The sequence below is a fragment of the Mustela nivalis genome, assembly GCF_964662115.1.
Source record: "Mustela nivalis genome assembly, chromosome: 16".
Taxonomy (NCBI): Eukaryota; Metazoa; Chordata; class Mammalia; order Carnivora; family Mustelidae; genus Mustela; species Mustela nivalis.
In genome coordinates this window covers 36,964,794-37,074,877 of record NC_139035.1, presented here as the reverse complement: position 1 = coordinate 37,074,877, position 110,084 = coordinate 36,964,794, and the positions used below count along the sequence as shown (strand labels likewise).

Here is a 110,084-nt window from a genome sequence, read left to right as displayed (position 1 = left end):
AGTTAGAAAGGGTACTTCTTCTTCAGAAAAATCAAGGCTGATTGTTGCACAATAACCATGGATAGCAACGTGTATTGTCCGTGCATTCCTCCTTCCAGGTTTGAAGACAGATTATGGGTAGGAACTGTGTCAATGAAAGCAATAAGAGAGGAAAAGAAACAATCCCATGAGCTGTCTGGAGTGTGGCTGGGACAAGGTCATCTTAAGTGTGTGTGCCAGTTTCTGAGTGCACAGTGGTATGTGACACTATCCCAGGACTTGGTTAGAAGGTCCAGATCTTCACAAACGCTAACAGCCTCTCATATAAGTTATAAGGCATCTACGATGAAAATGGCATCCCCTTAGCTGTGGCATGCTTAAGCAGAGCACAACCTGAAGAACTGTATAGGGTGGGCCTACTTATCCCCAGAACTGAATGGTGGTAGAAACAATTAAGGTCTGGCTAAATTCTCCATTCTTAGCTCCTTTGGGAGCAGTACAGCATAGTGCTTTGATCACATAGACTTTGGAGTTAAGACTCCTTCCAAGTTAATATCCCAGCCCTACTTTTTACTGGAAAAATGATATGGGTCAGATTACTTAATAGCTTTACTCCTTGTTTCCTTCATCTGAAAACAGGAGATAATAGCACCTACCTCATAAAGTTATTTTGTGGATTAAGTGTGACAGTCCATGTAACTTAAAGTTCCCTGCATGTATCAAATTCTCAGTAAGTTTCAGCCCCTAATATTAATAGCTTAGCTCACAGCAATAGAGAACAGATATTTTTTAATGATCAAAGCCTCAGAAAAGGTCCTTTTTGAAGGTCATCTATTCAGTGGTTTGCTACTTTCTTTCTCTTTTCCTTTCTTTCTTTCTTTCTTTTTTTTGGGGGGGGGCATTTGATCATTTTGGCATTTGAAAGATTAGAAATAAATCAATTTGTCTGAAAACATGTCTGGATTGGTTTTACATTAAAAATAAATATTTGTCAATTTGCATTGTTTTATAAACCATGCAGTCATTTTTTTTTTCAATTTTATTTATTTATTTGACAGACAAAGATCACAAGTAGGCAGAGAGGCAGGCAGAGAGAGGAGGCTGAGCAGAGAGCCCGATGCAGGGCTCGATCCCAGGACCCTGAGATCATGACCTGAGCCAAAGGCAGAGGCCCTAACCCATTGAGCCACCCAGGCACCCCATCATTTTTCATCCTTAAGCATATATTTTTTCTAGTTTATCTCCTTTTGAACATTTTGGAGACTTCTGAATACTAAAGACATAAACCATAGTTAGGTCCAATTAGCTGTAAAGCACTGGGCCAGTTTTCAGAGGACTGACCCGGAGCCACAGAGTAGCTCCCTCTCTGAAGCTTTATGGGAGAGAAAACTCTGTACTAGCTACTCCTCTTGAGTATAACTGAATTCTTTTGCCTAGCACAAAGCCATGGGAAGCCTCCTTACCTAGGTTTACGACACGCTGACCTTCTGATTCCAGGTCCCAGACTCCAGAAAAAAAAAAAATAATAATAGTACTGAGACGAAATATGAGATCTGGGAAGAGTTTTGCCCACTCCCTGCCCCCCACCTCCAATCCCCTAATCCCAATTTTAGCAAAGGCTTTTATTGACTAAACAGACACACCGAAGTAAAAATCAGAAACCAGCTAACCAAGGCAAGGAAAGCCACTTGTGCTATAACACAATGTGTATTGATCTCTTCCCTCTCCAAAACATGTTTTCTAATGAATAAATTAAGAGCACTGCACATCACTGCAAAGTTTTCTGCTTGCTATACCTACATGTGCAAGCTTTTTTCTTTTTTTAAAATATTTTTAAAGTTTATTTTATAGAGAGAGAGAGAGAAAGTGGGAGGAGGTGCAAAGGGAGAGAGAGAATCTTAAGCAGACTCCACGCTGAGCACAGAGCCCAACTTGGGGCTCAATCTCACAACCCTGAGATCATATCTGAGCTGAAACCAAGAGGCAGACGCTTAACTGACTGAGCCCCCCAAGTGCTCCTGCAAGCTTTATTCCATCCTCATTATTAGCCAGAGAGACACAGCCCTTCTCCCCTTCCCTAACTCAAGTCCTGGTGAGAATACCAGATGCCAATGAAAGCGTTGTTTAAAAACACCTGGATCGCCATTACAAGGCCTTGATCACTTAGAAATTCATAAGAGGACAGTGAACTATGAGACTTGTCACTCCTCCAAAGGATAAGAGGAGAAAATATTTGGATAGCATGAATAATCATTTTATAATGACATTTAGTAGGCATTTACAACCTCCACATCATTTAGCTGATAGTAAAGATTGCAATCCAGCGACATTCACAGCCCTCCAAATCCAGAAGACCTCTCAAAGGCAGTCGGGTAAGTGCTGTGATGGTTTAAGTTCATGGAGAGACCGCTGGTAAAAGCACAGGCGAAAGAATCCCAGGAGATCATTTCCTAGTTCATAGGAGTACCGCCTGAGACCTTGGCACAGATGGCCTCAGGCAATCATGACCAACAGCTTTTAGCATAATCTTTCTGGAGTGATGAAGTCTGGAGACTGAAACACACATATTTCTGACCGGTTGGAGTTATTTCATGATGATGCTATTTGGAATAGACATTGTTCTGCGATAATGAGTCCTGAATCCTTGCTGGATGGAAGGGACCCCCAGTAATTAACTTGCTACTGAGGAATGGTGTTAGATGGGGGGCCGGGTGCTCTGTTCTATTGCTGGCAAGTCGGATGTCACCAGCAACAAGGCTGAGCTCAGCGGGGTTCATAGGAGCCTGTGCTGTCTGTGGGAGCCCGGGGACAGCCCCGTCCCTCATGTGTCCCTTGGGCCAGCACTTCGGTGGCCAGTGCCTGCGGTTGGCTGCGTCTTCCACGCTGGGCGCTCTCTGTGGGGCATCAGCCTGTGACTTAAAGAGCTTTGCACTTCACGCCACTCCCATGTCCACCCATGTGTCCCCACCCATTCTTTCCAACTCTCTCCATCCGGCCTCTGTATCTGTCCTAACGTCAAGCCATTTTTCCTTCCACACAAAGCAGTACATCAACCCAAAGTCTGCTTATTGGAAGGACTTTCTCTTGCCACTGTTTTTCGAGACCAGCCCTTGTAATCCACTTACTGTTCACATACCGGACCAACTGATCCACAAGTGAAGCTTGGGTTGTGTCTTCCGCTGCCATGTGGCTTATTAGGGAGGCTCCTATGTGGCCCTTCATGAACGGAGGGAGGGGGGGACACTCGTACATTGGTGTAGCTGAAGTGAGGGGGCCGGGCTACTCGCTCACGCAGTTTGCTTGTGCCCTCATGTCCTTTGTCAGACCCAGCTGTACCCCTTCCAATTCACCATCAACCGCTGCTGGTTGGTCGGACCTTATGACTCCGTGCAGGTAATAATAGCTTTCGGCCCATGATGGGCAGTTGAAAGACGCACACTCCCCTGGGGTTCTGTGTTCAGGGATTAGGTCTCCGCCGGGACCCAATATCACACCAGGAGTCATTTTTCAAAAGACACACTAATTTCCCTTGCACACAGCATGGCTTTGCCAAAGGACCCCAGGGGACTATGTGACTATGTAGTGATTCTCTCTGAGGGACTTGCCATAAGCTCCATACCATATCTCTCCCCAACACCTACACCTCTGATAATGAAAATGCAGGGCTGATGACACGTAGCTGGACCTGCCACAGAGCCTTTCCCTGCTCTGGGCCCTGTTCAAACAAACTGAGGGTTTTGGAAGGGAGGGGGGTGGTGGGTTGGGTGAGCCTGGTGATAGGTATTGTGGAGGGCATGTATTGCATGGAGCACTGGGTGTGGTGCATAAACAATGAATCTTGGAACACTGAAAAAAATAAAATTAAATTAGAATGTTAAAAAATAAAATAAAATAAAATACACGTATTAATAAAAACAAAAACAAAAACAAAGGAAGGAGCTGTGAAACACTCATTTAAAGTGGAGCCAGGAAGCCCTGAAGGGGGCGCTCTGCTGCACAAGCTGCCTTGCTGGGGGCTTTACCTGGGGGTGGGGTGGTAAGAAATATCTGGACAAGGGAGGGCATGTTTCACATAGAAATTTCTCTCCTCCTTTTAAGAAAAAGAAGGAAGATCCCTCCCCGCCCTAGCAATAATGCACCAGCCACCCCATATGGCAATGAGAGCCTGCCACGAGGTCCAACACTTCTTCTCCAGGGAACTTTTGTTGAAAACAACCCTCCCCAGTTTCCTCCTAAAACCTAATAAAAAGTGATCTTCCCTTTGTCCGTTTGAACTTGCTTATGGTTCAACAGAGTTTGCTTGAATTGCAATTTCTCTCTTATTTCCAAATAAGCTTATTTTGCTGGTAAAATAACCTGCCATTTTATTTTCAAGGTTGACCAAGCAGTTCACGCCACTGAGTGTATGGGCAGTGTCTGTGGGTGTGGCAGAACCCAAGATGCCCACCAGGTATGTGCTTCCTTCCTTGTGGTGGGAGGTGCAAGATGGCATCTTGTCTTTTACTTGGGATGAGGTTTCCTGGCAGGACCCTGATCACTCGACCCCGAAAAATATTACTGATGTGATGTGCTCAGTCCCCTGATCTTCCTAGGTTTTACCTCCCAGCCCCTGAGACATCCACACCTAAGGCCGCCAACATGTGTCTTCTTGTTCACATGGCCTGATTAGCATAAGATCATCAGTAATTAATGGATTGAAATGACATCCTACAGAATGCCCAGATGGTCCAGATCCCTCTGGACTATATTATGTCAGAGAACAAGGGGGTTAACATAGCCTTGGAAAATTGTAAATTATGTGTGATTTTCCTATATAAATGCAAATGGTCTCTCATCCTCTTCTCTGAAGGGAGTAACAAAAGATGCATTCACCAAGTCAAGGCTACATACTATGGGCCCAAGGCCATGTTGACTCTGCTGTAGTAGATAAATGAACACAGTGGCTGGAATTAGGGCCAGTATTTGTTTGGGTTTGCATTAATTTATAGTCATTCTCCAGGGTCCGCTAGGTTTCTGCAGAGACCAACTATTGAACTGAATGAGACATCATGGGAACTACTACTCTGTATCCTTTAGATCCTTAAGTGGGATACTAGAATCAGTCATCCTCCCCACCATGTGGTATTGTTTCGTATTTATTATCTTGGCTGAGGGGTGGGGCCACTTGACCTTCCTCAGTACAACAGTTCTTATTTCCCAAGCCTAAGACCCAGCAATCCAACTAACAAGCATGGCCACCCCGGTTATTCATTCAAGGACTGGAGAAATTACCATTAGGCCATTAGAAGTACCTGCAGACCTAGTGGGCACACTGTAAGCCAGACCTTGGCCAGGGTTTTATTTATTACCTGTCCACCCCCCCCCCCCCATATCCCGCTAGTTAGAATAAAGGGCCATGATGATGCTTTGGTTCTCTGGGTATCATGTCAGCTTGGACTCTGTGTTCTAATATCAAACACTTGGCAGTCCCTCTTCCCCAGTACACATTTCCCCAAATAAATGACTGTGGGTTCATTTGGAAAGGACTTATGGAATCATTACTGTGTCTGCTTGCTGTAGTGTTGCAGGATTTTGTCTCCTGGGAATCTGGCTGAGGCTGAGTCTGAAAACTGGCTCAGGTCCAGGAAATAGGCAAGAGATCACGCCATGTTATTGGCCACTGCCTTTAGACTCCTTGTCATCCGTCATTAACTTCTTCTAAAGGTACAAGCTAAGAAACAGCTTTGCTGGCCAAGTGTCCATTTTGCCTCTAGGAATACCCTGTTCTTTTAATCATCCTCATTACTGTCTGTGAGTCAGGCCTCTTTGGCTGCCACTCTGACCCTGTTGTTCATCATAATAACTGCATCCATCTGGACCTATCATCACCATTGATATCACTAAGCCAAACTCTCTGCCTACCTCTCCTACTTTCAGCCCTGGCTTGCAGAAGAGAGTCTTGGTTGAGTTTTTGATGATGCTGGTGTCCTTCTCACCAGTCCATTTCTTTTAGCTTTGTGAATGATGTATTGCCCGGGTCTTCCTATAGATCAGAATAATCTGGTAGGTCTTCCAGTCTTCCTGTACATCCACTCTAGCACTCTCATTTCCTGAGCCTCTTCATTTCTTCTTCCACTGCCTTCTAGGGCATTTCTGGCATTTCAACTTCATATAGCTTGGGTCATCACTTTTTCCATACTTCTAGGAGCCATTTGAACAGCTTGGTCATACTCTTCCTGAAGTCCCTGCCAGGCACTAAAACTTGTATCCCTGGATTTGTGCCCAAATCAATACACTCTTCCTTATCTTGTCTTGTTGCTTCAGCCTCCCTTGATCCAGCATTTTCAGAATCTAGTACCATATGAACTCCTCTGACTCTTGCTGGTACCTGCTGAGTAGGACTTAACAGCTCATCTAAGGTATAGTTCTTTTATTTAACAACAACAACAAAGGTTTAACATGGAGTTACTTATGCTAAGTCCCATACCAACAAACTAAGACTTACTACCTAACAATTGTAGTTTCAGTCTCTCCCAGGAATGTGACCTTCAATCAGTCAGTCTAGAATTATTGGTCAGCATCAGTGAGGTAGCCTGCCCGATAGACCCCTGGCTTCCCCCAAAGGAAGGTGACCTTGCCTGAAACAGTTCACTCTTTGCTGGAATAACTTCATTGCCCTGCCTCCTGCCTATAAATTTTTCCATTTTGTACAACTCCTCAGAGTTCCTTTCTACCTACTAGGATGGGATGCTGCATGGTTCATAGATCATTATATAAAGTCAATTAGATCTTTCCACTTATTCAGTTGATTTTTGCTTTTTAACACGCTTCTTCCAATACCAGAACATCCCAGCTGGGTTATGCTATAACTTAACCCTAGTTGTAAGCCTAGATACTAGGAGGGGAGATGGACGGGAGAGGTCTTTGAACTGTCTTCAAGCAAGGTGGGAGTGGGAATAGAAACAGTAGTGATAGCTCTTGATAGGGAGAGGGAGGCTAATTCTGCGGGCTTAGAGAGTTTAGAAGAATCTGAGAGTTAAACATTTGGTGGGGGGGGGGCATCCACCTAGCTGTTCCATGCCAAGTTCTGGGGCCCTACCTCCTCCACAAATGTTTTCATTCCCCTTGGATTCAAGCCTGTTCATTTGCATGAAATAGAAAGGGCAGTTCCAGCTTTCCTTTACAGAGACTGTTATGGGACTTGCCCAACCTGCCTGAAACCCACAGGGATTGATAACAAGGGGGTTCTCAAGGGTGATTTATATCCAAACAAACGGATGTATTTAGCCTCCAGATTTACGACTGGGGGACAAGCTCCATAATGATCGGGGATTTCATTCCTATTTAAATTCTAAATAAAACCAGTCTGTTCACACTATCACCTTTTAAGCTCTACAGTGAAAAAGTTACTTAATGTGAGAAGGTAAGTTTTCTTCAGAGATCATTAACCTTGATCTTTCATCCCCATGAGTTTTTTGTTTTGTTTTCTTTTGTTTTTAATGACTTCTACTGGAAGATACCTTAAGAAATGATGGAGCTTCACTTTGTATTTCAAACAGTGATGCATAGGATCTCCAGTGTTCCTGGGGTTCTCTCCTTCCTAAGTGTCAGTTTGTGCAGCTGAGGTTTATGTTGAAGGAGAGAAGGGGATGGAATCCTGCAGCTCCAACCACTTCAGCATGGGAGCTCTTCTCTCTAAAGGCAAGACCTGTCTGGATGCCCCCTTCCCCTCTTACTTTTCTTTATTGAGCAACCAATGACTATCCAACACAATGCTGGGTGCATTAGGGAGAGAGCAGTAAGGTAAGTACAAGGATGTCCCTTGTACTTGTGCAATTTACTTGTACTTGTGAAATTTACTACCTCAATGAGAAGGAACTTGAAAACTCAAATATCAATACAAATATATATTTCAAAAAAAAAAAAGACCTCAAAAAAGTGAGAGAATTCAGTGGACCAAAAAAGTTAGGAAATGATTCTCATAGAATCATAGATCATCATAGGATTATAAAGTAAAGGGTAACGTAGAAGTGACCTAAGTCAAGTCTCTACTTGATGCATGATATCTTCAAAGACATTTTTATTTTTTTATTTTTTAAAGATTTTACTTATTTATTTGACACAGAGAGAGATCACAAGTAGGCAGAGAGGCAGGCGGGATTGGTGGGTGAGCAGGCACACTGCTGAGCAGAGAGCCCGATACGGGGCTTGATCCCTGGACCCCAGGACCACGACCCAAGCCAAAGACAGAGGCCCAACCCACTGAGCCACCCAAATGCCCCCAAAGACATCTTTAAAAAAGAGGCATATCACCATAGTTTGATTACCTCAAGGGCTGAGGAGCTCGCACAAAGCCAATTCCATTTTCAAATATCTCCAATTTTTAGAAAATCCTAGCTGAGAAAAATTGAACTTCTTTTAGTACCTACCTACTGGTAATACTTGTGCCTTCTAGAAAGGAAAATATAAAATTAAATCTATTCCTTCTTTCACTGGACTCTGAACTAGTCCACTAAAGTCAGGCTGATATCTGGGGGGAATGGGCTAGGTGAGTGGAGAGGCCAAAGACACAGAGAGATGACTTTCATGAGTCCTCAAGTGTTCATCGAAAATAAATACACCAGGGGTGCCCAGCTGGCTCAGTTGGTTGAGTGACTGACTCTTGATGTCAACTCAGGTCATGATTTTGGGGGCCTGGGATCAATCCCCATCAAACTCCTTGCTCAGTGGGGAGTCTGCTCAAGGATTCTCTCTTTCCTTCTCCCTCAGCACCTTCCTCTGCTCTCTCTCTCAAATCAATGACTAAGTCTGAAGAAAAAGAAGGAAGAGGAGGAGGAGGGGAAAGAGGGAGAAGAAACACCAGGTAGAATGCTAGGTGTTAGGAATGGATAGGGAACAAAACGGGTATGTGCCCCCCTTCATGGAGTGTCCAGCCTGGTTGAGGAGAAGGACATGAACCTGATCATCGTAGAAACAAGTACATAATTACAAGTGTTCATAACTATTCAGCAGGAAGAGAACAGGGTTCTATGAAACTGGTGAAGGCCAAGACTAGATAGTGTATGAACTGGTTGGTGGGCTGTTCTGATGGGTGAGAAGCCCATCTCCTTCAGACATGCTCCAGGTTCAAGTTCAGTCACCTGTTGGGCTCCTGCAGCTGCCATCTGGAGGGAGTGAGAACCTGAGCGGGAGTGCTGGAAAGTGCCAGGCATGAAGTGTCCTCTAGTGTTAAGAACAGAATGCCTGCCTAAAGAAGGAAGAATGTAAGTGGGGACTTGTTTTGGAAGTGGGTGGCCAAGGAGAAGGCCCCAGGGACCTGTCCTGATGGGGTGGGGAAAAGGTTAAAGGGAGCACCCCCTTGGTGTCCAGAGTACATATGTAGGTGCCAGCCGATAACACAGATAGTGAGCAGGGAAAGGCTCCTCTGCTCTGCATGTTTTACTCATTTATGCTTCACAAAAGCCATATGAGAAGGTCCTGGGAGGACCCAATTTTACAGGAGTGGCAGCTGAGACACAGAGGTGAAATAACTTGCCTAAGGTCATATGGCTTATGCATCACATAGAGCAGAATCCACAGTTCATGTCATTATCTGGGGAGTCCCAGCAGGGCTCTTGATCCCAGGGCAGGATCTGGATGTTTCACATGTGCTAGGCTGAGCTGCTCTTTGCAATGATTCGTCTGAGGGCTGATAAAGCAACCCAAACTTTACTCCTCATGCAAGTGTCATCCTTGTGGGTTGGCAGGGGGCTCTCTCTCCAGGACAGTCCCCTCTCAGGAACCACGCTCTCTCCATCTGACAGCACTGCCCGCTCAGCACTTGACCTCCATCATTTCTGACTCAGGGGAGAAAGGAATGGGTAAGACACACCGGTTTTTCCATGTTGTCGTCCGAGAAACACCACACCAAATGTACTTGGCCTAAATTACTCTGTGTCCCGGGCCTAAATACAGAGGAGGATGGGGAAAATATGAAGACATGGACAATCAGGACAACACTTCCCTTGTTCCTGCCATAATGTGGTACTGATCCTGAGCCCAGAAGCAGAAGCAAGGGAAAAGTGGGTGAGCATAAGCCATGGCTCGTTTCATCCCCACAGGAAGATAATATCCATCAAATTCTGGACAAACACAGCTTGTCCTTTCCTTGGACCGGCCTGTGTTCAGCTTTCACACTCTGCTCCTGCCCCAGGGGTGAAGAGCTTCCTTCTATGCCATGGTCCAACCAGCAACAGAGAGAAATGGGGAAAATTGGGAAGGGGGTCGCCCCACAGCCTAGTGGGAAATTCCTCCCCATTTGGGAATGGGGAGGAAAGAAATATTCTTTAATTTTTTGGCTATATGGGGAGACAGTGACCAGCGAGAGCCGCAGAGACTTGAGCCCCTGGAATTTCACTCTGGAAACCCAACCCAGGAACATGTTGTTCACTCTCCTTATAGAACATGGCACCCAGGCCCCTACCTCCGGAAGTTCATGTCTTTCCCTCAAGGGTGAGGTGAGCTGTGACCTACTTTTAACCCATAGAACACAGCAAAGGTGATGAGGGGCCCCTTCCATGATGATGATGCATAGGTTGTAACCCCTTCCTCGCAAGCAGATTCTTGCCCTTGCTGGCTCTGCTGAGGCCTGATGCCATGTTGGGAGCTGCTCTGTGGAGAAAGCTGTATGGCAAGGACATGAAGGCGACATTTGGCCTACAGCCAGCAAAAAACTGAGGCTCTCAGTCCAGCAACCCACAAGGACCCAAATCCTACCCATAATCTGTAAACTTGAAAGTGGCTGCTTCCCCAGGCGGGCTCTCAGTGAGAACTCAGCCACGGCCAACACTACCATTGCAGCCTTGGCAAGAACTCCGCTGAGTTCTGCTGGGACTCTTGACCCAAGGAAACCATGAGATAATAAACAGGTGTTGTTTTAGGCTGCTAAGTGTATGACAAGATCGCTAGGCAGCAGCAGTGCTCATACAGCTTTGGGATCAGTAAAAGCGTGAGAGGGAGAGCATGAGTTTGCCGGGGCTACTGTTGCAAAGGATCACAGACAGGGTGGCTGAAAACAGCAGAAATATATTGTCTCACAACCTGGAGGCTGGAAATCTCAGATCCAGGTGTGGGCTGGGCCATGATGCCTCTGAAGCCTCTAAGAGAGAATTCAGCCTGGCCTTCCTCAGCTTCTGCTATCCCCAGGCATTCCCTGGCTTGTGGCAGGACGCCTCCAGTCTATACCTCTTCTCTTCTTGGCCGGCCATGCTGGACTGAGGGCTCCCTCTGCTCGTATGGTTTCATCTCAACCAATTGCCTCTTTAATGATCCTATATTCACGTACGGCCATTCTGAGGGACCAGGAGTTAGGACTTCAACCTATCTTTTTTCTGCTGACAAAATTTCTCCCAATCACAGGAAGAAAAAAAAAAAAGGGTTGACAATGAATGAATATGTCAACATCTTGAGCCTGTTGGACATACCAAAGCATCTACACCTTCTGCGCAAGGACTGGTGTCTCTGTAGGTGAGGGTCTCAGAGAGTGCTGGTGGGGAGGACCCTCCCCTGGGCATCACACGGGACATGCTTGGAGCCAGGTCGCATTCCACATGCTCGGAGCACCTGGGGCCCCAGGACCGCTTCTCTTGCAGCTGCCCACCACGGCTCTGCCGCCTGCCCCATGGCAGGGGATGGACAGGGACTTACAAGTCCTTGCATCCTACAGTGCCCTCATGTCAGGGTCTGGTGCTGTATCTCCAGCCCTGTCCTGGATGAAGGAAGGGGCGGCCTTCTTTGCCTCAGCCACTGGAACTGCCCACTCGCAGTACTTCCCTAAGTCTGGGAACTTGCTGCCCCCTTGTGGCAGAAAGTCTCCATGGCCAGGGTGTCCGTGTAATTCATTACCCAAAAGGACACTTAAGAAAGTAAAAGGGGGGGGCGCCTGGGTGGCTCAGTGGGTTAAGCCACTGCCTTCAGCTCGGGTCATGATCTTGGGGTCCTGGGATCGAGTCCTGCATTGGGCTCTCTGCTCAGCGGGGAGTCTGCTTCCTCCTCTCTCTCTCTCTCTGCCTGCCTCTGCCTACTTGTGATCTCTCTCAAAAAAAAAAAAAAGAGAGAAAGAAAGTGAAAGGGGGCATTTTAATTTTTTATTAAAATATAATATATTATTAGCCCCAGGGGTATAGGTCTGTGAATCTCCAGGTTTACATACTTCACAGCACTCACCATAGCACATACCCTCCTCAATGTCTGTAACCCAGCCACCCTATCCCTACCCCCCTCCCTGCAGCAACCCTCAGTTTGTTTTGAGAGATTAAGAGCCTCTTATGGGGCACCTGGGTGGCTCAGTGGGTTAAAGCCTCTGCCTTCGGCTCAGGTCATGATCCCAGGGTCCTGGGATTGAGCCCCGAATCAGGCTCTCTGCTCAGCAGGGAGCCTGCTTCCTCCTCTCTCTCTGCCTGCTTCTCTGCCTACTTGTGATCTCCCTCTGTCAAATAAATAAATAAAATCTTAAAAAAAAAAAAAAAGAGCTTCTTATGATTTGTCTCTCTCCCGATTCCATCTTGCTAATCGTAATACCCTCTAGTTCTATCCACATCATCGCAAATGGCAAGATTTCATTTGTTTTGATGGCTGCATAGTATTCCATTGTATATATATACCACATCTTCTTTAGCCATTCGTCCGTTGATGGGCATTTAGGTTCTTTCCATAGTTTGACTATTGTGGGCGTTGCTGCTATAAACATTTGGGTGCATGAGCCCCTTTGGATCACTACATTTGTATCTTTAGGGTAAATACCCAGTAGTGTGATTGCTAGGTCATAGGGTAGCTCTATTTTCAACTTTTTGAGGAACCTCCATGCTGTTTTCCAGAGTGGCTGCACCAGCCCGCATTCCCACCAATAGTGTAGGAGGGTTCCGGAAGGGGGCATTTTTAGTTACTGGATTGGGACAGCACTGTAACTGGGGACTGTCCCAGGCAACTGGGGCACATGGATGCGAGGGAACGAGAGGCCATGTGGGGTTCTCTAAAGGCAAATCTGGCAGTGTTTCCCAAACGGCCCCACATTCCAACACTGACTCCCAGCACCAGGCTTCCCCTACTTCCCACCTGGCCGCCACTCACCGCACACAAGGCTGACAATACATGAAAGATCTTTGAAGGGCGCCTGGGTGGCTCAGTAGATTAAGCCTCTGCCTTCGGCTGAGGTCATGATCTCAGGGTCCTGGGATTGAGCCCTGCATCAGGCTCTCCGCTCAGCAGGGAGCCTGCTCCCCTGCCCCCGCTCTGCCTACTTGTGATTTCTCTCTGTCAAATAAATAAATAAATAAACAAAATCTTTTAAAAAATTTTAAAAAAGAAAGAGTTTTGAGTTCCTCTGATACAAGGTATAAAGAATTCCCAACTGTACCTATTAAAAGGGAAATAAAAAAAGAAAAGAGATCTCCTTCTCCATTGCCTATGGACACAACAGGCCCTGAACACACTTAAAGTTTTGTTCTGACTTTACAGATGTTTTAAGTCAATAAAGGAACAAAAAGCCCAGAAAGGGCCTCCTGTGTGTATGTATGAGTGCATGTGTATGTATGTGTAGGGGGGTGGTGGTAATTTCAAAATGTATATATTGTTCAAAAATATAAGAGTAAAAATTTTGTTTTATAATTCTATTCTGTTCTATTCTGGATGCTAACTTCTTTTTAAAAAAAAAAAAACTTTTATTTAGGGCACCTGAGTGGCTCAGTGGGTTAAGCCGCTGCCTTCGGCTCAGGTCATGATCTCAGGATCCTGACATCGAGTCCCGCACCGGGATCTCTGCTCAGCAGGGAGCCTGCTTCCCTCTCTCTCTCTCTGCCTGCCTCTCTGTCTACTGTGAACTCTCTCGGTCAAATAAATAAATAAAATCTTTAAAAAAAATACTTTTATTTAAATTCAATTTAGTTAACATATAGTGTATTATTAGTTTCAGGAGGAGAATTTAGTGATTCGCCAGTTGCATGTAACACCTGGGGATCCTGCCCTCTTACGGCCCAGCACCCAGTTACCTCATCCCTCTACCCACCTCCCCTCCCGCAATCCTATTTGTTTCCTGTTGTTAAGAGTCTCTTATGGTTTGTCTCCCTCTCTGTTTTCATCCTATTTTATTTTTCCATCCTTTTCCCTATATTCATCTGTTTTGTTTCTTAAATTCCACATATGAGTGAAGTCCTATGGTATTTGTCTTTCTCTGACTGACTTATTTCACTTAACATAATATCCTCTTGTTCCATCATTGCAAATGGCAAGATTTCAGTCTTTTGATGTCCGAGTAATACAATTCCATTGTACACATACACCACATCTTTATCCATTCATCGGTTGATGAGCATCTGTGCTCTTTCCGTATTTTGGCTGTTGTGGACATTGCTGCTATAAACATTGGGGGTGCGGGTGCCCCTTCGAATCACTATGTTTGTATCCTTTGGATAAATACCTAGCAGTGCAATTGCTGGGTCATAGGGTAGCTCTATTTCTAACTTTTTGAGGAAACTCCATGCTGTTTTCCAGAGGGGCTGCACAGTTTGCGTTCCCACCAACAGTGTAGGAGGGCTCCCCTTTCTCTGCCCTGGGGCAGAGACCAGGTGACCCTGGCAAGATACTTCAACCATGACTAATGGTGATTTAACCTCACTCATCTTCAGACCTTCTGTGGGTAAAGCAGTCAAGTCCTAATAGCTTGGAAGGGTCACCCCTTCCCAGACTGCTGGGAAATGAAATTGGGTGCAGTGATGTTGCTCAGCTATCTCCTGGTTCCCAGTGGCTTCCACTGAGCCCCATCCTGTTTAATGACGAAGGTGCAGCTGGTCTGATCTGGTCTATGGGCCACATAGTGGCGTCTGCCAGCCACACCCTGGCCCTTATAAATGCCTCTGGTGACAAAAGGACCCCACTCTGAGTCTCCTTATTTAGAACCTAGGTTTCTTCCAGTCTGTCAGCTATCACTCTTCATGAGGGCCAGAAATCTGTAGATTATCTTCTCTTTGACCGGCTGGAGACGGGGGGTGGGGGGTTGTTGGCACGGAGGGGGGTTGGCTCAGTCACTGCCATGTCCCCCATCTTGGATCACGTCAGTGGGTTTCCCGCCGGTGAAGCCTTTCTCTGCCCAGCTTGTGGTTTCCCCAAGCTCCTTCCAGCTTGTACAGAACACCAGCCTCCTGAAATTCTCAGATTCTCCAAATCTATCTTGTGGTCATTTTCTCTCCCCACCTCCTGCCAGCCGCTCCTTTTGTCAAAGCTCCATCCTGGGGTGAGGAAGGGAGTCAGACATGTCAGGTGATCCTTCGCCCTCTCTCCCCGCCTCACACCCAGCTCCCGCTCTCAGCACCAGGGAGAACTTTGCCCTTCCTCTCTGGTGGGAACTTCACTACTGTCTTTTTCTGAGTTCCTCTCTGATCAATGATCTGTCCTGTGATCAGCTCGCTAAACTCAGGCTATCTGAAACTCTTCCAGCTTTCTTTTCTTTTCTTTTTTAAACTGTCTCAACATAGCCTGGAACACCAAACAGTAGCTCTCCCATTCTTGACGGCTCTTCCCTCCTCCCCAGGAAGTTGTGGATGCCATTAATTCAACATATGGGAGCCATAGGCTAATCAGACTCTAGGCAGTACCAGGCATAATATTATATTATCCTGGAACAGTGAGGATTTTGCATTTGATAAGCACCTTCAGATAATAAGTACAGGAAGAAGAGGCTTAGCTAGCAATTTAAATTGCTCCAATTAATTGTTGAAATTAATTCTAGATGGATTAATTAATTGAACAACTGAAGAAAAATCAAATCATGTTTTAAAACTAACAGAAAATAGAAACGAGTATTTAACTTACTTCTTAAGGAGTAATTTTCTAAACAAGCTTTAAAGTTGTGGAAGAGATAAAATAAGAAAAGAGAAATTAAAATACTTAAAAAAAAAATCTGCCCTGCCCCCCACAGTAATTTAAATAAATCAAAAGGAAAACAAAATTTGGAAAACATTTCAAGAACATATAAGAATCAAAGCACTGGGGGCACCTGGGTGGCTCAGTGGGTTAAAGCCTCTGCCTTCCGCTCGGGTCATGATCTTGGGGTCCTGGGATCGAGTCTCGCATCGGGTTCTCTGCTCAGCGGGGAGCCTGCTTCCTCCTTTCTCTCTCTGCCTGCCTCTCTGCCTGCTTGTGATCTCTGCCTGTCAAATAAATAAATAAATAAATAAATAAATAAATAAATAAATAAATATTTAAGAATCAAAGCACTGGGGAGTATAACAGGAACCATGACTATTTCATTGTAGTGAAAACTGATGCCTTTTAGAAAGCAACTTGTCAGCACTGTATAACCCAAGAATCTCACTACTCGGAATCCATCCTTAGGAAAAGAAAACTCAAGTTACACACGTTTTTTATAATCCTGTTCTTGTTGCACTGGGATCATCATTTTATACACCTGGCTCTCCCACCAGACCCCTCTGAACACCAGAGCCTAGCACCTTGTAGGTGGCAAATAAATAGTGCAGAATAACTATTTTGTTATTTTCGTATCATATGAGAAATGGAAACAATCTTACTTTTCAATAATAGGGGAGTGATTAAATAAAATATAGTACATTTACTCTATGAGGACATAGTCAATTTCATGACTATTGTTACAATGTTCCAGTCTCATCCACGAAGTCCTGGGGGAGCAGAGAGTGTGGGGAATGGGCCCAAGACACACATGTTTCCCCAGATTCTCCACAGCCCTGCCTTAGCCCAGTGGATATTATCAAGTCTCTGAGGTGAGAAAAACTGATTCTGGCTGTTTATGTACTTCCAAAAGCTCTTGTCTTTGGCCTTGAACTTAGCTTTTGAAATTTTAAACTCAGTAATTGGTTATTTTATTATTTGTTTTTATTCTAATAACCCTCCAGAAACAGCCTAGAAAATACAACAGTATACACCAGAGCAAAATTTAAACTCCTTGATTAATGCATCAAAACGCCGGTCCACTACAAAATACTAAAACAAGCAAACACATCCCCAAATTTCACATAGGACTTCATTATAATTGTGGAAACATCTATGAATATGTGCAAACACTATAAAGGAACAGCAAAAATATGAAGCTAATTGATACGCTGGTGAGGAGAGAGTAGGAGTGATTATTTTTCTTTGACACATGTCCTTCATATTAGTTGGATATAAATATCAGCTATGTCGTTTGTGAAAAAAATCAATTTATTTTATCTCCAGTAATACGGACTTCCTATATATTTCCCAGCAGGTCTCCCATTAACCCCTGATATGGCTTCTTTGCTCCAACGAAGAGAACCTCCTTACCTGCAACCTGCTGGTGCCAGCTTCAAAGACTTTGCTTAGCCCAGTGGTTCTCAAACTTAAGCTACATCAGAATCACCTGGAAGGTGTGTTAAAACCCACATTGCCAGGCCCCACCCTAGGGTTTCTGATTCAGCATAACAGGGCTAGGCTAGAGCCTGAGAATTTGAATTTTTAACAAGTTCCCAGGTGGTGTTGATGGCAGTGGTCTAGGGACCACTATTTATTTTTTTAATTTTTTATTTTTTTTAATTTTAGAGAGAGGGCTTGCAAGCAGAGAGGGGGCAGAGGGTGAGGGAGAGAATCCTTTTTTTTTTTTTTTAAAGATTTATTTATTTATTTGAAAGACAGAGATCATAAGTAGGCAGAAAGGCAGGCAGAGAGAGAGGAAGAGAAGCAGGCTCCCTGCTGAGCAGAAAGCCTGATGTGGGGCTCAATCCCAGGACCCTGGGATCACGACCTGAGCAGAAAGCAGAGGCTTTAACCCACTGAGCCACCCAGGTACCCCGAGAGAGAGAATCTTAAGTAGGCTTCATGCTCAGTGTGGAGCCCAATGGGGAGCTTGATCTCGTGACCCTGAGATCATGACCTGAGCAGAAACCAAGAGTCAGACACTTAAAAAAAAAAAAAAGATTTTATTTATTTATTTGACACAGAGAGAGAGAGAGAGAGAACACAAGTAGGGAGAGGAGCAGGCAGAGAGAGAGGGAGAATCAGGGAACCAGGATTAGGACTCGACCCCACGACTCTGAGATCATGACCTGAGCTGAAGGCTGACGTTTAACTGACTGAACCACCCAGGTGCCCAGGAACCACACTTTGAAAAACATTGTCTTAGCCACACCCACCTCATGAAATATCTCTTGTTTTTTCATCCCTCCCTCCTTCCCTTGCCTTCTATTTCTTCCTTCCCTTCTACCTTCTTTCCTTCCACAAACAATGAGAAACAGGCATAGTAGGCATAGTAAAAAGACACACTCTTTAAAAAAAGAAGTTTTTGACTAGAACCCGTTCAGATCCCATGCATTTCACTTACCTTTCCTCCACAAATTCTCAGAACTCTGATTATTTACTCTATACCACTATCACTTAGATAATCCAGCCGTATATCAAAATAATACTAGATTATTTTGAGCTGACTACTGCATAGCTTGGTAGTTGTTTCACTCCCTCTCGCCCCCCTCCTTTGACCAGCCCTTTGAGGCTCAAACAGATTTCTCTCTCCTTCAAGGCATAGAACCAGTGTTTGCTGACTGGGGCCCCCTGAGGGGCCGGTGAACCAGGGGTTAACAGGACACCGGCTGTAGAAACTTGTCCGGTCCCGCTGCTCTCCCCGCCCTTACTGGTCCTGATGTGCAAAGTCTGTCACCCTGTCCTGGCTGGTCGGTTTTCCATGTTTCTGCTCCCCTTTAACAGTAAGAAAGCTCCCCAGGACCACTCCCAACACGCTTAACTTACATCAAAACCAATTCCCAAAGACTGTTGTACTGAGGAGACAGGAACAAACTATTTACTGTTTTTGTTGTTGTTGTTGTTTAGTATTTTTATTTATTTATTTAATAGAGAGAGAGATCACAACTTGGCAAAGAGGCAGGCAGAGAGAGAGAAGGAAGCAGGCTCCCCACTGAGCAGAGAGCCCCATGCGGAGCTCGATCGCAGGACCCTGACATCATGACCTGAACCAAAGGCAGAGGCTTAACTCACTGAGCTGAGCCACCCAGGCACCCGCTATCTATTGTTTTCAAAATGGATTTTACAGGTGCCTGGGTGGCTCGGTTGGTTCAGTGCCTGCCTTTGGCCTGGAGCCTACTTCTCCTGTCTCCCTCTGCCTGCCACTCCCCCTGCTTGTGTTCTCCCTCTCTGTCAAATGAATAAATAAAATCTATTAAAAAAATGGATTTTATTACAAAAGTTATAATATAGTTTTATATGAAAAATTATACGAAGCTAAAGAATAAAATTAAAATTTACCCGTAACTCCACCATATAAAGATACTCAATTTTAACATCTGAATGCTTATCTCTCATGTGTTGTTTCCCACAAAATTAAATTTCCCACAAAATTAAACTCTTCTGTAGGTACACCTGGGTGGCTCAGTTGGTTAAGCGACTGCTTTAGGCTCAGGTCATGATCCTGGATTGCTGGGATCACTGACCTCTCTCCTCTCGTGCTTTCTCTCTCTCTCACTCTCACTCTCTCACTTGCTCTCTCAAATAAATAAATAAAATCTTTAAAAAAAAAAGCCAACTTCTAAGCTATCTGTAAATGCTTTTTTTCCAAGTCATGTTTTTATTTGCCAGTATACTTAGACTTATTTACTGATGTCATTTCATCATCTATAACATCATTTTGGATGGTTCCAGAGCATTACCTGATATACAGAAACTATAAGTTCATCAACCAATCCTTTATTGGTTAATAATCACTTTTTTAGCATAAATAACGATTCAGTGAATATCCTTTTTCATTCATCTTTGTACACCTTCCAATGATTTTATCAAATGAAACTTTTAAAGATATTGATGGCATATTGAAAAACTGCCATCCAAAATATTTACAATCTCTCAATTCTTTGCTTGGAATGGAGGAAGGAGATACAAGTTTCTGTTTGCAGAGCACCTTCCTCCTAGAGTGCTTAGAGACTGCTGCATAGCTGGCATCCTAGGGTGTCTCTGCATTTCTGAGAGCCACTGTTTCTTGAATCCCTTGTTTTCCTTGGTCTTAGCTGACTCCTTTATTTGCTGAAGCATGTTGCTAATCATTTATTAACAAAGGAAGTTTAACAGGTAAATTTCTCCAGCCTTGGCAGTTCTAAAAATATCATTATGAATAAGACAACATAATAAGACATTATGAATAAGATGTTGATCTAATGCACACATATTAAATGTGCTAATGAAAGAAAACATACTCTTTTAAAATATAGACTTTTCTGGATGCCTGGGTGGCTCAGTTGGTTAAGCAGCTACCTTCAGCTCAGGTCATGGTCCCAGTGTCCTGGGATAGAGTCCCACATCGGGCTCCTTGCTCAGCGGGGAGCCTGCTTCTCCCTCTGCCTCTGCCTGCCATTCTGTCTGCCTGTGCTCGCTCTCTCCCCCTCTCTCTCTCTGATAAATAAATAAAATCTTAAAAAAAATAAAATATAGACTTTTCTATATTTTATATAGACTTATATTTTATATAGACTTATCTATATACTTTTCAAAAATTGACCACCAAGGTAATTCATAAATCTATTTTAAACAAATTTCAATGAGTTAGTATCAAACAGATCTGATGACAAAAGAATTATGTTAAAACTCAGTAACAATAACATACCACATTTTTAGAGCCCTGTATTTGGAAATTTTAAAACAGACCTCTAAATATTGCAAGTTTTAAAATAGAAATAATATGAGTTAGAAAAATATTTCAATATAAATGATAAAAAACACTAAATTTCAAACCTAAAATAAACATTTGAGGGAAATTTATAAGCTTCATTTGTATTAGGAAAGAAGAATAGATGAACACTAAATAATTAAACTGGGTTAAATATCCAACTAGAGATGTCAGAAAAAGAATCACAAAAGAAAACCAAATATATATATATATATATATATTTAAAATATTTATATATATAAAGAAAACCAAATATATAAATAATATATATAGTATATTATATATAATACACACATAGAGCACACACATAATGGAATACTATGCAGCCATCAAAAGAAACAGAATCTTGCCATTTGTAATGATGTGGAAAAAACTAGAGGGTATTATGCTGAGTGAAATAAGTCAGTCAGAGAAAGAGAATTATCATATGATCTCTCTGATATGAGGAATTTGAGAGGCAGGGCAGGGAGTTGTGGGGGGTAGGGAAGGAAAAAGTGAAACAAGATGGGATCGGGAGGGAGACCAATGTTAAGACACACTTAATCTCACGAAACAAACTGAGGGTGGTTGGGGGGAGGGGAGTATGGAAAGGTTGGTTGGGTTATGGACACTGGGGAGGGCATGTGCTATGGTGTGTGCTGTGAATTGTGTAAGACTGATGATTCACAGACCTGTACCCCTGGGGAAAATAATTTAAAAAAAAAAAAGAAAAAAAGAAAAGAAAACTAAGTAAAGGTGAAGAGGGAACCTGTAAGACAAGAGCAACACTTGAAATAGAAATGGAAAACACAGAAAGAAAATAGGATTGAAGTGATTAACCAAGTTCTGGAAAGATGATTCAAATAAGGCAAGCAAAGACACTCACAATCAATGCCAGGAATGAAAAGAATAACTAACAAGATTAAAGATAATAGAGGAATGTTATAGATCACTTTAAGCCAATAAACATGTATTCGTGGGTAAAATGGACAAACTCCTAGAAAAACATAACTGGTAACCATTGCCTCTGCATAACTGGTACCAACCGCCTCCTCTAACAGATTTATAAATGCTGAAGAAATTGAATCTCAAAGGAAACCCTTGGCCCAAACAATTACAAAGGTGAGTTCTGTCATATATTCAAGAAATAGAGGTAGAAAATCCAAATTTACTCTTAAAAGAAGATAATGAAACTCTTAAAGAAGGTAATGAGAGAGGAAATCACCCCCAAATTTATTTTATGAGATTAATGGAAACTGGATCCCCAAGCTGTACAGAAAAAGTAAGAAAAAGAGATCAGTCATATTTATGAATACAAGTTTTTTTAAAAACTTAAGTTAAATATTCCAAACATATCTAGCTATGTCTTTTTCCCAAATCATATAATTATATTCCAAGAAGTTATATTGGAAAATGTCTTAATATAACTCATCCAATTAGAGATTTAAAGAGATATTCATCCCAATAGGTCTAGAAAAAAATATAAATGACATTCAACATCTATTCATTAAAAAAAAAATTAAAACCAACTTCTTAGTAAACTAGAAACAGTAATTTTCTTTACCTGATCAAAGAAATCTATTTTAAAAGAATCAACTACATTATTAATATCATAAATCATTAGTGAAACATTAAAAGTAGTGCTTTTAAATTTAGAAACAAAATTAAGATTGCAGTAAAGATTTTAGCCGGCTCAACAAGGCAAGAAAAAAAGAGTGAAAGTAATGAAGGATGAAATAAGATTCTCATTATTTGCCAGTGATATGAATACTCCCATGGGAAACTCTAAATAATCTACAGATTTATTATTAGAATTTTGGGCAGGTTGGGGTGCCTGGGTGGCTCAGTGGGTTAAAAGCCTCTGCCTTCGGCTTGGGTCATGATCCCAGGGTCCTGGGATAAAGCCCCGCATCAGGCTCTCTGCTCGGCAGGGAACCTGCTTCCTCTTCTCTCCGCCTGCTTCTCTGCCTACTTGTGATCTCTGTCAAATACATAATAAATAAAATATTTTTTAAAAAAAGAATTATTGGAAGGTCAACAAACTTGCCAAGTTTAAAATCAATATACAAAAATTAATAAACAAATAAGAATTAATTGTATATTAATTTAAAATTAAAATATAAATAATATACAATATACAAAAAGTTAATTAATTTAGGGGCACTGGGGTGGCTCATTCGGTTGAGCATCTGCCTTCCACTCGGGTCATGATCTCGGAGTCCTGGTTTCACCCACTATACCATATACGAAAATAAATTCCAGATGGATTAAAAATTTAAATGCAAAAACATCAAATTAATAAACACTTAGAAGACTATAGCAGAAAACTATCATGACTTCAAGGAAAAGAAGGATTTTATTTTGTAACAAGATATAAATCACAAGCCAAAGGAAAGGTGGATATGCTTGAATACATTAATATACTGTAGATAGTTGACTTTGATACTGTTTATGGTGCTAATGAGAAAGAGAAGAAAAGCCGCAAGTTTAGAGAATATAATTGCAACACACACCTAAGTGACAAAGGAATTTATATCCAGAATATAGGAAAAACACCCCCAAATCATAAGAAAAATAAAAAGAAATCAAGAGAAAGTCTGACAAAAGACATCTCGCTTTTCACTGGAGAAGAGACCTAAAAAGGGCCCCAGAACATACAAAAAGATGCTCAGTAAGATGAGTAACCAGAAAAATGCCAATTAAAAAAAACCACAATGAAAGAACATTGCATACTCGACAGGTTAGCTAAGATTTTTAAAATGTGATGTCAAGAATTGGAGATGATGCAGAGGAAACAGAAGTTCTTAAACACATAGATGAAGTGCTTATTAGAATGAGACTGGAAAACAGTTCAGAATTATCTAATAAGGTTGAAAATGTGCATGTGGTATGATGCTGCAATTCCACTTTGGGGCATAGACTCTGAAAAAGCTCCTGCACGTTGTACACCAGGTGGCCTGTAGGAGATCGTTCATCCAAGTGCCTCATGTAGCTGCAAAAAACTGGAAATAACCCAAATGATCCCCAACAATAGAATTCATAAAGCATGGTGGATGAACTATAGTCACAGGCATCATAAGTGCATCTCAGAACATCATCCTAGACATCATACATTGCTGGCAGGAATGTAAAATGGTGTGGCCACTTTGGAAAACAGTGTGGCAATTCCTCAAAAAGTTAAGCAGAACCTTAACCATCTGACCCAGCAATTCCGCTCTTAGTATTCTCAAAGAGAATTGAAATATAGAACCATGCAAAAACAAAAGCAAAAAACCCAAAACAAAACAAAAAAATCCAAATACTGATAAAACAAACAAATAAAACCCCCTCTCCCAGACCCCATGAATGTTCACAGCAGCTTTATCCGTAAGAGTTCAAAAGTGGAAACAACCCAAATTGCCCATCAGCAATGGATGGATAAACAAAATTGTAGCATATCCACCCAATGGAGCATTCCTCAGTCTTAGGAAAAGGAAGTATCGATACATGTTACCATATGGATGGAGGAACCTTGGAAGCAGTATGCTACATGAAAGAAGAAGCCAGTTGCAAAAGATTACACATTATGTAATTCCACTTACATGAAATGTACAGAACTGGCAAGTCCATGGATAAAGAAAGTAGATCAGTGGTTTCTGGAGCCTGGGGGAAGGGAGAAGGAGGAGTGACTTCTAAGGAGAATAGGGTATCTTTTTAGGCTGATGAAAATGTTCCAGAGTTAAATAGCAGTGGCTGTCACACAACTTTGTCAGTAAGCTAAACATACTAAATACCGTTGAATTGTACACTTTAAAAGAATAAATTTTATGTTATGACAATTATATCTATTTTTTAAAAGGTTTTCTTTATTTATTTGACAGAGATATAGAGAGCACAAGTAGGCAGAGGGGCAGGCAGAGGGAGAGCTAGAAGCAGCGTCCCTGCTAAGCAGAGAGCCTGATGCAGTCCTCGATCCCAGAACCCCAGGACCATGACCTGAGCCACCCAGTGGGTGATATGAGTTAATTATATCTTAATAAAACTGTCATTTAAAAGCAAATATAGAGCTGGGTGAAAGAAAAAATACAGGGTTGAGTGAAAAAATAAACAGAAGAACACAGAAAGTGGTTTCATTTATATAAAGATCAAAGACAAGGAAAACTAAGCAATGCACTGCTTAGGAATAGATACTGAAATGACTAAAATAAAGAAAAGCAAGGGAGTGATCACCACACAATTTGGGCAGAGAGAGGGGAAGACATGCTCAGTGTGGAGGGCCTCAGTGATGTCAAAGGAACCAGTAATATTCTCTTTCTGAAGCGAGGTGGTAGGTATAATGGTGTTTGTGGTATTATCTTAATAGTATAGATTATCCTTTAAAGTGAGGTTCAACTATCTCTATGTATATATCTGTATAAACAGTAAGTTTATATCTATTTATCTATCTTGATATATGCATGCTCATGTGTATATTTCCTGACTTCTAAGAATTAAATCCCTTTTTTCTATCCTTACATTGGATGTTAAGTTTGTGGTCTGCTCTTTTTTATGGATGTCATAAGTATCTCTGAGGATATTAACTTGAATATTTTACTTTATCCGTTTGTTTATGATTATTTCTCTCTCCCTCTTTCTCAGTAAAGGCTCTCCTAAGATATCTGGTTATCCTCTGTTTTCTATTTATATTTTAAAACAGCAGACTGGGAGTCCTGTGTTCATGGACGTGCTTTGCACCACAAGAGGAAGTTTGGAAAGAACCCAAATACATGGAGACTAAACAGCATCCTTCTAAAGAATGAATGGGTCAACCGGGAAATTAAAGAAGAATTGAAAAAAATCATGGAAACAAATGTTAATGAAAATACAACAGTTCAAAATCTGTGGGACACAACAAAGGCAGTCCTGAGAGGAAAATATATAGCGGTACAAGCCTTCCTCAAGAAACAAGAAAGGTCTCAGGTACACAACCTAACCCTACACCTAAAGGAGCTGGAGAAAGAACAAGAAAGAAACCCTAAGCCCAGCAGGAGAAGAGAAATCATAAAGATCAGAGCAGAAATCAATGAAATTGAAACCAAAAAGACAATAGAGCAAATCAACGAAACTAGGAGCTGGTTCTTTGAAAGAATTAATAAAATTGATAAACCCCTGGCCAGACTTATCAAAAAGAAAAGAGAAAGGACCCAAATAAATAAAATCATGAATGAAAGAGGAGAGATCACAACTAACACCAAAGAAATACAAACTATTATAAGAACATACTATGAGCAACTCTATGCCAACAAATTTGACAATCTGGAAGAAATGGATGCATTCCTAGAAACATATAAACTACCACAACTGAACCAGGAAGAAGTAGAAAGCGTGAACAGACCCATAACCAGTAAGGAGATTGAAACAGTCATTAAAAATCTCCAAACAAACAAAAGCCCAGGACCAGATGGCTTTCCGGGGGAATTCTATCAAACATTTAAAGAAGAACTAATTCCTATTCTCATGGACGTGCTTTGCTTCATGCAGGTGTGGTGCGAGCCACAAGTTACCCTGACATCTAAATGCTATTTGGGGAGTATCTTTTCTCTGGAACCATTCAGCATCTCAAGAGAAAAAGCCCTCTGAGGTTTTGGGGACTTTTGTTTGTGTGTGGTTGTTGGCTGCTTTCTGGCCCTGGGCAGGTTGGGGCGTGGCTCCTGCATATTTTCAGCAAGGGCTTGGGTAGCATTCAGCAATCCTGAGTGCCCGGATTTCCCCAAAGCACCACTGTCCAACCCAAGTCTCCCTCCTGGCTTAATTCCTCTTGGCATTTGCTAGGTCCATGTCCTCTGGGTTCTGCAGAGCTCAGCAGCCTCTCCTCTATTTTATTTCCCCCAACACACACAGCCTCCCCATCCACTGTCCCACCCCACCCCCGACCTATTCTCTGCTTCATCAGCTGTCACTCCCCTGTCCCTTCAATGGCTGCCAAGTGTCTGTTGGTGTCTCCCATCCGCTGATGACTTCTCTATCAGTCTCTCTGTTACAGGATTGCAGGTTCTTGTCTCACGGAGTCAAAGAATGAATCTCGTGGACACAAAAGGGTGAAGTGAAAGTTTATTGAGTGAAGGTGAGAACAGAAAGGAAAGAAAAGAAGTTTCTAGAGTGAGGGGTCCCAAATGGGCTGCCACTGTGGGCTTTGACTGGCAGTCATTTATTGAGAACCGACTGGAAAGCTTGTGGCATTGAAATTCTTGTGCCGTCTTGATTTGCGCAAGGACTACTGATACCATCCTTAATGGTTTACTTCTTTGAGGTCTGGTCATCTTCTGTGACTCCAATGTAGCTGCCAGAATAAAATATTTCCCAACCAGGACGCCTGGGTGGCTCAGTCGGTTAAGCATCTGTCTCTGGCTCAGGTCATGATCCCAGGGTCCTGAGACTGAGTCCCACTTCCAGGATCCTTGCTCAGGGGAGAGCCTGCTTCTTCCTCTACATTGCTGCTCCTCCTGCTTCTGCTCCCGCTCTCTCTCTCTCTCTCTGACAAATAAATAAAATCTTAAAAAAAAAAAAAAAAAAGTACTCCCTAACCTTCAGGGCCAGGTTGTCTGGCTTGTTCCCTTACCTCTGGGTTTGTAGAACTCAACATTTCTCCACATTTGGGGTTTCCATGAATCTGGTCATGTAGCTCCTGCAGGAGCGGGGAGCCTGGTCAGGAGAGTCAGGAGCCATATCTCTTCCTTCCTAGACCTTAACCCTTTCCTTACTCATCTTCACTGTTCTGAGTTTATACATTTTCATTCCTTTGTATTATATAGAGGGATCTTTGAAGGAAGAGAAGAAAACATGTATAGCAACTCTGTCACTTTTTTTAAAAAGATTTTATTTATTTATTTAACACAGAGACAGAAGTAGGCAGAGAGGCAGGCAGAGAGAGGGGGGAAGCAGGCTCCCTGCTGAGCAGAGAGCCCCGATGCAGGGCTCAATCCCAGGACCCTGGGATCATGACCCGAGCCAAAGGCAGAGACTTTAACCCACTGAGCCACCCAGGTGCCCCAACTCTGTCACTTTTAACCAGAAAGTAGCTTCCTTCAAAATAAAAATAATAATAAGAAAAGCATTATTGTTTATTGAGCCCTAACTGAGGGCCAGGCACTGGTCTAAGAACTTCTCAGGTACTATTTTGGTAATCTTCACAACAGCCTTATGAGGTAAGTGCTCTTATTTTTTTCCTACTTTACAGATGATAAAACTGATGATAAAACTCCAATCCTGCCCTAGGAAGAGATGGAGACAATAAATGACTGCGAAGATCTCAGGGTAAGCAAGGAGTAGAATCAAGATGTAAACACCGGCAGTCTGACTCCAGGAGCACTGTCCCAGGTCATCAGGTGACAGACATCAGGTAGATGATGATAGTGAGAGATCGATAGATAGATTGATAGAGAGATAGTCACCCAACCTGAAGGTCCTATAACCAGAGGTGGTAGGTGAGAGAGTAAACTCCGTGTCCTAAACAACGTGAAAATCTGCTCAGAATGAAAAGTAAAAAGCAACCCTCCCTTAATCGCGTTGGCAGGACAGACACAGATAAAAATCAGCTGCAAAGTTAACAAGAAACATCGTTTCTCCCAAAGCCATGCAGTAGATCTGAAATGGCTTAAGGAAGGAATAGCGCCCCCGCCCCCTCCCTTCTGAGTGAGCACTGTTCTCTTACCCAGAGACGCTCACAGACTCGCTTTGCTGGGATACTCAGTTGCTAACTGGCCCTCGGACTCACGATAGCACCCAATCCCTAAGTCGTTTCCATATACCCTAATCCTGCATTGGAAACAGTAATCAGTTCAGAGCAGAACTTGACAGCCTTGAGACTCTCCTCAAAATTCTTCAGCGGGAACCCAAACCTTACCAAAGATGCTTCCCCTCTTCCCTCTTACTGAGCTTCCTTCTACAGTTCATCTGAAATACCCTCCCTCACAGCAGTGAGTCAATAAATGTGATTTTGTCAGATGACAGATTTGTGCCTGGTGGTCTTGGCGGATCAGGTTCCAATACAGGTATGTATGTTCTTAGAGATTCATTCCTTTGGCTTAAATGCGCAAGCTTTCTATGGTGTCAGAGTCCCAGGAGGGATCAGAAATGGAAAACCTCATGAAAACCTTGGGAAAGAGGAACGCCATTGGGAGGAAGAGACGTTGGGACTTGGAAGGCATATCTAGCTACTTTGCACTTGGCTTTAATGCTGTCGTCTTGCCTGGCCTCTGGCTTGGTCTCCTTCCAGGAATCCTCTTTTTTCCAAGTTGGTATCAATCCTGCCTGGGGCACGTTGCAACTGCCATTTTTGAGCTGATAAGGATCTCCACCCCTGCCCTAGGAAGTACCTACTTGAGCCAGAAGGAGCTTCACCATAAGAGACTTAGGTGAGCGGTAGGATGTCTAGCCCGCAAGCCCAGTGTCCCGATGAAGCTTCCCTCCCCCAGGGCAGCATAACTTTGAGAAGGGCGGAGCCTTGGTGCCAGCCTTGACCAGGGCCAGCAGTTAAACGGGGTGGAAAACATCACCACTATTGGAGGTCCAGTTGAAGGGTCCTCAGGGATATAGATTAGTCCCCGTGGACATAAGGTTATTGTTATTGTCCTTGTTGTTGCTGATAGAGCTGATACTTGTTACACTGGGTATTGTATTTTTACTTGGTATTGCACTGTATTGTTCTGAGTACCTGCACTCGGGTCTTTTATCTCCGGTCAAGTATACACAATGATCAGTCCTGCATTTTATGGTTGAAGAAACCAAAGGACCCAGGGAAGTCAAAGTTTCTTGCCTAGGCTGGTGACAGAGCAGAGGTCTAAAACCACAGTCCCCTGTCCCCAGTCAAAGGTCGCTCTAAATTCTCCCACCAGATGAGAGAAACACTGAACAGTGGGGGCTGGGAGAACCATCTGAGCCTGGGGTGTGTGAGCTGTGGCTATGCTCAAAGTCTACACCACCAGTTTTTAATGGGCAGACCTACAGAGAGCAGAAATTCTTTCCTATTTCCTCATCTCTGACCCAGAACCTCCCTATTAACCTCACCTCCAAAAGCCACACAGCCTAAAGGAGACAGTGGAGCCAGGACCTGGGCTTGAATTATATAAGGGGAGGTGGGGCCCCTGCCTGTTGTCAGACTAGGAAGGGGTGGAGAGGGCCCTGCCTCTGCCCTGGCCTCCCGAGGGTGAGTGTGGGCACAGGAATGCAGACGGGCGCCCCGAGCCAGGCCCGGTAGGTCCGCGCCTTGCAGTCAGCACTGAACTGACTGGTTCAAACCAGTCTGTGGCTGAGCCCACACTTCCGAATGAGGTGGTGCTGGGTGTTCTGTTTGTTTTTTTTGTTTGTTTTGTTTACTCCTACCCTATACCAGGCCATCCAGAAAAAATGTGGACAAGGCAGGAGGTGATGGGTTGGGACAAATGTGTTTCGGGAAGGTGATAGGGCTCAGGACCAAGGCCACTTCCACTCCTCTGGACTCTGGCCCCTGAAGTCAGGTACTAAACCACAGACACTCTGGAGTCCTTACCGGGAAAGCTTCAGACATCGGTAGCTCTTTCCCTCAGTTCTGCTCTCCCGAAACCATTCTCACTCTTTTATCCATTCTTCACTTGGGACCTGGACTGAGCTTTTGAAACACAAACCTGATCCTGTGACTCCCCCTGCCTGAGACTCCCAGGGGTCTTCTGTCTCATACATCAAGTCCAAATTCATCAGCGTGGCCAGCCAGACTCTGCTCTAGAAGAGGCCCCCTTCAGCCTCCCTTTGCCCTTCTCTCCTCACTGCTCGCCAAGCGCAGCAGAAGTTCCTGGAGACAGCTCTGTGCTTTCCAGCCTCAGGATCTTTTCACCTGCTGTTTCCAGTGCCTGGAAGACCCACTGTTTCCACCTCTTAACCTTCTTCCCTTTCTCTTCCCACTTACATACTTCAGATCCCTCAGATGTGAGCTCACCGTCTTCTTCAGAGAAGTCTACCCCAAGTCTACCCCAGGCTTCAGAGAAGTCTGTACCCCTTACAGTACAGCCGGTCCCCTTACATGCTCCAGAAATACTTCTTATGACAATTGTCAGCTACACCCAATTTCCTGAGGACCTAATAGATTCAGCAGAGCCTGGCTGAGCACTTACTATGTGTCAAACATCACACAAATGCATTCACAGTCTTAACTTATTTAATCCCTAGTCACTCTGAGCTAAGAATCCGGGTTCCAGAGCTGAGGTTACCACATTGAAATCTTGAGTATTAGGCAAGCTTATACGGGTTGAAAGGCACAAGCCTGGCACATAGTAGGTGTTCAATAAATATTACTCAATGGGCACAATCATTTGAAAAAAACAACCTTTTGATGAAAAAGGTAAGTTACACAATTTACAACTGAAAAAGAAAACAAAACAAAACAAAACAAAAAACAAGATTCCCTAAATCCTATAGCTGGTAAGTCCTAGGACTGGAGGCCCAAGTCCATAGCTTGTGGCACGTTCCCACCTGGCTTTGCCAGCCAGTGGGAAATCAGAGAGGTACACGACCTCGGTCTGCCCTGGAGAAGCAGATAGTAAAGTTGTTAAGAAAAAGATACAGACACAGGAAACAACCTGAAGACATACTTGCCTCCATGATTTGGCACCGAAGAAACGGATACGAACAGTAAAAGAAATTGGAAATCAGAGAAGGGAGAAAGCCACGTGGTAGCGAGGGACGCCTGCAGCAAAGGAGAGGCGGGAAAGGGCATTCCAGGAGGGGGCGACAGCAGGAGGAAGGGCAGAGAGGAACAGGACAGAGAGGATGGCCGCCCCACCACCAGACCACGCACATTCCCGAGCGGTAAGACAGGAGGCGCGGAGAGGACAGGCGGTGTCTGGAGAGGAGGGTCCTGCACGGCACACAGAGAGGCAGCTGGCTGCCTGGCAATGGGAAGGTGTTTGAGATTCGTGATGCAGAGGGCAGCCTGATGCTAGTGGAGTTCCAGAAAGATCGTCTGCAAGCGTTATGCAAGCTGAACTTCAGCAAAGGGGAAAGAAGAAAAGGCAGGGAGGCGGGATGGACAGATGGAGGAAGAGGGAAGAGAGGTAGGCTTTGCTGAGCACTTAGCAGGCCCTTCATAAAAGAGCTCTCATTTAGTCCCGTGGACGCCCTAAATGCTGTGTGTTGCTGTCTGTGTTTTGCAGATAACGAGGCTGGAGTGTAGAGGTGAAATGCCCAGCCTAGCCTTACTTAGTCACTGAGTCCCAGAACTCTCGGGTCTTTGCCTCCCAGGCAAGCTAACTTTGCTCCGCATTGCAGGCTGTGGCTATGAGGTGACAGCCAGTTAGGAGACCCTTCTGCTGGGGAGGTCACAGCCACTGGCTTTGAGTACAGAGAAAGTTCCCCGAGCTCACATGTGAGCCCGCCTGACTGTGAGACCCAGCTCTAAAGCCTCATGGCAGGCATGTCCTGACGCGTCAGCCTCGGGGTCAGGAGCAGCACAAGGTCAGTCCTGGGGTCGGGGCGGGGAGGGCGGTGACTTGCCCGGTGTGGAGCCACGTGGCCAGTTGAATCCAAAGTGAAGTCTTGAGAGATGGAGTTAAAGCTCGACGGTCCACCTGGCCTGGGAATCAAGGTAACAGCCTGGGGTTCTGGTTCCAGAAGCATCCCCCTGGGGCTCTGGCTCACGGACTTCATCTTTTTCTCTGACAGATGAGCTTCCTCCTCTGTAAAATAAAATTATGAATTTCAGCTTCCTCTTCTGTGTTTTGAGATCCAGATGATCTTGTAACTGTGGGCATGTTTCATTCCCCGAGGGATGCCGGGCTGGTGGAAGAGAGAGGGCTGTGGTCAGAGATCAGGAGGTGAGAGGCTGGCTGACCCCGAGTCCCGAGGACCCTCTCAGAGCTGGTGCTCTGAACTGGTTCGTCATGAACCCTTTCTCCCTCCGACTTGTGGCTTCCAATCCAGCCACTGTGCGTTCATCAAGTGTGCATCCTGTCAACATCACTGTGCGGGGCAAACATTGTTCAGTCTTCTCGGCCATCCGTCTTTTACTTTTCCTCTCGCTGTTTATCAAAGGAGGTAGTCAGATAAACCCATTGTGCTGTTGGTAGTCAGATAAATCCACAGTGAGTTACCTACACCCTACTAACCAGGCGTAGTAAAATGCTTCTCTCGCATTTTCCTCAGCCCCTCCCCCTACTTCAGTAAATTCACCCTCCGTGGCATAAATTACAAGTTATAAATTACAAGTACAGCCCACCAGCTTCAGCCAGAAAATGAAGTTATAAATTACAAATACAGCCCACACGCTTCCGCCAGAAAGTGAAGAAAAAGGGGAGAAAATGCTTATTTGTTTTCGTTGCTGGTTAACTTTAAAACACGAGGCATTTTGTACGTGTGGATGAGGGAGCCTCGGATTGGCTGACACAACGCCTTGCAAATTTATTTTTTGCAGAAAATACATTGCAGTGGGGATAGGTATTTTCATTTATTTGTGCCAGAGCCTCCAAAGAAAAATAAAATGCTAGTGAGTTGCTCAAGTGTAGGTAATTCTTACAAAACGAAACTACCGTCAAGTATTTAGACGCACCCATCCCTGTCGCCTACAGAAACGGTGCCCACGGGTGTCTTTGGGCTTTGTGTGTCTACAGGCATGCGCGCTTGCTATCTTTTGTCTGTGCACATCTGCTCAGTCCCAAACACCCCGAAGGTGCGGTGGGCTCCTTTGAAGATCAGGGTCAGAGAGGCCAGCCTGGGAGGATCCCAATTTCAGACTCAAGCCTCCAATCTGGAAAGACAGAGAGAGAGAGAGAGAGAGAGAGAGAGAGGAGGCAGAGAAGCTGAAACAGAGGAGGTAGAGACGGGGGAACAGCAGCACCCACAGAAAGACAGGCCCAAAGGAAGAATCAAGAGGATCATTACTCAGAGCCCAAAGAGGAGTGTTTTGCTTTCCTGAGAACAAAACCTACTACAAGGAAGCATCCTAAACACCCTGGGCTTTGTCCCACCATTTTAGCTCCATCTGCGTGGTCAGTGTGTTTGGGAGTAAAGCCTTTGAGCAAAGCATCACTTTTCTCCTGTATGCTGGGAATCCATTCATTGATTCACCCAACACACATCCACCCAACCCCAGGGAGATGGTCGGCTGCATGCCGGGAGCTGGGGGAACAGAGAAGAATGGCACAGGGTTGTCCCAGCGTTCTGCAATGAAGCACAGAGCTAGGACCCCTGCCAGACACATCAGCATGTGGCCAGACTTCAGTAAGGGATCTGAGCCATGATGGCTCTTGGATTTTCTTTTCTTTTTTTTTTTTTTAAAGATTTTTTTTATTTATTTGACAGACAGAAATCACAAGTAGGCGGAGAGGCAGGCAGAGAGAAGGAGGAGGAACCAGGCTCCCCGCTGAGCAGAGAGCCTGATGCGGGGCTCGATCCCAGGACCCTGGGATCATGATCTGAGCCGAAGGCAGAGGCTTTAACCCACTGAGTCACCCAGGCGCCCCTGGATTTTCTTATTTAAGGGTTTTGTCTTTCTTACACTTTCCTATCGAATCTTTGGAAACAATTTCTACCTTGGCTCAGCTAAACCAAGCAGGAAATGGGGGAGGGTCTCCATCTGGCCTGGGGTCCCTGGAGGACAGGAGGGGCAGAAGCCAGGCATGGGGGTGTGGCAGCCATTCAGTCAGGCCCGGACAGGGGTCAATTCCAATGAGTGGACATCAACTGAGGGGACAGCACTACTGGCCCTCTTCAGCCTGGGGATCTTTGTACCTCTGAGTGATTGGAGGATGCTTTGTTCAGCGGCTGAGAACAGCCCGGAGGCGTGGAACTGGGCGGGAGAGAATGCTCGTGGACCTCCAAGACCCTCCGACCTTCTCAGCCTTCAGAGAGACCAGCCCTCGTGCAGGCAGCCCCGGGCGCCCCCATCTTGCATCTGGAATCAGCACGGCCCCGCATGGCGCCCAGCTCATCCTGTCTGCAGCTCTGCTTTTTCTCTCCTCCCCATCGAATTCCATCCTCCTTCAGGCAGTTTACCACGCCCTCTCCTCCTGCGTGGACCTGCAGGATGGGGCCAGTCAACAGGCTGCCTTCTTCAGATCCTGCGGGGAGCCCAGAGGAGACAACACGGCACCCATTTCTGCTCTTGATGGGAGAGCACCCAGCCTTTGGAGACCCTGCCTCCCCCTCCACTTAGCTCACCTCACTTGCTCCCCTACTCCTTTCCCCCGTCAGCCTGGGGAGGGAATGGCAGGAATCCTTGGCCCTTGTTAAGCCAGTTTCTCTGCTTTCTTCTCTCCTCCCCAGAGCACAGGTCTCAGTAATTCCTGATTCCTGTGTGTGTGTGTGTTGTGTTGGGCAGTGGGGGGCTGGGGGGTGGTGCGGACAGTTGGGTGCACAGGGCAGGCCGGAGCAAAGGGGGCTGGCCCTGATGCTAAAAGACAGAAAGGGGCACGTGTTGATTTGTTCAGATAGGAGTTCACTTTTACAAGACGGGGTTTTCCATGCGGGCTCTCTCCTGTCCTCGTCCCCAGCGACTGGTCCTCCACAACCCCTCCTGCACACACATCGTTTGAACCTTGTTTTTCTATATCCAATTCCAATGTTGGGGGAGGTGCCAAGGTCTCCCACTACCAAGCAATTTTTGGACATCAACTGAGTGTCCTACAATTCAACTCAATTCTGACATGGTCTCCCTGGAGATAGTGATGTGGGGAAAAAAAGACAAAAGAAAAAAAAATCCATTTTCTTACTGTATAGAGACTATTGACAAGTTCTTAAAATAGGCAAGGTGACCTTCTTTTTAGGAACTCAGATGCCTCCATGTTAACATTTTGCTAAGGGCAAAGGCAACCTTAGCTCGACATTATCCTGACCTCCAGGATCCTGTAAGTCTTCTTTGACATATAAAAATTCCTTTGGAAACTTCCTTTATCTCTACCTCCCAAGATACATGTTAGCACTCACCTTCCAAGTATAGAATGCACTGATGTTCATCTGCAGGGTCTCATGACTCAGGGTTTACTAGACTGTAGTAAATGGCTTTTTCCTAACAACAGCTAGCCCCTCAAGGCCCTGAAAACCTTGCTTCCAAATTCCTTAGAGACTCACACTATCCCTAACACTTTCCCCTCTTGAAAGAATAAAATCAGCCACTTTTCCCATCCCCAGTGCAGCTTTCTGCCTACAGGTCCTCATGCCTAATTAAACCACCTTTTTGCACCAAAGATGTCTCAAGAATTCTTTCTTGGCTGTTAGCTCCGAACTCCAACATCTCTACATCAAGAGCATCAGATTCCACGGGCTAAGGGCTCCATCTCCAAGATTCCCCCACTTCAGAGGCTAATGACTAGGTCAGATTGGAACCTGTGCTTTTGACCAATTAATTCTAAATCGGAGGTTCTGACAACGCCCTCTTTGAGGGAATATCCTAGAAGAGCCCACAGAGCTCAGAAGAGCCTTTTACTTCCTCAGTTACTGGTTTATTATTAAAGGCTTTAACTCAGGAGGAGTCAGGTGGAAGAGATGTGGAAGGCAAGGTATGGGGAAGAGCACGGAGCTTCCTTGTCCTCTCCGGGCATGCCGCAGTCCCCTAGTCTACACACATTCACCAACACATCAGCTCTCCACATCCCATCCTTTCTTGGCTTTTTAGTGGAGGCTTCATTACATAGTCACGGTTGGTTAATTCACTGGCCATGGGTCACTGAACTCAACCTCCAGCCCCTCTCTTCTCCCCAGAGCTGCAGGTGGGACCGAATGAGGTTGGGTCCCTTGGTAAACAACACCCATCCTTAGGTGACCTTGGAGCATTCCAAAAGTCACCTCATAACATAGCTCCTTTATTATTCTCATATTATTCTCAATAAAACCCCTTTATTATTCTCATCATTTAGAAAATTCCAAGGGTTTTAGGAGCTCTGTGTGAAGACCTTATTATATGTCACAATATCACAAGCTCCTAACTCTTTCTCTTCGTGTCCTTGAAAAAAAAAAAAACCCACAAATGGCCCAAACAATGGCTGCTAATATGTAAGCACAGTCCATTCCCAACCAACTATTCCTGGAAATAGCTGACCTTGGCCTCTCCCCTCTCCTGCTAAAGCCTTGTAAAACATTCCACTCCCCTTCCCAACGTAGAAGGGAAGAAAATCTTCTGCTACTGGTGTGCTGGAAGATTTTATTCCCCAATGCACTCCTTGTGATAAAATGGCCCAATCTGGGAAAGGGTCTTCTATTTATCCCAAGAAAAGTGGGAAGGATAAGCAACAAGGGGGGAGGGGAAGGGAAGTTCATTTCGAAGCTGGAGGAGGAAGGGAAAAGCATGTGTTAGGAAAGGTGACTGGGGAATAGTGAGGCCGATGTAGCTGGCACCCCTCCTTGGGGCTGGGCCAAGAGCCCTTGCCTTGCTCCCTCCCTCCCCACCAGCAGCCCCTGAATGGCTCCCCATGCCCTGTCCCCCAACCACACACTGGGCTCTGCTTCTCAAGCCCTTGCTCAGGACCTCTTTTCCCTGAAGAGCTGTACATCCACATTTTGCCTTGGAAAGGTGACTGGCTAAAGTACCAGATTTGCCGAGGAGATGGCCTTCTAGAAATGCAGCCTCAGGGACTAACTCAAGGACAGGTCTTGATCCCAGCATTGCACTTCAGGCAGCCCGGAGTAGATGCAAGTCCTAGTTCTCTCCACGTGGCTACTGGTCCCACTCCCATCTTTATCAGAGCAAGTATAGAATTCCCGGGTGTAAAGAGGGCTTTATCAGAGGGGACGAACAGGAGGACCACCAGGCCAGGGTAGAAACTGCAGAATCTGAACCATAGCCACGGTGTCTGAAGGGCAGGGGGCTGCTCACGGACCACTGCTTCCTGCTCCTGCTTTTCCTGAACACAGTCCAAGCTTATTTGCAGAGCTGAGGAGTCTGCTAAGGCCAGGGTCTTATATCAAAGGGCCTTTTGTCTCCTGCACTAATAAACACTGGTTCATTGTTACCTTTCTTCCTGGCCCCTTCCGGAGGTAGGAGGCAGCCCAGAGCCTCGGGTCTGTGCGTGGCTCTGAATGCAGTGGTGAGAGGGGAAGAGAGCAGCCCTGCTCTGGGAAGAATATCCAGGAACGAGGGACCGGGGATTGGCTGACGTGATGACGTCTTTGCTCAGGGCTTCTGGTCCCGGGATGACAGGGATTCAGCTGAATGACTGCACACGATTACCTTCCTTCAGGATAAGGGTCACATCTTTTCCTTCCTGCCTTCTAAACTCAAGACTGTTCAAGTATTCCTTACTGCTTGCTTCTCAGATGAAGCACTTGATCCTTTAAAGATGGAGCTCAACATCCCTGGCTTCCATTTGCATTCTCTTGGCTTGAGCAACAAACACTCTTCCCCATCCCCTCCGGGGTTCCTTATCTCACCAAATCCTGTGTTCGTTTGTGCTCTTTTTGGGCTGTTTTTCATCTTCGGGCACTGGCTCTCACATTGGAATCCTTTTGGAAGGCACAATCTTTGTTTCCTGCATTAGACTGGGAACTTCCTTCTTGGCAACTCAAAGCCTGGGTATGAGAAGTCATGTTCTTTAAAGGGTTTGTTAAATACTGGTTCTAGCCTCCGCTCTCCCATGGATAGTGTTTGAAAGGTCTGTGCAGAAAGTTTCTCTTTCTCTCTCAGCTTTGGACATAAGCTGCATGTTATTTCATGTAGATCAACCATCACCCATCAACAAGTTATGGCATTGACTATAGTAAATGGTAGAAAATGGAGTTATTAGATTCCTCCAAGCCTTGAAGGCAATTGCATGACTCAGGAAGAAGTTAATCACCTCCTCTCCACTGGGCTAAGAAGTGAAAAACTTCAGAGGGAAGAACTTCCTCGCAGCCTGTGTTCTGCTGTGCACACCCCCAGACTCCTTGAACATGCACGCCACCTAGGAAAGACCTCAGCCTGGGCCCTAAGGAAGGCCCTGGACTCAAGCATTCCAGTCAGTTCCTCGTTTCATACCCCTGCATCTTCTATGAGATGCACAACTCTCACGGAGCCTCAGCATTCTACAGAGCATTCCCACTTCCTGCCCCAACTGAAACACGCTTCTCCACCTTCCATACCTCCCCACTTATGTCAAGGGGCCTGGATTCTGCTTGGTTTTAGGGTTTACTAGATTCCAACCCTCCTCTCTCTCAAGAATCTCATTCTATAAGGATCACCTTTCCTACATAGTTAATTTGTCCCTCTGTTCATTTTTTCCTTCTAGCATATGATCTCACTCAATTTATTCTATCTCAAAGCCAAAGCAAAACAAAACAAAAACAACCCTCCTTGACCCTAATGACCTATCAATTTCCCTAGCTTCCTTCCACCTTTATAGCTAAGCTTAAATCTATGCTCCCTGTCTCATTTGCATTTATTCAACTCTCAGGTTGGCTTTCCATACTCAACTCTCCACCAGAATTGCTTTTGCTGAGATTTTTGGTGACCTCCAGATTTCCAAATCCAATGGGAACATTTTAGTTATTGTCATATTTTATGTATCTCGGGCATCTGATACTGTTAACCATCTCTCCTCCTAAAAACTTTTATTTTTTAGCTTCCAGAATCTCTCTCTCCCTCTCTTTCTCCTGTCTTTCAGAGAACACCTTCCATGTGTTAATTAAACAGACATTTGTCAAATGCTTATTATGGGCTAAGAATTCTACAAGATAGGAAAAGCCCAAGTTTTTCATAGAGTTTAATTTTGGTTGAGGATGAGGGAATGAGAAAGCAAATAAGAAAATAGGAGATAGTGTTGAGTACTAGGCAGAGCACTGAAGTGTGGTATGATGAAGGAAAAGATTGAGGGTCATTATTTTTTTTAAGATTTTATTTATTTATTTGACAGAGAGAGAGATCACATGTAGGCAGAGCAGCAGGCAGAGAGAGAGGGTGAAGCAGGCTCCCCGCTGAGCAGAGAGCCTGATCCGGGCTCCATCCCAGGACTCTCAGATCATGATCCCAGCCCGAGGCAGAGGCTTAACCCATTGAGCCCCCCTAGGTGCCCCAAGGGTCATTTTTAAATGGAACCTCAGCAAAAACCTCTCTGAAGATCTAAAATTTAATCAGAGACATAAAGGGTAAGAAGGAACCAGCCATGTAAGGATGAGGAGAAGAGAATTCTAGCAGAAGGAACAGCCAACCTAGAGTTCAGAGCTGGGTCAAACTTGATGTGTTTGAAGAACATGCAAACATGTTGTGCGTAGAGCCCTGGGGCCCAAAAGCATGAGCCAACAGACTTAGAAGCAGGTAGCACCCAGAAAACAAGAGTTGTCAGCTGTGTGAAATACTGCCGAGAGACAGAATAAAATGAGGGCAAGAAAGACCATTAGATCTGCCAACACGGTCATCACTGGTGATGTTGACAAGTGCAGACATGGGGGCATGGAGGAGACAGATGCTTCTTTGAAGAGGGTACAGGAGAGAAATGAGAATCCAGAACTATTTCATAGAGCATTTCCAGAGGAAAAGGAGAAAAAGATTGTAATCACATTTTATTGTCTTTTCCTCTCACTAGAATATTAACTTCTTTCTAATCTGGATTTGTTTTTCCAACATTGGATAGAGAAACTGTAAAATGAATGAAGGGAAGAATGAATGAGTGCACTGAAACCGGAGACCTTGATTCTATCCCCAGTTCTATTTCTTATAACCCCATGAGGTCTCCAAAACTCATTTTCTCCCTATGTAAAGCGAAAGTAATAATTCTACCTTTACATAGGTCATAGGATTGTCTGGGGTTCAGATGAAATCATTTGTTTGTGGCAGCTCTGTGATGGCAGAGACAGGACTAGTCTTGCCGAGAGGCAGATGCAAGTTCAAATCCATGATTGTACTAATTATTAACGCGAATTTGGGTAAGCAAACTCTCTGAGCCTCAGGCTTCTAACAGGAGGTTGTATCTAAATGTGTGGGGCTGTTGTGAGAATTAAACAGATATTGGAGGGGCTCAAGAAATATTAGTTGAAGTGGAGGGAAAGGAAGGAGGTCGTCAGCCTTTGTGGGACCCCACCAGGGACACCCGGTGCCTGAAGAAGAGCTGCAATCCAAATGCTGCTGGGCAGCCGAAGCCAGAGAACTCTGCTTCCTCTCACCGTGCAGGCTGCGGCTGCCAGGCCAGCAACTCCGTGCAGAAGTACTCTGGGTCTCCGTACCAGAGCAGAGGAGTGAGAGGAGTTATAAACATATGCCCAGCACTGAAAAGACCTCCTGGTGTTTCCCTAAATATGTATCTCGTGTTACACAGCAACTCTTTGGATCGAGAAGAGAGTAGCCATGTGGCATGACTTGCTCAAGAGCACATTGCAGCCACGTGATGGAAGAATCAGGTCTTACAGCTCCATATGCTGGAGCTTTTCCTTACTTGCCCTCTTCCAAGACTGAAGGAGAAGAAATCAAAGGTTTGGGCTCCTGGAGAATGAGGAAGCCTTGCTCATGGTCAGCCCATGCTACCAGGACCACAAGAAGGAGACTGAAGGGGGCGGGGGGAAGAGCTTGTCATAGGAAGCTCACGAAAAGGATCACTAGCATAGGTGAGCAGGAAGCCAGAACCAGCCCTGAGCCTCCTATAAGGTGACAGTCACTTCTTTGAGATAAACCTGAGGAAAGGTACTGGACCCAGAGTTGGGGTGGACTGTCTGCCTCCCACGCAATTCAGGTGTCCACCCAGAAGGTTCTTTCTTGACCATGTGCCCAGTCTTCTTGGGTCCAGATTCCTGCCATGTAGTCACTTACCAGTTAAAGGTCAACAGTGGAGATGCTGCCTCCAGATGCTGTAAAAAGAGCATAGTCCTATCCTGACGTGACAGGCAATATAGCAGAGGTCACGGGAGAGGGAGCTCAAGAGACCTTTCCCACTGGAACATCTGAGGTTGGACAATTTTCACATGGTCTCTCTCTCTATTTTAATATTTATTTATTTTCGAGAGGGAGAGTGAGCAGGGGTGGAGGGAAAGGGGGAGGGGCAGAGGGAGAGGGAGGAAATGTCTTAAGCAGACTCTGTGCTGAGTGGGGAGACCATCCTGGGGCTCTATCCATGACCCCAAGAGCACAACCTGAGCCAAAACCAAGAGTTGGATGCTTAACCAACCATGCCACCGAGGCGTTCCTGTCTGTATCTATATTAAAAACTATGAGTTCATATTGATACCTCCAAATCTAATCCAAAATCACAGGGTTTATTCTAAGTTTCCTCAGGGTTTATTCTAGGTTTCCTCATTTTCTTATTTATAACTCTCTTCTTCAACAGTGAGAAACCTAGTGCTTTCATCCATAATAAAGTCACTTATTTGCCCAATCCTGTAATTCACCCAAAGTAAATTCAGAATGCTATCCCGTCAATGTGAAACATGCCTTCATCAACGAGAATCTGTAGTCAGCCTTGGACATCTTGGCATGAACCCGACTCACAGCATCTTGGACAAACGTGTCCTGATGACTGTTTTGTGGCTTGAAGCCTTCTCCAGAAGAGCCCTTGCTTCCACATTCTTTCCTTTTTGTCTAACCACACCCTTAAAGTGCACCCTTGGGGCATAATAGCCTTAATACCTAAGAAGAGACAACATTTCCCTCCTGGTGGTCTCCCCCGCTGGTACTCCCCTGCCTCTAGAGCAATAAAAGCAAATCTTAGGGAGCTGAGGTTACAGAGACCTACGTGCCTTGGGTCTTGCAGCCACCCAAGACATGCTTCTGTCCCTACTAAACCATTTCTCATCACGCCGGACATGTCAGCTGGGCTTTAGACCTCCATTGGCCTTTGGGGATGGTTTTGCATGTATTTCCCTTCCATGGAACAATCACATAGTCAAAGTTCATTTTTTTTTTCAAAGTTAGATCGGTTCGTTTCTTCCTCATTTCCTTGAATGTGGTGGGACATTCATCTTTAATAATTAGGCTTATTTGATGTTCATATTTCATTTGGGATCCTTCCACCCTCCTCTTCCAAACACACACACACACACACACACACACACACACACACACACACACATTCTGCTTATTTATTTATCATTTATATATTTACTTCCCGGATATGTGAAACTTTACCACAGTTTTAAAATCCGGCTATGAAAATAAGTATAACTCAGAGAAGGACTGGTCTCCCCTCTCCCTCCTACCCTGTTCCCATTCCCCGGTTCCACAACTTTCCCACCCCCTCTCCGTAGGCAGCCAATCCCATTCGTTTTGGGTTTGCCCGTGCTGCATTTCTTTTTGCAAGAATGTGCAGATATAGGCGTATTTTCTTAGAACTTTATACTTTACACAAGAAGTAGTGCACGACTGATGAAAAGATAAGCCTGGCTCCTGGGTCGAGAGGGGGCTGGAGGGGGCTTGAGTGGAGGTAAAGGGAACAACCAGAAAGCCACCACCCAAGTCCAGGAGAGAGATGCTGGGGCCCCAGTGAGGCTGTGATGGTAGTGGGGGAAAAGAAAGGAGGCCAGGTTTGAGTGTTTGGAGGTGACATTGCCCTGATCTGGTGACTGATTATGAGGGTCAGGGAGAGGGCCCTGTGAGACGAGGTTTTGGTTTCTGGCTTTACGGATTGGATGGTTGCTAGTGTCCCTTGCTGAGATATAAGATGTTGTAAAAGGATCCTATTTGGGGGTAGGGTCCCCCACCGGGGTCGGTTTGGACCTGCTGAATCTGAAGTGGAAACAGAATAGACACTTGAGGCATACAGCACAGAGGGAAGGTCTGAAGAGAAAAGTCTCAAGCTGCGCCAACTCTGCCCTGGTTTTCCGGACACTTAGGTCAGGAAATAAGAGTACAGAAGCCCAGCGAGTACAATCTGCACCCTGTTCCGGTAGGGGGGTGCTCCCCCACCACCAAGCAAATCTGTGACATCAGCTGGGTGTCCTCTAATTCAGCTCGGCTCTGACACTACTACCCAGAGACACCATCAGACTCCACAGGGGGTGGGGGACGGGAGGGGGTGGGGTCCAGTCCTACCGGTCGGCCCCCCACTGCAGACACCAGTGTCAAGTCCAGCTCGTCGGTCCTCTGTGTTCCTGACCAGCTGGCTATACAGTAGAGGCTTCCAGCACCCCTCATTGGATCTGACTGAAGTGTTAGAGTGGCTCACGGAACTCAGGAAGCCCTTTTCCTCCCGAGATAACCGGTTTATTACAAAAGATATGAAAGGATACACATCAACAACCAGAAGAAGAGATACACAGGGCAAGGTCCCAAACAAAGAGGCTTTATCCTCGTGGTGGGTGTGCTCTGGTTCTCCAACCTGGATGCTCTCCAAATCCTGTCCTTTGGGGGTTTAAGGTAGTTTCATTACATAGGTATGGTTGATTAAATCACTGGCCAATGGCAATTCAACTTTGTCCTCCTCCAGCCCCTCTTTCCCTGCCCGGAGGTGGGAGGTAGGGTAACGCTGGGACTGAAAGTTCCAACCTGTAATTTCTGGATTGGTTCCTCTGGGAACCAGCCCCCACTTTAGGTGATCTAGGGGTTTTCCTTTTTTTTTTTTTTTTTTTTTAAGATTTTATTTATTTATTTGAGACAGGACAAGAATGAATGAGAGAGAGCACAGGCAGGGAGAGGGAGAGGGAGAAGGAGTCTCCTCAAGGAGCAGGGAACCTGATGAGGGCTCCATCCCAGCACCCTGGGATCATGACCTGAGCTGAAAGCTGATGCTTAACCCACTGAGCCACCCAGGTGCTCATCTAGGGGCTTTCCCAAAGTCACCTCATTAATATAAAAAAAAGATACCTTTATCTCTTTCATCACAGGAAATCCTAAGGGGTTGTTGTTGTTGTTGTTAAAGATTTTATTTATTTATTTGACAGAGAGATCACAAGTAGGCAGAGAGGCAGGTGGGGTAGGGGGGTGGAGCAGGCTCCTCACTGAACAAAGAGCCCAATGCGGGGCTCGATCCCAGGACCCTGGGATCAGTCCTGGGATCATGACCTGAGAGGAAGGCAGAGAGTTTAACCCACTGAGCCACCCAGGTGCCCCATCCCAAGGGTTTTTAAGAGCTCAATGCCAGAAACAGGGACAGAAATAAAAACCAAATGTGTATTTCTTATTTACAAATCAAAATATTGCAGGAAGATATTCCAGTCCCATGCAGAAGAACAAAACCTTAGTGGTTGCTCCAACCTCTCCTTACGGGAGGCTTGCTACTCAGGGCAGTGTGCCCTGGTGAAGAGCTGGTGAAGATTGTGCCTTCCCAGTGGGTGAGGTCAGAGGCAGAGGGCTATCCTCGCCCTTCTAGGTGGAGGTGGGATGACAGAAGATTGGGGCTGCAATCATGCTTGATTTCAAGTCACCCTAGAAAGCTAACGATGCTGTGTTCGAACTAATTTCAACTAAACCACATCCCCACGGCTCACAAGACCTACACAGGACCTTGGCTATTATAGGGTCCCTGCCAAGGGATTGGGGTTGGAGGAGTCACTGGGAGAGGGGACCAAACCTCTCTCCATATGCAAGCAGAAGCACATAGCGGGTTGCAATCAAAATTAGGCCCTTTGATTTCCTTAGGGAGAGTGTAGTGGGGGTCAATATCCATTGGAGGTGTAGATGCCAAAAGTCATCTTATGTTGTTTCCTCCTCCCTGTTTTCAGGCCTGAAGGTTAGGAGGTAAAGAACATTCCAGAGTTCATTTCAAGGAGATAGCCCTATTAGTGGGGTTACCTATTAGTGTCTATTAATGTTACCTATTAATGTCTTACCTATTAGTGGGTAAGACATTTTTTGAAAAGTCTCTTGGGGCAGATGCTCAGATTATGAGGGGGCTCTGACGGTGGGTGTGTGGCGGGGGGACCTTCCTGGTTGACCAAGAGCACAGCAGGAGGGGAAAAGAAGATGGAAAGGGTGGCATGGAAGGTGGTAACAGGTGTGTGCCTTGTGTTAGTTCCCTTGCTATCTCCAATATTTAGTTAAAAACTCAGAAAACAATAAACACCCTTAAAGTAACTTGATTTTCCATAAGAATCTATGAAAGGCCTAGGCTTTGAGGCTGGCCCAGTGCTGCTTCAGATGCACTGGGAGGAACTTGCTGGGCATGGGGACAGTGAGACTGAAATGGGGCAGCAGTGCATGGAGTGGAAGGGAAAATAATTGTGGCAAGGCGCTAGCACAGCACACCAGACCCAGAAAACACAGTATCATGAATAGGTTGGCTGCAGGTTCTGGAAATTGGAGGAAGGCTTTTGACTGTTTCAGGCTGAGCAATTCAGGGGTAGGATAATATTAATCCAATCTTCAAGGGCACCCATTGGTGTCTGAATTACATATGTATATGATACTAATATTAATAGATTCCATTTATTTTATTTTTTAAAAATATTTTACTTATTTATTTGAGAGAGAACAATCACAAGCATGGAAGGGGTAGAGGGAGAAGCAGACTCCCCACTGAGCAGAGAGTTCAATGTAGAACTTGATCCCAGGATCCTGGGATTGTGACCTGAGCAAAAGGTAGACACTGAACTGACTGAGCTACCCAGGCTCCCAATAGATTCTATTTATCGAGTAATGTGCTCTGTTTTTCATATGTATTATCTCATTTGGATTCTATTTTTATAACAACTGTAACAGGTAAGTAGTATTACTACTTCTACAGGGTTCATTCCTATTATAAGTTCTTTATTTTTTTTAACTCCATGTTCAGACTAAATAACTGTGGAATAGCATATAATTCCCTAAACTTCCCAAGGAAGTTAAAGAAATCAAAATAAACTGAAAAGGAAACTGAGGTGCAGAGTACCTGACAGCTTAACTCCTAAGCTTGCACTCTTGGCCACTGTACGTTCTTAATCCTCTCTCCCATCTACCCATCCATCAAACCATCCACCCACCAATCTATCCATCCATCCACCCAACCATCCATCCATCCATCCATCCATCCACCCAACCATCCACCCATCCACCCAACCACCCAACCATCCATCCATCCAGCCACCCACCCAACCATCCACCCACCCATCCATCCATCCATCCACCCAACCATCCATCCATCCACCCACCCACCCAACCATCCACCCATCTACCCAACCATCCACTCATCCATCCACCCATCCATCCATCCATCCACCCACCTACCCAACCACCCATCCATCCATCCACCCAGCCATCCTTCCATCCATCCATTTGGACATACACCTTTCTGACTATATCCTTATCCACTTACAGATGTAATTCTTTTTTGAGTGTGGGGGGTTAGATTAGATAATCTAAAACTTTTCTTCCAGGTCTTAGGTTCTATGAAGTATATTTTACCTTAGACTAAATTGTGTTTATTTTGGGCAGGGCGTTTGACTTTCTAATTAAGTTGCTCGGATTCATTTTAACATATGTTTCAGAGCTGGCATGGGTCTAGGAGATAGCCCAGTCCAAGTTCGCCATTTTGTAAGACAAAGTGACTCACTAAAGCTCATCCAGTCCAGAGCTTTGCCAGGATACCCTTCTGTTTCAGATTATTTTTGAACCATGGCTACATGGCGAGTGCTGAATAAGGACAACGATCCAGATAGGCCAGGAGCAAGAGGGAATGGCAGCCTGGAATCAGAAATCATCTGGTTTTTACCTCACTTATATGCCAAGGGCCAATGATGACAATGATGATGATGGTGGTGGCAATGGTGATGAGGCAATGTCTCCTGTGATTCACTGAGCCCTTATATCAAAAAGGATATGGATTCTTGCTTCCTGCCAACTAATGCCTGATTCATTCCTGAAAGATGTCTACCTCATTTAAAATGTCCCAGGAAGTTTGAAACCTAGTCTCTATCTCTTCCTGATTTGAGCCATCGTTCCCTCCTGTTCTGTGTGTTTATTCTTTTTCTCCTTTTTAAAAATGAATGCCTATAGAATAGCACATAGTTCCCTGAACACACAGCAAAAGGAGTTGAGTGAAGCAAAAAAAAAAAAAAAAAAAAAAGTGAAGTACATGTTCATGGGCAACAAGACATTGACGATAAATCGAAAGCTGGGTTTGGAAACAGAGACGCTGACTTCACTGAGACACAAACACCATATTCACACAGATCCCTTTCTTTCCCAATTCCAGGAATTCTGGCGTGGGTGAAATTGAGTCACCTGGAGGGGTGCCAGAGCCTAGTTGGTACTTTGGACTTTTACTTGCAGCAAAATCTCTCCCATTTCCTCTCAGAGCTGAATTGGTTGAGCTCTCAGCTTCCAACCCTGTCTCCCTTTTGAGAAGGAAGAAATAAGATGCAGAGGATAATACTATCATTTATCGAGTATCTACAGTATGTCAAGCACTGGGTTTTACATATTTTATGTCACTTATTCACTTCAATGATATTGAAAGGGTGGTATTATTATCCTCATTTTACAGATAAGAACTCCAATGTCCGGAAAGTTAGAGCGCCAGCCCCAGGGTTCCCAAATTGGAAAGTGATAGAGGTCAAATTGAGCTCAGATCTATATGCTTTATAGTCACTCACATGAGGTAAAGAGCATGGCTCCTCAGATTCCGAGTGGGACATGATTTCTCCTGCTCGTCCCACTGGTCTCCACCTTCTCTAGTCTGGGAGTTTCACCTTTGACAATATGACTCTCCTCCTCCTACACATAATCACAGATCAGGGATGGAGTGGTCCGTCTTCCATGCTCATACAGATTGTAGATCTTAAATCTTCAGCTCAAGCTTTAACTCATAACATCAAGTAGGGTGTGCTCTCCCCTTCTTCACCTGCCCTTTCTTCCATAGAATTAAAACCTCCTTTTGCACACGTGTGCAAAGCCAAGTTTCAAGGCGGCCTCTGGCAGACCATTCCTCCCACGATGGAGAGAGGCAACTGCGACGAAACCAGGCCCCTCCCCTGACTTCTGTGTAGGCTAGCGCTTGGCCCCGCCACACCAAAACAGGGTACGGCACTCCCAGGGTAATACAAGAGGGGTGATTCAGCTGTCAACACACTTAAGGACACAGATCCCACCAGGCCAGGCTGAGAAGCCAGCTCCTCTCTTGGTAGATAGTGTGTTCCCAGTAGCCTCAAGACTGCAGCAGGCTACAGCAGAGTTACAAGGCCAAGTGGAAGTAGAGCTGTCACATAGGTTTTTGATATCAAAGGAATGGCCTTTACAAACTTCCATCCAAAATCTTTCAAGAAGGGACCACACGCAACAGTGAGCCCACTCTTGCCTCCACCCCACTGGTCCAAGCTGAAAGAAGAGCGATCCTCCATGGAGAAACGAGGCGGGATAAAACTCCTCCCGTGGGTCTAGCCTCACCTTCAGGATGAAAGATGTCCCTCTTCAAAATGAGGGCAGCTGGGTTTGGGTTGATATCCTATTCTTGAATCGCAAAGACCATCCTAAGAGTCAGACACGCCCTCTAGAGGGTAAGGACCTGGGGAAGCAGGAAGGGGATTGCTCAGGGAGCAGGCCTGTCACCAGCTGAGGTATGTTTGTTGGAGACATTACCTTTACCTGGGAGTAAGGATTTAAGAGGAGAAACTCACCCACCTGTGTTGATGCGAGGGCCCCCCACTTTCCTACCATGTCTTACTTTATAGGTAGCACCCAGTTTCCCTATTAATCAAGCAATAAAAAAAATAATAATAATAAAGTGATCGTTCCTCGGTCCTCCTGAAAAACGCACATGAAGCAGTTGAACCCAACACAGCACGTGTCAAACAGTCCTCCAGAAGGGGGCCTTCTCTCTCTGGGGGAGTCTGTAATAGAGAATGGCTTGGCCAGTTCTGCGAGTCCCTATCTGCTCTGACAGACCCGGTCCTGACCCAGGGCCAGGGAAGCCGCAGGATTTTGGGTGTGTGTGTGAGTGTATACAGAAACCGTCACACCCACACTCCACATACCATGACCGGGTGGAGCCATGTTGTCTGTATCTTAATCTTTTCATCATTTTCAGAAATACTATGCTTTGACAGTGCTGCGTCCCTAGGGATGCAGCCCAGAAATGCTCAGCTGACCTAATAGACACCTTTCCAATAACAGTTCCCCTTATCTGCCCCTCAGATCTGGGAATCCTGCCTTCTAACCACAGCCACGAATGATATTTATTTCCTTAGGGGAAGCAGGGGTCCTGTCTAGCTCTGCCTGATTTCCAAGCGTGTATCCACAAGCCCATACCACCCACTCCTAGTTCCTACCCTCTCTTGGCATTTTGCCACGTTGCACAACGTGGTCAGGGAATTAGGGTTCTAGTAAGTTATTAAAGTGCTACTTTCCAAAGACATCATAGAAAAAAAAAACACTCAGTATGGTCTTGAACAATGTTTAATCTCTGACGTTTGAGAAGACACTTCAGGATCTTGAAGGGCCTGAGGGTTGAGCCTTTGACAGTGACCGCAGATCCTGAGGGTGCCACGTTTGAGAGGCGGCACGCAGCGTGGAATGAGAAACTGGGGACCCCGCTCTGTTACTGCATGGCAGAGTGACCACAGATAAGTCCCTTGCCTTCCTCAACAGCGTGGGACAGGAGAGGCTCATCTCTAAGATTCCTCCTAGCTGTGATAGTCTGTGAATAACTCGCAGAGAATGTACTGGGTTGCCTTCCCATAGAAACGGAAAAAAAACTACGTGCGGTAGTCAGTAGCTAGCTCTTCAGTATTTCTAAAGAGTCAGGGCTTAGACTCCCGTCTCTGCACTGGCCCAGCCCTGGGGTCAGTCCTGCGTGGGCTGAGGTAGGGAGCAGGAGATCAGGAACGGCAGAGTCAGGGACCACTACTGGGTTTATGCTTCCAAATTCGTCAAGCCCACAGACCAGGATCGTCCCTGGTAAGAAGCGTGCTGGGTGGTCACTTGTCCTGCCTTCTCAGGCCAACCAGAGACCTCCCACTCCCAGTCCTCAGAGAGGTTTAGTAACAGGGATGTGCCCTGTCCTTGGGACTGGGGACAGTAAGAAGGGGGCAGTGAGGGGGACAGTGTCACTGGGGACAGTCAGTGACAAACCTGCTCCTCCAGGCCACTGTCCAGAAGTTCAGAAGTGAGAGAGGGATCCTGCAAGGTGAACCAGTCCCCTTCCATACTGGGATTCCGGCAGACCCACATTTCATAAGACCCTGCATTTGCCTAATGTCGCCGGAACAGCCATTGTTTCACCTGCCTTTTTTTCCTCAGGCTTAGCCACCCGGTCCCCTCAGTTCTGGCTTGGCTGAACTCTCCCTGGGGTAAGACGATCTCCAACACAAGCAGTACTCTGAGCAATGACTCCTTGTGTCATATAAATAGCTTCAGTGATATATATATAGTTTACAGCACACACACACGCACGTGCGTGTGCACACACACACTCTGTCTTGTGGAAATCATCTTCGGGATGATTTAAGCAAGGATTGGCACAAGCATTGGCACAATCACTCTGAATATAAACGTACGTGTGTGTCTGGAATCCCATCTCCCCCTGCCCTTTGCCTCAGAGAGAGGAGCGCACTGAAGGGAAGCCTGCTCGTGCCCAAGCTCCGAGCTGTTGTGGGGGAAAGGCTCCGAGCCTCCTCCTGTTTGGCAGGGGTGAGGCGGGGGCTGTGGGGTGGCCGGCGGCTACTCCTTCAACAGACCCAGCTTCTTCAGAGCTTCCCTTCTGTGCTCATTGGGGACGCCTTTTGGGGAGATTTTGACACTGACGTAGGGGGGTCGAGGCAGCTTGTCAGGGCTCTGTCCTCGGTAGGGCAGGTGCCTGCTGCTCTGCTCCTGCTCCTGCTCGGCCAGCTTGCCCACCTGGATGCCTGCAAAGTCCTTCCCCGTGCCCAGGGAGGCAGGGCGGGGCCGTGAGTTACGCAAGACATTAGGAGACATCTTGTCCAAGAAGGAGCCTTTGCCCAGAGAGGTGCTGGTTTGGGGGCTGGGGTCTTTCTCAGCCGAGAGGTAGCTGCTCAGCCCCACGCCCGAGCGCTCCAGAGTGTTGGACTTGAAGTTCATCTGTCTCAGGCCCGGGATGTCGCTCTCCTGGAGGGTCAGCCCTGAGTCTGACTTTGGCTGAGTCAGGGGCTTACTTAACCCCGGGGCCTTAGGGATAGGAATTGGCACGGATTTGGCCGCTGGAACCTTCCCTGGAGTGGGTTCCTGGGCTCGAATCCAGCCTCTGCCTGGAGGAGACCCCTGAGCTGGAGTGGGACTCGGAGCCTTCCCTGGGGTGGTTCCCCGCGGCGGAGCTGGGGCTGGAGCCTTTCCTCCAGCAGGTGCGGCGGCTCTGCCCTGAGCTGGAACCGCAGGCGGAACTGGTGCTGGAGTTGGAAGGGGGGCCTGGAGCCAGGTGGAGCCAGTGCGTTTACTTAAGTGGGGGCTGGGCTCGTCCTGGTCTTGGGGTAGCCCCAGCTTCTCAAGTGCTTCTCGGCGGGCCTTCTTCTGCTCCTGCAGTGAGGACGGGGCCAGGCCAGGGTCTCCAGGGCCGGCCTCGGCGTGGCGGGCCAGCCAGTTCTGGGGCTCGCTGTGGAAACTGCTGCGACTGCTTTTCAGAACGATATTGGGGGGCAGTTTCCGGGGCTTAGAGGCTGTGAGGGGGGCCAGGTGGGCACCGGGGTCTCCCCCTGATGGGACAGGAGCATCTTCGGCTCTCATATTCTGAGACGAGGTGGAGGTGGCTGAAGGCGGCCTAGACTGTCCTGGGCCGCCTGTTGAGCCTTCCTCCTTGGCTTTTTGGGACATGGCCTCTGAGGGAGTCTCCTTGCTCTCCTGGGGGCTGACTGACGTGTGGGTCTGCTGCCGGGGCTCTGTGGGCAGGCGGCCTCGCTCCTGCGGCTCGGGCGGGGTGTCCCGGAAAGCCTCTGGTGGAGGGATGGGCACTGTGTCCAGGGCTGGGGCAGGTGGCTGGGGGCTGGCCAGAGCCTGGCTGGGCTCACTGCTTTGGCTGACCTGCTCTGTCTCAGGCTCCGGGACAAGGCCTTCCACTTCCCCCGGGCTGTGGCTATGAGTCTGAGTGGTGCTTTTCCTGAGGTTCTGGTTGATGCTGATGTGGATATTTCTGGGAAGGCTATAGGACCCAGACCTGAGGCCCAGGTCTTGGAGCTCAGGAAGATGGGTTGAGCTGGGCTGAGTCCCTCTCCTTGGCTCTGGTTCTTGCTGAACGATCTTCTCCCCTGGATACCCTGCAAGGGGGCAGGAGAAGAGGCAAAGAAGCAGGGACAGAGGTGAGAACCCTGTTGCCCCCTGAAACACAAATGCTTCCTGAACTCTGATCTCCACTTAGCAATGGGTTTTGGTTTTTGTTGGTTCTCTGCTCTTAAAGGGGCCGCACTGTTGCCTGGATATCATTTAGACCAACAGATGGACACCAGTGGATTCCCTACAACCACGAATTCGTTTCTCATGGTAGTTGAAGAAAGAGCAGCCTCACGTAACTCCATGCCCTGGCCTCGAGCTCTTCCTAACTGTCTACAGAGAGAACAGGGTTAGAAAGGGCGTCAGGACAGCCCCCTCCAACTATCCTGGGGCTCCCGGCTCACTGAGTCCAGGGGAAGCACTGAACACCAATGGCAGTAACAGCCGATGTGGTTTGTCCAGACCCCTGTCTTCCTCCACCTTCAGTTTCTTTCTTTTTTTTTTTTTCAGATAGGGGAGGGGCTAGGGGAGAGGACATGTGCCGGGGGAGCGGCAGAGGGAGAGGGAGAAGTAGACTCCCCACTGAGCAGGGAGCCCTACGTAGGGTTCCATCCCAGGACCCTGGGATCACGACCTGAGCTGAAGGCAGATGCTTAACTCACTGAGCCACCCACGTGCCCCCACCTTCAATTTCTATAAGCACCTGAATGATTCTGTGACACCACAGCCACCCCATACCAGAGAGTGACATGGGCTCTTTCCTTCCAGCAAGCTAGGCAAGTGTATCATGTGCCCTGGGCCAAGGAATCAGTCTCAGGAGGCAGAGAAGTCCTTACCCCCACTTCCTGTCCTATCTCCCCAGAGGGTCTAACACGTCTGTCAATCGGTATTTGCTAAATGCATGAACATGCGGTTGTGGTCCCAATACCAGTGGGGCTGTCCTCAGGAGTAAAGTGCCCCCCTCATTCTGAGACAGTCATGGCCACACTTGCGTGCCATCCTGTCCCCCCTTCTACGGAGCCTCAATACCACTGGCTTTCCACATTCTTGCACAAGAGCCTTGAGGTACCACCCATTGAAGTTAAGGGAGCGCTTCCCTCTTATCTCTTGCAACCTGATCCTCCTGGGTCATCCTGATTAGGTCTCCCGGCTAGCTCAGTGTCCCCAGAGCCACCACCTGCCCCTCCCGGAATCCCTCCCCCACCTCTGTGGTCCTGTCTCTTTAGAATTTCTCTGTGAGAGAATGGGAGCTGGCCAAACCCTTTTCCCTCCCAGGCCTCTGACATTTCATAGAAAGACAGGCAGCTGGCTTGTCCTCAGTCCCTCCTCCTCTCCAGGGCAAGACCTTAATTCCAGCCAGGAGAGTGGAAAGGAGCTGCTGTTATCCTTGTGCCCGTGACCCTTAGAGCAGAGGGCAAATAAGGTGCAAAGCAGCCGTAAAGATGTACTGGTTTTCTGGATTTGTGAAAGGTGTCACTCCAGAAGGTCTCTCTTACCCTGGGGAGCAGGCTGGGTTATGGGCAGAGCTCGGGGGCCTTGGGGAGCTGTATCTTGCTCAGACTCGTCAGTAGACAGTCCGCTGTCAGCCTCAGTGTCCAGTGAGCCGATGGTCTCCTCCAGGAAGAGCAGACACTCTTTCTCTTCAGCGGACAGGAAGTCGTAGCTGCTGTCACTCTGGAATGAGGCGTGGAGAACAGAGAGGGAGAGGGAACTGTGAGGCAGCTCCACAGAAACTGGTGGGGCTGAGAAAACCCTGCGTCCTGAAGGAATGCTGAAGAGCTGGAAACCTTTCTGAGAGGCTTCTCCGCAAACCTGTGGGCATTGCTTCCTGAAACTGCAGGCACGGACCAGGCAGAGGCTGCCGAGCTGTTGGCCCGCGAGTTCCCAGTGCTAGGCAGCCAGATGGCGACTGACCTTTTTTGCCCAGTCCTGCGTGGAAGGCTTAGAGGAACTGATCCCAGGTTCTAATTCCAATTCCTCTGTGTGAACTATGTCAAGCATTTCACTTTCTATGTTTCCGATTTAGCTCTAAATTATATGGACAACATAATGATTTGACCTTAAACTTGATGGTATCGTTTTTAACTTTCCAAAGGACTTTTGCATACTCCATCTGGTATGTCAAGGACAGCAGGAGGACAAACAAGAAACTGCAGCCAACCACTGACTGTCAGGCCAATGGGAACAGTGGTAGGACTAGCCACAGATACATTTACTAAATAATTTACTCTTGACTTTGAAATGCATTCCATACAGGATTTTTTTTTCCTTTGTGTATTTACTTTCTTGATGGCATTTGGCTCTGGCTAACAGTCAAGTAAGTGTGCATTTCTTAAGCAAATATTAACTTGAAGCGGGGAGGGTAGAGAAACTGGATGGGTATGGGAGGAGGAGAAAGCAACTTAGTGTGAAATATCAAGAAGCTATTAAAGTAAATAATTGTCGTGATGAAAAAGCACATAGGGGTATTTGGAAATAAGTGTTATGGCCATTTTAAATGGTTATTGCCTATGTTCTACAAGGCTGGCAAGATCCAAAGAAGAGTCGCTCTATGAAGTTGAAGGTTGAAGGGAAAACCAGAAGGGAAATGGAAATGTGAGAAATTTGGCCTGAGTCCCTGAGTTCCTGGCATGTATCTCAAATCTCTTCCTAATATTTGCGATACTTCAGAGTTATATATTTCCAGACCCAGTCAGATGGCCAGGGAAGATTTCGAGAAAGCCCTAAATACATCCTGGGAGATGGTCGTTGGAACACTACCAGTTCCCATGGCTCCTTAAAGAGCCATTGTCAGTCGGCAAAAGCGAGGCTTACATATCAAAGGAAGCCCCAGGTATAGCCTTTGGAAGCCCTGAAGTCAATTCCAAGGGTTCCCTGAACAAAATCTTCTTCATTGCCCTTTTCTTCCTAAAATAGCCTTGCCAAAGATTAGCCAACTCTGAATTTCTCCTTTGTGGATGAAGCACTTTGAAAACCTATAATCCTTGCTACATTCTATGTCCAGTCGTATGGAACTGCCCATACTGGCCTCAGCCTTACAGAAACAGAAAGAGATCTCTGGGGTCTTCTCAGGTCAAAAAGAAATGATATACAGACTGTCTGCACTTTGGATTGCGAGCGCGCGCGCGTGTGTGTGTGTGTGTGTGTGTGCTGCTTTCTCTATTCGATTTTTACATACCCAAACTCACAGACTATATTAAACATCCTTGACATTTGGGAGAGATCCTTATAATCCTTAAATTTCCAAGTACCTCTATAGGATATAAAGCAATAGGGCATAAATTCTCAAGGTTACTATGTATGTGATGAACACCAAGAACCAAAGAATGCCTACGTTCGGACATACGGCGGACTTGGCTCTTTCACACCAGCCTTAGAGCAACTGAGATTTAAATTCATTCTCAGAAGAATTACAGAGTACTACATGCCACTCTCTGTTAAACATGATGACTTTGGAAGATTCGGAATCTCTGCTCATGGAGATAGGCTATTTCTTCTCCACACAGAGGCACGTGCTAAGTGCTGTCTGTGCCTGTCCTGACTCTTCCAGAGGACCCTATGAATTCGCTGTTTACATTATCCCCACCCTAAAACTGAGGAGACTCAAGTTTACAGAAATTAAGTAATTTGCCCAAGGCCATTTGGCTTATAGGTGGAGAATTCAGACCTGCTCGGCTCCAGAACCCAGGCTCCTAATTACTCTGTTCTCTTTGATCTTCACAGAAAGAATACGGCTTGCTTGCTGCAGGAGACTTGGGGAACACCAGTGCTCTGGGACCTACCATCCATCCTTTCCACCAGGACCTCTGATCATGGGCCCTTGCTCACACCTCAACTTAGCCCCCAATGAATAAAACCTGGGAGCAAGTCTCATCTGCCCTCCTGCTCTCTGGGGGCGGTCCCACTCTATTCTCTAGAAAACCGGACTGACTCAGACGCACAAATGCTCACGGGGGTGATTCACGCCCTGATGATGAGGAAGATGAAAGCTGAGGAGCAGTGAGGCTGGCGGGCGGTGGGCAGGGCAGGGCAGGGCAAGGGTGGGGCGGGCGGGGCAGGCGTGCAGAGAGCCGGCGGGCGGCAGGACTGAGGGTACTGGCAGGACTGAGGTACGTACAGATCCAGAGCGGGTGGACGTGGTGCTCATGATGCTGTCACGGCTGCCGACGCGGGTCACGGGTTCTGAGCCAGGCCCCGCCAGCCACAGTTCGCTCTGGGGCATCGCCTGAAGCAAGGTGCGGGGGGCGGTGAAAGGGGCTCCCAGAGGGGAAGCGAAGGGAAGTGAAGAATGTCCCAAGCTGGCCTGAAAAGACAAGAATCGAAGCCACGTGTGAGCCAAGCTGAGGCTCTCCGGCAAGGCTCTGCCCAGGCCCTGGAGCAGCGTGGTGGCGGGGATGCCCAGCAAGCAGAGCGCTGGAAGAGGCCGTGCACAGGGGTCCCCCAAACCTCCCAGCCTGCGTGGAAGGACACAGAACCCGGCTCGCACGCATGCAGAAGGGCGTTGTTAGCGGAGGTGGGGTGGGGAGGGCGGGGTGGCAGGGAGGAGTAGTCTGGTCGGAGAGGAAATTCCATCACTTCTCCTAGTGGCCTTCTTTCTCTCCATCTGGAGGCTTAACCTACATCTCCATGACTACAAACAATACAGAGTAAGGGGCCCATAGCATGGGTTCTGGAGGTAGTCAGGTCTGGATTCAAACCCACTTCCACCATGGCCAGTTATGGGACTTGAGGCCAAGTACTCTTCTACCCCGTTTTTCCCATTAAATCGGGTGAATGTAGGGTTAATGAGAACAGCATAGCTTAGTTGGTAGTAAATGCTCATTTAATGAATAAGATAAGATTTGCTACTGTTCTTATAATAAGAGAAAGACAAGATCCACCTAGGATCAAAATGAATTGAAGTCAGGCAAGAGTTTAGAGAAGAGGGGTTTGGGTTAAGTGGGAGAGAAGGAACAGGGTCCTCAATTGTACCAACCACACAGGGTTGTCAGAAACATGTACAATAGGCTCCACATAAAACACATTGTGCAGTAGGAGTTAGCTGTCATCCAAGCCAACACCATTAACATCAGCCCCCACTCCCACCCCAACCACCATCAATCACCTCCCTAGTCTGGGGGGCACACACATGACCCCAGAGGCTGATACAAAGCCAGTTTCCCTCTTGCGTGCCACCCCTCTGATGTTGTGCTAATTTCCAGTGAGGTTCCCTAACCTTTGTCAAATGAACAAGAGAAATGGCCTACACAGCTTCCTCCTGACTCCAGCTCGCAGGGGCAAATAAGTTTCCAGTTCACTGTACCAACAGTAATAGCAAAGGAAGGCAGTGGCATCTTCCTTCTGAAAATCTCAAGGTCTGGAAAGGTCCCAGGTGACTCTCTTATGTTAAAATGAAATCCTGGAAGAACTAAGTTTAAAAGACGGTTGCAAGGTCAAGTCGAGAATATGCGAAGAGCTAGAATTGAAATCCAGTTTGTCTGGTTCTGACTCCATATTTTTCCATGACACCATGCTGTATTTTCAACTACCTTTCCTAACCTCCCAATAGTAGGTAAAATGTCCTAGCAGTAACGTGTTCTGTTTGAGATCTTGGGACCTGGGGTTTGGGTCCCGGGGAGGCTGTCCCTTCAGCTTCTTCCAACAGTTGCTTCCAGTGCCAAGTCAGGTTTGGGCTGTGCTGGGTGAGTCCGCCTGCCAGCCATGTAGAGCCCATAAGCACGTGGCCTCATGGTGCTCCTCTCCTGCTCTGGAGGAGGCCGGCAAGTGGGGCAGGTAGGGAGGAGCAGGACAATGGGGAAAGAAGAGGAAAATATCCCAGTGAGCCAGATGCATGGAGTTCATAAATGTCCAGACCCTCTCAGGAGTTAGAGACAGGACCAGAGAGGACAGAGACACCAAAGAAGCACAGTGACAAATCAACATTGGGTAAGGCAGTCCTTCAGTTTACTCATGAGGTTACTTTCCCAACCTCAGAACTCCAAAGAAACAGAAACGTGAGGAATCATGTGGATGGAGGGCAGTCACCTCAGCTATCCACTCCATTCCTGACTGTCTAGATCCAGAAGGTACCCATTCTTAACATTCTGTAGGGCTGAGGTCCTTACAGCCAAAGAGGTCCATTGCTCATAAGCCTAGGCACACAGAAGGCACTCAAAAAATGCTGGACATGGGGCTCCTGGGTGGCTCAGTGGGTTAAAGCCTCTGCCTTCGGCTCAGGTCATGATCCCAGGGTCCTGGGATAGAGCCCCGCATCGGGCTCTCTGCTCAGTGGGGAGCCTGCTTCCTCCTCTCTCTCTCTGCCTACTTGTGATCTCTGCCTGTCAAATAAATAAATAAAATCTTTAAAAAAAAATGCTGGACAAATGACTATTGAGTTAAGCTGTTGGAAGGCCTCCTTTTTCTTTTCTTTCTTTTTTACTTTTACCTTATTACTATAAAGTCTTTCCTATGTATTATATTTCCCTGAGGATATATGACTCAATGGAACTGAGCCAATGCTTTAGTTAAACTAACATTTATGAGCACCTAAGAGGCATGGAACAAGCCAAAATAATAAGGCAAGGGCATTGTTTCCAAGATGCCAGTGTAAATCCAAGGGTATAGTTTTTCGCTCTAGTTCTCTTAAAAAGTTTCTGTACAATTGTAACTGCTGATTATTAATACTGTACTTAATACAGTAATTATTGATGCTGTACTAATCACTGTAGTTAATATCATATTCTCTGTGAATGGGTGACCAGATGTTGCCTCTTCCTTTCAGAAACAGTTCCTACCCTTGTTCTTCTAAGTACTCTTCGGACTGTACGGTAGCTTGCTAGCTTCTCCTTCCTCCTGGGGCAACCTGCCACACTCACAATTTCGGGACTAAGTAGTGGGAAGTAACTCAAGCAGCTGGAAGAGAGAGAAACAGCATGAACAGCACTGCTTCAGAAACACACAGCCCGGTACAGCTTACAAAGTGCTTTCAGACATGCTGCTGAGACCTTCAGAAGAGCCTGATAAATCGAGGCAAGATGTGATACTTTCTTCTTTGACAGATGAGAAATCCGGAGCTCTTTCCACTTCCCCCTCCACAGGGAAGCAGGGGATGACCTCTCATGGCCTAGAGAGGACGCCTCTGGGTCCAGCCCTTCCTGGGACTCGAGAGAGCCATGTACCTAAAGAGGGGGGTCATCAGCCACCCCTGACTAAACACTAAAAGCCCGAAGATCACCCTTCTCTTTCTACTTCACACCTTAAACCCTTGAAATCATCTGATTCTGCTTTATGCTTCCAGGCCAGCTGTATGTCCCCACAGTAGATGTTTCCAGAGTAAACAAATGACAACAACTGTCACTGAAGATTGTGTCATTGGGCACTGGGGCCCCTGCAGAGCTGAATCTGAACCTCAACCCAGGCCAAATGCGCCCTTAAGGTGCTTGCGTCTTATCTCCAGGCCTCATTTTCTGATCCAAAGAGCCAGAACCCTAAGAGTCTCCTCTCTTCACCCCACCCACCCTTGCGCTCTCCCTCGCCACTGTGGCCAGACCTGGATGCTGCATTTCCTTCCAGCAACTTTACAACCTTGAAACCTGGGGACCGTCTCAGGGCAGCCATCGAAACTTGAGGTATTCCTACCTGATAAGAAGTCGGAGAAACAAGAAAAACACTCAAGGTGAGAGTTTGATATCTTTTAACCCTTGACCTCTTTGGGGGATTGGAGGGGAGGAGAAAATGGGTTATGAAATAGGCACAGCCTATAGCCAGGGCCATCCGTGCCAAAGCACATTAAACATTAACTACACTGCTGAAACCAGCCAAGTCTTGGAGGAGAGTAAATAGAGAGCATGTGGGGTTCTGGCATGGGTGGGGGGTGGTGGTGGGGGGCTCCGCCCCATGCCTCTTTGGCTTTACTGTATCTTCTAAACAGGCCCAAGGCCCCCTTGTCACCCTCCTTCTGTGATCCCACCCCCCCATATCTCTCAAGAGCTCAACTTCTCCCCACTAGTCAAAGAGTTGTCCTATTTCTCTCAGACCAGGTGCTTGCTGACTATCCGGATATATACTCCGGCCGGGGAACATCCGAAGAAAAGCGCCAGGAGGACTAAAAGCTGCACTGCATGTATATGCTTCTCCGTGAGCACATGGCCAACTTTCTGAGTGTGTTTAGTCAAAGTTATAATCTTCTATTGCACAGGTGGGTTTGAGGCAAAGGCTCAGTGGACCTATCTTCTGCACAGAAGAGCTTTGCTAACACTCCAGATTATCTTATCGCTGACAAGTTCACCGTCAATGGCAGCCTTCACTCAGTGAGTTTGGTGGGCTGGTTCTGTGGTTTGGGCTCAACTCAAACCAAAAGCTCCAGCTGCTAGGACTAGGAAACCCGGCACACTGGCTCAGGGCTGGCCGGTGCCAGGCCCCAGGGGTCTTCCCACTTCGCTCTTTCCTGCAGCAGGAGGAAAAGAGGCGCAGTTAGGGACCGGAATGTTAAACTGCTCCCTGCCCAAGGTGGATCGTAGAGAGCGGACTTGCTACTCTGAATTGACTTCCACATCCGGTTTCCTTGTGCCGATAACCTGCCACGCATGCTGTCGGTGGGGACCCCCAGAAGAAAACAAAGCCAAGCCACCACGGCAGTGTGGTTCTCCTCTCTGTGGACTCTGCCACCCTACTTTGGCCCGAGCCCCACTGAGAACGCCTACCAGTTTCAAGGACTACCGTGAAATATTAATGTTGGTGGGCTCCTGGCCCAGCCCAGCCAGTGGCTTCTGGTTTGCCAGTCTCTGTGTCTAACAGCAGGCAGAGTCAGAACATTAACTGAGTTGAATCTAAATAAACTCAGCTTTGCACCTAGATTATCCGTGGGTTTTCCAGAGATGAACTGGTAGTCTGAGGTGGGGTTTTCTGAGCCTCACATCGCCTTACAAACAGCCTTACACGCTTGTCCGAAGAGAGCTCCATTGTCACGGTACCATTATTGAACACACACATCCACTGCACCCTTTATTTAAATAAAAATAGACATTGAGTCGATAAAGCCAGAGGAAAATGTCCTGTTAGAAATGGAATGGAGAAACTAAGTCACTTTTCTCCCCTGGGAGAGCCCCCAGTTTGACTCCCTGCACTCTATTCTTTTCCAAGAATCACGACTCAATTTCAATTGCTCAGAGATGGAAATTTCCAAAACAAGCCTATTGTATTTTCGTGTTGACTGCGAAATGTGCTTATCCAACTGAAATAGGCAAATGAAAAAAAATATGCATCCCAGCCCTGGTCTCCACAAAATCATTCCAGTCTTAAGAAGCTATCAGCCTGCTCTGATCCCAGACTCGACGTACAGAGTTGAGGAACAGAGAGGAAAGCCCCCTGGCTGGGGTGCACAGGGCTCCCCACAACCCTGTGGCTCTCATTTCCCACGAAGCACCCCTTCCTGCTGAAGCATGAGCAATAGTTGGTTAGTGATTAACTCACCTTCACTGGATGAGGGGCTGAAGAGAGGAAAAAAATACCCTTTTATTTCAAAGGGCAGAGACGGGAGACACAGACTGCTTCCCCTGCCTTCCTCTGTTTTCTTCTTTTGACCTCCTCCAGACTTACCTGGACAGGTAAATGCTTCATCTGGGCTGCCCCACCCCACCCTGCCACTGACTCACAGCCAATCCCGGCCTTCCCTCCCTACTTCTCATTCCAGCTGTTTCTGCGGGGAGGGTGGGGGAGGGGAATGGGCAGGGCGGGGCTGCCCTCGCGGAGCCAATCATCTCTTGCCCTCCCCTTCCTCCGTTAGAGCCAATTAAAAAAAGAAAAAGAAAAAGAAAAAGGAAAGCTGGAAGGTGAAGACACACTTTTGGGTTTAGACTGGAAGACGAGAGTTGGCAGGGAAGGAGTAGGAAAAAGATATTATTTTTTAAATTTTCAATATAAAGAAACACAGACAGGCAGTGTGCTTTTTCTTTGTGTCTGTTTGAAACTCGATTCTCTACCTAGATCGGCTTTCCTTTACTTGGAGGTTCAGGGGTCTCCTGAATTCTCCGAGTTAAAATCCGCTGTGGCCGGTTTAGCTTTTCTGGCTGTTCAGAAGCACTTTCACCGTCAAGCCTTTTCCTATCAGCTCTTACAACTGGCACCTCCACTCGGGACTGCTAGAAAAGGTGTCTGAGCTCGCTGGAGCTGAGACACCCTTGCGCCACTGCTTGGCAATGACCTTCTTAACCTCATTTATTTCTGGGAGGCATGAAACCATTTTCTCCCCCAAGAGGCCCCTGTGCTGATGAGAAAGTGACTGGACAGTCTCGGAGGAGGGAACATGGATCCTGTCATTTGGGTCTCTGGTCTCTTTTAGCTGTTCCTAGAAGGTAGCAATGAATATGAAGACATAAAAACAAAATAAGGTTCCAACTGTGTAGCAACCTTTCTCTTTCCATAGGCAGACTTTTTGCATCTGTTGTTAAAACAACCAGAAGAGAATAGGGAGAGGGGAGTAGGTGGAAGAAATCACTGCTTTCAGGAAAAAAAACCTCCCTCCAGGTATGGAGGCCACTTTTACCACATAGGACTTTTGCCTGGAAGCTGGTTTTTCCTGGATAGAGGCTATCCTTGATACCAAAAGGGCAGGAAGAAAAGTAAAAATCAAAGCAGATAATAATCACCAACATTTATTGAGCTCTTGCTATGTACCAGGTATTATGCTGTGCTAAGCATTTTCATGCATCATTTCACTTAATCTTTATTTGAACTTCAAAAGGCGGGCACAGTAATACACAAATTTTATGGGAGGTGAAATAACTTGGACAAGAGCACTAGCTGGGAGGTAACAGAGCAGGGATTTCGATTCAGGCAGCATGACGTCAAGCTTGCCATGCATCGGTATGATGTCAGTCTGCCTCTGTTTTGGAGAAATTCCCAAGTAGGATATGTGAAACCCACAGCTAATTTGCAGGCTTAATTCTAACAATTAAATTAATCTTTTCCCATCTGATTTCCATCTTGTAGCGATTCATAACTCTATTAACAAGATGACACATGCCTTCCATCTTTTCTCTTCCTGTGATTGTGGTTGGGTAGGAAATAAGAAGTGCAATGATCCTGGGGCCAAGACAGAGAAGAAATGGGGCAGGACTAGTGAGGAGGAAGGAGGAAGTCTGGCATAACTAAGTACCTCTCAGCAGCCTATGGGTAACGAGCTGACTGTGCACTAAAGGGTGGTGACCTCTCTTCGTGGTGTATCACTCAAACATGTATGATGTGATAGTGGTGACAAAACAGGAAAGACACCTCTATCCACATCAACAGGAGTTCAGTGCAATTGGAGTTACACCTGTGGATGGAATCAGCGAGTTGATCCAGCTTCGTAGACGTGCGATTTGAACATTTGCTAGAAAAATGAATTTGACTTAGAAGCATTAACCTCAAAGATGATAGCATTGTTTTATTTATGAACGAACACAGCTTTTCAGTTTATAATAAAATTAGTATAGGGGCGCCTGGGAGGCTCAGTGGATTAAAGCCTCTGCTTTCGGCTCAGGTCATGATCTCAGGGTCCTGGGATCGAGCCCCGCATAGGCCTCTCTGCTCAGCGGGGGGCCTGCTTTCCTTCCTCTCTCTGTCTGCCTCTCTGCCTACTTGTGATCTCTGTCTGTCAAATCAATTAAAAAAAAATTAGTATAATCAGGAAGGGTTCCTATCGTTTCACAGGTAGAACTAGGGACATAGATAAAATGATTGTTCTGTTCCTCTCTTTCCTTTTAGACATACATCTCTTACTGAAAATTATGAAATGTTTCCAATACCCTTGCATAACAAACACCACTGTACGAACACCCAGTTCAAGAAACAGAATATTGCAGTTGAAGTTACTTCCAAACGTTGCCCCCCCTTCTCTTCTACCTCCTCAAAACACACATATGCCCCTGCTGAATGAAATGAACCACTATTCTGAATTTGATGTTCTTCCTTCTCCATATCTTTAAATGTTTTATCCTGGAATCTTTTTTGCTTTGCTCTTATTTTGTTTTTCCTTGGAAAAATACCAAGTCTCTAAAGGTTTCAAGAGAATTGGAAAGGAGACCTGGACTAAAGGAAAGACAGGCCTTCCAAAATCAGAAACACTTAAAGACTAAGGCTGCACAGTTGATGTAGGTCACCATTTGAGGAGAAAAGTGTCATTGCTTTTTGTATTTGAATTCCTGTCTGATGACCTGACTGTGCGAGGACTAATTAGAATCCAGTTGGCCTGACTCATCTATGTCCTTCCTCCTTCGTATGCTGTTGTGGCATGGTCATCTCCTTGACCACAAGTGGCCAGTGTATGATTTCCTTCTTCCGTACAACCTCCTATAGAGGCGTCTCATTTCCCCTACCCAAGGGCATTTCTCCTACACACACACACACACACACACACACACACACACACACACATATACACACACTACTTCAAAACCAAAATGTACCACAATCATTGGTTAATCTTTCCCCTTTTGTCCCTTATAAAATTGAGCTCTCTGCAAAATAGCTGGAGACCTCTATTCTAACCATTCATGATACCTATTCATTTACATTCTAGTCACATCCTGTCAGTGTCTCTTTTCCTTTTCCTCTCCAAAGGAAAAATGAAGGGACTTTGAACATGTGTTACCATCTTCCTTAAGAAACAAAGGGTGCCCACCAAGTTCACGGTATTGAGCATGATATTATATGCTGGGCCTGAGTGTTTTTCCAACGTATCAGGGGAAGAGGAGATTTTATTCCTCAAGTAGTAGCAAGAGCTGGCTTTAAAGAGAAAACAGCTAAGGGAAGGGTTCAGATGAGGGTGATTATAATTTGGCTATAAACCATGGAATTGATAGTCCATATTAAGACATTGAATAGATCATCAAGTGCTCACCAAAGCAGTATTAATGTTAAGTCTAAAATAATTAGAGGGGAAATAAAGGGTCTAATTAACTGGGCTGGATGAAGAAATTCTGAAATTAATCATGAAGTAGTTCTTGAGAGTAGATTTTTTTCCTTTCTTTTTTGAGATCAGTGTCTCTTTGGCCCACCTATCATGGAAATTTGCAGGATTCAGCAGTCCTTTGCTTTCCAGTGCTAATGAAAGTTTGAGACCTGAGATCATCTGTTAGGATCAGACAGTTTTGCAAGTAATGCCAAATCTTAACATGTTCGAAACTGAGCTCATCTTGTCACCCCACGCTCACCCCAAACATGTTCTCTCTCCCCATGCCAGCTAATCACATCACCGTATTCTTACCAGACTCCGTGCTTCGTAGCAGTCCTCTGCTATCTCCTGTGAGACCATTCCAGCTCTTCCTCCTCTCTATTCTGCTTCAGGACTGCATTAGTTGTGGGATCGTGGACCATTGAAGATGTGACAAGACTACAGGAATGTCTTGTTTCACATCCTCCATTTTATAGGTGGATTATAGGTGGATTTATAGATTATCTGAGTTGTTAATCCTCTCAATACTTGGATACATTTTCATAGCATTCAGGATTAAATTCAAAGTCCCCATGTGACAGAGAAAGACCTTCATGAGCAGGCCCTACATGTTTCTCCTCTCACATATTCAGCCATCTTGTTTATTACAGTCATATCTAATATTTCTGGAACTACCATGCTTTCATATTTCTGGGACTTTGCACATGCTGTACCCTCTGCTTGTACGCGTTCCTTTGAATGAATTCCTGGCTTAGTCTTATCCTTCTTTCAAGTTTCAATTCAAGTACCACCTTCTTTTGGAATGGAATGTTAGGTGCTGCTTCACTATAATCTCCTAACACAGCATATACATCTCTGAATTTAACCCACTAGGATATAACTGTCCTCTTTTTCCTCCATGTAAAATTTGAATTCATGAATACCATCAGATATTTCTGGGTGTAACTCCTCAATTGTATTATAGTAGTTATATATTAATGCCCAAACTGATGACGAACATTTTGGAAACTGAGGTCCTTTACTTAAGAAAGTTGCCCTAAAAACTTCATTTTTGGAGATCGTGTTGGTAGACAAGTCATCTACAGCCACAATTTTGCTTATTATGCTTTCTGAATCTTGTCTTTTGACATACTACTACCCTGTACCTTCCCATTCCCATCACATTTACAAGCCCACTCTCCTTTGCACCTGTTTTCTTTTTCTCTTTTGGTACAACAACAAAAAATGTTTTTCCAGTAAAATCCATGTGTGCTCTGGATCTCATCTCACAAACTCTATCCTTTTATTTTTCTCTCTTACATCATCTTTCTGACCTTTCTACTAAAGTAATTCCCATCAGGAGCTGCTCAGATGGCTTAGTTGGTTAAGTGTCTGCTTTGGGCTCAGGTCATGATCTCAGGGTTCCGGGATCATGGAGCCCTGTTCTGGCTCCCTGCTCAGTGGGGAGTCTGTTTTTCCCTCTCCCTCTGCTCCTCCCTGCTGCTTGTGCTCTTTCTCTCTGTATCAAATAAATAAAATCTTTTTAAAAAGAGTTAAAAAATAATGCCCATCAGCATTTGAATATACAACACTTAAGTGTAGTGTTTCTGAAGTCAAACAGTCTGGTTTGATTCTCTGTTTTTTCACATAAAAAAATGCTACTGACAGATGGGCTTTGAGATATACTATGTTTACTTTTCCTTTTCTATTTATCTTTTTTGTCCTTCCATTCTTGCCCACTGTGTAGGTCTCCTCTCAATAGGTTCAAATACAGTATACGATTAGTTTCATCATGAAGAAAGATTTTCCAGAGCATTCCGATTTACTTCCATCTGGATAGGTTTTTCTCTAGACCATTGCATGGCTGTCATTTTCATATCTGTTTTCATCATCCTACTGGGAAAAATCCTTTTACCTCTCTCTTTTGTTGGACTAACTGGATCTCATATCTTCCTCTTTCCTGAGTTAGCGCTCTCAGTTTTGTTAAAACACATTTTCCAGTAGTTTCCCAAGAAAGTGCATAAGATCATACATGTCTTTTTTTTTAAAAGATTTAAATATAAGATTTTAAAAGATTTATTTAAAATAAAATTTTAAAAGATTTTATTTATTTAATTTTATTATTTAATTTTATTTTTTATTTTATTTTTTAAAAGATTTTATTTATTTATTTGACACAGAGAGAGACAGCGAGAGAGGGAACAGAAGCAGGGGGAATGGGAGAAGGAGAAGCAGTTTCCCCCTGAGCAGGGACCCGCCCCCCCCACCTCCCATGAGAGACTATCCCAGGACCCTGGGATCATGACCCAAGCCAAAGGCAGACGCTTAATGACTGAGCCATCCAGGGGTCCCTGAAATATCAATATTCTAGCTACACATTTGATTGATAGCTTGTCGGGGTATAGAATTTTAAGTAACATCTGCTAGCTTTCAGTACTGCTATTGCAAAGCCCAAAGCATCTGTGATTCTAAGTTTAAGGCTTTCTGTTTTCAGTATCCTGAGTTTTCATAATGATATGCTTTAGAGTGGAGTCTATATTCTGGGTACTCAGTAAATCCAGTCTGGAAATTCATGACATTCAGTATTTTCTTGAATTATTTCTTTGATGAATTCCTACTATGCATTTTCTCTCTTTCTCTTTTTCTTGTTCTTCCTTTAGGAACTTCTATTATTTGGATGTTATTGGACAACCTCCTGGACCTCAAACTCTGTTTTGGTACTGAGAGATTTCTCAAAATATCTACAATTTCTATTGTATTTTCAGTTTCTAAGAATTATTGTGTTTTTTTCTCTGAATTTTTATTACATTTTCTCCAGTTTTACTGATGCAAAATCTTATTACTTTAAGAATCTATATGTAAACATAATGTTAGTGTTTTCCTGCCTCCGTAATTTCTAATTTCTCGAAGTCACTTTTTCCTTGTTTGTTTTGGCTTCTGTGTTTCTTAACCAACTGAGCCACCTAGGCATCCCAGATTCTGTGTTTCCTATTAAAGAATATATTCCGATGTCTGATAATTCTTGTCTATTCACCCCAATTTAAGAATTTGTCAACAAAAAGCTAAGTTTTGAGGCACAGCTGGGCCTGGTTGACTGTAGACTTTGCTAAAGAGTGATCTCATAGGACCATTTGGTTGGAAAATCTTTGATGCCCACAATGGCCTGTTTGGATTCCTCAGAGAGGAGTTTTCCAAAATCCTTCCTGTAGGGCATCCTTCTGGCAGTTGGCATTCTTGGATCCTATTGGCAGAGGAATGTTATTTGGTCCCAGCATCTAGTGTATAAAAATGTCACTTCATCCCCTTAGCTTTAACACAGAGACCCTATTTACCCCGAAAGGCTATGTAGCAAGCAAGCTCTTAGCTGCTCTGAGAGGAAGAGAAGATCTGAGAGGTCTTACTGTTTCTGAACCGTACTCTTCAATCATCTTCCTGATTTTTTCCCCACCTCTGTTTTCAGGGGTCCTAATGCCACCGATCCTTGAATTTTTGGGGGGGAACTTCATGGAAAAAATAGGGTTGCTGGCTTAGGATCAGCTTTTCCAAATGTGCTAGGTCACTTAATACTCACCCAACTGCCAGCTAGCTTCCAAAATTTTGTTGCTATTTTTCATCCCACCATCTCTTTGTCCTTCAGTTTTATGCCTTACAATAACTCTTAGAGAGTTACTGTGAAGATTGCATGAGGTAATACATGAAACATGCTTATAACATTGTAAGCACTCAACAAATACTATTATAATTATTGCCATCCCATCACTTAAATAGGTTCCTGCAGCAGCCTCCTCCTAACGGGTGCTCCACTTCCATTCTTGACCCCTTCAATCCATTCTCCTGAGGGCAGTTCAAAGAACTTGGGAGAAACCTAAATCGGATGCTTTACTTAATGTGCTATGATGTCCTCCCAGTTATCTTAGGAGAACTTGATTTTTCATTTTTATTTAATTTTTTATTTTTTAGAGAGAGAGAGAGAGAATGTGTGAGCCTGGGGGTGTGGAGGGACAGAGGGAGAGAATCTTAAGCTGACTACATGTCCAGCATAGAGCCCGACACAGGGCTCGATCTCACAACCCAGAAATCATGACCTTGGATAAATATCCAATCAGGAGTTGGATACTTAAACAACTGAGCCACCCAGGCACCCCAGGATAACTTTATTCTTCAGTTATACATTGATTTCATTCATTCATAGGATCGTTCATCCAAATATGTAATGAATATTCCCTATGTGTCCAGTAGTTTGTTAGGTCTGAGAATACAGTGGCAAGAAGGGAGAACTGATCCCTGCCCTTGTGGACAGACTATTTGGGGACACACCAATGGCTAGACCAGCCTGGAAAATGTTTCATTTCCTCCTGCAGTGTAGTGTTTGCAAATGCTGTACCACTCTTCAAATGACTAACTCCTATTCATGCTTCAGGTTTCAACTTAGTCACTTTCTCAAAAAGACTTTCCCAGATTCACCACTTTTTTTTTTTTTTAAGATTTTATTCATTTATTTGACAGACAGAGATCACAAGTTGGCAGAGAAGCAGGCAGAGAGAGAGGAAGAAGCAGGCTCCCTGCCAAGCAAAGAGCCCAATACGGGACTTGATCCCAGGACCCTGAGATCATGACCAGAGCTGAAAGCAGAGGCTTAAACCTCTGAGCCACCCAGGCGCCCCCCACATTATTAATCTCCTAATTAGAACCCCCCCCCATTATTCTCCTCCTAACACCTGTATTTCTAATTCTTTATGGCATTATTTGTGTTCCCCCGACCCAGGTATACCCAGCACCTAGGGCAGTTCCTGAAACATTCAAAAATGCTTAGTGAATGAGTGACTATCCTTGTCAAATCCCAAGGTATTTGACAGCATACAAGAAATAGCTCGATAAGGGCTTGTTAAAATTAAACTGCTTAACAATTTATCACAGATAAATTATGACATTAGCTGCTTCTAGCCAATCCAAGATGGTTTTCCCATTCTTCATTGTTATGCATTAAGAGTAAGAAAAATAAGGTTGGATCCTAAAGGATGGATCTAATGGCAAGTGTCACTTTGGCAGAAGGTCAATATAATTCAGAGTCTGCTCCATAGTTTTGCTGGTTTAAAACCTTGGTTTGATTAGTTTGCTACATACTAGTCAAGCTCCAAGAGAAGTAATTCAAGGCAATAAAATTCCCAAGAGAAAGACTTATCAATTCCAATGCGGAAGACTTAAGTTATAGTAGAAGGAAGTTGGGAATTCTAATTTCTAATGTAATTCTAATTCTAATTCTAATTCTAATTCTAATTCTAATTCTTCATTCTAATTCTAATGTAATGTCCCATGCACAATTAGGATGAGTAATTTTGTGAAATATCCTATATAAAGGACTCTAAAAAATTCTTACTCCCGATGAGATCAGGTACAGGTATGGTATGGTTACAGGTATGGTTACAGGTATAGGTATGGCTATAGACAACTATTTTTATTCCACAAGGGACACACTTTCTACTTAATTCAGTATAAATATCCAACAGAACTGAAATGAATTGTGCTAGAAATATTCACGGTTACTTGAAAAGGTGCTTCTTCCTTCTGGACTTTTAAAAATAAACAATGACAAATTCTTGCTACATCCCCCCACCATTGATGATAGAAAAATTTTATTATCACATCATTTGTTTCATACCTGATATTTTCAAAATTATTTCTTCTCTTCTTTCTCCTTTTTTAAAATATAGATTTTATGGCAGCTGTTTCTTGATTATCATGGGAAAGGTGTTCCTGAGGACTTCCATATCCTGTAACATTGGATAAGGTAATTCAAACAAACTTCCCTTGCTGAAGCAGTGTGGATCTAAAATTATAGTGAATTTGAAGAATTGCCAGGCATGGAATAGGATGACAATAGAAGACAAGTGTGGGGCCCCCAACATTTGGGACAACTTTTCCCCTGGAGATACTTCTCTCTGCCAGATGTGTGGCCGAGATCCTGAGGGGTGCTTCTGACAGTTTCACATAAGCAGGGGATCAGGGATGGGAGTCTGGGATCCACCAACGGATGGGACCTAGTGGACCACCCTTACTGTAGGTTGGGAATTCAAAGAGCTGCCCTGGAGGAGTGCGCATGAACACTTTGAACACTAGCTGTGTCGGACTTAGAGTTGTGCTGATGTCTATATACTCTACTTTATGAGCCAATTAAGGGATTATCAGGAAAAATTTTTTCCATAAATCGTATTTAACTTCAGTGTTGACTTTGAACCGAGTAAGCTTCAAACTTGAAATTCATAGCTTTCAAGCCACTGCAATTATTCAATTTTTAGAACATGGCCGAGTCACTGTGACACCTGCTCTGATGTCTTAAGATTCACTAATGAAGCCCATCGATGTAATACAGAGAAATGCCATCAAGAAGATCAGAAAACTCTTCTTGGTGTGCAGAAGGAATTTTAGAGGACAGAAAGGCAGAGCAACAGTTAAGAAAGAGGCGGTCACAAAAGCAGAGAAAGGATTTGTTCATGGCTTGTTGCTCACGAATTCTTGACTTTTTTTTAAACTCACACATAGGAAAATCGTAACTTTAGTGAGCTTAGGGAAGTATGTTACTGTATGGCACTTGATTCCATCAGATTCAGTCAAAATTGTCTATAAACACAATAGAGACAAAGGCAATCCGCGTTAGAACAAATTTTTTTTTTAAATAGAAAAAGTATTTGGGATGCTTACCTTTCTATTCTTGAACCTCTCACTTTAGGCTTAGCGATATCATAAGATAAGCATAGTATAGACTTCTGCCACACATCTAAGGCCTGCTCTGCAGCCTCTGCTGGGTTACTAAATCAGAACCCAAGTCATTCCATTTTAAACACTAATGGGATAATACAGAGGAAAACACAAAACAGAGAAAATTTGTTTTTCCCCTAGGGAAGAAGTTCATTGTGTAAGTATCTATTTATTTCACAACTAGCCCTTGAAACAGAATTTTCAAGATGTCAGGGACTAAATGACCTCTAGCAGGAGGCTCTATCACAGCACTCGAGCTGCGGTGTTAAAGCGTCCCCTTCTGTTTGTATTAGGTTTCCATGGTAAGCTTTATTTTCCAATATTCACCCCTTATTGGTCTGAGTTCTTTCTTCTAGAGCCTAAGAGCATAAATCTACTTCACTTTCACCCAATGCTTCCCAGAATGTGAAGTTGTCCAATCAACCTGAGATCTCTTTTCTCTTTTCCAGTTCCTTCAGCTCTCACCAGTTCTCAAACTTTAGCTTTTCATGATGTTTTACATGTGAAATCCTCCCCGTCCAAACCCCTAATGCAATGTGACTAAAGCAGTACACATTAACACTACTGCTTCCCTTTCCTCTAGATCTCTTAACTATTAAAATGCAACTGTTTCTGCAGCCCAAGTCATGTCACCCTGTTGGGACAGACTTCAGGTTAAAATATCATTGCTATTTCTTCACCACATCAACTACAGGGTAGTTTTACCTGTGCTGGACTCATATAATAGACTGTTTTAGAACTTCAGGGCAGGGTTTCACATTTGTGATTATTCAATCCTGAGCTTTTTCAGCCTGTTGAGAGTTTTGAATTGTCATTCATTATACTATCAGTATCAGTCTCTTCTGGAGATAGATATATATACACACACACATTTTATGAATTTACTTATTTATTTATGAGAGAAAGAGAGCACGCGCGCGAGCACACAAGCACAGGGAGCGACAGGCAGAGGGAGAGGCAGACTTCCTGTTGAGCTGAAAGCCCCATGTGGGACTCGATCCCAGGACCCTGAGATCATGACCTGAGCCAAAGGCAGATGGTTAACCGACTGAGCCACCCAGGCACTCCTCTTCTGGATTTACATTATCTGCAAATTTAATAACTGTCTTTAAGTAGTGGATGGAAAGGGATTGCGTGAGGATGTAGGACTGACCTAAGTCATAAAAGGTCTCTGGAAGTTGATATGGACTCATTTAAACAACTGTGGTTATAGTGGTGGTTCTCAAACTTTATCATGCATCAGAATCTGAATAGATTGTTGGCCTCATTTCTGATTTCGGAGCATTTGCTTTTCTAACAAGTTCCCAGGTAATACGATGAGCACACTTTAAGAAGCATTGCTTTATGGCCATCCCACAGTCCCTGAGATTCCTTACAGACCTTTTTAATGAGGTTTGGTTGACTTATTCTTAGGTTGGATTTATGCTAACCACACCTTACCCCCAAATGGATTTTGTCCTGGTGCACAAAGATTAGACTACATCGTGGTTCCACTTCCAGATTTTTAAAGCTTCAGTTATAAGGAAAGGGTAAGTAGTTCAAGTTAGAGTCTTAAACTCCATTAAGTCAATTCCAGGAACTTCAGTGTTGTTTCCAGTAACTCCAGTGTTGTTTCAAATAAGATTAGAGAAGTTTTTCCACAGAGATGTTGCAGTATCCGAAGAGATCTAAGTTCACATAGATCTTAGTCTGTTATAAATGAAAGGCACCATTTGGCCTTCCCACAATTACTTATGTCTTTTGGGAGCTGAATGCATACCAGAAAATTTGTGGTCAAGGAAGGAAAATTTCAAATGTCCTCCAGTGTCAAAAAGAAGAAACATTTTAGTTTGTTCTGTCAAAGCCATTAAGATTCCACCTACAGAGTGAGATTTGGCAGATGTTGGTACTCTAGTCAAATCAGTGGCCCATTAGCTTTTGGTAATAAAAATGTAACTTGAGTGTGGCGGCCGTCCACTGGTCCTTTATCCTCACCCCAAAATATGCTCAGACAACAATATTTTCACTTCATTTATTCCTTCAAAACAAGTCACTTCATACAGCATCAGGTATTTAAAATCATAGACCTCATAAATAAAATCAATTCATCTTAATGACAATGGCAAAATCACATGAGTCATACAAAATGAAGTAAGACATCTCCCAGGTAGCAGCAGTGCATGAACTTTGAAAAAATGCTGGCAAATAGACAAAAGAACAATTTTTAAACAAGACAACACTGTCTATCTTAATGAAGAAACATATGCCAAGAAACAGAACTTCTGTTTTGCCCTTACCTACTACTTTTTCAAGTCATGTGCTAAGCTCTGAATTTGACAATCCGTGGTTTCTTTTTTGCTTCAGGACTCTCCACCTCCCTCGCCTCCCCTCCATCAATACAGGAAATAGAGGACTACTGTTATTTTCTATCCCTTTTGACAAACTTATATGTATTTATTTTGCATTTTAAGCTGAATTCAATACTTCTTTAAAGGGAAAACATTACTCTTTGCTAAGGAAATTGTTTTTCCTGTAAACAGCTGGAGTCATGAATGGCACCAAGATGAACTAGAAACCTGACAAGAATTAGGTGCCCTGGTCCTTTAAGTAACTTATAGGCTACAACTTATTGCATATCCTATACCAGGTCTAAGAGCAGGCTCATGTAATCTTAGTAGAAATTCTATACCTTCCTTAGGTTAACTTGTTACCTACAACTTAACCATATCATATCTTCATATCATATTATATCCCTAAGCAACTAGATGTGGCTATTTTTGAAAGTATAAAAAGATATCATAGCAAAATGCTTCTATTCTTCTATAAATGGTTTATATATTAATGACAAGCTTCTCAGTTATGGCCCTGCTACATTCTATGCCAAGAAATGGGTGAGAAGGGTTAGGAAGACACAATGCATTGCTTGAAAGTTTTTCAAAGCATGTTCATGACTAAGGAATGTATCCATTTAAGGACCTCTTCTGTTTAAGTGGTACTTCATCCCCCTTTCTCTTTAATCTAAAATAGCAGTCTCCTTTAAATTCACATGGACCAAGACCTAAATCAGCACCCCACAACTCAGTATCAATACAACAATTTCTTCAAAGTCAAATATTCAAAGCATTGTAAACAAAATGCCAGCTAATTTCTGGAAAAGAAACAAATAAAACCCTTTTCCACAATCAGGCAAGGTTTATAGTCTAAATTGAGTTAAATGTGCCAAAATATTATAACTCTTAGTAAGAAAACATCTTTAATGAACTAGCTTATTCAAATCAAGTGTTTCACTTTAGACTTAAAAATGACACTTTTAAGGCTAAAAAATCAGCTCTCTTAAAGTAAGTTTGCTTAGAAACAAATGAAGAGTTTTAAGAATCTAATCTTTTCCAAGTTCGTATAGTCATCTTTTTGCTACAAGGACAAATTTGAATACTGCACTGTAAAATGAGAAAGAATAATCACATTATACAAACAGGTAACTCTTTGAATGCTAGGGCACAGAGCATGCTCCTAAGTTACTGAAACCAAGTTCCATGGTTATCAAAAACCAGAATGTTGTACCACTGGATACAATACACATTGATGGCAATTGTTGATTAAGAAGAGCTGATTGTTAGCAGCTCAAGAATTATATTTTAATGCCTTGAGCAAGATCCCTGGAGAGGGCAAACATGTAAACTTTTACTTTGTATTTTTTTAAAGTGCTGCAAATAATAACAAATGTGTCTCAACACATGACAGAACATAAATCTTAATATGAAAGTTTAAGAAGGCCACCTGATGGATAAAGAAAACAATTACTCTAATTTTACTTATTCCTCATTCTAACTTTCTCAAAAAAGACACAGAAAACCATGTTTAGCTAGGGCAACTTGCAACATCCATGTTTTAAAGCCTACACAGCATAGAAAGCATATGCTAGATAAGCAAGTTAGGTGTGGGCACTTAGGGGAATTTATAGAGAGATAACACAGAAATGCATTCCTGATGATGACTTTGCTGGGCTTCAACTTCATGGACTAATCAACTGACATGATTATATTAGTTTTTGCCAACAGGGTCAAGCTGACCAGCAGCCAAACTTTCAAGGGGTACCCCTTGACTATGCTCATTTTTCAAGGAAATATTATTAATCATATTTCATTGGAAATAATTAAGAAACCAACTAGGAATGATGAACAAAAGATGTACCACACTGATGTCCTTATATGGCTATCACATCACAAAATTCCCAGGGATAGTAATTTTAATCTCTGAAAATATTCTTTACCGCCCTACACCAAATCTCTAAGTCCAGAGAAGAGTAAGGGAAAAAAGAAAAGAGGAGTAGGGGACAGGAAAGCGCAATTCTCATTCATTCAGCCACTAATGCAAACTATCCTCATTTGAATTAAAAAATTCTTGCATGGCACTCAAAAATGGAATAAATAGAAGAAGGTTTTCATTCTGCTCAAGTGCAAATTTAAAGAAAAAGTTTCTTTTGATCCTGCTGCAAGTACTAAATCCATAGGTTTTCAAAATTCTGAAGATTAGAATTTATATACATTAATAAAATAATCTCAAGACTATACTAAGTGCAGTTAAAAAAAAAAAAATCCTTAGATTCTGTGAGGTTTACAAGCTTGAGTTTAGAAAGAGCCCAAGTTTAGGTTTTGAATCCTCAATAACTAAACCAAATTGTCTGCAAATAATGCATCATCTTGGATTTTCCATGATCAGAACATTCAAGTCTAGTGCTGAATTTCAGCAACACATTAATTTATAACTCATTATTGAGAGCCATTTGACTGAATTATCGGTGTCCAGTTGGTGAATGGACAACCCAGGTAACAGGTAAAATAGAGTAAGATCCCTGGAATAAATACTTGACACTTGATATGGAAGTATAAGCTTAAATATGGAAACAAAAACACTTAAAATGAAGGGGCTTAATTTGATAAAATATCAGGTTCTATTTCTTTTCTTTTATTTTTTTTTTTAAGATTTTATTTATTTATTTGAGAGAGAGAAAGAATGAGAATGAGAGGGAGAGGTCAGAGGGAGCAGCGGACTTCCCACCTAGCAGGAAGCCTGATGTGGGACTCAATCCTAGGACTCCAGGATCATGACCTGAGCCGAAGGCAGTCACCCAACCAACTGAGCCACCCAGGTGCTCTCAGGTTCTATTTCTATTTGTTAAATTAATCCAATGTAGATAAAATATACTCAATTTTAAAGTGACAGAAATTTTTGTTGGAAAACATATCAATACATGCTTGGTACATTATAAATTACTCAATAAATATTTGTTGCATGAATAAACTTTTCTAAAATTGCAGTAAGCAAATGTCAAGTTTGGCTCCTTAAGTACCTAAGACAGGAAGGCAAGCTTCATGAATAATGATATGTAAAGCTCAATTTGATGCATGTTACCCAGTGATATATTCTTAACTTCTAGTTTTAAAGGTAATTATTTTCTGGGGGAAATAAGAGATACAAAAATCTTTAGACCAAAATGACAGCCAGGTACAAAGAGATCTTCAAACATATTCATTTGTACATATTATGATTGCCAAACATTAAGTATCGCAAGCTTACAAGTGCTATTTTTTAAGGCTCAGTAAAAATAGAAAATTAAACCTTTAAGTTACACTGACCATAACTTATAATGCCTAAAGCAGCTATTCACAAAATAGGTACTTAAGAAATGTCACCCAATGATTTCAAGCATACTTCATGAATTCTTCCTTAAAAGAATTTTCCACTAAGTTGTTTACGGGCTCCTTAATTTTATACGACCACCTCCGCCAAGGGAAAGTGCTAAAAGTAAATCTCAATTTTAAAACATTTGCAAGAAGATATGCTGAAAGAGAAAGAAGTGCTTTAAAGTATACCATTGGTTTTGAAAGTGAGATACTTCATCAAAAAATGAGACCAAGATAACGAAACTTCACAACAAGCCTCTTCACATTTTGTGAGATAATACATAACAAATTATAATTTAGCATCCCTGATCTTCGGAAGAATTAAGAAAAGAGGTAGAAAACTTTTATCTGGAAGATCTCATAGTGAAGCTAATTTTAGAGGGTGTGCCTTGCAGTTTAGCCCACCAAGCAAACGACTACACATCTAATATTAGGAAGAAGCAGAATTCCAAAAAAGCTGAATAAGGCAAGGATTTAAAAACTGTCGTATTTTGGGAGTGAAATAAATTCAATGTTATTATCCAAACTACTTTAAAACTGTTCAAAAGCCAAAGTAAAAGACTGTAGATAAGCAAAGTGCTAATTGTCAGAAATGTGAAATTATTCAAAAGAGCATTAGTGGCCAGATAAGGCTAGCATGGAAAAAAATACTGTTTAGTTGAGCAAAAGATCTCACAAAAACCAAATCAAAGCACAGCATTATCACTCTAGACGAAGGCTGTTTTTTAGGAGTTGAGAAAAAAGCTGAGGAAAGTTAATCCCCCCAGACAAATCTTTATGTAAAAAAACAAAAATCAAGCACTCGATTTTAAGAAACTTGCATTAAAAAATAAATACCCTGCTTAATTTAAATGTTTTATCTAACAAGACAAACATCAATAAATGAGTTGCGTTAAAACATGAGGCCAACGGTCTTTTAAAGCTTTAGTAAGCTGCTCAGGCACCTTTTCCCTCATACATTCTAATTTTATACACTAGAAATCCTAAATTGGGCACTATCAGTTCCTTAGGTAACATTCTCAAGGAACACACTCATCCCTGTAAAAATTGCTTGTAATGTACTTATAAATGGTTAAGTACATACTTATAAAGTCTACCAAATTGTAATATAAAATCGGTTTTGACAATTCTGAGTATCTTCATTCGAGGAATCAATTCATAATTTAGAAACTATTAACTCAATCATAGTTTTTAAAAGGACTCAATTATGGAGACATCATGGTTTATGTCCAGTGGCCTCTAGTGAGGCCTTCCGCATTACTCAAAATATGAAGTTATTTTCTTCTACAGGTTAATGCTGCTGGGTGCTAGTTTACAGTACTAAAATTCCGATCTTCAGGTTAGTGTCAGTAGGTAGCAAGAACCACCTATTCTGTGACCCAAGTAGAGAAAGGGCATGTATCACCACTGTAGACACACATCTGTAAACTTGCACACTAATTTTAATCTTAACAAGGAATTTCAGTGTCTTAGTGGTTTTAAGTTAAAGACGGTTCAAGCATTGTGTCCTTTTGTTCTTTACGGTTACGAATAGCTTATTGGAAAACCCAGAGCCTTCTGGATCTGTGAGGTAGTTGGCGGCAATCCTCATCATGCATAGATCACACTTCTCCGAAGTTGGTATGGCCTGTTTCCTTGGCATGGTCCCTTGCTTCTGCTTGTCCAGTTAATCCCTTCTGACATACCATGCATCTCAGGGTGAAGCGGTTTACATCAGTAAATTGTCTCTTTCTTCTAGCTTCATCTGCTAATTCCAGTGCTTGTACAAGAACAATATCATCATTAGAGGAGAAAATGGTCAGAGGTGGGGTGTCTGGGTCAGGGAAGTTACGCTGAAGTGGATCATAGTGGATGCCATCATATATAAGCAGGACCCTTTTGGTATATCCTGCATCTTCCCCAAAACGATCAATTCTTACTGTCTGTGTATCCACTACACATATTTCACACTGATAAAATTTAGACAAAATTGATATCTCAATAGCTCCTCCCCAAGTATCATCTCTTTTGATCCAGTCACAGTACTCTTGATTTGTTTTTCCCAGGATTGCCTCACTATAGAAGTCTGGATCACTTGCTACAATTTGTGCTATGAGGCGTCTCATCTCAGGGGCACAAGCTGGATTCAAGACTCCACCTTCTACAACATAGTATACACTGGTAAAGAGGCAAGAGTTGTCTGCTGGGACCACAGTTCTGTTAAGCACAGGCAAAGTTTCCCTGACGTAACTAGGAGCACCATGTTTTGTAAATGCAGGTGATGTTTTGGGCCTGGTTTGGTCTTCTTCAACGATGAGCATATCGCCTGTTAAAAATAAAACAAATCCAGAACTGCAGAGAAATCACTGATGAAACTGGTTGTTCACTAGCCAATTCTTTAAGTTACAAACAGAAGGAGCTGAAGTATAAACTGGGTTACTAAGGAGAATATGAACAGGCAAACAGGCAACCAGTAATACTTCTTGTTCACTCCTTCTCCATAAAGATGAAAACAGAACGAAGAAGAAAAACATCTTTGGCTGCATTCCAATTCAGTGAAGGAGCCTACCTTTATGCTTACTTAAAAAGATGCATTTCAAGAACAAAATTTCCTCTCTGCATTCTGAAAGCACAATCTTCCAAAAAGTGTTTACCCTAGACTAGACCACTAGGGGGTTCTCGTTCTTCTGAAACTTAACCATAGCCACCTTGTTTAGTGTTTACAGGATCTTTGACACAACAGCAGAAAGTGTTTAATGATCAATACTGCTATTCAAGTTTTAATACTGCACAGAAATAACTGCTACTGTTCAGAATCTGAAAGGGCCTCCAGTGGATCTGTAAAACCATACTCTAAAATGAGTATACCTGTTTATCGAAGTATACGTGAAGGTGATTGCTAAAAAACAACCGGGGAAGCAAAAAAAGAAAAAAGTGTCCTGAACACTTCAGCCTGCTATCTTCTTCCAGGTTATGGGGGAAAGAGCCACCAGGACACAGAAGATAGATCTCATTTTTCTTTTTCTTTCTTTTTCTTTTCTTTCTTTCTTTCTTTTTTTTTTTTTTTTTACTTTTGTGGATGCAGAAGGAAAAGCAAAATGAATGGGACGTTTTCAAGATAGACTGAAGAAAGGGGGGCTCCGAGGCTTTGGGCTTCTCATATAGGTTGGGTCCTCGCTCTCTCTTCCCATCATATATAAAGTCGAGGACTTGCTAGCCACTTGCCCGGCCTCCGTCAGAGTTCTCCGTTTTATTTAACCTATCTTTAGCCCTGTTCTCAAACCCCCCCAAATGACCCACAGACCAGCTCTCTGTTCTCTCCCACGTCCCTCTTCGTCCTCCCAGGGCTTTCCCTGGCCCCGGGCTCAATTCCCTTACCTGACTGGATGGGCAAATCCCCAAGAATGGTATCCTCGTTGCTGAGGTCCAGGCATTCGGGCGGGTATCCGACGAGGATTCGCTGACAGCCGGGGGCGATCCCGGTGATGGCGGCAATTTGACTCTGGAGTTCCCGCACTCGGGTCCGGCTAGACAACCCCTGCAAAACATGGGTGCCATCCTTGGCCTTGCAGCGGAGCCGCCACATCGTGTCGGTCCAGCTGCCCACAGGCCCCACAACCGTGGGGCCAGCTTTGGTCCCGGCAGCAGGTCGGCCAACGCCGCCGGGACAACCTGCCGCCGGATGGACTCCAAAATGGCCACCCTTTGCCGGGCCAAACATCGCGAGAAATCGCTGGTGGCCACAGATCTCGCGATACTTTCCGGTAGCGTAAGCTTTAAGGCTTTAAGGAGCGCGAACTCTCTTAAAGTGACAACTAACTCACTGCGGCCAACCCAAGGGAGCCAAAGGGTGAAGATTTATCCGTATTCCTAAAGTACCAGTGGCTTTGCTACCTGTAGAGTAAGTGCGGTGCCTTGTGCGTTGGCAGCATATATGCTCAAGGAAAGAGGGCGGAGGAAGGAGTCCTGAATCTGATACATCGGAATGTATTGCGTTAGGTCGGAAGTTATTAAATTGGGGCTTCCAAATTACACGGCAAAAATAGAGTCATCGTTCAGAACGCAAACGAATCCCAGGAATGGCCAGTGAGTCAAAAGACCTGCCCAAACAACCAGACACTCGTGACCAGGCTCATGGCTGCAGCAAACATTGACTCATTGAGGTTAAGGAAACCGGACTGGCCTTGCCACCTTGACGCCGTAACTTGAAAAGGCCCATTTGCCACATCAGAAAGCGCAGTATGAGGTCAGCATCTGGGCCTAGGGCAATTGCTACATTTGGGTGGTAGCAGTATAAGGAGGAGGAGGGAAGAGGACTAACGTGTGTCATCAGGATTCCAGTTCAGGCGCTGGGTGTACTGATAGGAATACGACTCCATTCTTGACTTTAGTACTGCAAGTACTGTCATCAGGACAGAGGGTCGGGAGTAAAAGGTCCATAACCATTGGATTTCACAGCCACGTGATAATGCTAGACTATGTGACTTTTTCCAACCCTTTGTCCCTAGAACCAAGGACTCTGCCTACAAACCTGCCGAATGGATAAAGGCAGTTGTTCTGGGGCAGATAAGGCAACCATAACGCAACACGCTGGGAGCTGTAAAAAGCTCCAGAAGGAGACACCAGTGGAGCTGTTCTGAAGGATGAATTTAATCCCCAGCTGAAGGAGGCATAAAAACATTCCTCAATTTCCCTTTTCCAAGAAATCCACATTCCTTGTTCTTTTCCCATGCTGGATGCGAAGAAGCACGCCTGCATGGAGTGGGTTTATCAGCAGAATCAAGCATCATCAGAAGGGTCTGGGGGCCACGTGAGAAGTTCGCTGGAAATATGCAGTCTCACCTCTACTATAACAGCCTATGTCTACCTCTAAGTTATATGGAAGCTTTGCCTCTTTTGACCCCTTTTGTGATCCAATTTTTTGCTGAAGCTATGTTCCTTTTTTGGTTTTTCGAAACTACCTGAACAGATGGTATAGCATAGGAGGTAGGAGCGAGGATAAGGGCGACGAGTAGAAACCACTGGAGTATGCGGATGGGTCCGGGATGCAAGAGTAGTTGATTTTCTTAGACTACAGTGTCTGGCCAATGGGTAGGATGCAAACAGCTAAGGTGTCATCAGCTCAAGTACGGTGGTAGCTCACGTTAGCCACGCACCACCTTCTAAAGATCCCGTTCCAACTTATGGATGTATTAACTCTGAGCGAAAGGGCTGGACTTGACTCCTCCCTGAGATTCAGGGAGGAAAGCGTTAACCTCCACAAGGTTTCCGTCACCAAAATGTCACATCCCCTCCAGACTTCCGTGTCGTCCACTCTCGCGAGAGTATGAAAAAAAAGTCCTGCATTTTATTAACCCGGCCCCCAGCCCGACAGTTGCCTAGCAACGAGGCAACCAACCTCCACAGCGTGAGGAAACTTGGCAGCTGGCGATCTTCAGGCTTCGGTTTCTTCCACCTTCGCGAGCCAGCGTCAGCGATTCGAACTTGAGCCCCGCCCCAGGGAGCCTGCGGGCGCCGGATTGGCCGATGATTCTCTCCAGGTGAGGACCGACGCCAGGGTGGCGGAGCCTGACAGGGGCACGTGATTTGCCGGCTCCTGGCGCGCCGGGCCCGGACCGCAGTGTGTCAGCTCCTGTCCGCAGCCTAACGGGACGAGTGCCGGGGCCACTGTCGGGAGGCAGCTTAGGAGGGATCGTAGGGTGAGCGGTGGCTGTACGGCGCCTGGAAGGGCCGGGGCGGGCGGGAGGAGGGGGCCTGCGTACACCGGATGAGGTGCGGGCTGGTGATGCTTTGCAGTTTTCGGGCAAGTGCGGGCATTGCTGGGAGTGCGGACGTTCAGGCACCGGGAGCGGCGTCTGGTGGTTGGGTTGGAGGATTTGTGTGGTCAGTGGAGGAACAGTGCAAGGACCTCGAAGCAGCAGGACCTTCGGTCCTCACGAGCCCCTTGTCTGGGTGTGCGGCGTGAGCACAAGACTATCCCACCCCGGCTCGAGTCAGGACTTCTTGTTCAGCAGGTGACCTTGGGGGAAGTTATACCACCTCTTTGCGTCCCAGTGTTCTTACAGACTGCGAACCGAGGGATAGATGGGAAGAGGGTGCAGGGCAAGGGCTTGGGAATGAGAACGCTCGAGGAGAAATGGTGACATGCTAGGGTCGTCACGGGGTCCAGTTACAGTTTTTCCTTCAGGGAACATGTTTGGGATTTCCTCACTGCGCCCATATCTGCCAGGACTGAATTCCTGCCATTGGACGGCGGTGACTTGATGATAATCTGTTTGCAACCCACCTCATTCATCTCCCACTTCTGCCAATACTCTTCCCAGCTTTTTAAGCCAGAATCTGAGGTCAGGAAGGAACTTGGATAAGCCACCTGATTGGGTCAAACTTAGCTTTTCAACCTGTAAATTGGGTGAAAGTAACAGTGGTAGCAGAATAATACCTATGGAAGGATTATTAGAAGGATTGAAGGAGCTAATTTATGTGAATGAAACTCCTAAGTCAGCATTCAAAAGGGAAGGTTCTACTGCAACTCAGTCTATAGATGAGGAAACAGGGCTTGGGAGGACTATCAAAGGGCATGTAGCTATTAACTCTGAGCGAAAGGGCTGGACTTGACTCTTGGCCCAGGATTCTTTCATTTCTACTGCACCTGTCCTCTTGCTGAGTGTTTGGAGGGGTGTCTCCTTCCTTACATTCCTTTTGTCCCTTTCAGACGTCTACCGAGGAGCTGCCATGTCTGGGAATACTGCATCTTCATCAGAACAGAACAACAACAGCTATGAATCCAAGGCCTCCAATCTTCGAATGTCAGAGAAGAAATGTTGTGAGTCTGGGGAAAGAGGAGGGGCTGCTCCCCCCCCCCCCCCAGGATTTTATCTTAGGAATACAGTTGTAATCCTAGACTTTGATGCTTGGTGGGAGTGAGAGAGAATTCTTCGACATGGGAATTTAAAACCAAGTCTACAAGGGGAATTTCTTGTGTGAAACAAGTAGGCCCCGTGAAATGTCTGTCACTGGGGCAAGACTGCTGGTCTTTGTCTCATGGGGAGACCTGCACACTCGACTGATGTTGAAAGTTACCCACTCAGTGATTAAGACAGAGTGGCAGGCGCAGGAATTACTTAGGGCTGATACTGTTAACAGTTCCCTTTACCTGGGGGGCTACGTTTTTGTGAAAGTGCGGCTCACTGCAGAAATTGCAGGTAAGAGCCAGTAGGAGTTCATTTTGGCAGGCCTCTGGGGGAGTTAGGTCTGCCATCTGACCTCTCACTCTGACTCGGGCACCCTGCTTTCCCTCAGGGTTAGCCTTCACATTTTGCAAGCTGCTTTTCCTGCAGGTTCATTTCTCTAGGGACAGGTTTCACCAGAGCTTTTCCATGCCAGTTCTTTAGCAGAGATGGCAGGTGGGTTTGCAGAGAAATGAAGCATAATTTCTTCTCCCCTGGCACCTGCATTCCTAACCCTCATTGTAGCTTGTATGGGCAAAAAGTTCTGGGCAACTGGCCCCTACAGTTTTGGGGGAAGCTCAAGGAATGCTAATCCTTGCCCTTGCTTCCAGATGCACTTTTCCTGTGGAACCCCGTCAGTCAGTTCTCACTTCATTGGTCATGTATATAGCAGGTGGAAACAGCCAGCCAGCACGAGACCTGGAATCGTGTCATGTTCAAAGCTTTCCCCAGAGTCTTGACCTTGATGTTATATCCTTGTCAGTCTCATGATTAATGATAATCTCTTTTCATCTAGCACTGATGAAGCTTGCTGGGCTTTGCGTGGCATCAGAGGCAGCTTTTTGGATGTGATACTGGGGTTGGCACACCTGTATGATTAGGGTCTCCTTTCTCTGCCAGGGCAGGAAGCTAGGTATGGAGGAAGAGTATCCTATGGGAGATAACTAGTGTAGCACGTGTTCGAGTGCAGCCTTGTAGTCAGACTGCCCGGGTTTGAATCTTGGTTTTACTCCTTCCTAGCTGTGTGCCTTGAATAAGATGCTTATCCTCTCTGTGCCTTAGTTTGCTTATTTATAAAATGGGATACTAATGTTATCTTCCCCTAGAGCAATGTGAGAATTAAATGAGTAAATATAGGAAAGCACTTAGAAGAATGTTTATAGAGCTAAAGTATATTTTAACCCCCTGGTGACTTTTCATTGCATATAAATGGAATTATACTGTAAAAGCTATACTGTGAGCTCACTATTTGTAAGAGACCTACGAAAAATTAGATTTTCAGTAAAGAATGTTTTCTTCTCTTGCTCGACAGTATCCTAAGCCAGACTTGGGAGCACTAAAGCGAGGTGCATTCATGTTATTGGGACACTTGATCCAAAAGAGTACAGAGAACAGGTGGCGACATGGGCTGCACAGTGCGCAGCATCAGCTGTATTCTCCAGATAGACCTACTCCGTGCCATTCAAACTCTTCTGCAGTTTTTCTGCCTTGAGGGCTCTCGCTAGTCAAGGAGCCAGTAATCCCAGGTCTCCTTTCTATCCTCTAGGCTCTGCACTCTGATTTCTCCTCTCCAAGCTCCACTCTCTTCTCCCCTACTGGGAGCATGGGGTGGGGGGTTTGTCCTGACTCCATCATCATTCATTTACCTGCCCCCTTGTCTTCTCCCCTCGTGGGTTGGACTGGGAGACTGCTGCAGCCATAGTCAAAGGAGAAAAACAGTCGTGAAGATTCGTGTTAGTTTATTTCCTTCTCCATTGCTGGCCCTTATGTTGGAGCAGGCTCCCCTGCCTGCTTCGTGCTCATATACAGTGGTTGCTTTATTAATAGCTCAGCCACTATCCCCTTGCTGCCAATTACACCTGTGTTGCCTGGCTCCACTCTGGGATGTGCCCGAGCTGGAGGACTGGAAAAGGACTTCGGGGAGCCAGAACCCCAAAGGAGCATTACTGGAACTTCAGCTGCTCCAGGGACGGGGGTGTTGGGCGGTTGCTGGCCTAGGTGCCTGTAAGGTGCTCAGATGACCGGTTTCTGGGCATCTTAAAGGCACCTCAGGAAGTAGGCAGGTGGGGACAGGGACGAGTGTGTACATGCTTTCCTTTGTTTCTTTTATCCTTTGAGATGTTGAGTAGGGCTGAAACAGACAAGCTGTCATGTGCTTTTCCCAATTCCAAAAGCGGTAACATGTTCATGAAAAACTCCAACAAAACAGAGAGAAGTGAAAAGTAGAAAAAAAAAATCTCTCACAATTTCTCCTGTCCCTGTTAAGTTTATTATTCGCAATATCTCCTGGTGTATTCTGTTATTGAAAATAGGTTCACATTGTACATATTCTGTTCCACTATTTTCCTCTTTTCTTTTTTTTTTAACTCATTGTATTGTGGGGGGCTTTTTGGGGGTGTCTATAAATCCACATTTAGCTCTTTCTGCGCAGTATTGCATTCTGTGGATATTCCAACCTCCCCCCATGGATACTTGCCCTGTTTTAGGTTTTCCACCATCACAAGCAATGCTGCAGGAGCATCCTTGCCTATATATCTTAGTGTGTTTGCACCAGCCGCTTTTCCTACAGAAGAAATCAGAGGAGCTCTGTGTTGATCAACATTATGAATTTATTCTCCTAAAAAGTTCTGTATTGGTAGTTGCTTTTAATATTTCAAAGTGCATAGATAGAAATTGGGCATCGTCAGCTATAGGTGCACTGGTTCACGAAAACATGAATTTTCTCAGTGTTTAGCCACAGAACTTGTGTATTTCATGCCTTTGAGATAAATAGCGGGAGATAATTAGCAGCTTTATGACTACTGCATATTTGAAAAGTATTAGGCCTGTTTAGAACAAATTGTAGAAGAAGGCCTTGTTCATGAAAAGGCCGGGAACTACTACTACTACTAGTACTACTTATGCTGGGAATCACTACTACTAGTACTACTACTAGACCACCTTTCAGGATTAGATTACAGAATTTAGTCATACTTATCACAGTGCTCCCTTGGCCAGGTGCTGACAAGAGCTGGGCTGCGACTGATGGGGCAGTCATGAAACCGGGAGTCAAGTCAGAGCCCTGACCTTGACTTTGTACTGTGTAATTGTGGGCCAAGCTCTTCACTTCCCTGGGTTTGCGTGTTTCTCTTTGTAGGAGGGAAGTATCAAGCCCTCAATTCCTCTGAGTATATTCCTGAGGGAGAATAAATTTAAGATTGAGAAAGTGAGTTAAATCTTATTTAAAGAAGGTAGGAGAGAATTTCAGGATTGAAACAGCTCTTCATTATATGCTGAGGGGTGTGTTACATTGTCTCTGAAATTAACCAGCTTGGACTATCTACTCTTCAAATTAAGGTGGTAGTGGTTTTGTTTTGTAACAGGCAGGACAGAATGTTCCTAATTTTGTCAACCCTGCGGTTTGAGATAGGAAGTGTGTTTTAGTTTTGTACTCTGGAACATGAGAAGCCCAGAGGTGGGAGGTGTGGTGCCTTGGGGTGTCCTTAGAGACCCCTGTTTTCTTTTGCTCTTAGCATTCTCTGTCCAGTTGGGTAAACATGCAGCAGCTGGTCCCCTGTTTAGCTTCAGAGCAGCTTCCAAGCATCAGTTCATTTTTAGCTTTAGGAAGGGTCAGAGGACCTTTGGGGGAAGCGCCTAATGGGCTGGAAGTTGTGGACAAAGCTGCCCCAGAAGTGCAGGTAATGAGGCAGATCATGGGGGATTAAGCAGAGCGTGGTGCTGAGCTGGAGAAAGTGAAGACTCAGGAGGATTTTACTACTGAAAGGCGAGCAGCCGTATCCAGGCAGACCTGTTGAGGGTCAGAGATCAGGGGTTCATATCAGCTGAGGCTGAAGCCCTGCCCTGTGCTCCCTATTTGGACACAGATGAAAATCACTTACCTTGCTCCTTGCCTGCTTTGGAGGAGTCCCTGCCCAGGCCCAGGAATTGTCCATGTGCTCAGCGGGTGAAGGACTAAAGGCCAAGTCCTCTAGCCCCAAGTCTGGGCATCCGCTCCTCCCTCACCACTTGGGTATCCTCTTTGGTTTCTGGGTACTTCTTGCCCAACACCCCTAGGAAACTGTCTTCCTTCTGAGATCTGTCCCCTACCCAGGCCCTTCTGCTCACTTCTCCAGTGAGATCTGTTGAAAGGGACTTTCCTATGCAACTACCTCAGTTTTCCTGAATTGTTTCTTAGCCTTATGGGGCCACCTTGTCTCAGAGCCGAGAAGCAGTGGCACCCAGCAGGGCCCCTTCCGGAAAACAGTGTGGGGAAGTGGAAAGCAAAGGTGGCTCTTTCCGTTTCTCATCCCTGGGCAGGCCCTCCCCTCACAGGAGCTTGCAGAGCCTGGGTCCTCCTACCCAACGTCGGTTGGGTCCAGTCCCCAGGGAAGTAACTGGCAGCAGCGGAGACCCCGTCCCACCGCTCCTCTGTGGCAGAATGGGCAGGGAGGAGCCCGCCCCTGTAAGCAAGCTGTGGAGGGAGCACGGGCTCTGGCTTCTAGTGCCAGCTCTGCCGTGACTCGTCCTGTGTCCATAGGCAAGTCACCTGACCTTTGACTGTCAACTTTTCCCCATCTGTCCACTGAGCCCTATCTCCATTCATGAGCATTCCTGAAATAAGTTTCGTAAGGAAGGACGGACCAGTGACTGTTCCTGCTTCTGAATGTGTTCAGATGGCCTTTGAGGCCAGCTGGCCAGGATGCCTTGCAGGCTAGCTTTACCCTGAAGCTTCCTGAGGGGCTTGTCAGAACTTGTGTCAAGTAAATAGGCTTTGCCACAGTCTGAATCTCACTATGGTTTAGAAATTTGGACTTAAGCTTGTATCCTGATCACAAAAGCCAAAACAGCTGGAGACCAGGCTCTTTTTATACTGGGCAAGCTAGCTCTTGCCCATGGCTCTGAAGGGATGGATGGGATCCTCGGGATAGAATCTCTGTGGGACCTTTTGTAGCCGGCTCATCACTGGAGAAGCTCCAGGCCTAAGGTGTGCCTCCACAGCTATAACGTTCTTGTGTTATTAGACAGGGGTTATTGTGTTATTAGAAGGTGTTGGTGGTTATCTTTCTAATCCTTTCCACTTTTTCTTCCATGCACCTCTGTGGAAACTTTGCACATGTGGGGAAGTAGTGTCTTGGCTTGGGTACTTCTTGGAAATTTATCTGACCTTTTAGTTCTCTTTTAGGAGATTGGACTGATAGCTCCTCTATATGCCATCCCAGTCTTTCCCTAGCTTTGTTGAGGTGTAGAAAGATTAAATGAGGTTATTAAATGATGTTACTAGCCCAGTGCACGAACCTTCCACAGCTTCTAGCCATTCAGTTCTGTTCTCTTTCCCCTCTAGCGTGGGCATCTTACATGACCAACTCCCCAACTCTCATCGTTATGATTGGCTTGCCAGCCCGAGGCAAAACCTATGTATCCAAGAAACTCACACGGTATCTCAACTGGATTGGGGTGCCCACCAAAGGTAGGTGCAGGTTATTTATTCCTTGGGAAGGGAAATGATTAGTTCTTGGGTCTCCCAGGCCTCTGGAAGAGCTGTTCTCCTTGGCATCACGATTACAGTGTGCTCCTGGCAGAAATAGTGGTAGATTCCTGATTTGCTGGATTTATTCCCTGTTTACAGACTTGTTTCCTCTTGGACTGGGTAGACTGGCCTAGATTTAACAGCGTGCCTTTGATGGTATAGGGCTTTACCGCCATAGAGATCATCTTGTCTAATACTAGCAGTACTTGCGTGAAGTAGCCGGTGTGGCTGAGGAAATTGAAACTCAGACAGTTTAAGACTTGTTCAAGGACTAATACGTCTGAACTTGAGTCTAACTTGACTCTTAATCTGGTATCATTCCCAACATACCATGGTGCTTTTTTTTTTCATTTCCTTGGCCACCCTGACATTTAGACCAAGAAGTCTCCTTTGGTGGGGCCTTTGTATTTTTTCACTACTGAAGGCTGTTGATGTCATCTGCAGTGTTTAATCTTGGGGTATATCGGCGTGAAGCAGTCAAGTCCTATAAGTCCTACGACTTCTTCCGGCACGACAATGAGGAGGCCATGAAGATCCGCAGGTGAGTCTTCTTAGGCCTGACCTCCCGGCCTGCTCTTTCTCTGCCATCGCAAGACTAGATGTGGCAGGGCTCGGTTTTCCTCTCAGTAAATATCCTCTGGGGAATTTAATGAAGATCATTTGGTGGACAGGTCATGTTGGGCTTGGGTAGGTAGAAGAACAGGCTCAGGGAGAAGTAAGTATGTTTAGGGTAAACCTATATAGAGATACTTTATATGCATGGAGAAGGGGAAAGATACAGGACAGTCTAAAAACCTCAGCAGGGAAGTTGGAAAGTCTAGTTAGGGGGACGTTGTGACCCTGGGAAAACTTCAGTGGGAAGGGATGTGACTCCTCCAGCAACCCAGCTATTCATGTCTCTGACTGTGTCTGCACTTGGTCTGGCACCATTCTCGCTGGTGTCCTCTGTTCTCATGGCAGACAGTGTGCTTTGGTGGCGCTGGAAGACGTGAAGGCGTATCTCACTGAGGAGAGCGGACAGATCGCGGTGAGCCTTCCCTGCCTCTTCCCTATCCTAATCTCCATCCAGGAGACTGCACAGCCTCCCGTTGGGTCTGCCTTGGCGGGATTCCAGTTCTCTCGGCCCCCTCATCTGCTTCGCGGCCTCTCTTCCCAGGTGTTTGATGCCACCAATACCACTAGGGAGAGAAGGGACATGATTTTGAGCTTTGCCAAGGAGAACTCCTTCAAGGTAGGGTTTGGCTCCCCACTGGAGGAAAGGGATGAGTGGAGGTGGGGAGTCAGGAGGGACGTGAGGATCTCTTTGACTCTGGTGAGTGAGGACAGGCTTGGCTGTCCTTTCCTCTCGTGGGGAATACCCCCAGTCCTTAAGTGTTTTCTTTCAGGTCCTTTCTCAGCCCCTTAGCCTGCATGTCCAAGGCCCTGGGGATGTGGTAAGAGGTATTTTTCAATGAAGAGGCCTTGAAGGCCACTTTCATGACAGAAAATCCTGGGGGATGTGGTGGCCGTGGTGGGGCAGGTGTGAGCACAGGCTGTTAAATGAGCAGCCTGGGCACTTCGGACTCATTTGTCACTACCTTCTCTCCCTGGCCAGGTGTTCTTTGTGGAATCTGTCTGCGATGATCCTGATGTCATTGCTGCCAACATCCTGGTGGGTGACACGCCTGCATACCATCACCTCCCTGTCCTTTCTGCCTTGTATTATGTGTGGGTGGGTGGGTGAGCGGGGAGAGTCAGCTGGGCAATGAACATACTTCTACAGTCTTCCCTTGGGAGAAGAAACTGAGGCTCTGAGGAATAAAATTAGAATGAGCTGTTGAATGGAACCCAAGACTTAGACTGTGGCTTTGGCCCTGTGTTCTGGGTACCAGCTGGATCCTGAGACCTCAGAGTAGATCAGCCTCTTCACTCTCTGTCAGGACCACGTGGGAAGGTCATCTGTCCCACTACCTTTACACTCAGGTCAGTGCTGTGTGCACTGAGTACCTTGTGCCCTATATGGTCACAGTATAAACCAATGCTCATTTGATAGGTTGTACTGTGCTGTGTAGACATGGTGTCATAGTAGTGTTCTCCTAGCAGTGTGGGACTCTGAAGCATCTAAGAAGGGGCATCTGGTCCAAGTCAGGCATGCATCAGATCAAGCACCCTATTCTGAGTGGTCGTACGGAGAAATTGAAGCCCATTCTGTGTTCCCAGCAGGGCACATAAAGGGATTGGGGCCTAGGAGTAGTTTGAGCTATGTGAGTGCCTCAGTCCTTCAGCCAAGGGCAGGCACATGACTGCCGAGTTGTCTTTCCTTTCTTGGTTGCCAGGGTCACAGGACAGGGAGGGGGCACTCAGTGAACGGGGATTGCCAACAGCTCCAGTGAAAGGGCCCTTCTATGCACTTCCTTCTCTTTATTTAGCATTGGCTGTTTGCAGGAGGGCTGTTAAGGGCACACCTCTGACCAGGCCCTACTCTCCCTATGATTCTAGGAGGTAAAGGTGTCGAGCCCTGACTACCCTGAAAGGAACAGGGAGAATGTGATGGAGGACTTCCTAAAGAGAATTGAGTGCTACAAAGTCACCTATCAACCCCTTGACCCAGACAACTATGACAAGTAAGGTTTAAGGCCATGGTTTGAAGGGCCTGAGGCAGGGGTCTGATTGGAGAAAAGGGCCTTTCTCCCTCTGACCTCAAACTTTCCTCTGCCCACCGGACCTGTCATGTTTACGTCATGCCAGAGAAACAAGAGTGGATTTGTAGCAGCCATGTAGGCTGCATCTTACACTTGAACCGTGAAGTGTTTTTAGCATCAGTTCTTCCTTTCTGTTTTCTACAACAAGATTTCTCAGTCTCCACATGGCTGACATGCTGTGCTGGCTAATTCTTTATCACAGCCATCGGGGGCTGCCTGTGTACCGTACGATTTGAACAGCACTCCTGGTCTCCACTCACCAGATACAATAATACTCCCAACCTGCGATGGGCCAGAATGTTTTCAGACATTGCCAGGTGTCCCCGGGGAGCAAAATCAAGTAGTTCTAATTTAATCTAGGATGTTGTAGGATATCCCTCAGAGATGTGTCTTCGGCTTTTGATTAGTTTTTAAAGTTTAGTGTGTGTGTATGTGTGTGTGTGTGTCTGTGTATACACATACATATACGTATATATATATATTCTGTAACACACATCTATTAGTATATAAGTGTATTTATATTACAGAGAAAAGAGTAACATAATATCGAATATGTTTACATAAACCGTAAGTTACATGTATACATACATGTACATTATATATATATGATATATATATGATGTATGTATATGATACACATAATACAAATAGATAAAGTAAAAATGTGTAACAAACATGTAAATATATATGAAATATGTATATGATGTACATACATGTGTATGTGTGTATGTATACATATATATACATAAAGCATGTAGAGTCCTTAAGAACATGCCTGGCTCATCAGAAATGTCTGTTCAGTGCTAGCCATTATTACTGGGGTAGTGTCTGTTGGCAGTGTGGTATGCAGTATGGGTTAACTTGATGTGCCTGAGGTATAAGAGCCATAGTAAAATGTCAAGTCCATGTTGAAGAAAGGTGTGTACACACAGAAACCTAGAGAATGTGGCTACGCAGTTAACAGCTGTGTTTGAGTGAGATACAGCCCCGCTGCCAAAGAGATGGCAAGATAAGTGTGCATAGCTCACTGTTCCATTGTTAGAGGTCTGCTTCATGTTTGAGTCTTTTTTCTTTTTTTAAATTTTATTTATTTATTTGTCAGAGAGAGAGAGAGCACAGGCAGACAGAATGGCAGGCAGAGGCAGAAGGAGAAGCAGGCTCCCTGCTGAGCAAGGAGCCCGTTGTGGGACTTGATCCCAGGATGCTGGGATCATGACCTGAGCCAAAGGCAGCTGCCTAACTAACTGAGCCACCCAGGTGTCCCATGTTTGAGTCTTTAAATTCCTTCAAGTAGATTGCCCAGAATATTAGTGTTTGGAGGTATTCCTTAAGGAATATTCTTTAATATGGAGATTGAAAACCGCTGTTCTAGAAATGGTGTAATTGTATATTCTTCTACATAGAAGTTCTATATAGAAAAACATTCTAGAACAATGTGTGTGTGTGTGTGTGTGTGTGTGTGTTTATAGATAATATTTCTGATTGTAGGGTTTGGGTGATTTGTATTTGCATCATTCTACCTTTATTTGAAAATTTTTTAGAATAAGCATTCATCATTTTTTAAACATTTAAATTCAATTAGCATTGATCATTTTTACAGTAAGAAAAATTGATGAGGCAACCACTGCAGACGTACCTCTGAGAGAGGCGTGATTAGGCTGGTGCAGGGGACCTGTAGAGATCTCTAAGGTTCTGCTGCCTACTGCCCTCCCCACCGGCAATGCCATTCTCCGGCCAGCTCTTGACCACCTTGGATGAGGGTTGTGCTTCTCACCAGACTCCAGGGTTAGCAAAATTGTCAGGTCACCTCGTCAAACCCTGGATGGAAAGCCTCGATTCTTCATACCTACTTCTCTACACTACTTGGCACAGTATGGGCACTGAAGAAATGGTAGGCTGGCTGGAAGTTTGGGACATCTTACTTCATCTTGGGTCTGAGATTTGATGTGTCTCTAACCAGTTGGTTCCTTAAATGTGGGTTGGCTCTGACAGGAGAGGAGGAAGAGCTACCTCAAGCCCACAAGTGATTATGGGAATCCTTCCCTTCCCACTCTTATCCTCAGATTTTCATTCCCAGGGATTCTCTTTTCTCCTTCTCTGTCCCAGGGATCTCTCTTTCATCAAGGTGATAAATGTGGGCCAGCGCTTTTTAGTCAACAGAGTCCAGGACTACATCCAGAGCAAGATAGTCTACTACCTCATGAATATCCACGTGCAGCCTCGCACCATTTACCTTTGCCGGCATGGAGAGAGCGAGTTCAACCTCTTGGGGAAGATTGGGGGAGACTCTGGCCTTTCGGTGCGGGGAAAACAGGTGAGGCGCCTGGCAGCAGGCTGGATTTCCCAGGCTTAGAGTTGGAGAAGGAGCATGGTAGAGGGCATCTCTCTCTCTCTCTCTCTCTCTCTCTCTCTCTCTCTCTCTTTTTGAGGTCATCTCTCTTATCACCTTACTTCTTCCTCATTCCCGCTGGGGCTGAGGCTGTGGTTTCAGCCTCAAGCCAATGCTGAAGACCTCCTCTTGTCCACCAATTCTGGCTGTGTTGTCGTGTGGTAACTTGGAACCTCTCCTGCTGTTCACTCAGCCATCAGATAATTATTGGGCACAACTTGTGTGCCGAGCACAGCACAGGATGCTCCAGGGGAAGTTCATTTCCTCTTGGGTTTATCAGAACTGTGTGGCACCTCTTGGATTTTGACCGTGGTCCTACACGTTGTTCCTTGTAGGCCAAGTTAGCAATTGTGTGTATGTGTCTATATGTGCACGTGCGCACGTGTTTCTCTCCTTTAAAAATTTTTAATATCTGACCCCAGTTTGCCCAGGCTCTAAGGAAGTTTCTGGAAGATCAGGAGATAGCAGACCTCAAAGTGTGGACAAGCCAGCTAAAGAGGACTATCCAAACTGCTGAATCCCTGGGTGTGACCTATGAGCAGTGGAAGATTCTAAATGAGATCGATGCTGTGAGTAGGAGTTCTGATGGCTACAAAGCCAGTAAGTCTTATTCAGGCAGGGACTCTCAGAGATCACAATGTGGGCAGTTTTATCTAGAAAACTAGAAAACTAGTAGTTCTAGTGGGGGAGGTGGGAACAATTGCATCCTAGTCAGGGTTTCCTGCCTGTTTGAGCTCCTGTGCCAGGGACGGGCCCAGACCAATCTGGGACTTAGCACTTCTGGCATCTGGGGACAGTGCAGCTCCATTGTGTTCCTTTGGATATTTTGTCCCAGGAAAAAGAAATAGCTAACAACTCACTTCTTTAATTTCTGCTTAGATCATTTGCCAGCTCTTCTGGAAAATTCCTTCCCAAATTTTTTCTTGGCTTTCTCTGTCCTTGAGCACAAAAGTAGACTTTTCTTTTTCTTTTCTTCCTCTGTACCTTTTTATGCCTTCTGTAAGAATTCTCTAGTCCTTTCAGTTTCTCCTCCTTCTCTGCTTCCTGTTCCCTTTATCCTGCTGACTTTGCTTGGACCTTTTAACTTCTCTGAAGTAGTTGGAGCAAGTGGCAGCTTAAGCTCGAGAACCCACGTCCTCTGAGCAGTAGCCCTCCCCCTGCCCGTCCCAGTCACCAGGGCCCGTTGGTGGCACTACAGGCCAGGACCTAGCACAATGCTGGGCATGTAGTAAGAAGCCAGGATTCCTTAGTGTCGCCTCCGTTGTGTGTGTTGGGGTGGGGGCGTGTGTGTCACCCTCCCTCCTGCAGCCAGTGTGGCTCCCTGCAGGGCGTGTGTGAGGAGATGACCTATGCGCAGATTGAGAAGCAGTACCCAGACGAGTTTGCACTTCGAGATCAAGAGAAATACCTGTACCGGTACCCTGGTGGGGAGGTGAGATTTCCCCTCAGGTGGGGCGACTGCCCCAGCAGAGGCTGGGAGTTTAGCTTTCATTTGGGGAAAGGATTAAATGGGACGTGTTGGGTCTAGAAAGTGTAGTCAAACCATCATGTCATTTTGTCCTCCGACTTTGGGTCACAGTATGTTTAATTCGGCTTAGTTGAACATCTCTTTAAGATCTTCGGGGAAAAGGGTTACAGGATGTCTTGTATGTTGATTAATTGTAGAATCAGCATCTTCTTTTTTACTTCTTTTTTTCGTTCTATTCTCTCAGTCCCACCCTGACCCAAGCAGGTGTAGGCCCCCGAGTCAGTCTGGGGAGTGTGAATGAACTCCCTGTCATCTTGCGTGTTTGAGGCTGTTTGCTGGCCTGAGGGCCTTCGTAGTCTAGAGCCATGGGAGGCCCAGGTAACTAAAACCAATGGCAGAGGTCCAGGAAACCCCTAGGAGCCTCTCGTTGCCTCAAGGGCTGCCTGTTCGTCTGTGGGAAGGAAAAAAGACGCAGGCTGAGTTCACATTTCCTCTTTTTGACCTGTAGCTTTCTCGATCTGAATGTTGCTCTTGAAAGGTCTGAGGATTCTCCAGAGATCATGGGGCTGGGGGGTGGTTAGCAGGCGACATGAAGTCGCTGACCCTCCAGGAGGAAAGCCAGCTGGGGAAGAAGGAGAAGTAGCCTCCTGACTCCGGAGCCAGCCCCCGACTTGGCTGCCCGCCTGTGCCTGGCCCCCTACCGGTCGGCCTCACTTCCCCCACAGTCGTACCAGGACCTGGTGCAGCGGCTGGAGCCTGTCATCATGGAGCTGGAGCGTCAGGGCAACGTCCTCGTCATCTCCCACCAGGCTGTCATGCGCTGCCTGCTGGCCTACTTCTTGGATAAGGGTGCAGGTGACATTTGAGGGAAGGGCCAGGGGACACATTCATGGGGAGAGGGCTGGACTAGGGGTGGCACAAGGATCCCGGGCAACAGAGCCTCCCCCTCTCCACTCAGAGTGGGGTGCATTCTTCGGACAGCAATGTGGGGCTCCTAGCAGCCACTGGGCCAGCTACTCGCTGAATTGACCCCTCTGGTACAAAAGCCCCCAGTGGAGAGTGGCCGCTGCTGGAGCTCCTTAATCCTGCTTGGCTAAAGGGCCAGTGTTCAGCCATTCCCTCCTGGCAGGATCAGAAAAGTGGTTGAACATTCGCGGCTTGTTATTTGACTCCAAGGAGGGTGGTGTCTTAGAAGCATCTTCATCCTTTGGATTCATCATAGGACAGTTTCTGGGTAAAGCCATAAGGAAGTTGCTGGCTTTTCTGACCCTTCCCTTCCCTTCCTGATCTATCTGAGCTGCTGGGCAGCCTGCACATGGGCCTTGGGTACACCCAGGTGGGCCACGTTCTTCCCTTCCACTGGGTGCTGGCTACTCACTCCTGTTTTGTCTGCATGGAAGGATCTAAAATGGCTTGCTTTCCTTCCTTAGACTCTTAGTAGCGTGGGCAGCTTCTTTGGTGGCTGTCCTATTAATTGTCTGGGGTTTAGGGGAGGAACTGTACAATTCTAGGTCAGGGTGGAAAAAACTCATGAGCTCCTTAGATTCTCCTGCTAACTTGACCTTAATCCATAGTACTAAGAGCCGTCTCTCACCTGGTCTTTCTCTTTTCAGATGAGCTACCATATTTGAGGTGTCCCCTTCATACCATCTTCAAACTGACTCCTGTGGCCTACGGTAACTATGATCTTAGCTGCTGGGCAGGAGGTGGGGACTGAAGAAAGTCAGGCTATTTGATTTTTCTCTGAAGTTTGTCTGGAAGTTCAACTTCATCATCCCTGTATAGCAGAGAAATTCCATCAGTGCTTTCCATTTTTAAAAGGATGTATGGGGGCGCCTGCGTGGCTCAGTCAGTTAAGTGTCTGCTTCAGCTCCGGTCATGATCTCCGGGTCCTGGGATCGAGTCCCACATCAGGCTCCCTGCTCAGTGGGGAGTCTGCTTCTCCCTCTGCCCCTCCCCTTGCTCATGCTCTGCATCTCTCTCTAATAAATGAATAAAATCTTAAAAATAAAAGGATATATGTATAGATTTAGGAATATATACGTTCTTTTATGGTATGTTTTCCATACTGAATCTAAGGACTTTTCCTTGGAGATTGTTTTCCTGAAAGCTTTCTCTTTCCTCTGCTTCCTCAGGATGTAAAGTGGAAACCATTAAACTCAATGTGGAGGCTGTGAACACGCACCGTGACAAGCCAACCGTAAGTACTTTCCCCAGATGAACATGCAGGCTCCCTGCCACCTTGAGTCTTTGAACCTTTGACATCACAAGACTGGGGTTTTGTTTATATACAAAAGGGGAACACATCCAGAACTCATGTCCTATGTAGTCTGCTTATTTCCAAAAGGAAGAGATGTTGGAATTATTGCTTTTTAAAATTAGTCCCTCTTTCATGAGTCTTAACCTTGAAAGTTGGCTCCTGGAAATACAGTTAAATTTGGGAAATGTTTGGCCGAAGTCAAATACAGATCTTCCCCCCCCCCGCCCCCCCGGGAGTGCTCCCTTTAGAAGTAGGACCCAGAAGAGCCTATAAGGTGTTTATTTCTAGGTCTGTCCTGATGACCTGTGTGATCTTAAGTAAGCCCCTTCCTTTTGTGGGTCCTCCTTCCTCCTTTGGAATATGATGCTCAAGGAGCCGCTCCTTCTACAACCCTTTAGCTTCCTGGGACTAGGGCTAAGGCCATGGCCCATGTCTTAGGAGAGACTCTGTCTGCAGAGGAACAGGAGTGGAGGAAACTGTTGTGGTTATAAGCATTATTTAACCTTTATGAGTGAGCTTTTGGCTTGGCTTTCATTTGTGTGGTGTCCCTCCATTTCCAATCAGAACAACTTCCCCAAGAACCAAACCCCTGTAAGGATGAGAAGGAACAGCTTTACGCCTCTGTCCAGTTCGAATACAATAAGGCGTCCAAGAAATTACAGTGTTGGGAGCCGGCCCCTCAAGCCCCTCAGCCCTCTCCGTGCCCTGGACACGCAAGAAGGGGCCGACCAGCCGAAGACCCAAGTCAGCATTCCGGTGGTGTAACCGTGTGTCCCTTCCAGGCTTGGCCTCCTGCCCTTGTCACTAAGCACCAAGGAGTCATTTAACTTTCAGCCCCCACCCCCAACACCCCACCATGGATCTTAACACAGAACGTGAGCTCATGTGTTTCCAGACCAATCTTAGCGGTTCTCCAGAGTGAAACATGTCCCTACCCAGGGGCAATTTGACCAGCGGGTGTTTTAGGACACGTCCTCAGTTGGGGTGGTCTGGAGGAGGAGGAAAAAGGATACACTCCCCTGGGTGCTTAGCATAGCTGGGTCTGAGGTTAAGCCTGCCGCATAGACTTGGTTCTTGTCCCTGGTGTCTAAACTCCTCACATCCTTGTGTTGGTAAAGTGGGGGGCGGGGTGGAGGGGGAGACAGAGCCCATTTTTCCTTCACCTTTGTCTCTCTGAGGTGTGCTTTACTCACAGTCCTTACTTGCCTGCTTTGTCCCCCCCTTGCTCACCTGCCCTTTGGATCGTCCAGTGTGATGCATGGCATTGTCATCGTGCTGTCTGTCGAGGAGGGAAGGGGTGGTTGGCGAGAGAGCAGTCTAGGCTCTGTTGGTGCTCTCTGCAGGGGGCCTCAATGGATCCAGACTGGGGGAGCTTTTTTTCTTTGCCCTCTCCTTTCCTCTCAAGCCAGGTCCTGAAAGGGTCAGCCCAGGCTGCAGATCATCCACAGATGCTCTGGGGCCTGCAAGTGGACATAGGGTGAGAGCTCGTGCCTCCTTTCACGAGAGCCAGTGCTAAGTCTGCGAGGCTCTGGGGGACTTGGGCCCGAGGATGTGCGAAATATCTCGGTTGGTATTACTCACTTCAAGAGCGAGACATGGGTCTTTCTGGCAGAAATGACGTTTCTGCCAGACGTTCTGACGTTCTGGAATGACGTTCAGGAGAATAGGATGTTCTCGAGCTCTTGCGGGGCTCTCGTAGGGCAGTCATGTCTTTTGTCAGTGGCTCCCAGCTTTGCCAGCCACAGCACCTTTCCTGCCGAGGCCAGTGACCTCTGGGACTGTTTAGAAGGACAGAGATGAAAGAGTCACCACTGATACTGGAATTGCTTAGGGCAAGTGGCAGAGAAGATTTCACTAGAGCTTTTTATTTTCCTGTAATGTTCAACACTCTCCTCTCTACCTTAAAAAAATTTTGCATGAGCAAAGTTGTGTGTGTGTGTGTGTGTGTGTGTGTGTGTGCGTTTTTTTTTTTTTTTTTTCCCCTAAGTGTAGAAAGACCTGGCTATGAATTTACTCTCCCTCACTGGTGTATTCTTTTATTTCATGTTGGTGTCCAGGGGTCTTTGGGACCCTGAGGGGTCTAACTCTTAATGATCTGGAATTGCCTATTCACTTTTGTCATTTTATTTTCTCTGTAGGGTTAACCAGGAAACATTTAGAGCAGGGGATTCTTAGCTTCTTGGTAACCCCCCCCCCCCAGTTCTGTACATAAAACATGAATATATTTGCAGTTTTCTGAGAGAGAAGTCAGTTTGCTCATGAGGTTTTTAAAAGTGATGGAATGAGTCTCTACCTTAAAGTTACCAATTGTCTTTCGGAAGAAACCAGCGAGAGCAAGTGACCTATTTGCCAAGGGTCTTTTTGTTTGGTAATAGAAGACCTTTTCTCATGGTTCTCATCCGGGAGCACTCATTAGAATCCTCTTTAGAATTTTCGAAGCCCATACATGCTCCAGTCCACTCCAGGCTTAATATGAACTCAGAACCTCTGGGGTTGGGGTCTGGACATGTATGTGTTGAAATAACTTCCCTGAAGATTCTGATTCATATTCAAGGTTAGCTGTGGGGAGAAATACTTGGACTAGTTCCTTGGACAGATCATCAACCCAAGAATTCTGAATTCCTTTTGGCTTTGAAAGGACAATTCTCTAGAGTTAGAACGTCTGAGTAGATGACAGTGTTACACCACGTGACCCCCTTGAAGGCAGGCTGCTGTGTTTTAGGGGGTTACTCTGGGTTCTCCTTCCATCTTTAACTTTCTACACTTCAGGGTGAGGCGGAACAAATCGCTAGGTGAGGAAGTGTCCTTGGGTAATAGCTGGGAGTGTTCAGCAGTCTGGAGAAAGGCACAGAGATAAAGCCAGTAGGATATAAAGGTTATCATCACAGGCAGCTGACTTGTGACCTTGAGTCCTTCAGTCCTTCATTCTTTTTTTTTTTTTTTAAGATTATTTATTTATTTACTTATTTGACCTAGAGAGAGTGAGATCACAAGTAGGCAGAGAGGCAGGCAGAGAGAGAGAGGGAAGCAGGCTCCCCGCTGAGCAGAGAGCCCGATGTGGGGCTCAATCCCAGGACCCTGAGATCATGACCTGAGTCAAAGGCAGAGCCACCCAGGTACCCCCCTTCATTCTTAAGTCCCGAGTAGGACATCACAGTGTTTCCAGTGGCTGCTTGCCAGCTTCTGGTCCTCAGTGCGTCTAACCTGCTGTTCCTGTTTGGCCACTATATTCTGGGTGCATGTTGTCTTTGTGGGGCTTCAGGCTGGGTGGGGGCGCTGATGGTGATTGGGTACATAGAATTGGAAGAAAGGTCGTTGCCCTGAAGAAGGTTATTTTTAGAGACAGGGTATATAATTTATAATAAATGGATTTTTGTGAACGAGCAACACATTGAGTCTGTAACTGTGGGCATTGAAGTGGAGTTCAGATTCCTTCAGACTAAAGGGGGTGGCAGGTGAGAATCCTTCCCCTCCCGGTGAGAATGAGATGTGGTCTAGGCGGCATGTGGGGCGCTTTTACAAGGTGGCTTCATCTAACCTTCCTTGGCTGGCAGCACCCTTAGCCCAAATGATTATTCATTCATCCCCCACCCCCATGCACCATAAGAATCATTCAGAGCTAAGGAATGACAAGCAGGGGCATTTTGATCCAAAGACTTTGGGTCTGGGCTGTGCATATTCTTAGTGAGAGGAGGATTTTCTAACTCATGAGCATTGTGTTATCCTGTTGTAAACCGCGGCCAGAGCCACAGGTCACGGGGATGTTCACTGTGGCTCTCAGCCTGCTCCTTACTTTCCCACTCTCCCCCTGTGCTAGTTTGCTTCTCCCAAAAGAGGAGCCTAAGGTAATCTTTCTAGTCTCAGGGGCACACAAGAAATTAGAACTTGACTGTAGCATTCTTCAGTTCTAGAGCAGGAGCCCTCCAGAGAAGTTTCTGCAGGAACAAGCCAGGAGGATACAGAATGGCATAGAGCTCCTCCTCCAAATTTTAGAGAATTTCTTTCTTTTTTTTTTTTTTAAAGATTTTATTTATTTATTTGACAGAGAGAAATCACAAGTAGATGGAAAGGCAGGCAGAGAGAGAGAGAGGGAAGCAGGCTCCCTGCTGAGCAGAGAGCCTGATGCGGGACTAGATCCCAGGACCCTGAGATCATGACCTGAGTCAAGGCAGCGGCTTAACCCACTGAACTACCCAGGCACCCATCTACTTTCTATCTTTTCTATCCTCCTCTTCCTTGCTTACTGAATGTGTATCGGTAGCATCTGCACACTGCTATAGTTAGGTCTATGTCACAGATTCTACAAAGAAAGGATGGATTCCAGAGCACCTTTTGCTAAGGCTTTTGGTTTCACTGTGGGAGAAATAGGCCTTAGTATTTCATCTATTAAATTATTTAATCTAGTAAATGGAGAGAGGAAAATCCCTGTATATTTTATTGTGTTGCTTGGAAACTGAGTGATGAATTTTGTGACAAACGTGAAAGAGGAATTGGAGGCAGATTTAGAGAACTAGCTTCCCTTGTCTCTTAATCCTCAAATTAGAATTTTGTTCTTATTAATCTGTATTGTCTTTGGTTTTGTTTTGATAATGGGATTGTTTTACATTCAGCTGCAAAGTAGAACTAGAAAACCTTAAAAACGTGCATTGTGTAGGGGTCTGCCCTATCTTACTGCCTCTGGGTTGGTTGTTTGGTTGGTTTGTTTGTTTGTTTCTCCCCCAAGGAGTTAGAATTAGGAATACCTGTCTGCGTTCCCAGGCTGAACGGAGGAGTGTTTCCTTTAGTTCTGGTGTTCCTCTTTGCAACCCACAAATGGATCTGCAGAGGCACCTGTATTCTCAAGAAACGTGACATAACTTTGAAAATAAATCCATCTTACAGTTTTTCTCTGAGTAGGAGGTCTAGGTTTTGGAGAAATTCATTGGTGCTTGGGGTAGCAAAAAGAGAGAGGGAAGAATGTCTAATGATGCAGAAAACTATACTATATCTGTGTTACACAGCCTTACAGACATTCCATTGTTTCTCTTGAGTTCAGAAGCCATGTTGTTTTTGTTTTCAAGAAATTTGCTCAATTTTTTTTTTTTTTTTCGCATTCTTTTTTTTTTTTTTTCATTTTGATGTATTTTTAATTTATTTTTTTATTTTCAGCATAACAGTATTCATTATTTTTCACCACACCCAGTGCTCCATGCAATTCGTGCCCTTTATAATACCCACCACCTAGTACCCCAAACTCCCACCCCCCACCCCTTCAAAATCCTCAGATTGTTTTTCAGAGTCCATAGTCTCTCATGGTTCACCTCCCCTTCCAATTTCCCCCAACTCCCTTCTCCTCTCTAACTCCCCATGTCCTCCATGCTATTTGTTATGTTCCACAAATAAGTGAAACCATATGATAATTGACTCTCTCTGCTTTACCCAGTTTTCCTAGCACGTATTTTGACATGGTCATGTTTTAAAATATTTTAGTTTAAAAAATATCTGACTTGAGCCAGGTTGTGACATTGGCAGGGTGGATCTCTGACTTCCCAGAGACGTGATTCAGTCATCAGAAGTTTGTCCGGGAATTTAATATGGATGCATAATGTCCAGAAGACTGTATCTGGTAGCATCCACATGCTTACCGACTGGCAGGCGCTGGGCGAGTCTGTACGCTGACTGACTGACTGACAGACTCCAGTAGGGTCTTGCAATCTGACTGTCTTTTTTCTAATTGTACCAGTTAGTAATATAGGCGTATTATTGTAATTTTGTGTCTGTTGCATGTGTCCTACAAAGAAAGGAAGTAAACACTTTACTTTGTTTCAGGGGGAAGTTCTGTACTTACCGATTTTTAGTAGACGTTTCTCTTAAGAGTAGCAGCCAAATTCTCATCATTTTGTAGAAAATGAAGGTTGAACTTCACTTCTGTGTGGTATTTTGTAAACTTGGTGAAGTAAATACCTCCTCCAAGCCAAAAATTCTTACCTCTACCTGCATTCATTCCTCCCACTCCCCCACCTCTAGGCAAGATTTCCCTTTCACTGTCTGCTGATGAACCTTCTGTGTCCTCAGCTTCCCTGTCACAGGATAGAGCAGTGGCTAATGCTGCTTTTTTCAGTCTGCCATGGGTTTGGCTTTTATTCATAAAATCTAATAAATAAAAATGCAAAGGAAATTTTGCATTTAAAAATTGATCTTAAGAGTTGGCAAAGGTATTCTTTCCAGTCAGCCTTTCCCTGGGGATCTAGGACCAATATTTATCAACTCAGTGTTTTTGTACTTGAAATGCTTGTATACATTTTTTTTTATTGTGTTGAAATAACAAAATCCACTCGTTCTGATATGGTAATGGTTTTACTGTGGCAAGAGCGAAAGACTGATCACCAGCTGTGCCCCTTGGAGGGGGGTGGAAATGGTTGAAGGGAATGGACTGAATTGGGAAGTCACGTACTAGAGTTATGCTGCAAATCGATTTCCTAGGCACAGCTCTGGTGAAAAAGGAATGTGAGTCCTTACCAGCATTCTGATTTAATCTGGTGACATTGATATCAAAATATGCCACTCAGAGCCACATAAGGTGTGTATAACTGTATTTGAAATGTGCTTTTCTGTGTGTGTGTGTGTGTGTGTGTGTGTGTGTATAGAATGGGTAAATAAAAATGTTGAGTAACTTGAACCTATCAGAAGGCTTCTGGGTTTCTTGTTTTGTATTTTGGGTTGTATTCTCCACCCACTCCCCCTACCTCCGAAACTGTTTCCTGCTGCTCCATGATAGGGCGTCAGAGGAGCCAAAGCCAGTTGGCCGCACAACGGGAGTCCTTGGTGTGGGCATGGCTCTCTTCCACCACCTTCTGGGAAAGATGGGAAGGACATTATGGAAGACATGTGAACTTCAGTAGAAGTTGTGTGTACTTTCTGGTGCCTCTACAAGAATTAAGAAAAAATTACCTTTGCCCGAACCGTACTATGAATCCCGTTAACCACATGTAACTCATTATCATAAAGGAAAAAGTATGGAGATCTCTTAGAATTTAGTGGGCTGTTCCTTCTAAAACATGACCCGCCTGTTTCTAAAGAGCTTACAGTCAACAGAATGAAATGACATTTAACTTCTGGGACAAGAAATACGGGTGGAACTGTGTCACCGCCTCACGCCCCTCATTTACATCAGCAAAGAGCAGGAGCTCCTTAGATATGCAGCCTCTGGTGCCTCAAGTCACAGGGTCCCTGAATTAGAATCCCCACCCTAACAGGATGACCAAGTGATTCCCATGCGCATTTAACTGATGCTTGAGAAGCACTCCTCTAGGGGGAGGAATTCCTCACCAAACATTCGAAACATAAGGTGTCAGTTTATGGGAAATCAGTTTATGATTTGTGCTCTGACGAATTTCAGAAGGTCTGGGATAGCTACAATCGTAGAGACCCTCCTCAGAAGCCAAGAAGCCCCCGACTGCAAAGCCATTTGGTCAGCATGGTCTTTTGGCTGATAGTAGCCTACGTGCTCTCCTTTTACCACAGGATTTCCTGCAGCTTCTACCTCCTATCTTGGGTGTATAGCTTAGTGCCCGGTCCAACATGGTTACAAAGGTCGGTTTCTCAGGGAAAGGAGCCTGTGACTGTACTGTTGGAGTTTGGTAAAGGGTAAAGGGGTGTGTGCCCGCACAACTGAGGGTCCGTGCATGTGTGCGGAGGTGGGGCTGTGGGCAGTGGGGGAGCAGCGGGCGGGTGGGGGAAGGGTTCTGCTTCATTTGATTTGATTTTGGCAGTGGCATAATTACTTTCTCTCTCTGGCTCGCAGGCAGAGACGGGGTTGGCTGTGCACAGGCACTCTTCGGCGTCCCTCACACCGCTTTGCTGATGATGTAAAGGTTGAAGCCAGACCCCTCCAGGATCTACTACAAGGCTGTTGATGGCAGCCCTACGGGGGCTCTGTCAGGAAGTTAAGCTGGGATTGGACATTTGAGGCCACCAAAATGAGGCCTGGAAAAAACATTACATTTCTTCCGCTCATGCCTAATGGGAATATGTGTTGCACGGGAAAACTTAAGTGCCCTGTGCCTCAAAAGATCTAACAGCCCGACCCGATCTGTTTGTATGATCTCTTTGCTGGGTGTGACCCCAGTTGGCCAGTCTTGTTCCTTTTCGGCCTTTAACTTCCTACCTGTGATTGTATCCCTGGCTGCCTGTTCTTTTCTGGAACGCAAATGGCACCTCTTCAGACTTGTTTGCGAGTGAGAGGGCTGCACCACCACGAGCCTGTTCTGTAAGAGCTGGTCTCTGCGTCTGTTCCAGCGAGCAGGCTAGAGGACCTTATATATATATATATGTTAACTGTCCCTTTTCTGTCATGTTGGAAATGAGACAAATTCATCAGGTGAGTGGAGGGTATCTGAGAAATTCAGTCCCTGTAATGTCTCTTCTGTGGTGGTGAAAGGGCAGTATCAGCTGCCTTTTTCACAGAAAGAAGTTTTTCCTTGTTCCAGGTCCTGTGAGAGCAGGATCTGACTGCAAGACTCCCCAGAATGGGTCCCTGTCTTCAAAGGACCCTTTTCCGAAGTAGCTACTGTATTTCCTACCTGATGCTGCGTCCCCTCACAGCAGCAGAGGGAGGCGTCATTCTCCAGTGGTTGGGAATGACGGTTGGAGAAAAAAGTAGGGCGCTATTGACAGGACCTGAAGAAGTGAAGAGGGTTCCTTGGGAATCAACTGTACCAGGGAGTTCTTGCTTCAAACCAGGTTCGGGGGGCATGGCTTTCTGTGGGGTCTGTCACTATGATGTGGTCTCTATGAAGCTGTGGATGTGGCTTCGAGAGCAGCTGGTCTTCTGATGCCTGCCTCTTAGCTAATTGTCTCTAGAGGGTCTCCTGGTCTTTATGTAGAACACTGGGGCGGGGGGTGGGCAGGGGAGACCCCAGTCTTTGAGGTATCTGTCATTTGGCTTCCTGTAAAGATAAGCCAGGTAATTCTCTAGATCAGTGTGATTCTCTGTCAATGTGATTTTGATGTCAATACTCCAGTTGAGGGTATAGAAGCTCCAAAAGATAAAATCTTACAAGCAAAATTCTTTTTTTTTTTTTTTAAAGAATAGAAAGTTTTTTAGCTTTTTAAATAATTTTTCCCTTTCATGCAGATACCCTCTTGCTGGGCAAGAGGGTAAGTAACAAGAAAAGAAAGAAACGCGTTTTTTTCCCCAAATGGTTCTTTTATACTGTGGATGATATGGGGCTCCCTTACCTAGGATGTGATGAGCTGGGCTGCGGGCAGTTCAGCATCCCCGAACCAGGAGCTTATTTTATACGCACAAAGCTGCCTTCAGAAAGGCTCCTGACTGCTCTGTAGCAGGGGATTTTCATCTGGCCTCTCTGAGCATGCGGAACTATCACTATTTTGTTCTTGTACTGCGGGTTTCTTTCTGCATCTAAACACGGTGTCTGTTGATGATCAGATAATGTTTTTACCTAATTATTTATTCATTCATGTGTGATATTTTTAAGTCCCATGTGAGTGCTTGCATGTGTTTGATCAGAATGTAAGATAATTGGTGTTGTCTGTTTTTTGGTAGAAATTGAGGTAGTTTGAGATTTTAAATGTGATGTCCATAGTATTACCTTAAATTAAATTTCTAAGGTTTAGATGTCTGTCTTCTGTAAAAGGATGGCAACTATGTTAAGGCACGGCGGATTTCCTTTGAGTACTTTTTTTCCTCATTGATTTATAAGTATCAACCAAGAGATGCATTTCTCTGGAGAGAAGTTTATCTCCTGGATAAATAAAATCATGCTAAAATATGTCAGTAATCTATATTTCTTTGTAATAAGAAATATAATAAAAGTTATTTTTAATTTAAAGATGTAATTAATTTTTGAAATCACCACAAAATGGGATAACATTTGGTACATTATACACATGCAAAATGTTAACAACATCATGCAAAATGTCTTTGAAACTAACTTCTTGACAATGATTCTCAAAATCTTAGATCATATGTATATTTGCAGCTAGTGTTTGAATTGGTGACTCCTGCCTTTATCAAGTTACACTGGCATTTCAAAATGATATCAGTGGGATCATTATTGCCATATACTATTAATTAAATGAATTAACAATGAACTTGTTAATTCATTTAACAAATCTTTTATGATCATCAGTTGGTTGTTATGCGGTAAAACCCAGTCCCTGTTCCCTATTCTTAGAAAAGATCTCCAAGCACTTTTGCAGGTGTTAGTCTTACCCAGCCATCAAGCCATCATTTGTAGAAGGATAAGCACGTCTGGGCTCATTCTTACTTCACAAATTCGTGAATGAACACCCTTATTAAGTGACTTACCTTGACACTGATGTAGTTCTTATCAAAGCCCATACCTCAGAACAAGGTAAATGGTAAGAAGTGTAACAGTGAGGGTCCAACAAACATATAACATGCTTTTTTTAAATCTAGCTAGAAACTTCATAAAGATACCAGAATTAGAATGACTCCTTAGAGAGTGCTCCATTGTTGGGTGACGGTTACTATTTGGCTTATTTCTGTAGCCTTAATTATCCCCCCCCATGACTTCAGCCTCTCCAGGATCTTTCCTGGGCACATTCTGTGAGGAGGCTGGCCTTGCTAGCTTGCCCTGGTCAGTGACAGGCCCCCTGGCACTTCCTGTGGCAGTCCAGCAATGGCCCATCATCATGCTTTACGGCCTTGAAGTACTCCCGCCGTCCAACCTACATTCACTGTCTTGAACTCATCTGAGAATTTGACAAAAGCTGAGGCCCCTTTCCCTGACAAAAGGTAGATACGCATCACTTTCACATACAACCCGACCTCAGGGTAGCAAAGCAGGAGTTAGATGATAATGTACACACATATCCCATCTCCCTTTCTTTTGTTCAACATTTAAAAAAAAAAAATCCATCCATTTGATACTAACTTCTTTAAGCAGAGGGGAAGAATTTGTGGGATTCTGAAATGCTTACTTTTTAAAAACCAGACATTGTAGAATACTTAGGA

General features: G+C 45.1%; 2 protein-coding genes across 23 annotated transcripts; one reads left to right on the top strand and one right to left on the bottom strand.

Annotated features, from left to right (window-relative positions):
- Positions 1 to 49,786: 49,786 nt before the first annotated feature.
- LOC309849395 (specifically androgen-regulated gene protein) lies at positions 49,787 to 81,836 on the bottom strand. 4 transcript variants are annotated; one of them, XM_082701892.1, is made up of 5 exons: positions 81,747 to 81,836; positions 81,231 to 81,390; positions 56,680 to 56,865; positions 54,059 to 54,236; positions 49,787 to 52,609 (listed from the first exon to the last, which is right to left on the bottom strand). In XM_082701892.1, exons 1-5 carry the CDS (start codon positions 81,782 to 81,784, stop codon positions 51,066 to 51,068), a joined length of 2,106 nt encoding a protein of 701 aa, XP_082558018.1. In that variant the 5' UTR covers positions 81,785 to 81,836; the 3' UTR covers positions 49,787 to 51,065. The 4 variants fall into 4 exon arrangements, with proteins under 4 accessions (XP_082558018.1, XP_082558019.1, XP_082558020.1 ...); XM_082701893.1 differs by lacking the exon at positions 81,747 to 81,836 and having other exon boundaries at positions 81,231 to 81,541; XM_082701894.1 differs by lacking the exons at positions 81,231 to 81,390; positions 81,747 to 81,836 and adding an exon at positions 62,013 to 62,178.
- Positions 81,837 to 82,702: 866 nt separating this feature from the next.
- PFKFB2 (6-phosphofructo-2-kinase/fructose-2,6-biphosphatase 2) lies at positions 82,703 to 108,936 on the top strand. Of its 19 annotated transcripts, none has more exons than XM_082701916.1 (17): positions 82,703 to 83,392; positions 84,565 to 84,675; positions 90,120 to 90,245; positions 90,750 to 90,846; positions 91,266 to 91,332; positions 91,462 to 91,536; positions 91,900 to 91,956; positions 92,784 to 92,908; positions 95,093 to 95,300; positions 95,798 to 95,944; positions 96,703 to 96,807; positions 97,569 to 97,698; positions 98,457 to 98,519; positions 98,979 to 99,043; positions 99,668 to 99,847; positions 106,607 to 106,675; positions 106,887 to 108,936. In XM_082701916.1, the coding sequence occupies exons 2-16, from the start codon at positions 84,585 to 84,587 to the stop codon at positions 106,643 to 106,645; spliced, it is 1,575 nt and encodes a 524-aa protein (XP_082558042.1). In that variant the 5' UTR covers positions 82,703 to 83,392; positions 84,565 to 84,584; the 3' UTR covers positions 106,646 to 106,675; positions 106,887 to 108,936. The 19 variants fall into 19 exon arrangements, with proteins under 19 accessions (XP_082558042.1, XP_082558040.1, XP_082558031.1 ...); XM_082701914.1 differs by having other exon boundaries at positions 99,668 to 99,859; XM_082701915.1 differs by having other exon boundaries at positions 83,381 to 83,551.
- The last annotated feature ends 1,148 nt before the right edge of the window (positions 108,937 to 110,084 follow it).

What these genes read in the sequence shown, in the direction of transcription:
- LOC309849395 (XM_082701892.1), bottom strand. Translation starts at nt 81,784, where the DNA reads ATGCTGCCAACGCACAAGGCACCGCACTTACTCTACAG. An exon ending in GCACCGCACTTACTCTACAG is followed by an intron (nt 81,391 to 81,746) that starts GTAGCAAAGCCA and finishes CATGTTTTGCAG; the next exon opens with GGGTTGTCTAGCCGGACCCG. An exon ending in GGATTTGCCCATCCAGTCAG is followed by an intron (nt 56,866 to 81,230) that starts GTAAGGGAATTG and finishes TTGTCTTTTCAG; the next exon opens with GCCAGCTTGGGACATTCTTC.
- PFKFB2 (XM_082701909.1), top strand. Translation starts at nt 84,585, where the DNA reads ATGTCTGGGAATACTGCATCTTCATCAGAACAGAACAACAACAGCTAT. An exon ending in AGGAGAGCGGACAGATCGCG is followed by an intron (nt 91,333 to 91,461) that starts GTGAGCCTTCCC and finishes CTCTCTTCCCAG; the next exon opens with GTGTTTGATGCCACCAATAC. An exon ending in ACCGGTACCCTGGTGGGGAG is followed by an intron (nt 96,808 to 97,568) that starts GTGAGATTTCCC and finishes CTTCCCCCACAG; the next exon opens with TCGTACCAGGACCTGGTGCA.